This window comes from Chrysemys picta, chromosome 11 (genome assembly GCF_011386835.1).
Source record: "Chrysemys picta bellii isolate R12L10 chromosome 11, ASM1138683v2, whole genome shotgun sequence".
NCBI lineage: Eukaryota > Metazoa > Chordata > Testudines > Emydidae > Chrysemys > Chrysemys picta.
The window spans coordinates 30,848,728-30,970,623 of record NC_088801.1 but is presented as its reverse complement, the minus strand read 5'-3'; the positions used below and the strand labels follow the sequence as shown (position 1 = coordinate 30,970,623).

At 42.7% G+C, this 121,896-nt stretch overlaps 2 protein-coding genes across 6 annotated transcripts; both read left to right on the top strand.

Annotated features, from left to right (window-relative positions):
- Window positions 1-13,293: 13,293 nt before the first annotated feature.
- Window positions 13,294-116,573, top strand: ACVR1 (activin A receptor type 1). Of its 5 annotated transcripts, XM_042860836.2 has the most exons (11): window positions 13,294-13,625; window positions 27,411-27,562; window positions 63,933-64,006; window positions 82,124-82,384; window positions 82,908-83,125; window positions 90,379-90,478; window positions 93,617-93,763; window positions 97,733-98,008; window positions 102,317-102,514; window positions 114,057-114,187; window positions 115,338-116,573. In XM_042860836.2, the coding sequence occupies exons 3-11, from the start codon at window positions 63,940-63,942 to the stop codon at window positions 115,470-115,472; spliced, it is 1,533 nt and encodes a 510-aa protein (XP_042716770.1). In that variant the 5' UTR covers window positions 13,294-13,625; window positions 27,411-27,562; window positions 63,933-63,939; the 3' UTR covers window positions 115,473-116,573. The 5 variants fall into 5 exon arrangements, with proteins under 5 accessions (XP_042716770.1, XP_005296985.1, XP_065417832.1 ...); XM_005296928.5 differs by lacking the exon at window positions 27,411-27,562; XM_065561759.1 differs by lacking the exons at window positions 13,294-13,625; window positions 27,411-27,562 and adding an exon at window positions 30,292-30,461.
- LOC135974331 (uncharacterized) lies at window positions 38,475-40,631 on the top strand. Its single transcript, XM_065561758.1, has 2 exons — window positions 38,475-39,411; window positions 40,007-40,631. The coding sequence occupies exons 1-2, from the start codon at window positions 38,868-38,870 to the stop codon at window positions 40,507-40,509; spliced, it is 1,047 nt and encodes a 348-aa protein (XP_065417830.1). The 5' UTR covers window positions 38,475-38,867; the 3' UTR covers window positions 40,510-40,631.
- Window positions 116,574-121,896: the final 5,323 nt, after the last annotated feature.

The window sequence follows — 121,896 nt, the reverse complement described above, 5'->3', positions numbered from 1 at the left end:
TGGAGTTCATTCTCTTCGTAATCTTTACTTCAGCCAGAGACGTTGGGGAGTTTTACTCTACTTGCCTGAACCCAAACCCTGCACTTTGGAGATATTTGAACCTGAATCCAAATTTGACGGAAGGCTCATGTCATTATAATGGGATGCACCAAACCGCTGTATCTGATTTCCTTCCCCCTCCTGCACCTCCTAGGTCCAAACTTAACAGCTTTGGTCCATATCTCTTTTTAATGCTTCCTTTTTCAAAATGAAGAGACTGTGTCAAGAACTGTTTCCAAGCACGCTGAGGTTGCTTTCAGAACACACAGTGTGGGTTGTGCTCATCTTGTGCATAGTGGAATAAGGTCAGTGCCTTACAGCAGACGGAATCGTGAGCCAGCTGGAGGAGTTTGCCACTCTCTGAAGATCTGTCCTGTGACAATGAGACAGCAGGCCATTAATGGCTCCTTCTACCCCCAAGAATTTCTAGGATGGATGAATCGATGCAAAAAAGGGTTTTAGCAGCCAGGGTCCCTAGTGATTCCTGCTGCTTCAGTGGGAGTGGTTTCAGTAACACCAACTTCAAGTGCTCAGAGATCATGAGTCAGGCCCCTGAAATCAAGAGATTGGCTTAAAAAATATGAGATTTTTTAACAGTTGCATTCTGGGTTTTGAGTCTTTAGTATTCAAGTTTTTCAAGTTTTTTCTCTGCAACTGAGACCATGTATACCCTAGAGAGCTTACAGCAGCACAGCTGTACCGATGCAGCTGTGCTGCTGTAAGATCTCTCGTGTAGCCACTTCAAGCTAATGGGAGAGAGGTTTCCTGTTGACGTAATTAAGCCACCCCCAAATGAGCGGCAGTAGCTATGTCAGCGGGAGACGCTCTCCTGCTGACATAGCGCAGTTGACACCAGTGCTTCTATTGGTGTAACTTGTGTTGCTCAGGGTGTGTTTTTTCACACCCCTGAGCGACATAAGTTATACTGACAAAAGTGCTAGCATAGACACAGCCTGAGGGCCAGAACCTTTTTTTTTTTTTTTAAATGAAGGCTGTGGTTGTCACCTAATCAAATGACTCCAGGAGCTGGGGCTTTAAGAAAATTGCTAAGTATGATAGCTCCCATTGTTCATCTTGTTTCATGGGCTGTCAGAGGGGAGCAAGCTGTGTGCAGTACTGACATTCCTCTGGAGGCATGGTCCAGCAGGGGAAGGAAGCTGGACATTGGGTTCCACTTCTCCCTAAGGAATTTTTTAAAGATCATAATTTGATTATTCCTATTCAAGCTTTCACAGAGTAAGGCTATGGCTGTTGACACCAATACCGCTTCCTAGTGATGGCATCATTTTAAACTTACCACATATCACAAGCAACAACATCTGCAACAGATTTTATTTTTAACCTAAAGCGAAGAAGAAATATAGTGAACTGGGCAGTAAAATTCGGATTTGGTTCTAGACTTTCTCCAAATCATGGGGTATTTGGATCAGAGGTTCCACTTCAGAACTGCTGCTAAGAAAGATAAGGTGGCCATGAAGAATAGGGAAGCAGTAAATAAATTGTGACTGAGCTTGTGATTTTTGTTTGTTACTTAAGTACTTTGGCCCAGAGTCTGTCTTCTGTAAAGTCTGCTCTGGGCCAAGCCCCCCGATACGTCAAGGCCAGCAGCACATGGCTGAGAGCACTTTGGAAAATCCCAAATGAGTCTCTTAACCATGTCGTTGACCCGCTGTCTGGGAAAACTCTGCCCCTAGAGCACACGGGGGACTTGGGTACTACTAGCACTCTGTTCTGAAAATCCCCACTGCCCCCAAACATACACAGAGCTGCAGCTGGAGCTACTTGTAAAAGCTTGTGCAGGCACAAATTCTGGAATGATGACTAAGGACATAATCCCGCTCCCACAGAAGTCAATGGAAGACTTTCCCTTGAATTTAATAGGAGATGGACTGGGACCTTACAATGCAACAGTGAGTTACACCTTTAACAGAAAGAACAGAAATAATAACAAAACAAAGCAGTTCTCCTGCAACATTTTTGTAATCTTGACTTCACCACTTCAGTGTTGTTTTTGTTTTTTGTTTTGCTTTTAATTTCCTTGCTTGTTTTTTGTTTTAATTTTTTTAAAAGAAAAGAATAATTCTAGAGCTATTTGGAACTTACAAGTTCTGCTGGCTTCATTGGCAGAGCCTGTCAGTGCTATCCACCAGAACAAGTCTGCAGTCCTGCAGTGTGTGTGAGCTCTGTTAGCAACACCATTGGAACCAGTAAGTTCTTTGAACCGATTTTTGTATGCTTAACTTGTGCAAACTTGCATGGTGTGCATCACTTCTGAAGAGTACTGTGCCGACTGCAGACTTCGGAATTGATCATAGATACATACACAGATGGGTGTGTAAGCTTGGTTCAAAGAATTTACAAGCTCCAGTGGTGAAGCCAAAAGATCTCATACGCAGCATAGGGATGCATTGCAGCCCTGCTCCAGATCAAAGCAATTACTGCTCCCTTCTATGGTTGACGGCCAGTTAAAATGTTTTAAAAGGTATTAAATGCTGCTTAAAAATGTGTGTGTCAGTGGGTTGGTAAATATGACCTGTTTTTCTAGTCTAGACATAGTTTGTGTATATATGTGTGTGTACGCATGTGCTGGCTGGAAGTCCGATATTCACACACTGGGGTGACTAACATGGTATAATTTAGATACAATACTTCTTTCTTTTTTAAATATGTGCCCTTGTCCATTTGTTACTAATTATTGTGATGGGTGTTTTTCTCTCTCTCTCTTTTTTTTTTAATCTGCACCCTCACTATTTTTCTCCAACAACCCTGCATAGATAAGATGACCGTAAATCTTTTCCAGCTCCAATTTCTCTGACTGTGAACTTGGTTTGCTTAAGGTTGCCTTGCCTCTCCTAAAGGAAGCCATTTGACAACTTGGAGCTCACTTTTCATCTATTCAGTGCTTCCCTGCTGTGTCTTGATTAGTGTCAGACTGTGCTACAACAGGGGAGCCCGGTCCCTGGTTTGATGGCATTTATGAAACTGCAGAAAGCAGCGTCTCCTTATTCACTGTTGATTATCTTAATTGCTTCTTAAGTGAACTGGCCTGTCCTTCACTGTGGATTGTCCTTTAAGATTTTAACTCTTTGTTGGGAGATTGCTTCCTAAACTGTCTAAAATGAACAAACTCTCTGTTTCTTCCACAGCACTGAGTCTGTCTCCACTTTTAAGGAATAAACCCTACATGTCTTGTGCTCTGGTGCACCAGGAATGCAGGATCAGATCCTAGATCATGAATCACACGGAGTAAGGATTTGTGTACGCTTCAGCAGCACAGCTACGGCACTGCAGTAGATGGCATAGCGTCAATACTTCTTACATCAACGGACGTTCAGAATGGTTGTTCTGTCAATATAGTTAATCTACCTCTCTGTGAGAAGTGTCAGCTAGGTCAATGAAAGAATTCTTTAGTTAATCAGCCACATCTACACTGGGGGCTAGGTTGACCTAACTATGGTGTTCCGAGTGTGACATTTTTCACAGCCCTGAGTGACTTAGCTAGGTTGATCTAATTTTTAAGTGTAGACCAGTTCACCAACTAGTTAGTTGCCACTACTACTCCTACGACCTATGATAAGAGAGGCTTTCATAAACATTATCAAAGCAGTTTGGGAATGACATAATCATCTCGATAACCTCTTCAGACTGTTGGTCTAGATAAAGTTGTATCAGCAAGCTTGGCAGTTGGTTTATAAAGCAGGATAAGGGCAATCCATGCTCAAGAGATACTCAAACAAAACCACAGAAAACCTGGCTTGCCGTTGTGGGCCTCCTGGTGTTTTCTATAGGTAATTTGTTACTTCTGTTTAACTGTTTTATATACCACCTGTCTTGCCATCATATATATTATTACTGTGTTGTTTGGTTGATTACCAAATAGCTCACTGGTTAGGTCACTCATCTTTGACAGACATTGGAGCAGGGACAGGAACCTGGGTCTCCCAAGTGAGCGGGCTAGGCAGTCATTCTCCCTCATTCTCTGGCCCAATGGTTATTTAAGTGTTTCAAACAAAGTGGAACAGCTTCAATAGGAGTTATGGAGAGAGTCCAGCCCCCCAAAATAGCCTATACTCCAGTGATTAGGAGACTCACCTGCAAAGTAGGTAGTCTGGGTTCAAGTCCCTTTTCCATATCAGGTGACTTAAACTTGGGTCACCCACATCCTTGGTGAGTGGTCTGACCACTGTGCTATTGGGTAAAGTGCTCCATTACCCTCCGATCACTGTGATAAAGGAATGACTTGGCTTGGGCACCTAACTCCAGGAGAGGGTTCATGACTGTGAATCCCAAGCAGAGGGGAGCACCTCCTATTAGGTACCTAACTCGTTTTGAGGGATGGGGCTTTTCCCATTGGCTAGTTTAGGTAGTTCCCCACACAGATTGTTGGCTTTTGTAAATCTCATTCTTACGTGTCTGTGCATTTTATAGGGAATCTAGGCACCTAAACCACAGGTATGGATTCCACTAGGCAGCAGAGCACCTAAAAGTTAGGTGTTGTGCAACACTGAGTCTAAGTTTTCTTTGTAGATCTAGTCCAGTAGTTTCTGATGAGTCCCTTGAAAGTGTCCTAGGTTTCAGCACCCATTGAATGGGGGTGATTTACTTGTGAATGACACTAATCAGAAATAACCACTTCTGCCAACTCTTACTTATCTTGATATAACTAAAAATGAAGTTCTGTTTGATGACAAGGATCATAAGTGAATATAGAGATCAATTTGTGGGACCTTCAGCTGTGCTTGGCAATGGGACACTAATAACATGTGTTAGAAGCCTTAGAACCTAAATATTTTGCTGCTGTAAATATTACCAATGAGAGATCTAGTGCATGTTTAAATGTCAAATGATAGAAGCAGTAGCCAAAGAAAGCACCTTCTTTAGCCAAGTTGGAATGGGAATGGGCATGTCTAAGCCAAAAGGACTAGAGGTAAACAAACAATTCTTGTTGAGTTGGAATCGGGCAATGCACAGAATATACACCTTCAGGAACAAATAAGATGAGGCTGACCACATCCCTAGGTGCCACAGAGCCCCATAAAGCAATGGGTTTGGTTCTGCTCTTCAAAAACATTCTGTTGATGTGGGATGTCCTCTGAAAACTCCATGTAAAGAAAAACAGTGTCCTGTTAGTTTTATACTGCAAGCTGCTGATGGAGCAGAAGTTTGTAAGTGCAGAATTTCACTTCATAGTGAGTCTTGCCCTATTTCTTTTAGCAGATATTAAGTTAGTTCTAAGGGATCAGTTCCCTAGTATTATAGACTTCTTGTTTCCAATGGTAAAAAGTTTGTGTTTTCATTATAACCCCGTATTTTCAGCAGCATATACTGTGACTCAACTGTATGAATTCTCATATCCAGCAGGGGAACAATTTTAATCATTTATTTTTTGACATAATTTCAATAAATTCCATTTGACTGTTCCTGAATAACACCAAGAACACGAAGAAGAGAAGTTGTAGAGAAAATGTTTGTAGTTATAGCACCTGAATGCATTTTGGGGAGTGTTTTGGAAAAAAACAAAATATTGCTTGTGATGAGTCTGTAAAGCAAAGCAAGTGTTATTTTAAAAAATGGAATGAAAATGACAGTTATTCCGCTAATGTTATGAGAACATGGTTTTGCTTAATTTAATAAGTGCAATTTTTGCAATGCAAAGCTGAATCAAGAAAAATCACAGATTATCATTATTTATTTATTCATTATTTGGAGTCTGATTCTGCCCCCATGCTCAGATTGAATTGTACCTTACTCCTCAAGTAGTTCCACTGAAATCAGTAAAAACAACAAGAAGTACTTGTGGCACCTTAGAGACTAACACATTTATTTGGGCATAAGCTTTCGTGGGCTAAAACCAACTTCATCAGATGCATGGAGTGGAAAAAAACAGTAGGCAGGTATATATACACAGTACATGAAAAGATGGGAGTTGCCTTATCACGTTGGGGGTCAGAGCTAACGAGACAATTCAATTAAAGTGGAAGTGGGCTATTCTCAACAGTAGAATACCAAGGGAGGAAAACTCACTTTTATAGTGGTAATGAGGCCAATGTAAACAGGGTGGCCCATTTCAAACAATTGACAAGAAGGTGTGAGTAACTGTAGGGGGAAATTAGTATGGGAAGATTAGTTTTTGTAGTGACCCATTCACTCCCAGTCTTTATTCAGGCCTAATTTGATGGTGTCCAATTTGCAAATTAATTCCAGTTCCGCAGTTTCTCGTTGGAGTCTATTTTTGAAGTTTTGTTTATGCTGATACAGACTAACACGGCTACCACGCTGAAACTGAAATTAGTGGCACTAATCACATATGTAAAGGTACTCAGATGGATAAGTGATTGCAGTATCAGAGTCTAAGATACTACTCAACATGAGCAAAGGTGGCAAAATCAGGCCCCTATGTATTTTTATTACCATCGTAGCTTGGGACTCCATTGTGCTTCATAAACCCTATATGAACACATATGAAGACAATGGCCCAGATCCTCAAAGTTATTTGTGGGAATCAGGCATCTTTTGAGGATCTGGGCCTGCCCTGAAAGCTCCTCAGTGCTTTTGGGGCTTGATAAATATTATAACATTTTACATTTGAAACAATATTGAGGAAACATTGGGAACTAATAAAAACTGTTGGAGCACAGACACCTCACCTGATTTAATAAAGTTTGTTATTCTTGAATGGCTTGACCCTGCTTCTGTTAAATTCTATGGAATTTTTGTCATTTACTTCAGAGGGAGCAGGACTGGGCCCATATAGTAACAATTAAGGATAATACATTTTAGAAATGCTAAATATTAACAGTGGGGAAAATTTGGAAACATTTCTTCTCCACCAGTTTTTGTGTATGCAAAACTTCCACTAATTTCAACAAGGATTATTAGTCCACAAGCTGGGGATCCAGCAAATACATTGGTATTTCTATAGCTGTGAAAAGGGGTGTGATCCTGCACTTGTTCTGCACATGAAGTCAGTAAGGTTTTGCACGTGAAAATACTACAGGATTGTACACATGACGCCACCACAAAACGTAAGGTTTGATATCCTTTTTGCTGTTGTTTTCTGGGGGTTATATAGCTCTAAACAGTATAACAACTGCAATAAACTTAGTGGGGATGTTCTGCTGAACTCACTGAATGGGAATTTTAGTACCCCTTTCACATCAATATACCACCATTATTAAACTCTTAGGAATGCAAACATTCTGTAGGAGAAAGTACATACTTAACACTATGGGGGGAAAAAAATTATCTTCAAGGGACACTGTCAAGGTTGAGAGAAACAGAATTTAACCTTGCCTTTTATTCTCTCTATGTGATTGCAAAGTCCATGTACACACATTGCAAATTTACAGAACCTTTCGTCAAAGGATCTCAAAATTCTTTAATAAAGGTGGGTATTATTATCATTGTCCCCATTTTACTAACGTGGAAAATGAGGCATGGAGAGATTGAGTTTGCCCAGGATCACAAAGCAAATAAGTGGCAGACTCTGGAACACATTTCCTGACTCCCAGCCATTTTCTCTAGCCACTGAACACATGGGTGATTTGTGATTTTTTTAACATAGGTTTCAATGCTGTTTTTTCTAAGGAAAGAAACAAAATAATAAAAAATAATAAACAAATCTGTATTAACAGCTGAGCACTTTTGATCGACCCAAATGTAATAATAAGTCACATTGATAAAGGAAAAACTTTCAGGAGTCAAATTTTAGTTTCAAATTTCTGGGAGTTATCAACGTTGATATGTAGAAAGTTATCTTCAAAGGAATGATAAATACCATACATGTATATGGCCTATGTTGAGATTCATTCACCTACATACAGGGCCGGCTCCAGGCACCAGCGAAGGAAGCAGGTGCTTGGTGTGGCCAATACAAAGGGGCAGCACTCCGTCCGCTATTGGGGCGGCACATCCGGGTCTTCGGCGGGAATTTGTCGGCAGGTCCCTTAGTCCCTCTCTTCCTCTTTGAGCTGCTGCCGAAGTGAAGGACAGTGAAGGACCCGCTGTCAAAGACCCGGAACTTCTTCCACTCTGGGTCTTTGGCGGCAATTCGGCGCGAGGGCTCCTTCCTCTCCGGGTCTTTGGCGGCAATTCGGTGGTGAGAGCTCCTTCCACTCCGGGTCTTTGGGGCACTGCGGTGGCGGGTCCTGGAGCGAGTGAAGGACCTGCCACCGAAGACCCAGAGTGGAAGGAGCCCTCGCCACCGAATTGCCGCCAAAGACCCGGAGTGGAAGGAGCCCTCACCGCCAAATTGCTGCGAAAGACCCGGAGTGGAAGAAGCTCCGGGTCTTCGGCAGAGGGTCCTTCACTGGCTGCGGGTGTGTTTGGCGGCACTGAAGGACCTGCCGCCGAAGACCCACCAGAAACTCTCATGGGGGTCCCTGAAAACTCTTGTGGGGGCCCCTACGGGGCCTGGGGCAAATTGCCCCACTTGCCCCCCCCCCCTCTGGGCGGCCCTGGTAGCGAAACTGATTTAGTTAAATTGGTGCCACCCATTAGCGTGGACACAGTTGTATGAATATAAAGGTATTTATATTGGTCTAGTTTGAGCCTGACCTAAATCTGAGCATAGACCAGGCCATATGAGCAAGTAATCCTTGTTATCACGTATGTGTTTTTCTTCTCTTTGGATTAACACTCTTACTTCAAGTGTTCTCAGAGGATTATGAATAATAAAAGCAGACCTGGTGACATGATACATCATAGTTTCTTCGAAGTTTAAATTTCCAAATTGAGCAAGCATGTGTAGTGCGTGTGAATTCATGCTGCCTCGCTGGGGGTTAATCCATTTCTTAAACATTCAGGGAAATTAGCTGTAATGTTTTGTTTGACGTTTGTTTGCATGTCAGAGGATTCTCTATACCAGCTTCCACATAATTCAGGCTTTGTGGGCCTCACTAGTTAGCAGAGCAGCACCTTGTAGCAGAGCCTGCTGCAATTCAAAGTGAATTAAAATAAGTTCTCTGATGTTTACAGAGACAGACCAAAGTATATTATTATTTATAGAAAGAAACATTAAGGACTCATTTCAGAAATTAAAACTGGTTACTGTTCTGTAACCATAGTAAAAGTATCTTTGTTATTTATTACAGAGTGGGTCAAACTATTGAGTATGAATTGTATTTGTTATGAAGTAAGCCTCATGGTTTAGTGAATCATTAACAAAACTGAGCTCAATTCTCTTTGTATTAGTTATCCATATGTGTATTCACTGATAGTTTGGACAATTATTTTTCATACTATGGGGAGTTTGGAAACTTTTCACTTTGACAATTCAATATTTGTATTGTGTGTTCGGTCACCTAAATAAAATGTTAGTGTTTCCACTCTGTGGATGACAAACATTTTAAATGGGAGAATAATTGACAAATAAATAATACACTTCTGCTACAAATACTCATGAATAATGAATAATATTCATGCTAAAATTCATCTAACTTTCAGGATTCATGTGAGTATTCAGTGATTGTAAGACTACCCAGAAGTGACATAAACCCAGAAACAAAACTTGTCTTTTTTATTTACAAAAATATCCATGAATCAATTTATTTTCCTATTCAGTCACTTCAGTGCTTTGCCATGAGGCAGACCTATGGATCAACTGTTTGGATGAATTGAACTAGGATCCTGTATGATCTTACTAAAGAACAACATAACTGCCAGAATCTCCAGCATAGCTGTTGGTAGAATATTTTGTTGTTATAAATACATTTAATTCTGTGCTGAAATTCATAAAATATATATAATGAACATTTATTAATTTATTTTTCATGTCTACAATGACAAGATGGAAGAAACTAAGAAATAATTTGCCAGCAATAGATGACAGTCAAAAGATGACTCCAACTTTTGCATATTGCATTCTTCAGTACAGAGATTATGAAAACTGAAAACAATCAACATAGCAGCTCATTATTCTTATGATTGTGTCTACTTACCGCTAATCAGAAACATTATACTGTACATTTTATAATGGTATGTTTTTTAGTTGATCGTTGCCTGTTAAAGGAATTAGTTGTGAGATTCCTGAGAGAGTCCAGATGAGCATTTTTTTCATTAGCACCAAAACCTCTCCCCATTCCTGAGTTTGTAAACTGCCTTTTGTGATGAGCCCCTGATGTTGCATTTTCCTACTTTGCAAACAGTCTCCTGAACCACAGCCAACATTTCCATTTTGCTCTACAGATTCCATCTTTATTTGATTACTCTCCCATATATCAAATCTAAGTTTAATAAAATACATTTTCTGTTGAGGAAAGATCACTGAGGCCTTGTCTGTACTAGAAGGGGTTTGCTGGTATAGCAATATAGTGGTACAGCTCTGTTGGTAAAACTCTCCAGTGTGGGTGCCACTTAACCTGGCCAATTGGTATAGCTTATGCCAGTTCTTCGAACAAAATAAGTTATACCAGCACAAGGACTTTTTTGCTGGTACGACTGTGTTTGCCCTAGAGCTTCTGCCAAAGTAACTATGTTGGTTAGGGATGTTTTGTTTTCACACTCCTGACAGAGCTAGGCCAGCAACATTTTAAGTGTAGAATGGCCCTGAGTAACAATATTAGGGGCCAGATTCTGCTTTTAATTTATGTGGTTGTATCTCCCTGAGATGAACCTGGGTAACAGAGCAGCATATGGAATTGTCTTTTAGATTCTTCCAGTTATAAACTCATACCTGAAAGAATCTAAGTGCAGAGCTATACTACAAGCTTTTGTCAGCATAGCTAAATTGGTCAGGGTTGTGACAGGGTGGGATCCCGGATTGACACAGCCGTGCCAACAAAAACTGCTAGTGTGGATGTAGATATACTGGCAATTTTATCTTTTGCCAATATAGCTTGTTTTGCTCAGAGAGACTGGAATAAGCTAGACTGCCAAAATTGTTTTTGGTGGTCTAAGCTGCATCCACAGGTGGAGTGCTTCGCCGGTATAATATACAAGTATAGGCACAATGGCAAAGCACTCTTAAGGTATGTCTACATTCCAAAGAAAAACCTGTGGCACCAAATCTTGGAGTCTGAGTCAATTGACTCAGGCTTGCGAGGCTCAGGCTGCGGGGCTAAAAAGAGCAGTGTAGACATTCAGGCTCAGATTGGAGCCTGGGCTCTGGGACCCTCCCCAGTCCCCGAGTTGCAGAGCGCAGGCTCCAGCCCCAGCTCAAATGTCTTCACTGCAATTTTAGCCTTGCAGCCTGAGTCCATTGATCCAGGCTCCGAGACTTGGTGCTGCAGGTTTTTCTTTGCAGTTTAGACATACCCTTAGTGTAGACTTGACCTAACATGTTGAGACTTTATATTGTATGTAGAAAAAGAGAGAAAATATGGCACCTGATGTTTCTTGGCTAAATCTAATGTAATAGATTTTTAGAGGTACAGACACTAGATAGAGGTACAGACACTATTTTCTTAACCTGTATATTATATAATTTTAACATTAGCTTTAATAAATTTTTTAAATCAGTTCAGAGCCAGTCTAAGGCATGTCAAATAACCAGCTGAATAGTCCTGCCCTCCTTCCCCACACTGTGGGTATTACTTCCTAAAATGCTCCTATGTCCTCCCCCTCCACCCTGAGAGATAAATTGGGGGAGGGACCATCCTTTTCTGTATCCTAATGACAAAACCTTCTAGATTTCCCTGTCATATGATAAAGCTCCTGGCTCCCACGTAGTAACAACCAACCAAGTGTCCTACTCAAAACTGACATCCTGTACCCCCATAAATATATCCTCTTCTTTGTGGCAGTTATCCTGAGTTCACCATACATCTTGCCTCATGCATGGCCCTATAAACTTTAGTGCACACCCTGCACCAAATTATCTGATGTGTCTTTTATGGGGGGCTGTAACCTGCGCTTGCCAGTGGAACAGACTCATTCGTCTAGTGATTCTTTCCTACTTTTAAATGCTATAAGAGCCAAATTCTTGCCCCCCAATTACAGCTCAGCTCCGCAAGCCCATTGCACACTGCCTTTAATAGGGATGCAGGCGTAGCTGAAGGCAGAAATTGGCCAAATGTTCCTAAGTTAGTTCACAGAAACATGGACAAATGCTGACTTTGTAACCTCACCTTCCCTCTTGTCCCTCCTCCTCACCCACTGCCTCCTGAATGTCAAGAAATGGCGATCTGAATGCACAATTGCAACACACTCTGTGATCCAAGGTAGTTGCATGTACCAGGTGTTATTTCTTTCATTCAATTTGCAGTACATTATGCGGGAGCCAGAGAGGAGCAGGATCTTGAACAGGGGCAAGAGGAGCAGAAAGGAATCCAAAGCTGAAGTAGTAAAGGGAAACAAGATATGTGAGAGCCACTGGTTTGGTAGAAACTCTCTGTCTGACATGAGTGCAGGTACTGTTGGGGCTCAGTGCCTCAAAAGTTTTCTACCTGTCTCTCTGGTATCAATGTGCACGACACCGGCAGCTCCCTGGTGTGAGTGTGTACTCTCGTGCTATCAGGTGCCTCTGACCTGCTCTCTGGTGGAGCAGTTCTATGGGTGCCCACTCTGAGGCCTTGTCTGTAGCCAAAGTTGCATCTGTATTACTTTAAATCGGTTTTTAAGAGATGTAGCTAAATACAGTGTGGTTATGTTGCCAGCTCTTGCCATTTCAGGCTGAGTTATGGAATAGTTGGTGTTTTGCTTAAAGTCACTGCTCCTGGCAATACACCTCCACTTTTAAAAAAAGCGAGTTTCTAGCCCTCCTGATTGCGGAGGAAAGCTGGAGAGTGTGACCACAGTGAATCCTAATGGCTCAGAAATGGGAGGCCGTTAAAAAGTTTCAGAGGGGTTGCCTGTGTTAGTCTCTATCAACAAAAACACGGAGAAGTCCGGTGGCACCTTAAAGACTAACAGATTTATTTGGGCATAAGCATTCGTGGGTCGGACTCCTCCTTGTTTCCGTCAACAAATTCTTACTTTTCAAGTCAATGTCATGAGTTCTGGGGGTCTGACTCAACACTGCTGACTGCTTGGGGCTGGCAGGGGCACTCTTAAACCAGGCGGCGGCGCCTGTGGCTCAGGCGGACTGAATTAAACTCAATCCACATCAGCCGGGTTTACACCTCATTGCGTGTCTGCCCTGGGGCCGGCACCGGTGACTTTACACTCACACGGTGCGCTCATTGCCGGAGGGGCGACCGGCTGCGAACGTGGCCGGGCAGGGTGCGCTGCGCCGGCCGGCCGGCAGGGGGCGAGGCGGGGCGGCGCGCTGGGTTTGTGCCGGGAGGAAATGATGTGCCTGGTTATTAATTACAGCGCCGGGCGTCCATTGGCAGAGCGGGGAGCAGCCACTTCCTCCTCCCGCTGGCGCCGCAGGAGCAGCATCCCAGCCTAGCCCCGCCTGCCGCCGCCGCTGGGAACTTTGGCTCTCCGGCGTCTCGTCCCTCTGTGAGCTTCCCCCCTCGTCCGCCGCCGAGTCCCCGCGGGCAGGGCTGGGGGATGCGGCCGGGCTTGGCCGAGAGGAAGCGCCGTGATTAGAGCGCCGCGGCGCGGGGAGGTCTCGCCGCCGCCCCATGGCGAGGGCTGCCGGTCTCTAGCGCCCCGGCGCCGCCGCAGCCCCGCGCCTCCTCCCTCCGCGCTGCCATGAGACGGTGAGTGGCCTTGCCGGGCCCCGCTGCGGCGGGCGGCCCTGCGGAGCCCCCCGCGCCGCCTGGGCCGGGAGTTGCCGCTGGCGCAGCGCGGGGAGGTCCTGCCCGCCCCGGGGCGCGGGAGGGGACGCGCTGCCTGCGGGGCCTCGGTCCTGCCTGCTGTGGGGCCCAGGCGGGAAGTCCCAGCTCCCGGCCGTGCGTGTAGGGGAGTCGGTGCGGGCACCTCGCTACCTACCTCCGGCTGGGAGGCGCCTTCAGGGGCGCTGGCAGCCAAAACATGACATCTGCCCTCTGCTTGCCGCGGCCCTCCGCTGGGAGTTCCTGGCCCCTGCTCGACAAGAGAGAGCCAGGAAACTCCTCTCTGAGCTCCCTTCCTTGCTAGCTGCCGTTTGAATAGCTTCAAAGGCAGGAATGTGGGATTCATCTTCTGATGCCCACAAGGCAAATGTGGTTACAGATGTTACACGTTACTTTGCCAAGTTTAAACTCTTCCTTCTGCGCTGTATCCATAGCAGTAAAAAGAGAAGCTTGGGAACCTTTAAATGGATGAAGGAGGGGGGTGATCTGGGTAGGTGAATGCTGCTTTTAAATGGACGAATTGCTATTTTCAGTTCATCTCTGGGTTCTTCTGTCACTGCTTTAAGCACAGAAACACTTTGTAGAAAGGCTGGAGTTCCCACTAGTTTTCAAGCTTCTTTTGTAATGTAGAAATGATTGGTGAACAAGACTGACACTTTCCTGTTGTTTTCAGTTGCCTCATGCTGATTGATTAAACATTACAATGACTATCACACATAAAAAGCTGTTAATTTAGTCCTTTGAAGAATGCAACTATCTTTTGGGGTCTAGTTTAAGTCTCTTTCCTGTTAGCAATGTTAAAACTCTACTAGCAGAGTTTTTTAAAACATCATATGAGCCAAAAATAGAACTTGTTTCAAAATTGCTTTTCTATGTTTTATAAATATCTTAAAAAGTATTTATCAAACATGCTTTAAAGTACACAACTATTTTTCCAAAATATAGTCCAAACGTTACAAAGCTGTTCCTGTCATGTGCTTACGATGAATAATCAACACTCCCTTTCTAAATGCATTGAAGTCATAGGACCAACTTGAAAATGGTTGAGGTATGTGATTTCATGGTGGAAAAACCCTGTGAGATAAATAGATATTACCAGGACTTTTGGGATGTGTGTTGATAACTGAAATCAAAACAAACGGAAAATATCACAGTTCAGAAATGTAGAACATGGCCTGTTGAGTGTTCCACACACCTGTGTGGAAGACAGCTACATACAGCCTTGATTCCTGATCTCTCTCAAACTAGCAAGTGCTTTAGATGTAGTTTGCTCAGCTCTGTAAGACAAGAATGTCTTGTAATGCTCAACAGCAATCCCATTAGTCTGATGGAGAGTGGTATTAACACAGGCCTGGTCTACACTGGGGGGATCGATCTTATGCAACTTCAGCTATGTGAATAACTGTGAATAATGTAGTTGAAGTTGATGTACTTAAACCGACACCGTGGTGAGTCAACTGCTGCCCCTCCCCGATCGACTCTGCCTGCACCTCTCGCGGCGGTGGAGTACAGGAGTCGACGGGAGAGTGCTTGGGGGGGTCGATTTATCGCATCTAGATAAATTGACACCCCCCCTCCCCCGTGGATTGATCGCTGCCTGCCGATTCTGCAGATAGTATAGACATACGCACAGTCTAAGGAGTCTTGTCTGGTCTAGTCCTCAGCCTTGAGAAAATTATCTTCCAGTCATCTTTCTCCTCCCCCCAACTCTGAAAATTGTGGAGAAATGGGTATTTTAAAAGTGAGGACGGAAAATGGCTCAATTGTTGAGACTGTAAATAATTTTACTGCTCAGGGGCAGGAAAAAGTTAAGTGACATAACAAACTGTGTGGTGTTTGGTTTTGCCTTTAAAAAAACAAACAAACAAACAAAAAAACTTCTCTCGTTGTATCCATTTAGGATACAGCCTCTTATTTTGATAATTGTCTCAATTTGGAGATTGCAGGGGGCAGAGGGAGGAGGGGAAGCTCTTGCTAATAACCGAGCCCCAATGACTCTGCCTTCCAAACAGAAGAATACTAGGTATCAAATTCCACCCTATTTCTCTTACAGCTCTTGTTGTTTAGTATTTATATACAAACAACCATATATCTGAATCACTGAGTCTGGAAGAAATTTTCTGGACTACATACAGTGCAGTCATCATGGAAGACATTTATAATGGTTAATATTTTTCTCATTCCCTGGTATATGAGAAAGAAGGCAACACTGAAAGCCAGTGTAGCAAAAGCCAGTTTAGAGAAGGCTGAAGTTTTGACAGGAAACTGATGAAGTCAGAGGCCAGAAATCCTGTGTGCATTTGAATCTCTTGAGGCTATTTCATTCATTGCTGATTTGGTGGTGTTTAGTCAATGCATTTCTGGGAGACTAAATCAAACCACCTATTTTATGTAGTATTAATGGGCTCATATCTATGTACGAACAACATTTGGAAAGATCATTAAGTGGTCCGCTAAGACCCACAGCAATTTTCAAGTGGTCTGTCAGCTTGAGAACCACTGATCTATTTACAGCAGTACCTTTTTTATAGTAAACTGGAAGAAGAACGCTTCATGTCCCTGTAGGCATACCCTGCTTAAACCTACTGAAGACTGTGGGCTTGTACAGCTATCACTGAGGGCATAATCTGTCCTAGAGAACTTTTTGTTATTTGTGATGATGCAGGATATAGAAACTTTCAAATTCCAGGCTAAGTTTGACGGGCTGGCAGTTATTAGGGAAACATTTTTTTCACCCTAAAGTGAGCATTCTTGATACAGAGTCACTAAGATTTCCAAGTGGAACCATACTTTCAAATCAGCAAAGATTGTCCATTTTTGTGACCTGCATTGAGACACTTCTGTGGCCCCCCAATCTTCCAACTAGGAAAAATCCTGTTCTTGCAAAGGTTGAAGCAATTTGCTTATGATCAGTGACACATTTAGATGTCTCTCTTTTCAGTTTTCATTTCTATGTCCTGTAGCCTTGAACTAGGCCCTATGCTTCTTATCCATGGAGGCTGTAGTGACCATATCAAATATTTTATAAATGCCCTCCAAGTACCATCTGTAAAGATCTAATGTTGTTTGAGAATAATGCTCTTCCCAAGAAGGGTATGAAATTGAAGGCAGTAAAAAGGCCAAGCACCCAAATGAAGCTACCTGCAAATGCATTGATGCTTCCCTGGATGGTTCTAACATATATTTAGACATTACGAATTAGAGTCTGTTTTTTAGGAGAACAGATTCTCCAAAATGAAAGTAACCCACCTCATCCCCTACATTTGAACAAACTGATGTGTTCCATACTGTTGTTTTGAGTCACTTGGACCCCACCTCAATGTACCTTGTTAGTATGAAAAACACTTGTGTTATAATTAACTTCATAAAGGGCCCTTGGCATGCCATATACTTTGGGAATTGCCTGTTGACCCAGATGGCCCAAGATTTATGGGTAGTCCTTGCTTGTAGTTCTTCCACTACTCATATGCCCTTTTGTAACCTAATGACAAAGTGGTCTCTTCCCCTCTGTCTCCATTTCAGGACATACTTCAAGGCATACTACAGTGACTGAGATAATTTTTGCAGCCATTTCACTGTCTACATCATCAGTCTTTGTGATGAACTGTAGTCTGTCCAAAAATATAGAAGGTGGGGCTGTTTATTTAAAAAAAAAATGCTTGGGAGAAGGGAACCATTTATCTGTGTTTAATTATAATTCATGTAAATATAGCACACTTCAAAGTTAGAAGCAGAGAAATGGAAATCCTGTTTGGATATTATTGGTATTGGCAGTACCAGTCGCTTTCAGTTGTATCAGCTGCTCTATTTTATAGGGCACTCCAATGGCAGTCTCCTTGTATTTTCACTCTATTCTTTATAAATAGGCATGGCAGAACTTGATTTTTATTGTTTTTATAATTTTGATGGATAATATTGATGTTTTTAAGCACTCTTGCAGTTTTTATCAATATAAATCTTCACAGTTGCCCACAGTTTTGGTGGTTCTGCCTTTTTTAGGTTTTTATTGACTTAAATTTTGGCAGTTGTGGGAAGTTATGGATGGGAGTGGTGGTCAGACAATTATTTAATGGTGTTAGATGTTGAGACTCAAAGCTTTAATGGTTAAAATACAAATTGTCAACATCACATGCCAAAATGTATGAAATAAATAGCCTTAAATCATACTCAAATTCTCAAGCAACTTTTTTTTTTTACTTGGCCTATCTGTAAATTTCAGTTATAATTGTGGGAATATTTTTTTCATTGTATGTGGTGAACTTGACACTTACTGACATGCTTATAAGTTTAATTCTTCCAAGCCTATTTATAATCTACATTACAACAGTCATCATTAACACCTTTCTAATTTTGCTTTTGTGAAAATGTAACCATCGTATTTCCTTCATTTTTATGTTTTTTATAAGGAATATAGCAGCATATTGGTTGCTTTGCCTTTGCAAATGAATCATGTTACCTAGTGTTTGTTACTTAGTATATGGAATAGTGTAGTCACATTAATTACTTACAAAGGGATTTGTAACGGTTTTAATAGTGACCACAGAAGTTCAGTCTGTGTCTCTGCAGACCTTTCTCAGAGCATTTTTAGCTATATTATTTCCTGAAGCTAGTTATTAACAAACTTCCCCTTTAATACAAAACACATTCCTCCTATTTGTGTATCAACTATAATTCTTGATGTTCTGATGACTGTTTTTGTGCTGCTGTCTAGCCTGATATGTCAAGTTGGTTAAGATTCTTCCCCCCCCCTCCCCGCCCCCTTTTTTTCCCCCCCAGGCTGTCTGTCCATCCAAATAAGATAGCCAGGTGCTTTTAGGAAATTGGAGAAGTGACCTGCTCTTTCTTAGCAGTTGAGAAGCTCTTGGGGGTAGGAGGACTTGGAAAAGCCTCTTCTTCCTTTCAGTGGGAACAGTGGCAGAGTGGAGCTGAAATTTTATGTGAAGCTGATGTAGGAGCAGGATCTAAGGACAGGATCCTTGTAGAAATCCCTGGATCCTTTCCCTTTCCTAGCAGCTTGACATTACAAGTGGGGTTCCTGTAACCTGTGCTTGTAGATCTACCTCTGTCTAATAAGTATATGCTAAAAATACAGTTCACTTCCATCTACACAGCAAGAAAGAGCTGTGTTTTAACATTGTGGTGGGACTGGGTCACCAGACAGTGCTTAATTTGGGTCCCACCCTGCCAGCTATTAAGCATGTGATTACTAATGGGGATTCTGCTAGACTTTTTGTGTGTTTTGACTGGGAGTTAAAGGCGTGGTGTTCTAAAACACTATTGTAGACAAGGCAGTGTAGATTTTAACACAGTTTAAGAACGTTAGGACGAGTTATCTCCTAAAACCATAATTTTAAATCCTACTCTAGACAAGCCCTTAGTGTGTAGCTGAGATCTTAATCTTTCTGTGCTTCTGTCTACCACATCTGTAAAACAGTGATGATACTTCCCAGGTATGTTGGAAGGCTTAATTTCCAAACACTTGTAAAGTGCTTTGAGATCCTCAGATAGAAGGAGCTATATAAGCACAAAGTTTTGTTATTAAATTTAATAGAAATGGTTTAAAGAAATAACCAAGTGATTTTTTATTACATTTAAACTATTCCCCTGCAGTATTTGCAACCATTACATAGCAACACAGTCTTAAAGTAATATTTTCAAAATTACATCAGATGACTTAGGAGCCCAAGTACCTTTAATCACTTCTGAAAATGGGATGTCTACACTGTAGAGGAAAAACCAAGTCTCAGAACACAGGTCAATTTACTTGGGTTTGCAGGGTTCGGGCTGCAGGGCTAAAAATAGCACTGTAGGCTCTGGTGCCTGGTAAGGGGAAACAATCTGGAGCCTGGGTTCCAGCCTGAGCAGGAACAACTATGCTGCTATTTTTGGTCCTGCAGTCTGAGCCCAAGTCAGTTGATTCTGGCTCTGAGACTCAGTGCTGTGGGGTTATCTTCGCAGCGTAGACGTACCTTTAGGCTAGTTAGGCCCACTGACTTTCAGTGTGTGCTTTTGAAAGTGCTACCCTATATTACATAAGAACCAAAATGAACTGAGTAGAATCACAAAGATGATATTGAGATTGTTTTTATTGGATAAGCTGAGTGAGATGATATAGCAGATGAAAGAGATTAAGTCAGATAACATCAAGATATGACTAATAACATGTGTAAGATGTGGGGTTTTTTAATAAATCTTTTACCCATTTTGTAGAGGGTTTAAATATGCTGACTCAGAGATAGAAAGCCCAAATCAGAAATGACTAATAACGATTCATCAGCTAGTGTATGAAGGATATCAAGTGCTGCATCTCATTATTGGAGCTAGTAGGGGGAGCCTCTTCAACCTCTGATCTGGTGTTTCATTTCAGATTGGATTCAGATTGGTAGTCCTCCACTTCAACTGTTTGCTACTGTTACCTGTTAACATTTCACTGAAGTCAATGGAGCATTGGGATATGCATGGCAGCTGAGCAGTGCATTGGAACTAGGCATTGTATCTGCCATTGGTCAGAACCAGCCTTAAATAATCTTTGCTGGTTATGCAAAACCGCTAGTTACCAACTCCAGAAAATCCTGACTCGTCCACTATAATCACATCCTATGCTGCATTAGTGCAAATGAAACAACACAATGTCCATCTTCATAAATAATTAGGGTATCCATGGGTCCCTGCAATTAGAAATGTCTGTTTTCAGGCCCTGCCCTCGCTAGTCTTACGCCAGTGTTTAGTCTAGCATGCTTTAGCTGACTGGTCACCGGAAGGATGTGCTGGCCCAGTGTCCTCATGAAGCAGACATCAGGCTGTATGAACACTTATTTTCCTTGGGGCAAGTGCTAGGTCTGTTGTAAAATTATGTTGCTGCCTGTTTTCCACAATGTTTCCTGGGATATGTCTGCCCAAGGACTGTTAACAAGAGTTAACGTTGTGCAGTATCCATCTACCAAGTAAACACGTTAGTTGACAAACTTGTGGTTTTCCATAGGGCTCAGCCTCCCTACTATCCTTTTCTGCGTTTAAAATTTAGGTTTACCTAGCTACGTTGCTCAGGGATATGAAAAAATTCACACTCCTGAACACTGTAATTAAGGCAATGTGTAGATGTGACGAGATGGAATTCTTCCATTGACTAGCTACCAGCGCTTGGGTTTACATAAAATGGAGGGGAAAAACCCTTTACATCAATGTAGGAAATGTCTACGCTATGATACTACAGTGGCATAGCTGCAGGGCCTCCTGTAATGTAGACTGCCCTTGGGGGTTTGTCTAGACCAATGGTTCCCAAACTGGGGTTCACAAAATGTTACAGGGGGTTCTTGGGGGGAGGGGGATCCCTAAGGGTGGACAGAGCTGTCCCTAGGGAACCCGGGCAGCACGGGGCCAGCAGCCTGGAGCCACTGGATTGCCAAGAGCTAAGCAGATCAAAGCAAGCATATCTATCACACTAAGGAGGTTTAAACTTCAAGGATCCTTATAAGAAATGGAAAGGGAGGGGGATACTTTTTTGCTGTTTTTAAAAATTAAATATGCAGCTAGTGGTGTTCTTAAAATTATTATGAAGAACAAGTTTAAGCTTTGTTGTAACGTGCGTTGTTTGCCTGGACTGCTCAAGACCTGAATGCTTGTGTAGGAGGAACTCTTTGAGTTGGCTTCTTAAATACCTTCATGCTGTTTCACATCTGATACTCCTTGATGAAACATAAGAGCCTTGTCTTATAACAGACTTATTCAAAGTGATACAAGCTACGAGATTTTTGGAAGAGTATTGCCGTTTTCATAATGTAATGATAAATTATAATGTGTAATAAGCATGTCATAAAAACAAATTTTATATTTCCAGGATCACTGCTTTTATAACACATACTCAGGTAAAGGAGAAAATCCCTGGAAGTATTCATTTTTGGGGGGGTGGGGAGGGCTCATGAGACTTGACATTTTAGTGAAAGGGGTTCACAGGTTGTTAAAGTTTGGGAACCACTACTCTAGATTGAGGAAAATTAGCTACCCCACATTGTCAAAGCACAACTTAATCTTTTACTTCTGCAAGGGATGACTGCAAACAGCTAAACGCAACTTGTCTTGTCTGTGCTAGTGCAAAGTGGTGATAGGTGGCACGTTTTTAAATGTATTTTCCCAGTCTAGGCAAACCATAGTCAGATCCTGAGGCATCAGACTCTGGGCACTACAACAACACTATCGTTCCTGTCCTGGCATATAAGAGAGGATTTGAGATGATGGCTAAGAGGGCAAGACTCGGCCAAGTCTACTGTAGGAAATTAGGTCAGTATATCTGTCGGGTGTGGAAAAATCAACACCCTGGATCGACACAGTTCAGTTGACCTAATCCCTGGTATAAACCGCGCGAAGTTGATAGGAGAAGTCTGTTGACATAGTTACTGCCTCTTGGAGGTTGGGTACTATGCCAATGGGAGAAGGTTGGCGTAGGTAGCATCTTCAGTCAAGCATGACAGGCGCTTTTAGTGTAGATGTGCCCATGTTTCTGAAGTACTAGTTGGCACAGAGAGTAGCTACTGAATACGGCATGAATCTGGTAGCAAGTTTGAGATCTAGGGATCTGTCGCTTTTTACTTGTGTTTGAGCTCCTTCTAGTGCGGAATGTTTCTCTCTTTTTCACCCCCTCCAAACTGAAAACAAACTTGGTGAAGAAGGGGAGTCTGGTTTCGGTATTGGGAGATGGTGGTGGGAGGAGCATGCAATCGCCACTTTCTTGATAGAGCTCATTAACAACATACCTCTCTATTCTAAGGTGATCCCTCCCTGCCTTTTCCTTCTACCCTGCCTCTTGACCTTTTTGGGTGTGGAAGGAAGGGAAGTGGACCTGCTTTTTGCAAAGACTGCTTGAGAGGAAGAGAGGGTGCTGTGACTCTTAACAATACAAGCATTCTCCACCGTGGTGATCTAAGCAGGACCAAATAAGTGAGGAAGGGCATCTCCTTCAGCACTCTGAAGGTATGGAAAGGGGGTGGGTAGAGGTACTAAGGCCCTCCCTTAAGTATTTCAATGAAGTTGGAGCCAGCTGCCATACTCCTCTGGGGTTAAACATTTCTTGCTTTGGCTATGAACCTTAGCAGCTTGGTAAAAGGCAAACTGCAGAGGAGGGTCCAAGAGGCAGGCAGATCAGGCACCCGTTCTTCTAATTTGAGCTCTTTGTCTGGCTGACAAGTATCCTGCAGCCAGTGAAGCAGGTGGGCAGCTGCTGCTGGTTGTACAAATGAACAGGAGACTACTAATGTCTCTCTTTGAAGTCATGCAAGCTTCTGATAAGCAGTAGGGAGAGAGGTCGGGGGTTTCACTTGCCTCAGCAAACCCTCAAATCCTTTCCTAGATCAGTGGTTTTCACACTTTTTCACTGGTAATCCCTTTCACATAGCAAGCCTCTGAGTATGACACCCCCCCCCCCGAATAAATTAAAAACACTTTTAAAATATATTTAACACCATTATAAACGCTGGAGGCAAAGCGGGGTTTGGAGTGGAGGCTGACAGCTTGCAACCCCCTACCCCGATGTAATAACCTTGTGACCTCCCTGAGGGGTCCTGACCCCCAGTTTGAGAACCCCTGTGCTAGATGATCCTCTGAACACTAGCTTAAGGAAGGCATATAGTTTCCTCCAGCAGAATAGGCTGTGGGTGTACTGATCTTCCTGGCCTTTTTTCACTAGGGAAACTTATCAAAATTTGTCTCTGGGTTCCTTTCTATTTAAGGGTCTTGTTCTTTTGTCTCATGGAACAGCTCTTGAAGCTATACGTGGTTTCTTGTTGGTGTTTCCAGTTGTTCTGTCCTTGTGGGTTCTTCTTTCCCATGTTGTACGAGCTTGAACATGAAACTCTCAGGGACTTGAAAGTTCCACAAACCATAGCTTAGACATGATTGTTTTAAAGTCCCTGTTTTCTTTGTTTTTGTCAGAGGCACAACTGGTATGTCTACCAATCCATTCCTTGATATCAGTTGTTCTGGCAGATTTGGCTGTGTTACCTATCCTGTTGGGATTAGATCATTCTCTCCAATTTCAATTAATACTGAATAGAATTGTAAAATTAAAAAACTGCACATGTATTAGTCTTTTCAGAACAGACTATGCTATTTAGAGTTCTTCACTGAAGAATTACGAGACAGTTTTACTGAAGTGTTTTTGTGTGGGTGGGCTGGAACTACTAGATTGTTTTAAGACTGAAATTTTTTGTTAAACTTTTTTTTTTAATGTGAATGAGCAGCTTAAAATATTGGGTGCTGGGAGAATTCTCACTTAGTTACCATTAAAATTATCAATAAGACACAAGGTAACCAGCTAAAGGAAGTATTAGTTTGGCAATAAAACTGGCAAATACAAAAAGAGGACACCAGATACTTTTTTTGAAATTGTAGAATTTTACCAGAATATATATATTCTCTTCCTCACTACATAGCTGGTGGATTATTTCCTATGTTAAGCATTTGGGAAGGGCTGATGATCAGATGATACTCAACATACACCTCTACCCCGATATAACACTAATTCGGATATAACATGGTAAAGCAGTGCTCCGGGAGGTGGGGGGAGGAGGGGGGTGCGCACTCGGGCGGATCAAAGCAAGTTCGATATAACACAATTTCACCTATAACGCGGTAAGATTTTTTTTTTGGCTCCCTAGGACAGAGTTATATCGAGGTAGAGGTGTATATTACTTAATTGTTTAAGAAGCTGCAAGTCTTACTGGAACTCTCTCCTGTGTTACAACTTATCAAGTCTCTGGACTGTGCCCATTTAAATACCTGATCATTGGTTTAAGTCAGGATAATTCTACAAAATGATGATGTGGAACATGGCAATGGAATAGGTGGTGCCTTGCTGGATGTATGTACCATGGGTGATATTCTGGCCCCTCTGAATGGCAAATCTGCTAACGACTTCACTAGGGTCAGGATTTTACCATATGGAATTATATTTCTTTATATTTATATTTTTAATTTAGAATTATATATAAAAGCAGTTATACATGAGCACTAATCCAGGGCCTTCACTACAACAACTACCGTGGGTGACTCAGTTAATTGGGGTAGGGTCCCCAACATTGCTAAAACACAGACTGATTTTGGTTGTGTGGACAAGACCAAACTCTCTATTGATCATGCTACAGCCTGAGACTTGACAAGGGTGCAGCATGATTTGGTAGCATGTTACTGGGGCCATTGGTCTCGTAAAATGGTTGTATTGTAGGTGGGTCCTTATTCCCTCCCATCTTACCTAAACAAAATTTACAACTTGTAGTTCGCTAGACAGGGTACTAAATTGGGCAGTTCATATCTATTTTGGAATTGAATTATGGTCTGATTCTCACATTAAAGAACTTGCTTTAATTTTACTTTAAACTCTGGCTAAAGTTAAAGGGTAACAAATACATCAAACAGTACTGGAGTCATTTGAAAAAAAGTTTATTTTCTTAAGAAAAATATCGCTTGTGGTTTTGACAAATGACCATAGTGGGAGAATACATTAAAGATGATTAAGTATACACTAAAAGAAAAAATGTCCTGTAAAGTTGCTAATGATTTAAGGTATTCTTAGGGGTGCTGTATTAACTGATGTAAAATAGCAGACAGCATAAGGTATGCCTAAATTAATCAACTATAACAAAAGTATTCGATTTCCTTGGTATAATTTTTTTCCGTACAGCTAAAATTTGTGTCCAGACCCTTATCCTTTCACTGAGCATTATCTAAACAGTTTTTTGTACTGCTCTATCATTGCTGCTTGCCCCTGGTATATAATTATACCTGTATAGAGGTGCTTACTCTTGTATAACTAATGGGAATAGCTCAAATAGGCTGATCCCTAGGGTAAAGAACAAATGCTTGTAACCTGGAATAAACATGGGGATTGCCTCTCTAGCTTTTTGTAAGGGTATGTCTTCACTGCAGAGTTCACCTGGGCTCTTACCTAGATGTTACCTCAACTACCCTCCCATCCACACACACAGCCCTCTCACCCAAGTTTAGTGGTGCTTTCAACTAGGCTAGCTGGCCTGTCTGGAGGTATGGGTTAGAGCCCCGGTGCCATTCTACTCGGGCTAGTAACTTGGCCACTTTGCAGTGAGCACACAGGCTAAATCACTTCAGTGCTGATAGTCCTCCAATGCTTTCCCACAATTCCCCCATGGGACCATAAGGTCAGACTAGTTCTCCCAGTTCACCGGGCAAGAATCAGAGTGGCTCAATTTATTGCAGCACAAAGACCCATGGGATGTGTCCCCAGAAATGCTAGGAACACACACAAGTGCAGCACCGGTGAGGATGCAGTAACTCATGTAAGGGCTTTGCAATGTTGCTGCTCATATCCAGGCTAGGATAACTCGGGTACTGCTCACCTGGGCTCTCTCTGGCAGGGAAGATACACTTTAGTACCTCAAGTTCAGTTGTAATCACCAAGCAGAGTGAAGGCAAGTCCTTGGAGTTTATCCGTTAGCTTCCCATTTTCTGTCAGATCAGGTGCTGCATTCAAGGCCCTTCACAGCTCTGCATAACTGCTCTCATACTGTCCCTCCAACTTCAGCCTGGGCTACTCCCCCCCCCCCCCCCCCCTTTTTTTTTTTTGCACTTTTCTTTGCTAGCCTTTTATTTTTAACCTCTAGTTAACGACTGTCAGTGAACTTGAGATACTTGGTTCATTTGTGAAGCCTGGTGTGGACACTCCTCATGTATGTTCCAAGTTATAAATGTTTGTCCTTTACTTCAGCCAATGGTAATGCAAATTGATAACATGTTTTAACTTAACTGGTAGGATATTTGTTCCATTTTGTGTAGACTCAATGCACACATGTAAAACTCATGTACATACCTCTGGTAGAAAGCTGAATATAAAACTCCTGGGGGAATTCTGCACCAAAACTCAGTGCGCAATATTTTAAAATTCTACACATTTTATTTGTCAAAAACCACAATATAATCACACCAGTTTCAACTATTTTGGTAACTGATTTCCAAATACCTGTCAGCAAGTATATCTGTGACCGTACAGATAAAAACATTCAGGAATTTTTTGACAGATTCCTGACTAGGCATATCAATACGGAACTTTGAATAATTGATTTAAATTACAATAGAAAAATGTATTTCCCACACCCCTCAGCAACAGTGCAAAGGATTGGGGGAGTCAGAGGTGATGGAGCTGAGAGAGAGGGAAGTAATTGTTGGGAAGGAGCCTGGGCGTGGACCTGATGGGTTGTTGGGTGTGGGTGGGAGAAATATGGAACTGTGTTTTGGGAGGGGGGGGGATTGTTAAGGAATTGGGGAGCCTCTCCCATTCAGTCAGGCACATCCGCACATATCCCCATGAGCGGGGCACTCCGAGGAATGCAGTCTCTGTCTCCTTCCTCTCCATGGCTGGCTGCTCCGGTCCACGAGCCAGCCGCCCTCTCTTCTGGTGCCATATCACACCTTTCGCCCACCAAGGGCTAATTGCAGCTTCCCTTCACCTCTGTCTCAGAATCAATTTTATGCAGGAGGAAAAAAAATCTGCGGGGGACATTAATTCTGCCCTTGCGCAGTGGTGCGGAATTCCTTTCTGACAGCAGTATGGTATTTCTGTGCTTTGAGCATAAATGGTAACTTGTAGGAGAAAAGTATTTCTATGACTTTTTAAATTAGGAATTAATCATTGAGGAGCTATTTTCCAATAACTATTTATAAAACAATTTATTAGATTCTAATTTACAGGGCTTTGGAGCGGAGGCCGGAGCTGGAGTGCAGCGCAGCTCCGGAGCAGTGGAGCTACAGGTTTTTGCCTAGAGCTGGAGCGGAGCCGGAGTACAGCTCCAAAGCCCTGCGTTGAGTCCAAGGCTCTAAGAAAGGACTTGACTTCTCCAATGGTAGGAGAAGAAACAGCATGCAGTCCCTGACCAAAGGACTAAACTGACTTGCAAAAGTTGACTTGCAGAGTTGCCAGAGACCAGGGCACCTTCCTGGTGAGAAGTTAAATGTGCAGGGAGATAGCGAAGCCCAGTCTTTGTTTGGTTTAGGCTTGGTTGCCATTCAATGTGCAGTGGCAGTTAAAAAAGCTAACAATGTTGGGAATCATTAAGAAAGGGGTAGATAAGACAGAAAATATCATATTACCTCTATAGCGGGGTGGGCAAACTTTGTGGCCCTTGGGCCACATCTGAATACGGAAATTGCATGGGGGGCCATGAATGCTCATGAAACTGGGGGTTGGAGTGCAGGAGGGGGTGAGGGCTCCAGGCTGGGGGTGCAAGCTCTGGATTGGGGCCAGAAATGAGTTCAGGGTGCGGGAAGGGGCTCTGGGCTGGGACTGAGGGGGTTCGGAGGGCAGGAGGGGGATCAGAGCTGGGGCAGGGGGTTGGGGCACGGGAAGGGTGCAGGCGGCGCTTACCTCAAGCAGCTCCCAAAAGCAGCAGCATGTCCCCCCTCTGTCTCCTACGTGGAGGCACAGCCAAGCAGTTCTGCATGCTGCCCTCTCCGCAGGCACCACGCCTGCAGCTCCCATTGGCCATGATTCCCGGCCAATGGGAGCTGTGGGGGCAGCGCGTGGAGCCCATTAGCTGCCCCTAGGTGTAGGAGCTGAAGGGGGGACATGCCACTGCTTCTGGGAGCCGCACAGAGTGGGGTAAGCCCTCAGCCCTGCTTCCCAATTGGAGCACCGGAGTGGGACAAGCCCTGGATCCCACTCCCTGGCAGGAGCTCGAGGACCAGATTAAATTCATCCCACAAGGTTCTAGGGAAACAAATGATTATTCTGATCAGTTTTGAGGCATGGGATTTTAACTCCTTGATTGACTGATCCAAAGAGACAGGTTAAGTTACTTTTAAAAGCATCTCTTTCTTGGTGTTACTTACATTTTGAAATGTTGAAATCATTTTAATGTTGAATATACTAAGTTTACATGCTCATCTCACTATATATTCTGTTCACTTTCTGGTTCTCACATGCTACCATAGTGCTACACTGGTTTGATTGGAAGGAAATATGGGGAATTGTTTAACTACTATTACCAGGAGAACCAAACTGTTCATTAAGTATAAATGTGAAACCTATTCCAGAAACATTATTTTTAAGAAGACCAGGTAGAGTTTAGAATCGCTAAACTTTTTTAAATTTGATTTAATCTTTCTCTGAATCAAATTAATTTTGGCATTACTAATAAGAGACGTTCTCTAAGTTAGCTGCCTTAGAACTTCAAATAAGGTCTACTCTGTATTTCCTTTTCTTTGCCTAGTTCACTTCAGCTGTACTGTAGAGCAGTGGTTCTCAACCTTTCCAGACTACTGTACTCCTATCGGGAGTCTGATTTGTCTTGCGTACCCCCAGGTTTCACCTCACTTAAAAACTACTTCCTTACAAAATCAGACATAAAAATACAAAAGTATCACAACACACTTATTGAAAAATTGCTTACTTTCTCACTTTTTTACCATAATAAAATAGATCAATTGGAATATAAATACTATACTTTTCTGTGTGTGTGTGTATATAGAGCAGTATAAACAAGTCATTGTCTGAAATTTTAGTTTGTAGTGACTTCACTAATGCTTTTTGTAGCCTGTTGTAAAACTAGGTAACTATCTAGAGGAGTTGGTGTGCCTCAGAAGACCTCTGCATACCCCCCAGGGTACATGTACCCCTGGTTGAGAACCACTGCTATAGAGAAGTGCCCCTTCAGTGCTCCACTGGTTGACCCAACACCTGGCTCTGTACCCTAGTCAAGTAAAGTGGCTACAGCAGAGGGAGTCAAAAAGAATGTTGCTCCCTCCATGGCAAATTGATGTAGCGCTAATTTATGCAAAGTGCTCCCCAGTACCATGGTAAGAGATGTATTAGGAATATGTGCAGTGGGTGACATTCTATTCTAGATGGGCACTGCTCCTGTTCACTTTATTTTGATGATTCCTGCACTACCCTGACCAAAATAAATATTCTTCAGATAAATAAGCAAATAGAACATGTGAGTCTAGATAGTCCACCTACTCTTACAAGCATCAAAAGAAAATACAGGCTCTGCCTCTGAGAGGTGCGACAACTCATGCAGACATACCGAGCTAGCTCAGTAGCCCAAATAACAATTGCATGAAGCTGTGGCAGCACAAGCTAGCCACTTGAGTACATAACCAGGGTCCTGGGTGGGCTTGCACAGCTCCTCTGCTGTGGCTTCACTGTTGCTGTTACTTGGGTATGTCTACCCAGGCTGCAGTCAACTTCTGATTGCAGTGTATAGAACCCTATGAGGCTCAGCACAGAATCTCCCCAGAGCTTGTGCTTGTTAACTCCTTAATAGTTCCACTGGTGGGAATGCTAATACAGACACTGCTGCTGGCATATAAGTAAATACAGTCTAGACTTGCTCTGAGAAAGATTGCACAATGTGGTTAAAATGCTGGAGACCAGCCTGAACTAGCACTCCCATTAATGCAGGTGCACTTGTGGTAAGGGCATAGGCAATCTTATGGGAAGGAGGAGAGGACAGCAGTTATATTCTGCACTCCACCCTTTCATCCACAGCTGGGATGGGTGTAGGCTTTGTGATGCCAGGTGCAAATTAAAAATTCAGACCGCATATGAGGAGAAGTGAGAGGGTGAGGCAGCTAGTTGGTTGGACTAATGCCCCTTGCACAGGGATTTGGAAGGAAGCTGACAATCATAACCCCAGAGGTGTGGGACCCTTTGCAGCGACATGCTTCACGCCAGCCTATGGCCTGCCCTGAAAAGATCTGTTACCAGTATAAGATTTTATTATTTGGAGCCATACTAGCAATGTAAGTTTTTAAGCTCCTGAAATAGTAGGCACTGGAAGCTAACACTAAAAGACTCTTCCCTTAAAAATGCAGCTGTGTTAATAATTATTTCCCATAGATATTGGGATACTACTTATAGGACACAGCCTGGCTGGGTCCTGTTGTGCTGGGCACTTAAACACATCACAAAGGACAGTTCCTGCCCTGAAGAGCTTACCAAACTGGTTGGTAAGTAGCCTGAATCTGACTCTGAAACATTGGGGGAAGGAGAACTATAAATTAATAAGTGAGGTTTTCCTTCAGGCCTGATCTTGCTCCCATTGGGACTGATGGGGAATTTTGCACCCAACTCCCATGGAAGTGGGATGGGGCATTAACTAGAAGGCAGCACCATTGCTTGTGTGTTTTCTGTGGTACTTACAAATAAAACAAGTGGAATAAGTTGAAATGAAGGATGAGATGGCTGCACTTATTAATGCTGCCATGGCTGTTCAATCTTTGTTTTGCAACTCTTCCCAAAATTGTCAAACCATTAACAGTGAAATCAGGTGAAGCTGATCTCTAATAGTGTTAAAGAAAGCTGTACTGGTGCAAGAGATTTTTCCTTTTCTACCTATCCCAGTCTCTTCCTTGCAGTCAATCTGTTCAGTAATACTGCACTGTTTTTTGGAAAGGCTATTTTGTAAGCAAATTCTAGAGAGCTGCTGTTTAGAATTAAACTGTGATCCAGCTTGGAGTTAGAGAAATCATGCATGTCAAAAATATTATTTAAAAAAGAGTATGTGCGGGGAAGGGATGGGAGGTGTCTCTTCTCCTGCCTCAAGTATTGAGAATGGGACCAGCACCATGGCTGAAGATTCCCATTAGCTAGAGAGCCCCAAGGTTGGTACTTGGAGCTTGATCCAGCTCCCACTGAAGACCAATGGAGTCTTTCCTTTGACTTTAATGTGAAATGGATTTAAACTACCAGCTGAGTGGGCACATAAGGCAAATCAGAGAGTTCATCATAAGATAGTGGCAGAAAAGGGTAAGGAAGGAGCCTGTAGGTGAGTAGCAATAAGGAAAGGTAAGGGAAATGATAGATGCACTTCACTGTCTTTCTCCATTGAAAGTGTCTTTTGGTGGGGGGAGGGAGGGAATGAAAATAAACAGGTGATAGTGAGGAAATGGAACAGATTAAACAGGAGTAGAACAGGAGGAAAAAAATCCTGTTTTATTTTTAAAAAATAAAACTTTCACACAGCATTTTAGGTAGTAAAACTTCATAGGTGCATATTATAATAAAGGAAGCATTACTTAGGAAAATATTGCATAGCACAGTTAATTTGAAAAGGGATGAAAGCTTCTGGCAGAAGGTTGTTTGATACTTGAGCCAAATTGGGTCAGACTTCACTACTTGCGGTAGTGAATGGTAACTTGTCACTGGGTTTCAAAGCTTGCTAGCACAGTTCTTGGAAGCCTGTAGTATGCTTTTGCCTTCCCAGACTTTAGGGGCATGCTCAGACCACCTGAGGACCTTCCCTGCACCTTTTCGTTAAACTGTGGTGAAAATCAAGCAATGGTGCCCTTTTATCTTTTCTTTTTTTGTGTGGGGGGGGGGGGAGGGGAGGGTGGCAAAAGGGGCAGACTCAAATACTAAATGAAATCACAAGTGTGGTGTTGTCCTTGTCCTTAGGGCATATTTGACAAGACAAATAAGCACTGCATGGTTTGGCAAGATAAGCAATAGAGCTGGTTTGAAATTTTGACAGTTTTTTTTGGTAGCTCACATTATTCAGCAGATAATGTGTTTATATTATTCAGCGAGCTCCCCAGGCTGGATAAAAGATAATTAAGTAACTTATTTGATGCAGGGGTGCAATCAATGAATAATGTTAAAAGGGAATAACTCCTTTAGTCAGCTGTAATCTTCAGCCTCTGCTTGAGAGGTCCCCATCTTTAGAATAACAGTTTTTCGTGACTGGCCTGAGATGCGCTGGCAGAGTTGGCTGTGGGATCCCAAGTCTGGAATAGCAGGGGGTGTTGTATGACACATTGTACTCTGCACTGGCAGAGCTGCATGTGTGGGGGAAACTATCAGTGAATTCTCCTCATGCTGTAATGGATTTAGCTAGTGCTCTAAGTCCTGCAACTTCGTGTGTACCCATTTAAGAGGGATATTAAAAATAAAAATGGCTGCTTAAAATGCTAGGCACTTTCTCAGTAACTGTTGCATGGGGAGGAGGCTACAGATGGAATATTTGATACTGTTGGGTTTCTTTGCCTTATACAGCATAAAGCAGCGTCATTCCTTAAGCATCACAAACAGAAGAACTATGTATGTATCCAACATCAAATTATCACTTGGGTTATGCAGTTGTTGGTTCCCAGACTGAAGCTGGCACAAGACACTTCTTCAGAGCACATAGTCACTGCAGAGAGGCTTTGGTAAGATAGCTGTGCTGTGTAACGGTTGGCATCCCATCTTTCCATTGGATTGTGTTTAACAGGAACTCTTAATTGGTTTCCACTGTCATTCTGTTAAAACTCTATTGCTAGACAGAGAAATTCTTGACATATGTTTTGTTCTTGAAAACATACACTCTGTACTGCTTTGGTCATTAGATTCATTTTACGTGATTGTCAGCTTAAAAAACCTCCAAAACCCTGCATTTGGCAGCCTTTCAACAGCAAAGCAGCTTCCTGCAGCCTAGGACTATAAACAGTATAATTTGTCCATGGAGGCCTATGCATTACAGAAATGAAAATTCTCTCTGACAGCATTCATTGCTTAGAACACAGCAATTTGGCTGTCAGAAACAGCTGGCACAGTAGGATGGGACTATAGGAAGGGGGAGAGAAGGAAGTGCTTACTCAGAGCACCAACCGAGAAGATCAAGTTACACAGTCTGTCATTAACAGATGACACCATGCTCTAAGATATGGCTTCATGTCTGAGCAGGAGTCTGTGGCTCAGACAGTAGGTGTTTTACTAAACAACTGAAGAAAAATCTTTACTCTGCAGCGATTGCCCAATGCTGGCTTTCTTCAATGTTAAGTTGTGCTAAGTGTGTCCTCTGTTAAATGGAGCTATGCATTAAAGTAATTTTTTTTTCTTCCCTAGATTAGGTAAAGTCTTGCTGTCCCCCACCCCCTTTCTTATATGGGGTGGGGGATGGGTCAAACAGCTGTGAAAGTATTGCTCAGAGGGCTTGTCTCCAGCACACAGTTCTCTTAAGTCTAGTTGCTGGTTAAGAAATGTACAGTAATCATGACAATCTACTAATTAAATACCAAGTTAAACAGGTGACAATGGAAAAACAAGTGTTTTACAAAAACAAGGAGTAGTGGGGTTTTTTCCCACGAAAGCTTATGCCCAAATAAATCTGTTAGCCTTTAAGGTGTCACCAGACTCCTCATTGTTTTTGAGGATACAGACTAACACAGCTACCCCTCTGATACTTGGCACCATGCAACTGTTTTATGTGGCATGCCTTTCTCCAGTATATCTTTCTTCCAAAAAATAGTGTGTATATGCTTGATTTCTGTGTCTCCAGCATGGCTTTGTGTTTCCTCTGTATTGATTCATGGTTCGTTGAACATGAGCTAAGCAAAAAGCATACTTAAATGATGATGGAGACAGCTGTCTGTTCAAGTAGGAGATGTACTCATGGTGTAATGGCGCCAAGTTTTTCTTCCATTACTTTCTCCAGTAAGGTACACAGGAGTAATATTTCACTAAAGGCTTTTTCATTTCCTCTTAAGTCTCTAGTGTCTTACCTTAAAATATACTATGTTTCAAAGAACTCATCTGTACTACAAGGTTTAGTATGATTTCTGTTCCTGAAGACCTAACTACTGTATTTCTGTGGTGATTTATCTCTAATCATTTTAGTTGGAAAGATTTTTGTGGGTTTGAGTCCTTATCAAAAATGTGCAGAGAGAAGAAGGAAAAGAGATTTATATTTTTAAAAGCTGATTGGCTAGCTAGCAGAACTGTTGAAAATGTACATATGGAGAATTTTAGATAAAAGCAGAAACTTATAATGCCCTGGAAGCTGATATGTGGTGGGTTTTTTTTGTTTTTAATCTGTTCGCCTTTATACAACAGGAGCTGAAGTTCCAGATGTTGTTTTGGATTAAAGATAGTGAATGGAAAAATAAGCTTTCTTAATGATGACAACAGAGTCAGACTGGCTGGTTCTGTACTGACAGGAATATGGAGAGATAAAAACTCCATTAATGGTGCATGCACTGCTGAAGAAGCCAATAAAACAATGCCGTCTTCACTGGAAAAAAAACTCCATATTGGCAGTGATCAGTGCCAACTGCAGCTGCAGACTAACAAAAGTATTAAAATAAAAACACTTACATGATTTGGGTGGGACTGGGTTTTTTGTTTGAGTTTTTTCTTCTCTTACAGTTAAAGGTTAATCTTTAATGATCAATATTGCATGGAAAAAAAGAGGATCTTAAAATGCTTTAGCCATGTACAGAGTTTGTGGTGGGAAGGAGCAGGGGATGGAGGATGGAGAGAAGTCCATACATCTCTCTCTGAAAGAGTGTATTCTTAGGGGTCATGTGTCCTCTTGGTGGCTTACCACCCTGGGAAAAAAATCACTTCTATTGGTCTATATAGTGACTTTATTTTTTTATTTAACTTTTTAAGCTAAATATTTCCTACAATCCATGAAGAAGGTTTGTTTTTAAATAACTGTTCTGCTTATTTCCTCCTCCTGAGTCCTGGCAAATTTTACTAACAGTGAATGCAGGTTTTCCATTCAGTGGAATGCCCTCCTCATCCAGTATCTGATAACTTACAGTGCTATTTAACTGCTTCAGGCCTCTAACAAAACCCTCATTCTCCAGTTTCTCTGACCTTGCAGTGCAGCTGTTGTAAGGTAGCTACTTCAACTATGCTGATTCATGGCATAATACTAACAGTTACAGGAGGCAGTATCAGCCACCCTCATGTAGTGTGGAACTAAGCCATTGCTGATCACCAGGGATCCTAGTTTTCAGTGATTTTTAACCCCGCCCCCATGAATTGTCCAATTTTTAAAAACAAAATCTCAAATCTGTCATTTAAACGAAATGCTGAACTTTAGTTTCCATAGCCACAGTATATATAGTGTGACAAAGTTCCTCCTCTACATTGGTGGGTTCTGTGCTTATTGGCAGGTTTTCTCGCCTCAGATTCACCATGTGGGTCGGGAAACAGCTCAGAGACCTTACCCTCTCATAGAAGCCACAGTCCAGGTCAATTCCTCCTGTGTCTGATCAGGAGTTGGAGGTTTGGGGGGAACCCAGGCCTGCCCTCTACTCCAGGTTCCAGCCCTGTGGACTGCAGCTGTCTAGAGTGTCTCCTGATACAGCTGCAAGACAGCTACAACTCCCTGGGCTACTTCCCCATAGCCGCCTCCTCCCTACAGGACTTTTCTCCTGGTGTTTGATAATACTTGTACTCCTCAGTCTTCCAGCAATATGTCTTCTCACTCTCCGCTCCTCACATGCACACCACAAACTGAACTGAGGTCCTTTTTAAACTCAGGTGCCCTGATTAGCTATCCTGTCCTAATTGATTCTAGCAGTTTCTTAATTGGCTCCAGGTGTCTTAATTATCCCGCTGTCTTAATTGGTTCTGGCAGGTTCCTGATTACTCTAGTGCAGCCCCTACTCTGGTCACTCAGGGAACAGAAAACTACTCATCCAGTGACTAGTATATTTGCCCTCTACCAGACTCTTGTACCCCACTGGTCTGGTCTGGGTCTGTCACAGTAGGTATCAGTTGAACACAATGTTTTATTGATATACTGTAGAACCCTGTTTATCCAATCCTCATCTGGCTTTCTGTATTAACTGAAATATTGGCTGGAGCCGACTCCCCAAACCCCTTACCCCATCTTAAAATAAGGGGGAGAAAGCTCTTTGCCAATTCTTCTGGTTATCCAGATTTTTGACCCCCTCCCCCAATCTGGCCCCATCCCAATTAGATTGGATAAATGGGGTTCAGCTGTAAACTTAAAGTGCATTCAAAAATCAATCACAAGAGCGGGAGGTTGCACGCATTGAATAAATGACACTGGTAATTTTAGTAAAATTTAGTTTGTTTTATTTTTTCACAAAATGTAAAAACTTGATTCTCTGTAAAAACACAAATTCTGCATTTTTCTATGGCAAATGGATTTCTAGGGTCCCTGCTGAGCACTCAGGATCTAAATCAGGGGTCTCAATCTCAAATGACCACGAGGGCCACATGAGGACTAGTGCATTGGCCTGAGGGCTGCATCACTGACACCCCCCGGTCCCGCCCCTGCCCCATCTCTCCTCCTCCTCCCCTGAGCATGCAGCTCCCTGCTCCTCCCCCCTCCCTCCTGGAAAGTGCTAAGTGCCACCAACAGTAATGCACCTCACTCAAAGGACAAAACATGCACTTAGTTGGCTTTACTTCTGTTAAAGTCGTCGTTTTCCCCTTCCCCCCCCCCCGCGCCCCACTGCACTGGGCTGCACCACCACTCCACTCCTACTCTGCCTCTTCCAGGGGTGGCAGGTTTGTAGAAACTTTGGTGGTGCCCAGAACCTCCTCCGTCCCCCCCCCCACTCCACCCCCACCTGCCTAAGGCTCTGGGAGGGAGTTTGGGTGGGGGAGGGGGTCTGGGATACAGGTTCTGGGATGGAGTTTGGGGACAGGCTCTGGGATGGAGTTTGGGGATAGGAGGGGGTGCAGGGGTGAGGGGTTTGGGACATTGGAGAGGCTCAGAACTAGGGCAGAAGGGAAGGGGAAGGGCAGCCTGCCCTGGCCATAGTGGAGGTGGGCACTAGGACCCTGTGGCAGCAGGTGATGCTGGAAGCTGGCAGAGCAGAGTGGAGTCAGTATGAGCTGCAGGCTCCGGGCGGTGAGGGGGCAGCAAGTGAGCCCAGGGGAGACGCGTGGGGGTGGCAGGCCCCAAACATTGGGGAGTAGTGAGCAGGGAGCTTAGCTGCCACATAAAATAACTTGGGGAGGGGGCGGCACGGGGAGCTTGGCGGGCCGCAGGGGAGAGCTCCGGCCCGTGTTTGAGACCCCTTATCTAAAGCCGTGTCCATATGACTGACTGACTGCTATTGCTTGAAATGGGGGTGAACTTCCTCAGGGCAAGTAAAGGCTTTCTTGGTCTATGCTGATGGCTTGCACTGGTGTAGCTATGCTAGCCTGCATTTCTGGCTGCAAATTTCTACTGCATATAAGTCCTTATTCCCTGTCGACACTAGGGAATTTTTAGTGTTCTCCCTCCCTGCTCTTCACCTCTTCCCCCTTACCACCCTCCCCCACTCCAAATGTGGCTTATCAAGGCTTTTGCCATTTTTCTCTGGACCTTGCTTCTGCCGTTGATCTGGTTCGGACTCTGACTCTTCATTTCTTGCTCCGTTTAAGTTGAGTATTGGTTTACTTCATGCCCCTTCTAGGATGGGTTTTGTTAAGCTTATGTCTCTGCCTTTTGAGCTTGGGAGTCAGAGGGGGAACCTTTCGTGAGAGGCTTTCCCTTCCCCATGGGCAGTGGTTGAGGTCCAGTGATCCTTATGGAGGGATTAATCTCCAGCCCTGCATATGCTGGTCTAGCCCCATTTTTAGGGAGTAGGGTACTCATTTGAGGGAATTCCAGACTAAAAGGCTGATAAACTCCTGATAGAGCTGGAGCAAAGTGGAGGATATAGAAGGAGCTGGGCAAAGAGTTCCCTTATTTTATCATCTGTTTATCATGGGCGCGGCATTACATTCTTTCCCTCTATTGCCTGGAGGTGGCAGTAGGACCATGATGTCCCTGTTGCTGATGTTTCAATTCCCCCAAATATTTTTGTGCCCCTTCTAGCTTGCTTAGCTGCAGTTCGTTTCTGAGCATTATCTTAGGTGCCTGAGTTCATTTTCTATGTTGCAGCTTCCTGGACCACTCGGCTCTCCTCCAGCTGAAGTTTTTCCTGCTTTGCTTGCGCCTCCATAGACAAATGTGGTTCATTGTCTGCTGCAAGTTAGAATAAGACTTGGGCTTTTGTGGAGATGGGTTACCTGTCTTGCCAGTGACTGAGGCCTGGTCTACACTACGGGTTTAGGTCGACTTTAGCGGCGTTAAACCGAATTAAGCCTGGACACGTCCACACAACGAAGCCCTTTCTTTCGACTTAAAGGGTCCTTTAAACCGGTTTCTTTACACCACCTCTGACGAGGGGATTAGCGATAAAACCGGTCTTTGCGGGTCGGAATTGGGGTAGTGTGGACGGAATTCGACGTTATTGGCCTCCGGGAGCTATCCCACAGTGCTTCATTGTGACCGCTCTGGACAGCACTCTCAACTCAGATGCACTGACCAGGTAGACAGGAAAAGACCCGCGAAGGTTTGAATTTCATTTCCTGTTTGCCCAGCGTGGAGAGCACAGGTGACCCCGCAGAGCTCATCAGCACAGGTAACCGTGATGGAGTCCTCCCAGGATCGCAAAAGAGCTCCAGCATGGACCGAACGGGAGGTACGAGATCTGCTCGCCATATGGGGAGATGAAGCAGTGATAGCTGAACTCCGTAGCAGTAAAAGAAATGGAAAAGTATTAGAAAAGATCTCCAAGGCCATGAAGGACCGAGGCCATAACAGGGACACACAGCAGTGCCGCGTGAAAATTAAGGAGCTACGGCAAGCTTACCACAAAGCCAGAGAAGCAAACGGAAGGTCCGGGGCAGAGCCGCAAACTTGCCGCTACTACGCGGAGCTGCATGCGATCCTAGGGGGTGCAGCCACCACTACCCCAACCGTGTGCTATGACTCTCTCACTGGAGAAACACACAGGGAAGACGGTTCGGGGAACGAGGAGGATGATGACGATGGAGGTACTGTAGGTAGCTCACAGCAGCAAGGAAGCGGAGAAACCGGTTTCCCCAACAGCCAGGATATGTTTGTGACCCTGGACCTGGAACCAGTAACCCCCGAACTCACCCAAGACCCTCAGGGCACACAGGAGACCTCTGGTGAGTGTAACTTTGTAACTATTTGTAAACATTACAAAAAAAAAGCAAGCGTGTTTAATGATTACTTTGCCCTGGCAATCGCGGCCAGTACATCTACTGGAAAAGTCTGTTAACGTGTATGGGGATGGAGCGGAAATCCTCCAGGGACATCTCCAGAAAGCTCTCCTGGTTGAAATGGGGTGATTTTATTAAGGGGACATTCAGAGGCGCCCGTTCCTGCTCTTCTGACCAGAAATGTTCCCCGCTGTTAACCACGCGGTGGGGGGAGGGGTGAAGTGATCATCCCAGAGAATCGTGTGTGTGTGTGGGGCGGGGGGGTTTACTTGTGTTTGTGCCGCATGTTAACCGGGAAACCGCAGCCACTCCTTTTACATTGAAACCCCATTTTAAATGGACAACCCAATTCATCCTTGATATGGGAAATGCGCTGCTGTTTGCAACCTTTCCCGCATGTTAAGAAGGTTAAAAAAGCCAAAACACTGTGGCCTACGATGGCTGCCTGCAAGCCGAAATATGCGACCTTGTAATGAAAGAGTGTACCCATTGTTCTCTAAAATGTGTCTTTTTTAACCACCTCTCCCTTCTCCTCCGCCAGCTGCAAATGTTTCTCCTTCGCAGAGGCTCGTGAACATTAGAAAGAGAAAACGTAGGACGAGGGACGAGATGTTCACGGAGCTGCAGATGTCCGCCCAGGCTGATAGAGCACAGCAGAATGCGTGGAGGCAGTCAATGACGGAGATGAGAAAAGCCCAATATGAACGAGAGGAGAGGTGGCGGGCTGAATCGCGGGAAGAACAGAGCAAGTGGCGGGCTGAAGACGATAGGTGGCGTCAGCTTGCAGACAGACGGCAAGAGGCAATGCTCCGTCTGCTGGAGCATCAAACTGATATGCTCGAGCGTATGGTTGAGTTGCAGGAAAGGCAGCAGGAGCAGAGACCGCCGCTACAGCCCCTGTGTAACCAACAGCCCTCCTCCCCAAGTTCCATAGCCTCCTCACCCAGACGCCCAAGAACACGGTGGGGGGGCCTCCGTCCACCCAGTCACTCCACCCCAGATGATCGCCCAAGCATCAGAAGGCTGGCCTTCAATAAGAGTTAAAGTTTTAAAATGCAGTGTGTCCTTTTCCATCCCTCCTCCCCCACCCATCCCAGGCTACCTTGGCAATTATCCCCCTACCTCTGTAAGGAACTAATAAAGAATGCATGAATGTTAAAAAAAAATGACTTTATTGCCTCTGCAAGCGGGAGGGGAGGGTGGGGTGGGGTGGTTGGTTTACAGGGAAGTAGAGTGAACCGGGTCGGTGGGGGGGGTTTGGAGGGTTCATCAAGGAGAAACAAACAGAAGTTTCACACAGTAGCCTGGCCAGTCACAAAACTCGTTTTCAAAGCTTCTCTGATGCGCACCGCGCCCTGCTGTGCTCCTCTAACCGCCCTGGTGTCTGGCTGCGCGTAATCAGCGGCCAGGCGAGTTGCCTCAACCTCCCACCCCGCCATAAAGGTCTCCCCCTTACTCTCACAGATATTGTGGAGCGCACAGCAAGTAGCAATAACAATGGGGATATTCTTTTCGCTGAGGTCTGAGCGAGTCAGTAAGCTGCGCCAGCGCGCTTTTAAACGTCCAAATGCACATTCCACCACCATTCGGCACTTGCTCAGCCTGTAGTTGAACAGGTCCTGACTCCTGTCCAGGCTGCCTGTGTACGGCTTCATGAGCCATGGCATTAAGGGGTAGGCTGGGTCCCCAAGGATCACGATAGGCATTTCAACATCCCCAATGGTCACTTTCTGGTCCGGGAAGAAAGTCCCTTCCTCCAGCTTTCGAAACAGAGCAGAGTTCCTGAAGACGCGAGCATCATGTACCTTTCCCGGCCATCCCACGTTGATGTTGGTGAAACGTCCCTTGTGATCCACCAGGGCTTGCAGCAGCATTGAAAAGTACCCCTTGCGGTTTATGTAGTCGGTGGCTTGGTGCTCCGGTGACAAGATAGGGATATGGGTTCCGTCTATGGCCCCGCCACAGTTTGGGAATCCCATTTCAGCAAAACCATCCACTATTGACTGCACGTTGCCCAGAGTCACTACCCTTGCTATCACCAGGTCTTTCATTGCCCTGGCAAATTGGATCACAGCAGCCCCCACTGTAGATTTGCCCACTCCAAATTGATTCCCGACTGACCGGTAGCTGTCTGGCGTTGCAAGCTTCCACAGGGCTATCGCCACTCGCTTCTCAACTGTGAGGGCTGCTCTCATCTTGGTATCCTGGCGTTTCAGGGCAGGGGACAGCAAGTCACAAAGTTCCATGAAAGTGCCCTTACGCATGCGAAAGTTTCGCAGCCACTGGGAATCGTCCCATACCTGCAGCACGATGCGGTCCCACCAGTCTGTGCTTGTTTCCCGGGCCCAGAATCGGCGTTCCACGGCATCAACCTGCCCCAGTGACACCATGATTTCCACATTGCTGGTGCCTGTGCCTTGTGAGAGGTCTATGTCCATGTCAATTTCCTCATCACTCTCGTCGCCGCGCTGCAATCGCCTCCTCGCCTGGTCCGGGTTTCGCCTTGGCATGTCCTGGCTCTGCATATACTCCAGGACAATGCGCGTGGTGTTCATAGTGCTCATAATTGCCGCGGTGATCTGAGCGGGCTCCATGATCCCAGTGCTAGCTATGGCGCCTGGTCAGAAAAAAGGCGCGAAAGTAGTATCTGATGGACCAGGAGAAGGAGGGAGGGCGGGAGGGAGGGAGGGCCGAGTGACGACATGGCGTACAGGTACAGGAACAGGGAGAAACACAAACAACTGTCACACAGAATGGTCCCCCCAAAGATTAAAATGAAAACCCTGGGCTTAGCAGGCCATTGATTTCACGGAGGAAGGGGAAGCATATGAATACAGAACAAATCTATTTTTTACATCTTAAGGTGGCAGCCGACGGTGCAGCATGAGTGACAGCCATACCAGTACGACGATGACGGATACCAATCATAAAATACCATCATCTGCCAAAAGGCAAGGGGCTGCTGCTGTGTAGCAATGCAGCCCCACGTCTGCCAGCCCCACGTCCGCCAGCACCCAGCATCGCCCTCGGCCTCTTCTGGGTGCTTAGCAGACAATACTGGGCAATTGGCAGAAAATAGTATATTACGACTGGTAGCCATCATCATCGAAACAGTAGCATGTCTGCCCAGGTGGCCATGATTGACAGCCACACCAATACGATGACGACGGATACCAGTCATAATATACCATCGCCTGGCAAGGGGCTGGTGCAATGCAGCCCTACGGCTGCCAGCCCCATGGCTATCACTCATGCTACACCGTCTACCGCCAAAAGGCAGTTAGCAGCTGCTGCTGTGTAGCAATGCAGTCCCACGTCTGCCAGCACCCAGAGGACATATGGTGACGGTGAGCTCAGCTGAGCTGAGCGGGCTCCATGCTTGCCGTGATATGTTGTCTGCACAGGTAACCCAGGTAAAAAGGCGCGAATCTATTGTCTGCGTTGCTGTGACGAGGGGGGAGGGGCCTGACGACATGTACCCAGAACCGCCCGCGACACTGTTTTGCATCATCCGGGCATTGGGATCTCAACCCAGAATTCAAAGAAAAGGCGCGAACCGCTTCTCGGCTCTCTGAGCTGTGGCGCAAACGTAGTATCTGACGGACTAGGGGAAGGAGGGAGGGGGGCCGAGTGACGACATGGCGTACAGGCACAGGGAATTAAAATCAAGAACGGTGGCTGTGCATCAGGGAGAAACACAAACAACTGTCACACAGAATGTTCCCCCCAAAGATTAAACTGAAAACCCTGGGCTTAGCAGGCCGTTGATTTGACGGAGGGAGGGGGAAGCAAATGAATACAGAGCAAATCTATTTTTTACATCTTAAGACGACGGTGCAGCGTGACTGATAGCCCTCGGCATCTTTCTGGGTGCTTGGCAGCAAATACGGGGCGGCGTATGACGATGGTCTTCAGGCCTATTGCACAATCGGCTGCTCGGGGAAGACTCTGCTAATGTGCGATGACCCGACTTGTAATAGGACGGCTAATAGTCGTAATACACCATTTACTGCCAAAAGGCAAGCCCCACGGCTGCCAGCACCCAGATCGCCGATGAAGGCTACCAGTCTACTGCACCGTCTACCGCCAAAAGGCAGTTAGCAGCTGCTGCTGTGCAGCAATGCAGTCCCACGTCTGCCGACACCCAGAGGACATATGGTGACGGTGAGCTCAGCTGAGCGGGCTCCATGTTGTCTGCACAGGTAACTCAGGTAACCCAGGTAAAGAGGCGCGAATCTATTGTCTGCCGTTGCTGTGACGGGGGAGGGAGGGGCCTGACGACATGTACCCAGAACCGCCCGCGACACTGTTTTGCATCATCCGGGCATTGGGATCTCAACCCAGAATTCAAAGGGGCGGCGGAGACTGCGGGAACTGTGGGATAGCTGTGGGATAGCTACCCATAGTGCAATGCTCTGGAAGTCGACGCTAGCCTTGTACTGTGGACGCGGTCCGCCGACTAGAGCACCTAGAGCATTTTATTGTGTGGACACACACAATCGGCTGTATACAACCGATTTCAATAAAACCGGCTTCTATAAATTCGAACTAATTTCGTAGTGTAGACGTACCCTTAGAGATCTAGGTCACGTCTGTCCCCCCCACCCAACACACACTAAGGGCTTGTCTGCATGTACATTTTATAGTGCTCTAACTTGCTGGCTCAGGGGGGGTGAAAAATCACCCCCCTGAGCACAGCAAGTCTGAGCACTTTAAAGTGCTAGTGTAGACAAGCTCCGAGCGTTGGGAGCCACACTCCCAGCACGTGGAGCTAATCCCCTCATGGAGATGGATTGCCGGGAGAGCTCTCTTGCTCAACCACACTCACGTCAGAGCGCTGCTGCAGGAGCGTTCCCGCGGCAGCGCTTTGAAGTTTCCAGTGTAGACATACCCTAAGTGCAAGAAGGAACTGGAGTAACAAACTCATTCTGCCAGAGACTGGGATAATCTTTTAAATTTAGTGGGGTGAAGTGTACATTTATGGCTATGTACATATCCTTAGTGAAACTTTCTCTGATCTCGTTTGACTTGCACAAAGATCAATGCTAGAGTATCGCCTTTTATGTAATACTGTAACTTATAATTTTTATATGCATTATTTGTTAGTATCTTTATAATGGCATTCAGTATCACTCATTGGGAAAGTAAGCTCACCTTTCAGCTTTTTCTCCTTGTTTCTCTTATCTTTCACAATCTTTTTCTTTTCTTTGACCTTTCTGTATCACTGTAGGTTTCTCCCCATTCCTTAATTCTTCCACTAAAATGATCTGCATAGAGATGTTGCTGAAAGCATAATCAGGCTTTAGTTATTTTACTGAGGAGTTTGATAGAAGGAGAAGTTAGTTCAGAACCCCTCAAACTATTGCGGTCTTCCTGAGTCTGCAGACAGACAAACATTGCATTGGTTCACACCTGGTTTGGAAGGCTTTCTTCATAACCATCACTCCAAGAAACTTAATATTTAAAGTGAAAGCTTATATTCTGGTAAGGTGGGTCACATAAATATATCACGTTAGCCTGGTGTTTGAAAGATAATTTTCATGGGTGAGAAATGATATAGTCTCCTGTTTCGGAAGCATCCCCCCTCATAAATTAGTGGTTTTTTGTTGCTTCACCCACTTCATTGAAAACCGTAAGATTCAGTCTAATAAGGCTGTTTAGAAACAAACTACCTACAGGATTTTAAGAAGATTCTGATGGGTTTGAAAATGATTCCTTACCTTACCATAAAGATCAATAACTAAGCTACTACTTTAGAGTGTCCACGATCTATGACTTATTTGTCATCTTAAAACTGAGTGAGCTTAAAATATTCTAGAAATGATAGGTAGTCTTTAGGTTCTAAACATAAAAGTAGATAAGATTAAGCTGTGTGGTGTGGGGTTTTTATTTATTTTATTTTATTTTTTGCTGTGTAGCTGCATCCAGAGCCGAGCAAACTTGCAAAATCTCATCAGGGGAAGGAAGTGTGTGGCATGGCGGAGTGGGGGGATGAGTTCCCTTGAACTATTCTTGGGTATGCTGTTGTTCAGCAAATCTACCAAGGTGTTTATTGTGTTACAAGATGGTTATCCCTAGTCCTATTGTACCATAGTTTGACCTTGCCTGTACCTAAGATCCTACAAGTTTGGTAACATGATTTGTTCCTGTCCAAACAGGCAAAACCAAATTATATAGTATAATGTAGTCAAGGCTCTCTGTCTGTCTGTGGTATTGTAATACAGTTTCTGAAAGCTAAATTTGCTTGTGTAGCTGGATCCTCCTTCTTTGCCTGGATAACTAATTGCATTCAGCTATTTGCCTTTCAAGAGGATAGTTAAGGAAAGAATTTAATGAAAACGCCTTAAATGATGTGTGTGTGTGTGTGTGTGTGTGTGTGTGTGTGTGTGTGTGGACCAGCATAATAGAGAATGTCTGTGTGGTGGTTTTTTTTTTTTTTTTTTAAGTCTTTAAACATCTCCTAAACTTCTATGACTGGCTGCTTCTTTTGGAGGAAAGGGGGGAAGTTAACCCGTTGTACCTCCCCCTCACCCCCCCCCCGAATCTTCCTGCCTCAGAGCACTGCCCCCCCCCCCCAAACCACAACCTTTCCAGCCTTAACCATCATAAAGAAGCTAAAAAGAGTGATGAGCCCAATTTAAAAACTCCCTTCAAGTTGCCTTCTTGAAAAACAGAAATATGTGGCTTGTTCCCTCACATTTGTAGAGGGGCAACTGTCTAGGGATATTGTTGATGACTTCAAGCTGTGATCTTCCTTTTTCTGCTTTCTTCCTAACTAACTTGTGTGGAGTCCCTTTGGACATCTTAGTCTCCTGGCCTGCTCATATTTGTTTGGTGAATATATTTTAATGAACAGCTGTGCATTTGTTGAGTCACACTGCAATTATCTGATTCTGCCATAGCAGTGAGATGGGCAAAAACATGTTTCAAGCTGAGTTGCTGGAAAATTCCATTAATCACATTCTAGTTAGGAGTGTTGGGATGAGGGGAACAAAGCAAAGTACTTTTGTATATTAAGTACTTATTATACTTTTCTCCCCCCACTCTTGATTTAGTGGGTAATGTGATTTGCTGTTAACATTATAGACCCTGGGAAAATAATTACAGAGGTTCAGCTTTACTCTGGCAGGCAAAATCCTGCTGGGATTATTGATTTGCAAATGAAGTTAGTTACTTGTGGTAGAGTATTTAAATAGATAAGGGGTCACCAAAAAACTCCTGTCTGTAATGACAGTGATTGCAATAGCATTCCATGAATTCATTTACTAGGTATTCAGTTTGAAATGCTCCAACCTGATAATATCACAGGCTGAAAATAAGAAACATTTGCACCTTCTAAGTTCCATGCATGTGTGAAAACACAGAACTAACCACTAGTGAGACAGTATTTAATTAGTACACATGGCAATCTGCAGAATCTAGACTAGCTCTCTCTCTCTCTCTCTCTCCCCCTCCCCACCTACCTGGTGAAGGAGGTTCATTTTGAATTATGGGTCTCTAAATAGTTAATTGTTAGTCAGATATTGGGGGCATAGAATAATTGATATAGGAAATGTGTGTTTCATCTCTTGTATGCCCTGTGATGTTGAACTAATCTCCTACATTTTTTGATAGACAAGCAACTCCCCCTGCTTTTGTTTAGACTAGGATAAAAGGTGTATCTTAAAAATGTCATGGCTAATACATTTTAAACTAACACATTTCAAAAGGTGATTGATTCACCATCTCTTCACACAATGTTAAAATCCAACTTTCCCTGTCCATGCAAAAATTTTCAATGTTTTAGTTAAAATAATGTTTTAAAAATACATCTTTTCCTAGTGTTGTCATATGTTGACATTGGTCTCTATCTACATTGTAACTTCTAATCAGGTCCTGAATGCAATAGAATATATTGTAGTCCCGAGAGGGCTAAAGTACAGATCCATCATGCAGCATAGATGGGGCTATCCTCTGCTTTTACGGTGTACAAAAATTATCATATAGACTTCGACTTTTGTAGGGCTGGAAGCACAACACAAATACACTTTTTAAAACATGGTCCCCATACTGTATCACATTCCCCCAGTATGGTGAAATTACAGTGCAGAGACAGGACCTTTGTCAGACTTGCTTGCAACCATTCTTCTAAACATCCTCTAAAACTGGCCCAAAACTCTTAATGGTATGTTTTGATTTGCAAGAACAAAATACTGTTTGATCTTAAATGGTCTTGTAAAGTTACAAGAACTAGTTTGTCAGGAAAATACTTGCAATGTCTTTTCTGAAGCAAATCAGTTTCAGGGCAGGCAGCTAACAATTCTTGGAGAGGGGAATGCAGAAGTACCTCATCAGCTAGAAAAATTCCTTCTGTATTTATGGCTGCAAAGTATAAACACCACCTACTTTTTAAAGCATTCAAGTAGTTTGGTGGTCAGAATATCAGCATCTGCATATTCATCCTTAATGTTACTTAGCAGGCTTAAATTTAAAAAAAAAAGAAATTCTACAAGCTAAAGAATGTTGTTCTGTCACCAAAACAGACAGATTTTCATGTAAAGACTAATAAATATTCCATCTGAAAGTCTGACAAGCCCTGTGTTCTTTTCTGTAGGGAAGCAAGGTAAGGTTTCTCTTCCCTCTTCATCATCTGTCAGTTTGTAACACACACCTTTTTAATAACTAATTTTGAAAAGCCTACAGACTATCATAGAGCTTCTGTTTATCCCTAAAGACTAACAGATTTATTTGGGCATAAGCTTTTGTGGGTAAAAAACCCCATTTCTTCAGATGCATGAAGTCACTCCATGCATCTGAAGAAGTGGGGTTTTACCCACGAAAGCTTATGCCCAAATAAATCTGTTCGTATTTAAGGTGCCACCAGACTCCTCGTTGTTTTTGTGGATACAAACTAACACGGCTACCCATTTGATAGTTGTTTATCCCTGAATCTGGCTGAGCAAAGACTGTAAGTATCTAGAGCTAATATTCCACAAATATAACCCTCATTAAAAGTATTTGCTAGACACTCACAAGTCACTTCCCAAAGTTTAAAATCTGTACTGTTTACCTCTTAAAATTATCTTTGTGCTTTTGCCAGGTGGTGTTTTGGTTTTGGTTTTTGTTTTTTTTTTAAACACAACTCCTTGATCATCATAACAATCTGACTTGTGATTTTGGCTTTTGTTTACAGTTGTGCAACTAACAATGGTCAAGCTAAGTTCTGTTTTAAAATAAATAAGCCCTCCTTTCCCTGAAGCTCTGTGCTGAGATCTTAAGCAGAATGGCCAGGATACACTTGTGATTGGATGAGAAGCATTATAGTAGGTGAGCTGAATATCTGGCAGTGTTTGCAGGATTGGGCCCTATGTTTGCCTCTTCTATAACAGAATCTTCATTCTAAACTGGTTTTCTGGTGTTTATAATTAAAATGCCCCATATTATGCAAGTGTATTGATATGTGCAGTGGTTTGGTGTGGCTGCAGCAGAATTCAGGATTACCCAAACCAGTTTAAAATATACTGTTAAGATTATTTTTAAAATGGAGAAGTATTCAAGAAGGAGCTCATGCTGCTGCTGCTGCTGCTACTGTAAGACGATCTTCAACGTGCCTGTTGGCTTCAGCAAGCAGGCTGCAATGTTCCCCTTCCCTAGGAGCATGTCTGAGAATCACATTGGCACACAATGTGACATAAAAAGTATAACTCATTTAATAGTCAAAATATTACTAAGGATATTTAATGAGCTGCTGAAATATGTGGGAAGCAGCAATAACGTGTGTACTTGCTGTTAGTTGTCTTGCTTAATTGATGCGTAGTTTGTGTCCTTGGGGTAAATTGATAAGATGCACAAAGCCAGTGCATACTCAAGTTGTTGAGCCTAACTTTCTCATGCAATTACTTGTGAATATATCAGTTATTTGTCAATATGAATGATAGTTTAGTTTCTACTTGACTGTTTGCATACATAGAATCGTGCACACGGCTCTTAAATATTGAGGGGTGATGTCACCAGTGAACCAGAGCCACTAATGTCTACACTGCCCATGTTACAGCGCGGCCACGGCAGTGCTGTGACGTGGGCAGTGTAGACGCGCTTTATCGCCAGGGAAGAGCTCTCCCGGTGATTAAAACCCACCCCGAACGAGGGCTCCCGGTGACAAAAGCGCTGTCTATACTGGCGCTTTTCAGCCCTAAAGTGTGTGTGTGTGTGTGTGTGTTTTCACACCCCTGAATGACTAAAGTTTTAGCGCTCAAAGTGGCAGTGTACACACAGCCTTAGTTATTGAATGAGCATTTTTAAGAAACATTATTTTGTGTGTAAGGAAGAAGGCTCTACAGCCTCTTCTTTCATCATAGTGCTGTATTAGGCCTTGACTTCAGTAAAAATGCAGTGAACTTGGCTTCTCTTTGGTGGGAGAATGGCTTTGGCTTCTGTGAAAGGCAGTAAACTGTGGGCTTGTCTACATTGACAATTAACAGTGCGGCAACTTTCCACTCAGGGGTGTGGAAAAAACACCCCCTTGAGCGCAGCAAGTTGCAGCGCTGTAAAGCGCCAGGGTAAACAGTGCCCCAGCGCTGGGAGCTGTGCCCCTTGTTGAGGTGGTTTAATTTTTATTTATTTTTTTTATTTTTATTTTTTAAAGAGCGCTGGGAGTCAGCGCTGCGCTGTGACCACACAAGGCACATTAAAATGCTGCCACAGCTGTGCTTTAGTGTTGCCAGTGTAGACTAGCCCTAAATACAGTGACCTACAGAGTCTTAAGACACAAGTAGGGTGTAATGTGTCTTGAGTTTTTGAAAGGGCTTGAAGAAAATTCTTTGACAATTCCTCACCTACTGTCCCGGGTGAAAAGTACTTGCACTGTCAAACCCTCACCCCCCACCCCCTCCGCACGTTCTCCACAAGCTGTATCTATTTAACTTAAATTGCCACATCTTCACTGTTCTATAAACTCTGTAATCCATCCCACGCCCAATATAAAATGATGAATCCAGTTAATGAATGGTAGGCTCCCTGAATAAATGAGTTTTGGGTCTTTTCCCCTGGGGGGAGAATTGGGCCCCACCCTCTGACAAGACTCCTCCTGGGTCTGCTCTTCTCCTAGACACACTTGAGACTCCTCTTGAAGGAGCTTCACTGCTGTAATCCCTGCCCACCTCTTCCCCGCCCCCCCAATATGGAAAGCAATTAGTGCTGCTTGTTCAGCTTTGTTCCTTTTTTGGAGCCTCCTCACCTCAAAAAAGGAGGGGCGGGAGAGGAAAGAGCCAGGGGTTCTCTGCCTCCATTCAGTCCACTTGCCCAGGCAAAATTTCTCCTGTGTGAGTAGGTTGTTCAAGCCCTGTATTTGATACTTGTTCCCTCATACTGTAATTTCTCTAATCAGTATGTGAGCTGTGGGTAACAGCATAGACAATAAATGTATGCTAGCTTGACGCCAACAGGGAGACCAAATGAGATTTTATTCCTGTAATTGACTACTCTACTCTGGGTGGGTGATGCTTTTTTTTTGTTAAAGCTAGAACAGCTATGGAAATCAAAACTTTTCATAAGTGAGACTAACTTTCATTACACTTGTTGGATTTGTTTAGGGGATGACACCTTGATCCAGGAGTTAGTGCTCTTCTCTTTAGTGTCTCCACTATTGACAGGCCGAATAGGAACCAAACACATCAAAACCTTGCAATGCCTACATTCTTGGTGCATCTCAAACTGAGGCTTCCTGTCTTTCAGACTTTTTCTGCTGGGCTCAGATGTTGGTACTCTACTGATGTGTATAAAGCACCCATGCAGATGCCAAATGGAGTTTGACTGACTTCCATGTCATATCTTAGTGATGTAGGTAAGGGGATGGATATTTCCCCCCAGGTCAGAACTCACATGTGCAATTCTTCTGACTTTGGCCTGGCCTGTGCTTAAAAAGTTGGGTCGAGCCAGCTATGTTGCTCAGGGGTGTGAAAAATCCCCGCCCTGAGCCATGTAGTTCAGCCGACCTAACTGCCAGTGTAGACAGCACTAGAGAAATGGAAGAGGCATTGCCGCCACTTGGGCAGGTGAATTGCCTATGCTGATGGGAGAATCCCTTCCCTCCGTGTAGGTCAGGGGTTCTCAAACTGGGAGTCAGGATGTTATTACATGGGGGGGTCATGAGCTGTCCACCTCTGCCTCAAACCCCGCTTTGCCTCCAGCATTTATAATAGTGTTAAATATATAAAAGTGTTTTTAATTTATAAGGGGGGTTGCACCCAGAGATTTGATATGTGAAAGGGGTCACCAGTAAAAAAAAGTTTGAGAGCCACTGGTGTTGTGTCTGCACTCAGGCACTATAGCAGCTCAGCTGTAGCCTTTCCAGTGTAGACTGGACAAGCCCTTTGAAGGCCTGTGGAATGTGTGTAAGGTCACATGATCCTCTAAACCCATCTGTAATTATTCCCTATAACGCAAGGTGAGGACAAAGTTTATGTAAATACAGGTTTTAATTGCTGATGAACTTGGCTGATGTGCAGCTATCATGGAAGATAGAATTACAAATTAATACAGTCCTTTTTTAAATTTGAAGTACATGCAAAATATGTGCAGCCCTTGGGGTTTTTGTCAGCTGCCACCAGTGCTGTCAGTATTACAGAATTTGGGTACTCCTGATCTCTTCAGAATGATTTGAACTTGTTTAATGGTGTGTGTCCATGTCTGTGCTATATGAAGAAATTAGAAACTATGTTCAGTGTTGCCATATTTAAAAAATAAAAAAAGAGGACACTCCATGGGGCCCTGGCCCTGCCCCTTTCCCACCCACGGCCCTGCCCCAACTCCACCCCTTCCCCAAAGTCCCCGCCCTAACTCCCCCCTCCTTCCTCCCAGCCACGCGAATAGGGCTGCCCCAGCGCTACCGGCTTCACGGTTTGCTGGGCAGCCCCCAGACCCTGCGCCCCCGGCTGGGCGCTTCCCCTCCCGGGCTCCGGCTGCTGTGCTCCTCCCCTGACTCTTCGGCTCTGGCTTCGGGCAGCCCCCTTGCCTCCGGACCCTGCGCCGCCGGAGCAGAGCAGCTGGAGCCCAGGGGAGGAGCACAGCAGCCGCGGGAGGGGAAGTGCCCGGCCAGTATTTTTCCCGGACATGTTCGGCTTTTTGGCAATTCCCCCCGGACGGGGGTTTGATTACCAAAAAGCCGGACATGTCCGGGAAAAACCGGACGTATGGTAACCCTATCTATGTTTCATCTTAATTAATTGGACCTGCCTTGCTTTCATTTGGACCATTCCATGGGGGTTCAGAATGTGTGTAGGTGACATTCATGGTCCTGTACAGAAACAGTGCAGCACATCGCTTCCAGCAAGTTGTGTTGCTGTCAATCCCACCTTAGATTTTAAGAATACCTGGTTCTCTCTTTACAGCTTCCTAATTGTAATCACCAGTGGAGCTGCAGCACTGATGAATTCTGGGTTCAATTTTTGCCTGCATAGTCAGGCCATGGTGATATATTGAGAGGAGATTAGTGGAGTTTCCTACAAAGAATAGGATAATGGATATGTATACTTGCGTGCGGTGAAAATATGAGAATCCTAACATCTGTTTGCTGTATTGGATTAGTACCCAGCATTCTGAACCATCTAAATGCCTACCCCTTTTACAGTGCTTTATGTACACCAGTCTTAATTTTCTGAACTTGCTGTACACTTGCCCTTTCTGAATCTGTTCTCTGCCCCAAGTTTTGAACTGAAAGCTTACTTTCTATTAAGCCACTGGCCTGGGCTGGAATTGGGTTCCTTTTTGCAATGTGACTCTTACATACTGGCTTGGGATCCCAGTTAGCTTTTTAGTACGCATAAAGTTTGCAATTTTAGTAAATATCTGAATTTGTAAGTTTGACCTTTTAAGTACAAACGGAGGTTTGTTTTTTTTACTTTCCCAATGGCCCAGAGCAGCTTTAAATTTAGTTTGTTCCATGAATAATCTTCTTTGTATTTGACTTGGATGTGCATTTCCAGAAGTAATACTGTAACAGTGTTTTTACTACCCTCTAGTGGTGATAGTAGCTGTAGTAGTTCTTAGTACAGGAAATGCCTGTTGAATGATGGCAGTATCCAGATTCATTAATAGAAAGTTGGGGAGGGGGAGTATGTGTCTGGGAATGGAACTGGAAATAAAGCTTGATGCATTATTAGCTGCACACCAAAGTCTCTGGTGGTGTTTCACATTAATTTTTGACAAATACAGGTGTACAATATGCCACATGTATCAGTGTTGCTAATACATCTTTATTTTTAATCTAATGCACCTTTCACAGACTCTTGTTTGCTTTTTATTTTTTCCCTTGGCAATGAAAGACTTTGCTAGTTGGTTTTACTTTTGTTTCTCTTTAGTTTCAGTGTCTCGTGTAGACAATACACAGTCCTATGTGCTTATAGTGCAATGCTTTACATCTGAATTGTAAGCCTTCCAAAGGAATGTTTTTACATCCAAACACTTTCCTTTGCATTTGACAAAAGTAAGCCTTTCTCTTCCTGAAACTTTAACAAAAATGGAATTTGACCCCAAATTCAATGTCAGAATGATCCTTTAATACAAATAATGCACTAATTAAATGGGCAAAATTTCACATGGGTGTCTCCAAATGTAGGTTTGACATGCATTTCTATTAATATCAGGTTTTTTAAAAATAAACTTGTTCTTATTTGTTTTTAATTCTAAACAGGTTTTAAAAACAAACATTACTGTTCTGTGTTGGCAACTAAAACTTTGAAGTATTGTGTTAATAAAAAACAGCCTGAAAGTGAAATTGACTAGAAACCTGTCTACCAAGCCTCTCCACTATCCTTGTGTGTTTTAAAAGGAAGGACTTCACCATGAGGCTTAGAAACTCCAGACATCCTTTCAAACAAATTGCTTACAAAGAAGATTACTCCCCCTCTGTCCCATACAAATATTCAAACCAAAATATGTGAACTAACAAGATGTGGGCCACTTTTTGTTACATCCCATATCCTGTCTGTTTAGGCCCTGGTCCTGCAAAATAGGTCTACAGTTCTGGGCCCTTGCATTTTTGGCAGTTCCATTAACTTCAGTATGACTGAATCCATGGATAGAAGGGTTCATGGTTCAGATTTGGGGCTTGGATTGTAACCTTTTACAGATGGGATCTTTTTCTCCTATGCAGCTTCTAAAGTATCTAGCATGCTTCTGGCACTGTGTAAAATAAGTGCCTTCATTACCTGAGCTTAGAGAGAAGGAACCACCTCCCTCCCCCAAACAAAAAGCATTAAATGGTGAAAAGCATATCAGATTTAAAATGTGAAGTTTTAATAATCTTGGGTGTTTATGTAGGCAAGAACATTCCCCTTTGACCTTCTCACAGTATAATTTTAGGAATGTGCCCCATGTTTATATAGCACTTTGAAGTTCTAATAAAGCTCTATGTACATCTTAATTAGCATTATCCGTTTCACTACAAGGATTTCATTGTACTATTGCAAACTTCTGTGATTTATATCTGAGTATTGTAGTGGCTCTTTCAGAATATTTGTTATTCATTTTAAAAATCACAAAATATACAAGACATAGTTTTCACTGTGTATTAAGAGTTCTAGTTATATGGGTTTGTTTTGTTTTGTTTTTGTGTGTGGTTTTTTTTTTTTTTTTTTAAACAACATAAGAATGGCCATACTGGATCAGACCACTTGTCTGTCTAGCTGTGTACCCTGTCTCTCACAGTTCAGATGCTTCAGAGTGAATGAACAGAACATTTTGAGTGATCCATCCCCTATCCTCCAGACCCAGTCTCTGGCAGTCAGAGGTTTAGGGACACCAGGAACATGGGGTTGCGTCACTGATCATCTTGGCTAACAGCCATTGATGAACCTAACATCTATAAACTTATGTAATTTTTTTTTTGTACTTTTGGCCTTCACAATATGCCCTGGCAATGAGTTCCACAGGTTTGAGGGGTGGGCTTTGTGAAGAAGTACTTCCTTATGTTTGTTTTAAATTTGCTGCCTGTTAATTTCTTTGGGTGTCCGCTAGTTCTTGTGTTTATGTGAAGGGGTAAATAACACTTCCTTATTCCCTTTCTTGATACCATTCATGATTTTATAGACCTCTATCATATCCCCCTTTAATCATCTCTTTTCTAAGCTGTATAGCCCCAGCCTTTGTACTCTGTCCTCACATGGGAGCAGTTCCATACCCCTTATTGTTTTTGTTGCCATTTTTGGCATCTTTTCCAATTCTAATACCTTTTTTTTGAGATGAGGCAACTAGAGTGGTACAGAGGATTCAGTGTGTGGGCATCCCATGGATTATGATATTTACGGACTTCTTATGTATCCCTTTTCTAATTTTCTAATGTTAGCTTTTTTTTGATTGCCATTGCATGTTGAGCAGATGGTTTTAAGAGAACTATCTACGATGACTCCGAGATCTTTCCTGAGTACTTATAGATAATTTTGATCCCCATCATTTTGCATGTAAAGTTGGGATTGTTTTCCTATGTGTGTTACTTTGCATTTACCAAAATTGAATTCATCTATTTTGTTTCCCAGTGTCCCAGTTTAGTGAGGTCTTCAGTCAGCTTTGGACTTAACTATCTTGAGTAATTTTGTATCCTCTGCAAACTCTACCACCTCATTGTTAAGGCTACATTTTAGTCACTGGTATTTTTAGTAAAAGTCATGGACAAGTCACGGTCTGTAAACAAAAATTCACGGGCCCGTGACCTGTCCATGACTTTTACTAAAAATACCTGCCCGGACTAAAACTTGGGGGGGAGGGAGGGGGAGAAGGGGTGGTCAGGAAGCACTGGGGGTTATGGCCCAGGACCCCCACTGGTGTTGGGGGAGGGTGGGGGGTTGGTTGGCAGGGGGTTCCTACCCAGTTCCCTGTCCCTGCAGCTCCTAGGCGGTGGAGGCAGGGGCCAGGGCAGGGACTCTGCTGCTCCTGCCACAAGGGCTGGCTGCCGCAGCTCCTATTGGGCGCAGAGACCGCCTCTGCTGCCTATGAACTGGAGGGGGGCCATGCCAGTGGGAGCCAGGGAGCCCCCCACCCTGAGGTAAGTGCCCCCTGCACTCCCCAACCCCTTGCCCCTAGCCCTGAGCCCCTGCCACACACCATTCTGTGAGTTTCTTTACTGCCTGCAACCTGTCCGTGACTTTTACTAAAAATAATTGTGATGCAATCTTAACCTTGCCCATGATTGTTTAGTTTGCTTAAGAGCCTTTGATGAGGGACCTTATCAAAGGCTTTCTGAAAGACCAAGCACACTGTATTGACTGGATCACCCTTCTCCATATGCTTGTTGACTTTGAAGAATTCTAATAGATTGGTGAGGCATGATTTCCCTTAGTAAAAGTCCTGTTGACTCTTCCACAACATATCATGTTTATCTGTGTCTGATAATTTTGTTCTTTACTATAGCTGCAACCAATTTTCCTCGTACCGAAGTTAGGCTTACTGGCCTGTAGTTGCCAGAATCACCTCTAGAGCCTTTTCTAAAAATCAGTGTTTCATTGGACACCCTCCAGTTATGTGGTACAGAGGCTAATTTTAAGCTATAGGTTTCATACCCATGTTTTGAAATTTCAGAATTTTTTTTTTTTTCCCCCAGAACTCGAACATTATCTAGTCCTGGTGACTTATTACTGAATAAATAAATGTCAAGGTTCATATCCAATCTATTTGACAAAAATAAATCAAATAGATCATGGAAAAAAATGCGCTTGGATATTTGTGTGTACTTAGTGCAGTGTGTCATCCTCTTCAGCAAAAGAGAGCACATATTAGGTAGAATATGGTAAGCATTTTCAGTGACCCTAACTTAAACGTGCTGGAATTGGTTTGTCTGCATTGGTTTGTGGTAGGTTGATAACACTGCTCTACAGCCAAAATGCTTCTGAAATAAATGTAGTCAAACTTTACTAATTCTGGGTCACTGAGAACGAAAATGATGCTTAAAATTGTTGATGGCTCTAGTTTTCAAGATATGCTATTGGGTCAGTATATACGACCCTTGACTTGGGAATGGCAGAGGATAAGTGAGTTATAAAGGGAAGGGATCTCAATTTAAACCAGAAATGACTAAAATACATCTTTGACTGGATCTATGAATAAATCTATGACTGGGTTTGGACAATACTTGCTTTTTAGGCAAAACAATGAATAATGCAATCTGAAGCTGGTATTGCGTCATACATGATATGAATTGCATCATGTTATTCCTAGAAGTCATGGATGATGCAATCATAACGAAGCTTACATCACTCTGCTGAACAAATTGCCCTATATCAGCTCTAGAAATCATACAGTGTCGTGCGCTCTTATTTGTCAGTGTTTGATTTTGCAAAGGGACACGTTTCTGTTTAGCCAAAGTGAGCAGAGATGCCTTGTACTTGTGTGAACAGTGCAGGTAACTTCTGCTATGTTTGTGGTGAAGTGACTTTTGCATCACAAAAGCGCAGTATAACCACTATGGTTAAGAAAGCCTATCACCTTTATTTTGGCTGCAAAATTGGAGATCAGGACAAGAGGTGGGTCCCACACATATGCTGCAACACTTGTGCAACAAATCTTCGCCAGTGGTTGAACAGGAAAAGGAAATCTATGCCTTTTGCAGTGCCAATGATTTGGAGAGAGCCAACAGATCATACCAGCAATTGTTACTTCTGCATGGTGCCTCCAGTTGGGAAAGGTGAGTCAAAGAAGAAAAAGTGGACTAGGCATTATCCAAACATTCCATCAGCTATACGCCCAGTACCCCACGGAGAAGGATTGCCAGTTCCTGATGCACCAGAATCATTCTCACTTGAGTCAGACGAGGAAGAGGATGAAACTTCTGGTCCTGAACCATCAATGTCACAGGACCCACATTTTCTCCCATCCTCCTCCTGAATGACCTTGTCAGGGATTTGGAACTACCCAAGAGTAAGGCAGAGCTGTTGGGCTCCAGACTACAGCAGTGGAATCTCCTGACCGGTGATGTTAGGATTTCCATGTTCCGTGACCATCAAAAGGCTCTTGTCCCATTCTTCTTCATGGAAGGTGATCTTGTAGCCTGCAACAACATCGATGGTGTGATGGCAGCCCTCAACATCGTTCACGATCCAGATGAGTGGAGACTATTCATTGAAGACGAGTCTTAAAGCTGTTTTACTGCATAATGGCAATGTTTTGCCATCAATTCCAGTTGGTCATGCAGTCCATATGAAGGAAACCTATGACAACACGAAACAAATTTTGAGGTGCATAAACTATGACCAACATCAGTGGCAGCTTTGAAGGTTGTTGCTCTCTTGCTTGGTCTGCAGACTGGATACCCAAAGTACTGCTGTTTTCTCTGCGAGTGGGATAGTCGTGCAAGAGATTCTCACTACATTAAGAAAGATTGGCCACTCTGACAGTCGTTGGAGCCTGGGAGGAAAAGTGTTCAGCATCCACCACTTGTTGAATCAAGGAAGATTTTGTTACCACCCTTACACATCAAGCTGGGTCTGATGAAGAACTTTGTCAAGGCCATTGACAAAACACAAGCAGCTTTCAAGTACCTCCGTGGAAAATTTCCAAGGTTAAGTGAAGCTAAGATAAAGGAAGGTGTCTTTTGTTGGTCCTTAGATTCGTGAACTTCTTCGAGATGATGCATTTGACCATGCTCTGCGTGGCAAGGAAAAGACGGCATGGAAAGCCTTCCAGTTAGTGGCAATACATTTTCTCAGAAACAACAAGGCAGACAACTACAGGTTGTTGGTGGAAAACCTCCTCAAGGCATACAAAAGCCTTGGTTGCAACATGTCACTAAAGATACATTTTTTTTTGCACTCGTCTAGATTTTTTTTCCACCGAACTGCAGAGCAGTGAGCGACGAGCACGGCGAGCAATTTCACCAGGACATTGCAACAATGGAGAAACGCTATCAGGGCAAATGGAGCCCATCAATGCTTGCAGACTATTGCTGGACAGTGACAAGAGATGCTCCATTTAATGAATACAAGAGACAAGCCAAGAAGTGCCGAGTAGACACTGAATAGGACTAAACTATGTACATAATAGTTTTTGCCTTTTTGTTTCATAATAAATTATTTATATAACCCTTTTGCTGATTTTTAAAGTGTTACATAAACAGGAGAGGTGAAATATTATCATGTAAAGCAACCATGAACACATGAAAAGACCTAGGTTTACAATTTATGATTAAAACTCTATCTACACAATATACATAGACATAAATTGTAAAAACTTAAATATCTTAGAAACGGTAGCCAATCAGTTCTTTTAATTGTCATATTTGAATTCAGCACATCAAAATACATAATAAATAGCACATTTTATCTCTGAAACAGACGACTTCTCAGTGTAACCTAACAAATACCAAGACAATAGAGCACTGGCTTACATGTAATCCTGTTGGAGCACTGTCATGGGAGTCATCTTTGATGTTTATTGATAAAAGGTGCAGTTTATTGGTTGTAACTGCATTTAAAAAAAACAACAACCACAAATATGTCTGATTCCTGCAGGTGAGCAGTCGCAGCTGTCTTCCTTCAGTTCTCTACACTTTCAGACTCAGGAACAGTAGTTCCTTTGTCAGGTTTATCTCTGCAGCAGGAAATGTTTAATCTAAAACTTCAAGAGTGGCAAGGATGTCGCTGGAAAATCAAAGCTGAGAAGTCAGTCAGCTAGCTGGAGATGGGATTGTGTGGCTGAGGTGCTTATCGGAGGATAAGTCTCAAGTGACAGATCATTTGAACAGAAAACAGCACTGAGCTGCTCTGAAGCTACACATCTTGGACTGCTGCCACTTCTTTCCCCCTCTCCCTTACTCCCTACTTTTCCAGCCGACACATCAGAAGACTGCTCAGCCAGCAGATACCAAAGCGCAGAGGGTTGTATTTCTTTTATAAACCTTTATATCCTAATCACTGTGAACGGTCTGTTTTTGATGGATACATTTCTGTCGAGGTAAGAGGTAATCTGTGGAACCTCCTTTGTTGTTTTTATTGTTGGCATCTGATTGTGGAGCAGATTTATAAATGAGTTTCTTTCTTAGCCTGTTAATTCAGCTAGTTAAAAATAAACTAACAGCAGATACTTCATTCTCTGAGCAAAATGGCAACCAGCAAGGGATCTTGACATCTCTTCCAAAGTTTTTGGCAGGCTTTCAACTGTATAAACACAGTATGTTGGCTGGAGCCGGATAACCACATACAATGAGAGAACAGATCTCTGGTTCTCTTGCTTACTGGAGTCTAATTTTATTATTTGGAATGTGTTGTTTTTTGTTCTTATTGGAGCAGAGACAGATCTTTATAGAGAACAAATTTTTTGCTAAGGCTTTTGATGAGATTTTTTTGTAGCCGTGTTGATGGGTTGCTTCTCAAAGTCCTTCTCCCCCCCCCCCCCCCTTCTCTCTCTACATCTTTCAAAGGAAAATCAGGATTTCATTAAGGTTTGAGGCTCACATTCTAGCTCTCTGCCCTCTGCCTTACAATGATAGCCGGCAATCCAGTCAGTTGTTGTGGAGTAACTCAGTTGTGAAGCATTGAGGGCCACAGTGGTAACTTGCCAGAAGCTCAAGGGCTGTACCTAGTCTGCATAAACACGGCATAAAATATAATTGTCAAATACACAGGGTGTTGTGTGGTGGGTTTTTTTTTTTTTTTTTTTTTTAAGAATACCATTAGTGTACACAGCACTTCACAGGACATATAGGCAAAATATGCTTTGAGGCTTTCAGGAGAAGGAATGCCATGGGAATTGTTGCAAAGAAGCGGAGCCTAGGGTTATTCGTATCTGCTTTCCCCATGAGATAGCCACATTATAAAATGCAGATTAGAATGTTGTGACTGACCTTTTTGTTCAGATTTATAATAGAAAAGGCCTGTTTTTAAATAAGCATGTCCAAAGAGGTTTATATAAATAGATGCCCTCAAACAGATTTCTGAATGTTGGTCAGTCAGCAGGCTTTTTTTATTTGTTTGTTTGTTTGTTTTTTTTTAAATGTTAAGAAATACTTAAGTTGTGTCTAGAATACTTTGAATCTGAGTGCTGTTGGAAAGCGGTGAGATCTAGTGAATGGTGACCTGGGTTCTGTTCCTGGCTCTAACACTGGCCTTCTGGGTGAACTTGAGCAAGTCACTTCACTTCTCAATGTTTGTTTCCATGTGTAAAATGGCAAAATTGATACTTACCTCCTTTTTTTAAAGTGCTTTGAGATACATTATTGACAGTTGCTATATTATTAGATCAACTGGTTCTTCTGGCCTCCTTTTTTGGGCTCATCTGAAAATGACTCTCTAAACAGCATGATGGTCTGGGGATGAAAAATAATCAGATGAACTTTTCAAAGTTTATCCATTCACCATTAGGGAAGAAACTGTCATTCATGTTTCCTGAACATTTATTGTCCTTCTGTGTTTATGCTTCAAAATGAAATGTTTGGCTGCATACAATAGTGAATGAGGACCCATATTGACCTACTACTAAGCTCTTAACATCATCCCGGCCAACTCTTACCAAAGAGAGGAACAAAAACTGGAAAAGTTCTGTTTCTCAAGAAACTGCCAAACTATTAAGTCATAAGTGCGTGTTTTTGAAGAGGTGTATGTGGGGGGGATAAAATAACTTGCTGTCTTCCCATTGTCCCCTTTTCTTTTTGTATCTTAATGTTTCTTCAGTATCTCTTTTGCTGGTCTGCAAAATGCCTTTCATGCTCTTATTTCTAATGTCTTAACCCACTCTTTCCTCAGTGTTCCCTTTTTCCTCATTTTGTTGATTTCCCATTTAATTTTCTCCTTCAGTGTTTGTCTGCTTTACTCTCTTCCTCTATTCCCATGACTGTCTGACAGCCTTTTCAGGATGTGGGTCAGTACATGTCCTACTCCACTTCTAAAAGAGGCTGAGTGTTGCGAATTTGAGTTCACTCTCTTCAGTTGCAGGGTAACTCCCAACCCTGTTCTAATAGTTTGCTTCAGGGTTGCTGGCTTAACCAACTCCATGTGGTGGAGTAGCATCACTAGAATCAATTTTTTTCGGTCTGTGCATTTGAACCTTTGGTCTCCTGAAAGAGACATGTGTACTGTACCACCTTTGTCCAGGTGTGCAGAAATGTTTCTGGGTATGGTCATCAAGAGAAGACTTGCTTAAGATGTCAGTTCAAATAAGACCCAGTGATGGAATGGTGGGGGAAGAGTGTTCTAGTCACATCCATCAATCTGCACAAACTTCTTTATGTCAAAAGTCCCTTCCAGCTATTTAAAAGTACTGAATTTTTTAAGATTGGTTGGCTGTCTTTTGAGTCAGCTTTCTGCCAGGTAAAGCGTCCCCATACCATACCCCGCTTTATTTCTGTATTAAGTCACTAGTAGCCTGGGTTAAGAAAGGCAAGTTTTTCATGTGTGTGTGAGAGAGAGAAATGAAGGTACTAAGTCTTCCAAATTTGATCCACTCAAACAGAAATCACTTCCAAGAAACTAAATAGGGACTATAACACACTTCCATTAGGATAGTCCTAATCATTCTCTCCCTTGAATAGAATAACTTGTCTTAAACAAGCTATTGCCTCCATTTTTTATTAGAAGTGTATGAAGTTTGTTAATGCCAGAGATTTAGCATTGGAAAGAAAGGAGACCATTTTGATGGAAAACACAAACGATTGCTATGGAATAGGGTTTTTTTCTCAGAAACCTGTTAATATATTTCTTTGCAGTGACAGTCTGATCTTATTTTCATGTGTGTGAGGAGAGAAACCAGCAATTTGTGTGGGGAAAAACTAATGAAATACAGGAAATCTAATGAATTCACTTGTATCTAGAAACTATGCATATGCTGGAAATACCCCTTAGTTCTTTCACTAGATGCAATTGTTTTAATGTTTAGTAGCAGAGGAATAGTGTTGGGGTCACTGGAATGGAACCCTTCGCAAATAATGCAGAATACAACTGGAAATTTAATTACTAAGAATAGTTGCTCAACTATGGAGTGCCCTCTTCCCTTCTAGCAACTTCCTCTGTTTTAAGGAAAATCAAATAGTGGGACTTGTCCACCAGTGTTCTATGGCTTCTGCATTGGCAGGCAGTGCCCCTTTTCTGACAGATCTTCAACTTAAAAACATTTGTACAGTGTGTATTAAGTTCACAGTAATTTTTTTTTCTTTTAAATCTTACTGGTTTGGTTTGAAAGCCTAGAAATTCAAGTGTGTGCCAGACAAGGTTTGCTTTCAAGAGTTTGAATCTGCTTAGCTAAAACAGTATTGGAACAGGCTTTATACCCAGTAGCCTGGTCCTTGAGTTGTTGTGTACCTGCAGTACAATATCAATGCTATTTCTGTGACTCCCCTTCTCCCTCCCCATGTAAGTATTGCTGTGCAATTTGTAGGAATGTGTGTGTGTGTGTGTCCGGTTGTGGGGGTGTGGTTTTTTTTTGTTTTTTTTTTTTTAATAAAGCCTACTAGAAGAAAATCCAACTGTTTAGCAATTAAAGTACACTTATTTTCCCTTTTGCTCTTTCTCCAGATCTACAATGATAGATGGAGTTATGATTCTTTCCGTGCTGCTGCTGCTGGCTTTTCCATCACCCAGTCTGGAAGGTAGGTAATGTGAATTACAGTGGGTTAGTGCTGCAGCTGTTAACTCCTGAAGCACCAGACTCAAATACAGTTTTAACTATGAATCTGGTCCTAGTCTACTCTAGTTCAGTGTTCTACCCTTATACATTGACAGTTGACAAATTCTTCTTGGGAGTGATGTTTGATTAATGTTTCAGTTGGGCATTCATAGATAAGGAGACGTGTGAGGGCTTCTCAGCTGGAAGTACGCAGAAAATAACTGATCGGTGCTCACTCCAATGAGGGTGGAAGAGCATCAGTAGTTCAGATGAAGGTCTAATAACCTCTGGACAGATGCTGCTCTGCTCCCTCTAACCTGAGTCAATCACTGTTGCTCCTGTGTGTGTTTGATTACTGATGTCTTGAGCCATACTGTGTTATTCAGTTTTAACTGCACCCGTTCTTGTCCAAAGTAATTTAGAACAGTGCATATGGAAATGCATGTACTTCATTCTTCTTTTTTTATAATTAAAAAAGATTTTTATTTTGGAAACCTAAAAAAATCTTAGAATCTATATCCGTAACTTTCTCTGCACACCTATTGACCGGTAGAAGTGGGTGTTGTGGAAATAATGCAGGGCAAGGTGAATGTAGTCTCCAATCCAAAGCAAAGAGGAGAAGGGGGGAAAAAAGTGGGAAAGTGGTTGTAAACTCTAAGCCTATCAATAATACAAGTACTTTGTCATTGTTTTAATATGACTCTCCTTTTCTAATAAAAATCTACATTTCAAGCCTCAAACGTCTTGATGGTGTCACTTCAGCAAGAGTATAATGAAGTGTTCTGCAAGGAAAGAGTTAAATCCGTAGTGGGGGTCTTCCTTTTTTCTGAAAATTGCTGCTGTGCTGATCCTAAGAGTCATGGGACCATATGCATGGTGTGAGAGGCATAGCTGGCTGCTGGGGTGAATTTAGAGTTGCGCGTTTGGAATAAGAGTGGACTGTATATCCTGATTGTTCATCACCCTATATAAATTGAGCAGTTACACATGTGAACCACGTTGTTTTGCACTCAACTGAAATGTTGAGGTAAACTTGTCCCATAAACTTTCAAAGAGTGTCTGTAGTAACTGTGTCTCTCTTGTCGTGGAGTTACAGGTGATGTAGCATGTACAGAAAATTAGTCCTGCATTTTTCTTCTCCCCACCACCTTTCTTTTTTTCCCTCTTCATGGCTGATTTTTGTTTTCTGTATACTGTATGACTGCTGGGATGATATACTGCTTTATTTTTTTCCTGACTTAAACTAATAGTAAAAGTGGTCTTGCTTTTTTCTTAAGTTCTGATGTAAACAAATATGGAAGGATGTTCAACAAGAAAGCTTAGTGGAACCCATGATGCATCTTGGTTTGTATCTGTTTGCTCATGTAGATATCTGATCTTGCAGAGGCCAGGCATTCAATGATCTCATGAGAATTAACCACTTTGTTTCTGAACACTTTGTCATCACTTCCTTTCATGTTAGTAACATAAAGTAGGGCTCACAGAGTGAGTCAAAGGTACATAAGAATGCCCACAGTGGTTGAGACCAATGATTCATCTAGCCCATATCCTGTCTTCCAGCAGTGGCCAATGCCAGATGCATCAGAAGAAATGGTCCAACCCCTGTTGTCCAATTCCAGCCAGAGTGGATTTGAGCTCCTTGTAATTTCCTTAGTCCACTTTCCACACATGTGCTTGGGCCATAATTTGGTGCAGAACTGATAGAACTGAATGCCCATGAGTTCTGGGGCAAAAATTCCCTTTACTCCTGTCTGCCTTCTAATTTTGAATGGATATGAAGTCTGCTACTAGGCCATAGCACACTTTTTTTTTTTAATTGGGGTTTGCTGGAGTGGGTTAGCTTAGTTCTGCCCCTTAGTCTAAATCTACAAAACTGCAATACTTCATGTTTGGCATGAGAACATCCTCAGGTTTTGCAGCAGACCTGGCCAGCTTTCTAGTGGCAATACCCTTGCTCATACCTCCACTGCAGCTGTAGCCTGATTCTTGAAGTGCCATTAAGCCCTGCTGTTACAGAAAAGCAGGGTAGGGTCATGTGCATGCTTCATACAAGGTCCATATTTAATATTCAAGATCTATATTTTATGGTAGGAACAAAACAAGGTCTCTCAACAGGAGTTTCTTGTTAAAAGAAATGCTTGATGACCTGGAGTAGCTTCATATCCTCTTAACCATCACTTTCACTTACCTCTTTCTCAATAGCAAACTGGTAGTAGACTTTAATTTTTGGGCCTGCCTTTGAATAGCCCGTCTGATGCTGTAGCAGTGCTTCAAGAGGCAAGAGTGCATTTGCAAGTTAATAGTAGAAAAGCATACGAGTAATTTCCTATACCCTTAACCATGAATTTTAAATTAGAACATTATGTCTGAGGCAGAGGATGAAGATGCTAAAGTAACGGTTGTTAGGCTTGCTGTTGGTATTGTGATGGACAGTTTTGTCAGGGTGATGGTATGTGGTACTGAATTTACCTATATCATATATTGTATTTTGCTATAGTTAGGGTCCTTTGTTTTCAGATTTTATTTTAATTTAATTTCTTTCCCAAGAATTTATTGGTGTTTATTACTACAACAAAAACAGGTGAAAATAGTGGGGGAAAAAATTAACGATTTTTTTCTGGGTAAATATTGGGGTTTATTTTGGTGGACAGAAGGACGGGGAAAAAGTATTTGGTAGATTAATGCTTTGATGAATGGAATTCAATGTAGTTTGCTGCAGAACTAAAACAGAACTCAAAACACAATGCCACCTCTAAGTTTAAGAAAACAGTACACCTCTAATCCCCCCCCAACAAAACTTCTCATTTGAATAAACAGTTTACAGTTGTAGACGTGTAAATATTTATAGGCTAATAGTTCTATTTAATAATTGGGCCACACAATTTGCAGTGCATACACTCAACTTCATCCTTTTCTCCTGCTTTTGTTTAAAAAAAAAAAAAAAAAAACTTTTGAATACTTCCTTGTGTTTTGAAACGTTTTCTGATACAGATTTTCATTTTCTTCCCATTGTAGGGTCAGATCTTTAAACTATTATCTGCTAACACCTTAAAATGTGTACATGGTGGGTATGAGATTCATCAGTACGTTCAGATGTACTTCAGAGCTTGCATGTGTGCCTGTTTGTGTGTAACTTCTAGGCTAATATGTAGCATTACTTCAACAGGCAGTTTTGCATATACACACAGACTAATGTATTATCGTAATACATATCTCATGCAATGTATTGTATTTTCCTAATAAAACAAGTTATTTTTATGTTTAATATAAAAGTAGGGGGAAAATCGGGGGAAACTGAATAATACTTGTAAAACAGGATTTTTTCAGTAAAAATTGTTTTAAACAGAGAGCAAAGGGGCTTAGCTATATTTGACTTTTTAGGGGAAAGCAAGAAGTGGTATGGGAGGGTCTCATCTTTCCTGAAAGATTCCCACAAAACATAGTGAAGGTATGAATATATGAACTTCTTGACTTTCCTCCCCGTGTGTTTTAGTTTCTCCTCTCACTCAGATTTTCTTCATGAGAACTAAACTAGAATTTTATGGGAGCCAAATTAATCACTTGAGATTGCCTCAGGTGGGCTCTACCTGTTCCAATTTAGATACGTCTAGCCATTCTTCACCACCGCCACTACCACCATCAAAATAAAGTCAAAGTATCACTGTTGGATTATAGGAGTTCTGTGACCTTGATGTGCATGCTGTGTTTTCGAAGGGGTAGGGGGAAACCCCATTTTACCTCATAAATACAAATCTACTTTTTTGCCTACATGGCTATCTCAGAAAACTGGGTGCTTTTAAAATGTTGAATAGTATGTCTTACCCTTTCTGTAAATGGTGGTCCTGTTGAGTTGACCAAGAAATTAAGGGTATTGCTACACTGCAATGTAAACCCAGGGTTAGTGGGACTTGAGTTAGCTGGCCCTGGGTTAGAAAACCCAGAGCTTGAGCATCTGCACTGATTTTTAACCCTAGGTTAAGATTTTTCTAACCTGGGCTTGAACATGGGGCTCTGGTATCCACAGTGCAGCTTGAAGACCTGAGTCAAACCAACCCATATCCCAGACTCCCTAGTGGCCACCTGGAATTTGGCTGCTCAGGCCCTCTGTCTGTAGTGCACTGTGAGGGAAAACTTGACTGCCCACCCTGCACATTTCAGGAAGCTTGAACAACTGGCCCACACAGCTTGCCAGCAACATGGAGGAGACACCTTTTCAAGAAGTTCTCTTGGTTTGCTCTGTCACTCCTGTGTCAGGAAACAGGAAGAGCTTCTGTGTGATGCTGGTAGATGTTTCGATGGCATTTTCTGACCCACCAAAGGTACCTGACACAGCTTATGGAGGAGGAGAGAATGAGGCGTACCCAGGCATGACTGACTTGAATGGGTTGATGCTGTGCATTACACTTGGTACAGCCGCTGATGCCCCCTTCATACACTGTGCTTCTGGAGCAGGGCCCACAAGCACAGACTGGTGATCTCACATAATCATGCATGACCAGCAGTGGGTCCAGAACTTTTGCATTAAGGAAGATATATTTGTAGAGCTTTGTAAGCAGCTTGCCCGAATCCACCAATAATAGAGATACACCAAGGAGGGTACCCTTGCCGCTCCAGAAGTGTGGTGCTATAGCAACCCTGGAAACTGGCTATGCCAGACTGCTATAGGTCTGTTGCAAACCAGTTTGTTGTTGGAGAGTTGACTGGGGGTAAACCACATACCTGACTGTCTCAAACCTCCACTTCCACTTTACCCAAAGTGGCAGCCATAAAAGATATTCCTGGGGTAATTGCTGGCTTTGAGAGAATGGGGTTTTCAAACTGTGCTGGGACCATTGGTGGGACTGGTGCCCATAGTTTGCCCTCCTCAAAGAGCATGTGTGTACATAAACTGCAAAGGGTGCTATTTCATTGTTATACAGGCCCTTGTGCACCGCCAAAGTTGACTTATGAATGTCAATGTAGACTGCAGTAGGGAAGTTGACGATGCCATGCTTTTTGGCAAATGGATCTACAAGATTCTTTGATGGGCTGGGACATTATCCCACCAGGTGACATTGTCATAGACGGAATTCCTGTTCTGGGGGACCCCACATACCCCGTTTTGCCTTGGCTTATGAAACAGTACCCTGACTTCAGAGGCCCTGGCAAAAGATTGTTTAATTACATTCTCAGCAAGTATAGAATGGTGGTTGAATGTCCTTTTGGCATATTGAAATCCTGTTGGAGATTTTTACAGACCTGTTTGGATGTCAGTGTCAAGTGCTGTCTGCCTTACTGTTGCTTGTTGTGCTCTTCACAATCTTTGAACTTGGAGGTGGTCCATTTTCCCTTGAATGGCCCTATGGTAGTGAGGGGCTACTGAATCAGTACACTAAGCCAGAAAGTGCACCTACCACAGCTGGAGCTGGTGCACCAAGGCAACAGAAGTCAGGGATGCGTTGTGCTCCCACATTATGGACTTGCATGGCCCAATGGAAGAGGGGGGGAATAGTACCTCTATGAATGTGCTGGGGGCCGGGGGGGAGTGGGCGGAAATGGAGCTAATTGTTTTGGAGGGGGTTGATTGCTATGCAGTGTACTTGTGAATGAAATGATGAATTATGAAATGGGGATGATTTACAGTAGATTCATCTAAGGAAGTTATTGAAGAGTAGATGTCTGTACCTAATTGTATAGCAGAATAGTGTTTTGCTTACTAATTCCTAATTGTTCCTGATCATGTGTTTACCTGTTAAGAATCAGTGATAGTAATAAACTTTTGATGACAAACTGCTTTATTGATAGACGTATTAAAACAGTACAACATTCACCCTTTGCCAGGCAAGCCAGCTGCCATTACCACATCAAAATTCTAGTTACAACATAACCTTTCTAAAACAAAATAAGTACATGAACAAATGCAAACAGTGGAAACCATGTACATGACAGAAACCCTCTACCATTGTATGTCCCCTGATCCCACCCCTTGTTTCATTGTTTCCTGCTCACTTGGTGCCAGGGGAGGGGGTGGAGGCATACACAGGGAAGTGGGTCAAGTCAGTGGACTGCATGGGGCTAAGTTGCCCTGCCCAGCTGCTTGTGGGGCCTGATTTCAGGGGTCACCTAGCCATGGAGTTTTCCAAGTTGTTTCTAGACTGCATCCAATGGTATGGTGCAGGGGACTCAAGCTGTTGTGTGGGAGAGGCAGCAGGAGCCCATGCTCATGCAGCCATGATTCGCATCAGCTGCTCTGACAGTTCTCTGCTGAGCTCTGTCCTCCTACCTTAGTCACCATTCCTTTTCCAGGAACTGTGAAACCCTGTCTTCGCTGTGTAGCCAGCTGTCCTCTTGTTTCTTGGCAAGGCTGTTCTCTAGCCTTCAGTCTCTCTTTTTGGTACTGCACGTGCTTGTTGGCCCACTCCAGGAATTCAACTGTAAGTTCATCGTGGAAATGCTTCCCCTTGGTACGGTCTGTGAAGGCACATTGGGCCAGGCTTGTACTGAAGTGTGAGTGAGCTGTGGTGGTCTTGTGGCCCATTGAGGTTGTGAGGCCCGGAACAGGACAAGACAGAGGGTTATTATCTCAATTAGCCCAGTGCAGGAGCACAGAAAAAATTCAGGTGGAATTTCAAGGACCTAAAATTTTACTTTTTTGAAACTGAAATTCAGTATATTGTGAAAGGTATGCTTCAGTCCACAGAAGCTCCTTGGACACAGCCTGGTTAATCACAGTGAAAGAAATGCAGAGACGATGGTAAGTTTAAAAATTCAAAGCTGTGTGTTTTCTGTTTGTTTGTTTGTTTTGGGTTTTTTTGGTTTGTTTTCTAAAAATTGCAAAACTACTTGGGCGGGAGGCGGTCAGTGGCTGTGCTACAAAAGCTTTTATTTTTTTATTTTATTTTTTAACCGTGTAGGCCTCACGCTTTGGAGGACATAACAGTTTTTGTGGTGCCCGATTGGCAAAGGGAGATATTGTTTCAAGCTGTTGGTGGGGAAACCTGCAGTTAATGCAAGAGAATGTCTGGGGACTGAACAGCATGTCTGAGTGGAGTGGGCTGGCCAGCTATTGAGGTGGCCTGGAAGATATGCCCTTCCCCTGCAGTATTACTACCTATTTGGAGTTCCTGCTTCAGGAAAAGTGCGCAGCTATCAGCACCCAGGATTGGGTCAGAATTCACAAAGGAGTCATCAGGGTGCTGGTGTTCACTTCCAAATGACTTATCCCAGTTATGGCTGCATGCAAGCATGCAGAACTCTACATCTTTCTTCCTCCCTGCCCCCGGCACATTTCTGAACAAAAATTCAATCAGTCTAATTCTGGACGAATGATTTTGTTGCCTTTTTGTTGCCTATGGATTACCTCTAAGTGAAATGGAATAGATCTGAAAATGGAATATTTTTTTTTCTCCTTACAAGCATGGGAATGCAAGGTTATTTTTAAGAAAGAGGAATGCCCTAGCAAAACCGGTCTTTCCAGTAAAAATACACTTTAAAGGTATTCTTTACTGTTTGCATTTCCTGGCTACTATTTTGTTGGGAGGGGGGGACAAGTTGCTGACATACAATCCGTGGATGCACTCTGCTAGCCTGGGCTTCTCATATTTTTGCAGTGGTTCTTAGAGCAGAAGTCCCTCACATTACTGTATAATAAACAATAAAATGAAATCAGAAACTTACCAGGCTCTGGGACCACTTCTGTCCTGTGTCTGCTACAGGCTTCAGAGCAGCCTTTACCTGGTGGAGGAGACCCCAAGTATGGACCCCAAATTTTCTGTTGCTGCTCCTGTTCCAAAGCCTGCTCTAAGACCAGCAACAGAGTGACTTCATGGTCCTCGCTGTGTGCCTGCTGGTTCCCATCAGTCTTCATGCTGGACTCTGGGACCAGCACCCTATCCCAACTGACCAGGTCATCATGCACCACAGCTGACTCCTTGCTGGATGCGGTGCCCAGCACCTGTTCAAACTCCTCCTTAAAATGGGCACTATGTCAGTGGGTTGCCTGAGGTACTGTTCTGGTCCCTGGCTTTCCGGTTCTCTTGAGCCACTTAATCCATTCCCTGCTCTGGCCACCAGTCCAGTAAATTTGCAAAGCTGCCAACTTCTTCACTATTTGCTGGTATGCATGATCATTCCTGGTACTCTTACTAAAGTTCACAGTTCTGCCGGCCTATCAAAATCTGGCTGTGCTCCTATGACCATGAAGCTGTGAGCTTTACAAAAGGCTGGTTCTGTTCAGTCTCCATTGCAAAAATAGAAGGCTTTCTGATGGTGTATTTGCAGGTCGGTGGTCAGAAGTTAGTGGAAGGGCTAAAACTGACTCACTGAGCCACTGCTGTAAGCCAAGGAGGAATTGCTTCCATTTTCACTGGGTCAATTGGAGATTCTTGTGATAGAGAGGACAAAGGAAGTTGGCCCATGGGATTGTGGGACATTTCTGAGGGATTCCCAGGACCAAAGTCAAGCAGGGCTGCCTGTACCCTGCAAAGCAACAGGGCTTAAACCCTGGGTTATGGCTTGACTCTAGCTTGGAGCCTGCGACGCCCTGGAACCCTGGATCTGAGCCTTGGGTTAGCGTGATTTGTGTGGCGAGGGGAGAAGGGTTTAGGCTTGAGCCTAGGCCTGGCTTATGTTGCAGCATAGATCTACCTTTAGAGTCTCTGGTAAATACACAGAGATTATGTTGCTTAGAAGAAAAACAGAGTTAATACAGACCAACTGTGGCCAGAATGTCACTGGGGATTTTTACAATTAGGTATTGAACATAGTCATTATTTATATATAATACGAGACTCTTCGATGTGGAAGAAAATGCTAGCAACCTGATCCATGAGCCACTCTTCTGTCTCTCTGAGTTAAGTGCACTAGGGGAAAACGTGGAGCATCTGTCTTCTTTCAGTCACATCTTTGCTCTCTCTGACCTGGCTTCCCTGGCAAGTTGGACTTCTCTGAGCCATATCACAGATGCGTAGCTCTAGGAGAGTCCCATGAAAGGCCCATCTACCACAGCTAGTCTTAAGTGAAATCTCCAGTAGAGAGAGGTTGGGGCCCATGCTTTGAGGGTCCTGAACAGAGCAGCATGCCTGGAGGGTGAGGCCACTCTTCACTTGATCTCCCACTCCAGCAGCTGGACTAGAATGAGAGGTGGTTTGTGGCCCATTTCCAGTGGTTGTGGCATCTTTGGGTGGGGATGGGAGTTACTTTTTTTTTTTTTTGGCACTAAAAATCCTAAGACTCTTTTTTTTTTTTTTTTTTTTTTTTTTTTTTTTTTTTTTTTAAATATTGCTCTTCAATACGTGCCCCGGCCCCTTTTTGTAAAGCACAGACAATGATATGGACCTCTTTTTTGTTTTAAAGTGCTTGAAGTTCAGCAGATTAAAAGTTCTATATAAGAAGTAGGTATTTTATTTCCTCATTGAGGTAGAAAATAAGATTAGGCCTAAAGAGCTGTGGCTTGATGCTGGGGAGTTCTGAGTTTTTTGGTAAACTAATAACTCCTGTATCAAGTAAATAGCATATGCATTATCATAGCTGTCTTACTATGATGTGGCTTGTGTTACCGCAAGTTCCCAGAAAGAGGAAAATAAACTTAGGATAACTAGCTCTATAAACTTGTGGAGCTTTTTGTTGGACTGCAATCATAGGAAACACCCCTGGTTACATAGGAATGAAGGAAGACCTAAACTCTTCATCTAATCTAAAGTTAAATGAAACTTTCAAATTCTCGTCGTTTCTCTCTGTCTTTGACTTGTGACAAATCCAGTCAGTTCTAGTTTGTTTTGTAAAATGACTATTTGATTGGCTGTTATCATTTGCTGCCCTGTCGAGAGTCCTGTATCCTTCATGTTGTTAGATTAACACTTTTCATCCCTGTAGATATTTCAACAACTCCATGACATCTCAGAATTTTATAAAAGCATTGATGAGGCTTATTATAACTTGTTGGCTTCTCTGGCCCTGCTGTTGTCTTGTTGAAGAAAATGAACCTGCTCAACAGTGCTGGCAGTCTCAACCTCTAGTGGCAAACCTACAAAGATGTCAACCCTAGTATGCAGTCATGGATTCATTACAGCTTCCTACTGCACTACTATGGACAGGCAAATGAATATACTAGTGGGTTTTTGTTTATTTCCCCTTCTGGAGGGAAAAGCCTTATGTCCTTGTACTGTAGATTTTTTTGTTTTGTTTTTGTTTTTTCCCCCTCATTTTACCCCACTCCTGTGCTGAAGAAAGATCACCACAGAATACTTTTTGAACATAGCTTTTTACAAATAATCTGATCTTAATTAGTTCAAGGTCCTGAAGAAAACTAGTTTTTCTGCCATTCTACACTCACTCTGTTACCGTTTTTCATTCCAGCAGCATGTATGAGTTTACTTCCTATATACCCCCTCTTTGGGGTGTCACTCATTTCCTCTTGCTTTTCTCTCCAAAGTGAAATGCCACTGTTGGGCATACTTGGAATGGCAATATGCTTGGCCGCAATCTGTGGAAGGAAACGTATTTGAAATTTCGTATTGTTAAAGCTACTGTTCAAAAGTAATTCATTGCTATTACAAAGTTGTAGCTTTAGAACTGAAACACTGCAGATAGAGGAACCAAAGGAAATTAGACTTTCCAGTTACTATTACAATGAATTGCTTTTATATCTGGTGATTTCTGCTATTAATCCAGTGAGACACTTCCTGGGGATTGCAAGGCACCTTTTCATCATAAAGAAGCCTTTTCTGAGCCCACCAGAGGTGGTAAACCACCAGCCATTGGCAGCACAAGGCTTAGCCTGGCTCTGCTTGTCCCGCTGCAAGCTAGTACTAACCACCAAGTGTCTGCCTTCAGTATCCAGTCCCTGATTCACTGGACACATTCAGAATTCCCCGATCCTCTACTCTCAAAGAAACAGTACACCACAGCTTACTAGTTACACAGCTCTGCTTAACATGGCGGCACTTAAGGTATGTCTACGCTACAAAATTAGGTCAATTTTATAGAAGTCGATTTTTAGAAATTGACTTTATACAGTCGATTGTGTATGTCCCCACTAAGTGCATTAAGTCGGCGGAGTGCATCCTCCCTACCGTGGCTAGCATCAACTCATGGGGCGGTGAGCTGTGGGAAGCTATCCCACAGTTCCCGCAGTCTCCGCTGCCCATTGGAATGATGAGTTAAACTCCCAATGCCTGATGGGGCAAAAACATTGTTGCAGGTGGTTTTGGGTACATGTCATTACTCTCCCCTTCCTCCATGAAAGCAACTACAGACAATCATTTCACACCTTTTTGCCTGGGTTTCCCGTGCAGACACCATAGCATGGAGCCCGCTCAGCTCACTGCTGCTGTTGCGAGCATTGTCACACCTCGTGCTTTATTCTGCAGTATGTGCAGAACCTGGCTAAGTGACGTCAGCACGAGGACGATTGTGATGAGGACATGGACACAGATGTTCCTGAAAGCACGGGCTGTGGCAGTTGGGACATCCTGGCGGCAGTGGGGCTGGTTGATACAGTGGAATGCTGATTCTGGGCCTGGCAAACAAGCACAGACTGGTGGGACCGCATAGTGTTGCAGGTATGGGATGATTCCCAGTGGCTGTGAAACTTTCAGATACATAAGGCCACTTTCCTGGAACTCTGTGAGTTGCTTTCCCCCACCCTGAAGCGCAGGAATACCAAGATGAGAGCTGTCCTGACAGTTGAGAAGTGAGTGGCGATAGCACTGTGGAAGTTTGCAATGCCTGATTGCTACCCGTCAGTCGGGAATCAATTTGGAGTGGGAAATCTGCTGTGGGGACTACTGTGATTCAAGTAGCCAATGCAATCACTGACGTTCTGCTATCAAGGGTAGTGACTCTGGGAAATGTGTAGGTCCTAGTGGATGGCTTTGCTGCAATGGGTTTCCCTAACTGTGGTAGGATATGTGTTCTGTCTATTGCCCCATCTTGGCACTGGACTACCTTGCCAACCAGTACATAAAGCCCAAGGGGTACTTCTCAATGGTGCTGCAAGCACTGGTGGATCACAAAGGATGTTTCACTGACCTCAACGTGGGATGGCCGAGAGAGGTGCATGACGCTTGCATCTTTAGGAACTCTGGGCTGTTTGAGCAGCTGCAAGAAGGGACTTACTTCCCAGATCAGAAAATTACTGTTGGATGTTGAAATGCCAAGTTATCCTTGGAGACCCAGCCTACCCCTTGCTCCCCTGGCTCATGAAGCCATACACAGGCAGCCTGGACAGTAATAAGGAGCAGTTCAACAGTAGGCTGAGCAAGTGCAGAATGGTGGTAGAATGTGCCTTTGGATGTTTAAAAGCTCACTGGCGCTGTTTGCTGACTAGGTTAGACCTCAGCGCAACCAATATTCCCATTGTTATAACTGCTTGCTGTGTGCTCCATAATATCTGTGAGAGTAAAGGGGAGATGTTTGTGGTGGGCTGGGAGGTTGAGGCAAATCGCCTGGCTGCCAATTTTGAACAGCCAGACACCAGGGCGATTAGAAGAACACAGGTAGGCGCACTGCGCATCACGGAGGCTTTGAAAACCAGTTTCATGACTGGCCAGGCTACGGTGTGATAGTTGTGTGTTTCTCCTTGATGTAAACCCGCCTCCTTTGTTGTTGTTGGTTTATTTTATTTTTAAACTTCCTGTAAGCCAATCACCCTCCCCTTCGATCATAGCTGGCAAAGGAAATAAAGTCACTATTGTTTTGAAGCCATGCATTCTTAATTTTTTTTTTTTTTTTTTTTTTTAAAGGGGAGATAACTGATAAGGTATCCTGGGTGGGGTGGGGGAGGAGGGAAGGACAAGGCTACATGGCTTATTGTAGCCACACTACAACCCAAAACTGTTTGAATGACAGCCTTCTGTTGCTTGGGCAATCCTCTGGAGTGCAGTGGCTGGGTGCCTGGAGCCCCCCGGCGTTCTTGGGCGTCTGGGTGAGGAGGATATGGAACTTGGGGAGGAGGGCAGGTGGTTGTACAGTGGATGCAGCGGTGGTCTGTGCTCTTGTTGGCTTTCCTGCAGCTCCACCAGATGCCTGAGCATGTCGGTTTCTCCCCCATTAGCCTCAGCATTGCATCCTGCCTCTTCTCATCGCACTCACTTAATGTTTTCCTGGACTCTGCCACTGAATGCCTCCATGCATTCAGCTGTGCCCTATCAGTGCGTGAGGACTTCATGAGCTCAGAAAACATGTCATTGCCAGTGCGTTTTTTTTCGCCTTCTAATCTGCGATAACCTTAGGGACGGAGATGATAGGGGGAGCATAGAAACAGTTGCACCTGCGGGGGGATAAAAAGGGAGAGTAAAATTTAAGATGATACATTTTTGAGAACAAAAGGGAGACTCTTTCACAGTGAATCAAGCAATTCACAGCAGACAGCACATGTGTTTTAGGTACAAGGTCGCATTTTGCCTTTTATATTGAGTGCCTGCCAGTATGGTGGCAAATCACACACGGCTGGGCAACAGAATTCGGTTTCCAGGCAGCCACGGTAAGCCAAAGGGTATGTGGATTTGGCTTTTAACGCCTTGATAACATGTGGGAATGTTTTCAAACTGTAGCGTCCTCATTTCCCATAGCAAGCAATGCCGGTTGGGTTTGCCATTTAAAAGGAGGGGCTGCGGTTTTCAGGTGGATGTGCAGCACACACCTCCCCCCACCCCTCTGCGTGGCTATTTGGGATGATCCCTTCACCTCTCTCCCTGCCGCGTGGCTATTCTCAGGGATGATCCCCTTTAGCTAAGCGCAAACAGCCCAGCATGAACGGGGTCCTTTTACTGTTCCCTTAGAAATATTCCCCTATTTCAACCAGGTGACCATGAATGATATCACTCTCCTGAGGCTAACACAGAAAGATATAGACCGAATGTTGCTTGAATGCGACCAAAACCCAGGACCATTCGCTGCCATGCTTTTTACTGCAATGATTCCAGACTACTTGCTACTGGCTTGGAGTAGTCAAGTGTCCTACCGTGGAGGACGAAATAAGGCAGCCCTCCCCAGAAACCTTCTTTCAGAGTACCTCCAGGAGAGCTTCATGGAGATGTCCCTGGAGGATTCCTGCTCCATCCCCAGACACGTTAACAGACTTTTCCAGTAGCTGTACTGGCCGCGAATGCATCCCAAGTCTTCAGGGCAAATCAAACATTAAACACTGTTGCTTTTAAACCCTGTACTGTAGTTACAAATGTGCACTCACCAGAGGGGCCTTTTCCGCCTTCAGGGTCGGGGATCCTGCCTTAGGAAGGTATTGGCTCCAGGGTGATGAAAAGGGAGAACGGATTCACTGCTGTGCATTCCCCTCCTCCTCCGTGTTGCGTGAGCTTCCCCTCTTGCAGGTGTCCATGGACAGTGGTGCAGTAGTGGTAGGGAGTCCCGTCCCCTATCCCCCCCCCAAACCCCCTCCAGAATGCCATGCAGCTGATCTTTGAAGCGGCATGTATGGGACTCTGACCCAGAGTGACTGCCTCCTTTGTCATTTGGTAGGCTTGCCTGAGCTCCTTGGCTCTTACATGGCACTGCTGTGTGTCCCTGTTGTAGCCTCTGTCCATCATGCCCTGGGTGATTTTGGCATATATATTAGCATTTCTTCTTTTTGATCGGAGTTCTGCCTGCACAGATTCTTCTCTCTATACAGCAATCAGATCCACTGTCTCTGTTCGCTCCATGCTGGAGCTTGTTTGCGATTCTGGGGGGACTGCCTGGTCACCTGTGCTGCAGAGCTTGCCATGCTGACCAAACAGGAAATGAAATTCAAAAGTTCCTGGGGCTTTCTTGTGTACCTGGCTAGTGCATCGGAGTTGAAAGCGCTGTCCAGAGCGGTCACATTGGAGCACTCTGGGATAGCCCCCAGAACCAATAATGTTGATTTGCATTGGCACTACCCCATATTCGACCCAGCAAGTTGGATTTTAGTGCTACTTTTTTCTTTTCTTTTTCATGAAGCAAACCCACTATTTGCGTACCTTCCTAGGTGAAGGAGCTGTAGTCCAAAAATCCATTTTCATCTATTGGAAACAGGATGACCCCAACCCTGTTTTCCTGCCTAGAGAATTTGCAGTCACTTGATTAGCACTGTGCTCAGGCAGACATTCAGTAGGCAGACTGATAAACTGGTTTCTTTCGGGCAGAGATGTTTATCAACTTCTGGTGGCTGGCCCCAATTCAGACCTGAAAACATGATTTTTGTGTGAGTGTATACATATATCTTGTGATTATCATGACCGATGTGACACAGGCTTTCTGTGGAGACCTTGCATGACTCTCTGGTGAAATAATATGCCTCAGAGATGGGGGATCCTTTTAACCATTGTGTATCACTGTGCCCTCTGTTGGTTGGCTCCGAAAGGCCACCGGATGGCAACCATCTCTAGTTTAGCCAGTTTGTCCAAGCCAAACTTAAGAGTTTTAGTAAACTTTGAAATTATAGTAATTCATCAGTAAGAGAAGTTTTCCCAGTGGCTGTTATAGCACTACCTGGTTGCAGAGGTGAATCCAACCTCTCTCTAGAGATTTTAAAGAGATCTCCCACAGAACCAGAAACATACATACCCCACTACTGGAAATACATAATATGAATGCGTTAAGACAGTGCTTTCCAAAAGAAATATAAAAGAGGGCATTGTGAGCTCTTTGAGGCACATACGATCTCAAAGATAGAAATTGGGTACAACCTACAAAGTAAAGTGGTCAGTTAGTAATAGCACATTATTTCATGTGAACTAACGTAATGAATATTTTGGGGTGGCTATCCTTAGTTTATCTTAAATATTTATTTAATCTAGCTGTAACCAGCCAGCTGGCGTCCTGTAGGCATCTTCATACAAAAAGGTTTCTTTGGGATGAATGTGAATTCAGAGGATTAGTGGCCTTGTGAAAGGGCTCACCAAGAATGTTCCATGAAATAATAGATTAAAAGAAATTGAAATATCTTTCTATCAGTATAAAGACTTGAATATCCTAATTCTTGTTCCATATGAATAGGTTGTTAATTCACACTAATAACAGGATGTCCCTTGTGAATCATAGAATTTTGCAAGTTTAGCATGTAAGTGAACAAACTAAAATTAATTAGTTTGATAATTGTAGTCTAATTCTAATTTTTAATACTATGTAATGAACTAATATACTGTGTGCATAAAAATTATAACTTGCACACAAGTCTGAGAACTCACTGCAAGTCGCTGCTAGAATATCTTTAAATGTGGCAAGTCAGAAATTTTGGGGCGCATCATAAAGTGCATGGACTGTAAGTATTGCTGTGTGGGTTTTTTTGTATGTTTTCTTTAACATAGTATGCAACTGTATTGGGATAAGAATGGTTAGGTAATGGAAATACTTTAACATTGGCTTCTTGCCTCGTACCTTGCCTTAAGTGCTGCATGTAGCTTGTTCTGACTACATTCTGTGCCTCAAGTTGTTTCTGGCTGTGTGGAGGTGCTGTTTATACTTTTTGCATATTTTAGACCGTGCGTCTGAGAGTTCTGAGTGGCTTACCACACTTTTCACTATTCAGGCCCTGGTCTTTTCTGTAGCTGAGCAGTGTTGGGGATGAATGACCATTGAGCACTGGGTTGTAACCCTTAAGCTTCCCGAGGGGACGGATCCTGAAGTACTAAGCAACTTCTTGCCTTTTTGTCTTATACTTGGCTTATCTAGAGAGAGGGGCAGAGAGGCCAGGTTTTGGAACTCAGAGTAACATTCTGTTGAGATATAAATTACATACATTTATAGAAAATGTTCTGGGTTACTGGAGGATCTTGTCTGAATCTGGGAAATCTCTTTCCATGGGGTGGGTGGGTGGGGTGTGTGTGTGTGTGTGTACCTTTTTCCTATATGCCTCTCATGCATCCCCAGTATAAAATGTTACCAGTGAAATTTAGTGCTGACAATACCCACCCTCCTCCACACCACATCATAAGAAACTGCCAGACTTTTGGATTTACCAGAAACTTAAAAATAAGAATGTAGGAGTTCATTCCTCAGCTCCTGGAGTCTGACCTGTTTGGTTTGTGTAGGTCTTCTCAATCAGTGGGCTTGTTGAGGTGTCTATGGTGGTCTGCTCAAGTTGGAATAATGTGGTGCACTGCTCTTCACTTTGCAGTAAGCTCTAGTGGTGTAGTATCAATACTCTTTTTTGTTTTTGTTTTGTTTTTGGTCTGAATAAAATTTAAGTTTGAGGCTACAGAAGCAGTAGTGGAGGAGTGTTGGCAGGTCACTATACAATCACCTGGTATATCTCACTAGCCCACTAGTGAATTGGGGGACCTACAAAGTAAGTAACGGTGAGACCTCCCCATAAGAGAGAATTTTGTTTCCTGTAGGCCTAAGTGCCGTAGCTTTTCCATGAGACAAGAGGTGGCTCTTTCATGCAAAATTTATTTCTCAACCATGAAAGTTTGCAGAAAACTCAGACTAGTCTGGTCTTGTCAGCACTGAATAAATCAAGATGATCTGAATCACTTACATAAATGTGACCAGACAGTGTTATAAAGTATAAAGAGGGAATTCCCTTAAGTCTACAGAGCAGCTATTTCTTTTATTGCTTGTTAATTGAAATGACTGTTACTACAACCGATGGACTTTCTACTCAGCTTTGTCCTGGCAGGCCACTGTTTGTAAAATAGTGACATCAGAAGTCTGGTGTTTTATGTGTCTGCTCTGGGCAGAAGGAGACTGCAATTAAAGAAATGCTCATGAGGACTGAAACACTACTGATCAGGTGCCCGATTTAAATCACTGCTGATTCAAGTACCTGCTGGTGATGGGTATTCTCCCCAGGAGCATAGGTATACAGTTTCTACTCTCCGCAGTTAGGCAGATCACAACTAAGACGACGGCAAGTGTGACATGTGAATGTTTGGTTCTGGCTGAGTAGAATCCTCACCAGACACTTGAGCAGGTACAAACTAGTTGTTCATAAATGAGCATCTTAATAAATTGGGTCTGTTAACATCTTTAGGTCCCACTTAGTGTGACTAGCACCAATTTCTATTCAAACAACTTCCTTCTTAAACGGAAAGTCAATGAGTTAGCGTCTACTGAATTAAACAATAGCTATATCTTCTGCATGTAACCGAAATGAAATAAGCGCATATGCTGATGTCCCCTCAATTCTCCCCCTCTGCAGATGAGCTGAATCTAAATATGGTCCACTACGAGTGTGTGTGTGAAGGCATGTCCTGTGGGAATGGAGATCGCTGCCGGGGCCAGCAGTGCTTTGCCTCCCTGAGCATAAATGATGGCACTAAAGTTTACCAGAAGGGCTGCTTCCAAGTCTATGAACAGGGGAAAATGACATGCAAAACACCCCCATCTCCTGACCAAGCTGTCGAGTGCTGTCAGGGATATTTGTGCAACATGAATATCACAGCACAATTGCCTACTAAAGGTGAAAGGTTAATTTTTAAAATAGCTATTTTATAATCCGTCTCTAGTCGGGCATTTGCCTGTTAATGTTCTTCTCTCTAGTGCAAACTAAGGTTTGGGCATGATAAGGTTTTTGCCACTTGAACCAGAGGGGACTGAGAATGGGTGTGGTTGGGGTCAGCAAGCTGCATGATCAGAGTGTCACTGATTGCTGCTGAATATTGGGGACTAAAGTGCACAAAACAGTAAGTTTTTTTGACTCTGGGTTACTGACTTTGATAAAGCTCTCTGAAGCCAGCTGTGATTCTGAATTTCAAAAACTTGAACGGATTTTACCACGGATGGGATTGCCATAAAAGATTTGGTGGTGGTACTGGTGGCGGTGGGCTGTGAATGTAAACTTATATGAAATAGCTTTGACTGTCCTGTGATCGGTATTTAGTTCAGTTGACTACAAATGAAAATGTCAGCATAATTTTTTTGTCTTTAAACTACTGTCTGTGGGAGTTCTTAACCTCCTTTCTCTTTCCTGTTTTCTTACCAAGGGCAAACCCTCCAGGGAGAAGCTGTGGGATACAGCATGGAAATGCTAGTCATTGTTATACTGGCTCCGGTGATAGTGCTGATAATATTTTCAGCGTTAGCTGTGCTGATTATTCGAAAAATACAGCAAAACCACATGGAAAGGCTCAATGCTAGGGATGCAGAGTACGGCACAATTGAGGGACTCATTACATCAAACGTTGGCGACAGTACATTGGCAGTAAGTAATCTTTTGTATATGGTAGGAATTGCTTAACCTCTGTCTCAATTTCTTTCTCTGATCAGGTCTACACTAGAAGCTTGTTTTGGTATAGTAATGTCGGGTTATTTGGGGGGGGGGGGGCTAGACGGGGCAACATTTCTATATCTGCACAAGTCCTTGTGTGTATGTATACTTTTATACTGTTATAAAAGAGCTTTGGCTGGTATAGCATATTTTGCTCAGTGAACTGTACAAGCACTTTTTTGCTGGTATAATTTGCATCTACACCAGGAGGGTTCGCTGGTGTAGCAATACCAACCTTTGTAGTGTAGATGTGCTCAGGTTACCTTACAAGAGTGTTGTACCTTTAAGCTTCACCATGAAAAGGGCAAATATGCCTTTGTGTCCATGATGTATAACTGTCTTGAAAGGTAGTTGGGTGGGGATATTTTTAATGGCTCTACAATCATATTTGTTTAGGAATTTCACATCTTGCCTTCCCTATGTTTGCTGAAGAATTTCTGGATAACTGGAGAATGAGTGTGATTTTTTTTGACTCGAGGAGAGGTTGAAATCTGAGTAAATGGGAGGGGGGGGACTTTTTGGTAAGCAGGTTAATCGTAATCCTACTTTACTTTTTGTATTTATTTTTGTCAACGTTTACTCAGTCTCCTCTTAAACAAAAAATGCCTTACTTGGAAAGTTCTTTCCGTTTGAATATTTAAACGACACCAACACCGTGAAGCCTGAGAGAGTACCCGCAACTGGGAAGACAAAATTTGATATACCTGAAACTTCTGAAAATAAATACAAAGAAGAAAAATCATCACTTTTTCTGATTTAAAAAAAAAAAAAAAATCTTCGCCCTTTTATGTGTGTCACAAGGAAGCAAGCAAACTAACTTTTTCCTCAGTGTTGCCATTATAACTTTAAAACCTTCAAGAGCAATAGAAAGGTTTAAAGAGTGACTTGAGAGCGGAAACGTCGACCAGGGTATTAAGATTAATATGTACTTCGACCTAGTATTTCCTTTGTGTTTTGGGACACCTACTCTGTTTGGCTTTTCTCCCCTGGATTGGCAGAAGATGGGCACTTGGCTTTTGCAGGTGGGGAGAAATAGGTTGGTGGTTGTATGCTTTTTTTTTTTTTTTTTTTTTTAAGGTGCCCCCATCACCAAGTAACGGAGCATTGCTGACTGCTTCAAGAATTTCTGCCCACTTCTCTTTACCTGAAAGTTGGTGAATGCCATGCAGGCCTAGTTGTGAGGACTTGTTAAAGTAAAGATGCTTGGGAACAGTCAAGTGTGGAAATCCCTACTCAGGGAGCTGTGAAGTGATGCCTGCATTTAAACAAATCGGAGATTATAAAGTGAGATGCTTCTAAAAACCTGTTTTTGTGGATTGGTGCTGAGTTGATGGATTCAGAAACCTGACCCTCGGGAAAGTTGTTTTATCATTTTCCTAGGTTTATGAGGTGACCACCAAGTGGCACCATTGTCAAGAGGATACCTTGATTAGGAGGAGGAGCCGGTTAGAACCCGAAGAGCCAGTCCTGCCTCTTTTTACTGTCAGGCATCCCTGCCTTGTCTCTACCCTGCAGCACAGAAACCAAGTTAGGAGTAGGTAGCAAAAAATCTGGAGGGCATCCTAGTGCAGAAGAGAATCTGGTCTATATCTCAGAATCCGGTCTATATCCCCGCCACCAGAGTCATCTAGTGCCCCCTTGAAAATGTTCAAGTAAGGGCAGGTCAAATCAGCCAGCAAACAAGAATACATCAAAGCTTCCTTTTTAAAAGGAATGAGGTGACGTTACTAACTTTAAAAGCTACTTCCAATTTAAGCATTACATGGTGCTCTGAGAATGAAACTTTATGTATGCAGTGCATTTAATGTGACTCCACTGAGTTTTGATTATGTACAAAATTGATAGTTCCTTGTCACATATGAGTGTTCATCTCAACTATAATTCTTTCATTTTTCATGTTCCCGATTTAAGCACTCAAAGAGGAGAAAAAGCTTGGGTTTTGTAATACATCAGATTTGTTTACATTTAGGATTCGTTCCCACAGTGTAGCAAATATTTATTGCACTAAGCTTCCTGAATGAAGAAAGCTGTAGCTCCTTAAAATCTTGTTTTTTACAGTCGTTGCTGCAGATAGTATTTTGCTTCAGTCCAGAATGAGCTGGGGAGGGGGAGAAAGAAGGGAGAAGTTAGTTCACATTTTGGATAAAGGGCCCTGTTTGTTTTACGGACAATCTTGTCATTCTCAAATTATCTTGTTTCTGAGCGTACTTCTTAAAATCTTGTTGGGTGAAATGAGGCTTCAGCAATTTCTGGTCGAAACCTGAAAGCACAATTTGTTTTTTTATGAAATATTAGAACAAGGATTATAAATCTTCCTCCTCTGCTTTCTCCTCCAAGAAAAATAGAAGTTCGATAGTGTTGACCTTTCCACTTGATGGTTTTTTTTTAACTGGATTTGTAATATACAAAAATAGATGGTAGTATTTTAACAGAGTAATAGGATTTTAACAATGTATTGGAATCTTCCTTATTCATTATTTTTAAGTTTACAGTTAAACTTTTTTAGTCACCTCCCACTCTTTTTAGTACTGAAAAATTTAACATTAAGATAAAGATTTGTCACTTAAATGGTTGACAGTATTGTTTCCTTCTCTTCCCCCTCTCAAAAAATTAGGTCAGGTAGCATTCCCTATAGTTAAGGTTGCCAACAGCTTTCCATTATCCGACACCCATCTTCAGTTGTCAAAATTAAATGGTTTGGGCTGAAAATTTCTGTGGTGTCTTTCTGCTTTAGGCTGAATTTTTGGGTTGAAGTTCCAGATAAAAGGGTTCAGCCATTTTTGCAAATGAGAAGAGTTTTGCCCATGCTTTTCAACAAAACAGTTTTGGTTTTAAAAAGGTCTAGCTTTGGAGCAAAGGGATGAATGACCCTGATATCAGGAACATGTCTTTTGCTATCTTCATGGAAATTTGGCCAAATTTTAAGAGGCTTAAAAATCTGGTTGGGCATGCAGAGATTTGTTTAGACCTGAGCAGCTAAACTCCCTGAAGACTTCATCTGCGCTGATCATGTGCAATCCCTTGTGCCAATCAGACTGAACATGTCATCCCCACAGTGTGACTGTGTGTTCTCCATTCTGGCTGTGGGGGACCGATGTGCTGCTGTAATCAGGAACTGAGAGCAGACACACTCTCCCATGCTCTCAGCAGCCCGCAGCCCACATCCCTCACTGCATAGGCAGCATGGAGAAGGAAGCAGCTAAGGAAGCAGAGAGGGGGAAGAGATGCGAGGTTTAGAGACAGGGTCAGGAGCTGGTATGGGAGACAGAGATAGGAGCAAATGGGGTAGAAGGCAGTGAGGTGGGAGATAGGAACCGGGGTGTGGAGAAGAGGGAGGAATATGGGCAGAGAGGTGTTGGAGGGGGAGGGGATAAGGGCCAGAAAGCTCTATAAACTAGAGAACCCTCCCCAACAGAACCTGGAGTGAAACCTGTTGTTCCTGAGTCTCCATATTCGTTTGTTGTCCCACAAATAGGTGTGAAATCCACTGGCAGAGTATTTCCATCTCCCTGTAATGGCAGGCCCACATAAAAGATAATAGTCTCCTACTGCTACCAGTTATCAGTTAGTTCAAGTGGTAGAACTGTGGATCAACTGAGCCCAACCTTGCACTTGTCCCATATGGGGGTCAGTATGCCTCCACGTGATCAAATTTAATTTTTTTTACTTTTAGATTTTTTTTTAATGGATGTAATTTCCTATATTTAAAAGAATGTTAAGGTTGAGAAGTCAAGCACTTCAAGTTAGGAAATGCCAGAGTGAAGGTTGCCCTGTGCAACTTTTATTCAGCCCCCTTGTGTGTATGTATTAGGTTTGGCAGAATTCAATTTTTAATTTAAACTGATAATATTGGTGTTCATTTTAAAGCATTAAAATTGTCATAGTTGTAGGCAGTTATGGGGAGGGATCAGACAATTATTTGATAGTAGGTGTTGAGATTCAGAAAGTTAAAGCTTTATAAAATGCTAAAGCACAAATTGTCAATATCACATGTCAAAATATACAAAGTAAATACTCCTTGAATCAAAAATCATACCTAGCTTTACTATTCACTTGCTAGTCCATTTACAGAGCCCAATTCAAACGTCTAAATCTCTGGATTTTGACTCCAATGCTCAAGCAGCTTTTTTCTTTCTTTGCCTATTTGTAAATTTCTACTATTATTGGGTTTTTTTATTTTTTTTTATTTTTTGGTGGTGGTGGTGGTTGTGTGCGTTTTTTAAAGTAAATGTTTACCGACACCGAATAATCTAATCCAGCGGTTCTCAAACGTCATTGCACCATGACCTCCTTCTGACGACAAATTACTACACCTCCCCAGGAGGGTAGACCAAAGATTGAGTCCGCCCGAGCCCCACTGCCCCAGGCAAGGGGAGTGAGGCGGGGGAAGAGGGGGGACCAAAGCCCAAGGGCCCCGGTCTCCAGCAAGTATAACACCAGCCTTGGCCACCCCATTAAAATAGGTTTGCGACCTACTTTGGGGTCCTGACCCACAGTTTGAGAGCTGCTCATCTAATCCTTTTAACCCTAATTATTGTCTTTTAATAGCCTGACAGACTCCGTGGGTGCTCTGGGCCTGGAGCACCCACATGGAAAAAATGGTGGGTGCTGAGCAGTGTTCCCTCTACATTTTTACATCCAGTGTGGAATGAATTTTGTTAAGTGCACCAATATGAAGGTGATGTGTGACACATTGGTGCACATAACAAAAGGCACGTAGTGGGGGTAGGGCTGAGAGGTTCGGACTGCGGGAGGGGGCTCTGGGCTAGAGTTGGGATGGTGGTGGTGCTGAGGGCTCTGGGGTGGGGCTGGGGATGAGGGGTTTGGGGTGCAGGCTGCCCCCGGGCTGCAGTGGGGAGAGGACTCCTCCCAGTCCTCTCTCGCCACAGCAGCTCGGGGCCATGGGAGAGTCACCTCTCCCTGGCTGCAGCAGCTCCAGCGCAGCTGGGCTGCGGCAGGGGCTCCTCTCCTCCGGCCACAGCAGGTTGCGGGTATGTCTGTGCTGGGGCCGGTGGAGAGGGAGCGCCTCTCCCCCGGCTGGGGCAGGTCCATGCTTGAGGAGAGGCGTCTCTCCCCACCGCAGCCCTGAGCCCCTGCACGGGGCTTAATAGGCAGCTGTGCGGCTGCACAGCTTAGAGGGAACTTTAGGTGCTGAGCATCCACTGATAGCCCCCCCCCCCCATCAGCTCCCTCTAGGGGCCCCACAGATCAGCGCCTCACCCTCCCTCCCCGTGTCTCCCACCTGCTGTGATCAGCTGTTTCGCGACATGCAGGAGGCTCTGGGGGGAAGGGAGGAGGAGCGTTGATGTGGAGTGCTTGGGGGCGGGGCCTTCGGGGAATGGGGTGGAATGGGGGCAGAGTTGGGGTTTGAACACCCCCAGCACTTTGGAAAATCAGTGCCTGTGGATCATATGCTGTTTGCTAGAAGACTTATTCTGTCCATTGTGTGTGTTTTACATACATAAATAGATGGGCTAGTAATAGGTTTTGAGCATGTGAGCTTATGTTGACAACAAAAAGTGCAGCCACTCCCCTGCATCCCATCCCTGTTTTTTAAAGCGTAGTTTACTTTGAAAACTGACATTCAGAAAGTCTCATTTTGGAATGTTCAAGTGCTGCCACCCTGTGGAATACTCACAGGTTTTCAATAACAAACAGATCTTGGGTTTTAATATGCAAGAACAACTTTGGTGCTTTCTTTGGCCCCTGTGGAACAAAGTAGTTAAGCACATGCTTAAATTCAATTTAAAATTAGTAGGCCTTCAACATGTTTTTAAATGCTTTGTTGAATAGGAATGGTTTTGTTGAACTGGCACCTTTGTGCTAGAGCTTGACTTATCTACTCTCACAAGTTGTACAGCTCCAACTATACCCCATAGTTAAAGTGGTGCAGCCGCCCTAGGGTGGACACTCTTATACTAGAAGAAAGATGCTTATCCTGGAATAGCTTATTCCCATATGGGCAGGATTGTACTGGTATAACTGCATCTACACTAAGAGGGGTCGTACTGGTGTGTAACTACTCCTATTTCAACAAAAAATCAACTCCTGAACTGAAAGTTAAACTAGTACAAAATCTGAATGTGGACCAGGTCTTGGAAGGGTGGAAGAAAAGAAACTTCTACAGCAGGTGTATATTTTCCTCTTTCAGGTTTTTAATTTTCTATTGAAATTAATCTTTTTAGTTTTGACTGGCAAATGTAAAAATTTTAAGTTCTAAAGATCTCTTTCTATAATGTAAGATTCCCTTTAGGGATTCTTTAAAGCAAAAGATTTTTTTTTTTTTTTTTAAATATGGTGATGTATCAACTATTAGTTATGGTTAAACTCCTGTCTCTGTGATTAGCAAGGACACATTTACAGCAATGTGCAATTCTGGTAACCGTTTTTTGAAAAGAATAGGCTAGTACTGCAATTTGAAAAGGTAAAGTAAAAGCTTATGTAGATTTTAAAAGGTAAACACTGCATTTTTACTTTCCCATAATCATATAGGGAGTTGAAGGGTCTTAAATTTGGAAAGCTCAAAGAAATGAAGCCTCTATGCTTTGGAAGGAAATCCTCCTGTGAGACATAGAAAGTTCTAACACAGGGAGTAAAGCAGATATAAGGTCATTTGAGATAGTGACAAATATAGGATTGAGAGGGCAAAGGGAAGGCAGAGTGTTAAAATAATTTAGGTAGAATTTCATTACAGAGTAACTAGCATTCAGCAAACAAACTCCCAAGGGCAGTAGTAGGAGCAGTAAATGTCAATCACTTTTTCATTGCAAAACATATTTGGAGGAAAATGGTATTGTGGCAGGTACAATTGCTAACTAAAAAGTAGGAACAGACTTGAGAGGCCTCTTCTCTTGCATTTTCTGAAGAATACTTCTGGCAGTGGGTTGCAAATAGAAAATGACTGTGTGTATGTAAAACTTGTATCTCCCTCTTCCCCCACCCTCCATTTATAGCGTGTGGTCTAAGACTGTAAACTCCTCAGGGCAGGGTGTCTGCCTGTCTGCACCATGTCTAGCACAATGTGGTCCTGATGCTAATCAGGTTTTAGGGAGCTATCCTAATAATCTTTAAAATGATCAACATTGTGTGAACAAGTGGGAACATGTACAGTTATGTATTTGGATAAAAAGTCCACATACTCTACGTTTCTCAGATGTTTCCTCTCCCTTTCTCCCCTTTTTAAATAGGACTTATTGGACCATTCCTGCACATCTGGAAGTGGCTCTGGTCTTCCTTTCCTGGTACAAAGAACAGTGGCTCGTCAGATAACGCTCTTAGAGTGTGTAGGTTAGTAAAACTGTTGTTTGTATATCGAATATCAAGTCCTGGTACCACTTGAGGTTAGGGAGACCAGATAACAAGTGTGAAAAATCGGGACAGGGGTGGGCGGTAATAGGTGCCTATTGTAAGAAAAAGCTCCAAATATCGGGATTGTCCCTATAAAATTGGAACATCTGGTCACCCTACTTGAGGTTGAGATCTAACTTCCATTTGAACAGTCTTTCTCTTCTCAGTACTCAAAATGTTTTCAAATAGAAGTTATTAAGTGGAGTTCTCCATGCCTCTGCCTGTGGATGGAATTTTTGGGGGAAAGTTTTTAATGGAAAAATGCTTTCACCTTTTGCATAGTGTGTGTGCTCTGCGGTCCAACATCTGCATAGCTCTATCAGCTAAAGCTAGAAAGGAGAGAGGTCAAACATAGCTTTCAAAGTGATCAGCAAAACAAGCCAAATAAACTTGATTTGAAGATGTTTCAATCAATTTTAAAAATATGAATATATTGGTTTGAAAGCGTCTAGATGTGAAGTAGAATACTACTAACTTTGGGGGTCTTTAGTTTTAAACGTTTTTAGTTATCTGAATTATAGTTAAGGGGTAAAAACACATTGCATGAAAATGTAGCTAGTCCAGAGGTGGGCAAACTACTGCCAGTCGGCCACATCCAGCTTGCGGGACCGTCCTGCACGGCCCTTGAGCTCCCGGCTGGGGAGGCTAGCCCCCGGCTCCTCCCCTGCAGCCTCAGCTTGCCGTGTTGCCAGCGCTCTGGGCGGCGGGGCTGCGAGGTCCTGCTGGGCAGTGCGGCTGCGAGAGCCACCGGTTGTAGTGTATTTAAATTGCTCCCTGTAGGAATGTGCTACTTATGGAGCACCAGGACTGGCAGCTGTAAGTAGTATGCCCTAAGTAGCACATTCCTATAGGGAGCAATTTTTAATACACTACACCCGGATAGGGAAGGCTGTGCCTCTCCAAACAGCCTGGCCCCCACCCCCTACTACGTCCTGCCCCCTGACTGCCCCCCTCAGAACTCCTGGCCCACCCAATCCCCCCTGCTCCTAGTCCCCTGACTGCCCCATCCCGGGACCCCCCCCACCCCTAACCATCTCCCTGGGATCCCAACCCCTATCTAACCCCCCCCTGTTCCCTGTCCCCAACTGCCCTGTCCCCGATAGGTCCCCCGGGACTCCCATGCCTATCCAACCGCCCCTGTCCCCTGACTGCCCCTTAGTGTGTTGACAAGCCTTAATGGTATTAGTGCTGTCTGTCTGTCTGTTCTTGGTATGGAATGTATTAAATAGTGACAAACATTCACACTTATGTCAAAACCACATGTGAGTTTTTCTTCAGTTTGTATTAACCCGGAGTGTTAGGATACACTTGATGGTCTTGGGTCTGCAGATGGTCACGTCCCATGTGTATTTGGAACTGAGCCTGCTCTTAAGTTAGCTCAAGTTGGCAGTGTTTAGATAGAAAGGCTACATAGCACTGCTAGTGAAAGCTCTTGGGCAGGAAATCCCTTGTGTGTGACAGCACTACCACATCAGTGTTTCATATCTCTTTACACTTGATTACACCTGTTGTTGAATCAATGTGCCAACCCCCCCACCCCCCAAAAAAACCCTTGAACCTTGGCAGCTATACATATTAGAGAGACCACAAGTTGTATCAGATGAGTCACTATATACAATAGTGAAAACTATAATGATCAGAACTCTTTACCACTTGGGCTCTGCTGTGTGGCACTCTACTGCTAATGCATTGTCATGAGCAGACAATGTGAGCAAATCTCTACACTCAACACCAGAGAGTGTTGGTGACTGGGGAAGCAGGGACCCAGAGGGGTGAGGAGCTGAGTGGGTGGACATGGAAACAGGGACCTAGAGTTGGGGGAATGGAGATTTGGTGGGGGCTGGGACACAGAGGTAGAAATGATGGAGATGGGAGGGCAAACTGGGGACCCAGGAGAGGGATTGGGAGAAGAATATGGGGGGCCACATCCCATGTCCTGTTGGAGGGTGGAGAATGGGAACAATGGGATAGGGACGCAGAGACCAAGGCATGAGCAAATGGGTGGCGGGAGTTGCTGGGAGTCCCTGAAATAGAGGGGATGGGAGAGTGGCACACAGGGAGCGTTTGGGGGAGGGGGGCATAGCGAAATGGTAGGAGCTCCTGGTATGTGCATGCACTTGGTATCCAGAAGGAAAAAAGTGTGCAACCACCTAGTGTTTACAGCACACTCGAATCCTAAAATAGGATAGGTTTTCATATCTTTGACTAGTTCGGGTTTTTTTGTTTTTGTTTTTGAAGTTCTGTTTTGTCCATTTAACTGACCTGTTGAAACTTTATATTTCTATCCACGGCGTATCATTTGTTTTTGCAGGGCTCATGCTGTAAGCAAAATAAAATCTAAAGAACACAGTCTCCCCAGCATGTGTGCACTGCATGCTCTATTTTCAGAGTTTGCAGATTGTCTGGATTGTATAACCTGCTGACCACAAGACCTAGAGCTAGCTATGATTTTGCTGCACTGTAGCCAATGTTCTAGCTTAGGCTGTAATGACACTTTTCATTACTGGTGGTGGTGATCACAATTGTTCCTGGTAGCATCCACAGTAATCTAGCTCCTGTACAAACACATAAGAAGGCATGGTCTTCACCCCCAAGAGGTCACAATCTAAAGACCAGACTGATTGATTGAAGGATATGGGGAAGGGCATACGTGCAAGTAAAGTGGTCAAGGTAGTATTGCCATGATGTAGCCAATACAATGTGTGACTCTCAATTGGCTTTTTGTTTTGTGCATCATATTAGATATATACTTGTTCCAGTTACTGCGCATCCTCCATGGTAGAAGTGGGCCCAGCCCTCAGCAGGGATTCGTTTATTTATTTGTATTGTTGAAGTGCGTCCTAGTTATGGATTGGGGTGTGTGTGTTTACCTTTGCAGTCTGTTGTGTTAATGTAAGTTTGTGCATTTAATTTGTTAAAGTAGCATTTCAGAGAGGGCAAGGAGCTGCAGGCACTGCAACTTATCACCTTTCAAAATTGTTTTATTTAGACTGTATTGTCTTGAGATTTATTTATGCTAACTTATTCCATTGACACTAATGAAGAATGTTGATCAAAATCCCATTTGCTTTTTGTCAGGAAAAGGCCGATATGGAGAGGTCTGGAGGGGTCAGTGGCAAGGAGAAAACGTTGCAGTGAAGATCTTTTCTTCACGAGATGAAAAATCCTGGTTCAGGGAAACTGAATTGTACAACACTGTGTTACTGCGGCATGAAAATATTTTAGGTAAGTAGAACAATTGCACCCATTATACTGAAGCAGGGACACTAGGAAACTGAGTTAACTTTGAACTGTAATGTTGCATGCTCTTCAATTTTCTAAGTGCCCCTCAGTATCCAGGCTTTGGTACATCCTTTTGGGAAAAGGGAGCGGAGACACACTTATGGTAATAAGGGAGGGATTTAGAGGCCAATCCTTGGAATCTAAGGCCTCTGATCAGAGAGGTCCTCAAAGCAAGAGTCATTGCCTTAATGCAAAAACAAGCTAGTGAGAAGCAGGCAACGTGGCTATTAGTTGATTGCTAGCAGGAAAAAGAAAGGAGGTGTGCAGCCTGGGTCTGGGGGGGGAGAGATATCTCAGTGGTTTGAGCATTGGCCTGCTAAACCCAGGGTTGTGAGTTCAATCCTTGAGGGGGCCACTTTGGGATCTGGGGCAAAATCAGTACTTGGTCCTGCTAGTGAAGGCAGGGGGCTGGACTCGACCTTTCAGGGTCCCTTCCAGTTCTGTGAGATAGGTATATCTCCATATATTATTATATTATAATAGCCTGTCAGGTCACACTGCAGTGTGACCAAAGGGGAGAACCAGACAATTTTGAGAGTTGTGTGACAGCTGTCCAAGTCACTTGCATTGGATCCAGGCCCAATGTCATTTTAATCTACATAGGTGTAATGGGGTAGGAAAAAAGAGGGAAAAACTCTCAAAGTTTTGTTCTTACTGTTGATTACTTATGTGTGCTTATTAGATTTGAGTATAAGTATTCCTTTAGACTTCATGGAGGACACAGAAATGAGTTTCCTGTATAAGGAAAAAAGGATGTTATTACAAAGATGTAGAACCAAACATTAGGAAATATTTTCATGGTGTTTTTAAAATACCTTATATTCTTGGTGAAAATGGCATTTGAAATTAACATCTACTAAGCCTACAAACACAAGATATTTCAAGAGCTTGCACTAATGCAGGGAGGAGGAGATCATGAGATGGTCTGGTTATAACCTGGTACTGTGAGATCAATGTACCAGACTAATGAAGGTGATTGTGAACAGGTTGGTTCTACCTCTCCTTGCTCACTTAAATAAAATGTTCCTACCTTCGCACCTTAAAATATGCTAAAACTTCACTGGTTTTAGGATTATGGATGCAAACAGGCTACTTGCCATGGCCTGACAATGAGCTTCACTTCCATTTCCTTGCTGATTTTCCTGCTATTGCTACTATCTTCTCTCCTTATGTGTATTTGAAAAACTCCTGTCTTTGTGCGCCAAAGCTTGAACCAAAATCAGATGTTCCATATCCTTATGTTCATTGCTGTGAAACAGCTTCTGACTCTGGGTTGTTAATTTTCCTTTCATGCTCTTAACTTTTTTTGTAGCGATCTTGTGTTGTATCAACTTAATAAATCTGCTTTAAAGTCAGACTTTAATTAGAGTTGTCCTTTATGAAGTAGCCCATTTTTCCTGTATATAAACAATATTGAATACTGAGACCCTGTATCACTTTCTCTCTGTCAACTGTACCTGTTGCAACACTCTCTCTGTTTTGGCGCTAAAAGCCTAAGAAAATGGTTTTTCTTCTCTAATTTTGTCACACTTGCATGTATTGAACCACAATTGCAGTTTGTAAGTTTAGGTAGTACTTTTTTCTTTCCCAGTCTCTGCCTTTTCACTAATGTATCATTCTGAAAAATGAAAAGCAGCAGTCTGTTTACTGCTTAGTGACTTTACCTTACCCATCTCGCTTTAAATTACTTTATGAAGGCTCTTTCTCGTTTCTTTCCTGTTAGAGAATTCCCCCCTGGCTCCATGGATCAGCCTCCAAGATGTTTGTCAAATGTTTCCTGAAACAGTTTCCTCTGCTGTTACAAAAATAATATTGTGGTCTCCAAAAATGTGAATTCTTGAACTTCTCTTCCTGAGAGTATACTGAGTTGGCTGAAATATTACCCTTTCCCAATGTTCCGCTGTTAGACTGACATGATTTTACTGAGTCATTCTAGATTACTGTGAAATTTTGCTGGTTATTCCTTGGATTTTTTTTTTTAAGGCACAATGTCAAATGTCATATTTACAAGAAATCAGAATTTTAAAGGGAAACGTGTGTGTGTGTGTGAGGGCTGGAAGTGCATTTGCGTTTGGGTGTGCCCTGTAGTTTATCCCTGTGGGCTTTTATTTAAAAGAAACAACTTTTTGTTTCTATTTACTTGGGAATAAACTTCTATTGTAAATACAAGAGCATCTCCCTCTCTTTCACCTCTGGATCTTGGATTTGATTTTGATCTAGGACACCTCTGGGGGTCTTGGTTCTCAGTTTACAAAAAAATTGCTCTCAATTGACTTTCTAGAAAGGATCAAGAAATCCAGCCATAATTAACAGCTGTCTTTCCATCTTGCTCTACCTCTGAGGTACCTTGCATAATAACTGAGTTGTCCAGCATTTGGGGGGGGGGGGGAGTGATCATCTGACTAAAGATGCTCGACTAGGTCTTGCTAAATTCCTCATGGCAATTGGCCACCTTTTGTCCACCAATCCTGTGGAGGGAGCATCTTGGGTTTGGTCCCTAGAGCAGTTTGCTGCAGCCTTAGGGTGCACCATCTTCTAATTTGTTTTGCTTCAGCAATTCCCAAGTGGCATTTCCAGCAACTGTAGAGCAAGCTGTTTGTTGCTCAGCCCAGAAGAGACCGAAGCCACGGTGGTGATGGTAGCTTGAAGGAAATATCTTGATTTGAGGGTGTACTCCCTGGCTACTATGTGCTCATAATCTGGGGGTCTGGTTAGACCAACAGTTGCTCACAGATTATCAAGTAGCTATTGTTACTCTCTGCTCTCCCGCCCCCCCCCCCCCCCATACTCTTGGCCAGAAAGGTGTGGTCTTTTCTTTTGGGATACGGCCTTCACTCCTAGTCCTGTCAATGCCTTTGTCATTCCAATTAGGCTATTGCAGCACTCTACATGAGGCTACATCTTAAATCTGACAGTTAAACTGGTACAAAATATGGCTGCTTGCTTACTGAGCACAATAGCTCATCTGGAACACCCATTTTCTGTGATCTGCTCTGGCTGCTTGTTGGTCTCAAGTAGTGTGTTGTTTTTGACTAATAAAGATTTAGATGCCCTGGGACCTGCCTATTTGAGGGACTGCTTCTCTTCCAATGCTGCGCTGTTAGAGTTGCAGTCATGCTCAAATTGAAGCTCCCTTCCTTTAAGTGGGGGGAAGTTGCTGGCAAGCCACTCAGTTTTGGTTTCATTCCTCACTCCATGACCCAAAATAGCTCAAATAATTTGACCTCAAATGCACTTTGCAGGGTTTGCCTGTTCTCGCAGGCATTTGCGGAAGGTTTAGGGTCTAGAGTGACTGATGGGGCTTTGAAGTGAAATGTGGTATCAGTTGGTTTGTTCGATTATGACTGCATTTCCGGTGTTGGTGAGTATGTATAATTGAGTTCAAGGTGGCTAGAGCTATGGGTATTCACTTGATTAGTTTAGCAATCTAAATACTGTGTAATAACTTGGCTTTGATTACAGTAGAAGGCAAATACGGAGTTACTTTATTTTAATTATTGGGAATGAAAGCTCAAAACACTTAGTTTAATAATTCCTTTTAAAAACTGATTTGCTTAATTGGCCAACATCCAAATAAAGGGAATTGTTTAAAACAAAATTTGACCTGTGGATATTAGTTGTTAAAAAGCTTGTTTGATTTTGACTTCTAACTTGCAATTTTATCTTATTGTAGTCATTCAAATGAAGGTCTGATGCATTTTTGTGACTTAATTTGAGTTGCATTTTATAAATATCTTTTAAGATTGCTCCCTCACCATAGTATTTATCATCTCCACAGTGGCCTTTCACAAGTATGACTACATTTCAGTTCAGTTTTTTAAATTATAAGTTGTTGGTGACATTTTGCCTCTTGATGTAAACTTGAAATCTATGTAATCTAATTTTGTTGTCTTTTTGCTTTTCTCGTCTCAGGTTTTATTGCATCAGATATGACTTCTAGAAACTCCAGCACCCAGTTGTGGTTAATTACACACTATCATGAAATGGGATCTCTGTACGACTACCTACAACTCACTACACTAGACACTGTCAGCTGCCTACGAATAGTCCTGTCCATAGCCAGTGGTCTTGCACACTTGCACATAGAGATATTTGGGACCCAGGGGAAGCCTGCCATTTCCCATCGGGACTTGAAGAGCAAAAATATCCTTGTTAAAAAAAATGGGCAGTGCTGCATAGCAGATTTAGGTGAGTTTCAGTTTACAAACAACACAAACTGCATGTTCCATAACTAACCAGCTATAGTAGATACATTTTTAAGGTGCTTTGAGTTATTTGTAACTTTCTTGGAAGTTAGGGCAGCCACTAGGGGGCACTTATAAAGTACTATCCAGCTGAATAAACTTAGTACCACTTCTGATTTCAGAAACAGATGTTACGTTTTGATCATTCTCAGACTGGGCTTCATCAATAAATAACACTTCACAGTTTCGTTAATAATGTCTAGTCTATAGCATTTTAGAGGCTTTATGGATAGTATTTAGGATCCAATTAACTTTTTTTCCCCTCTAAATTTTAAATTAATGATTCCCCCCCCCCCATTCTTCCATTTCAAAAGGGAAGGGGGGCAATTTAGGGCTTGATCCGACTCTGATTTGAAGTCAATGGGAGTTGGGTTGAACTGGGCTCTTACTAAAAATGATATACTAATAATGTACTTATTGTTCCAAATGCTTTTACTTAAATCTTAAAATCCTACTAAATGTTTTGCCTGTAAAACTTATTGTACAAAATATAACATTTAACTCCCTGACACCTATAGGCCTGATCCAGCATTCCCTGAAGTCAGTGGGACTTTTGCCATTGATAGTGAGCACAGAAACAAGCTTTTATTGACTTACTTGTAATTTTTTTTAATTAAATAGCAATTTCTAGGCCAGGGGGATGTAGAGGGATGATTAAAGCAACACGACTGGTTAATGTACAAGGCATTCTGATGCGATGCTTCTGTTATCTCTGCAAAGGGAAGAGAAAAGGAACAGACTAGTTGTCTTAAGGCATGTTGAATGTAAGGGAATAATTGGCTGGATTTAAAATCGTTGTGTGACTTGATTCTGAGATTTTCTTTGTGCATAATTCCTATTAAGTTCACTGGGTCTTCTGACTGTGACACACCTTGAGATCTGACCTTATCACACGCAAATGGTGTGCAGCATAAATGCAGGTGCTCCCATAATAAGTAACAACCTACCTGGATCTCTGCTGAGGGGACAGCTCCTTGGAATCCACAGAGGGAATCCCAAACAGGAAATTGATATTTTATTTAGTGAAATAAGTAATACACATCTTTAGTTCATTTTTAAGCTAATACTTAATCATCACCAGAAGGGGGCAGCATTTATTTTACTATTGAGTCAGCACCACAGAAGGGAAATGAAACCTTTTTGCAATGGTATTTAGAGACCTCATTAGTATAGTGGAGGAATGTATGTTAAACAGATAGGAGCAGAAGTATTTGCTGCTGTTCTGACTGACCGTGGGTGCACAGGGGCTTGGTGCAGGGTTCTGGGTGCAGAGGGGAATTGGGACCCTGCAAGGGGAGGCATGGTGAAGGTGGTTAGGGCTTGGTGGGGTGGGGGGTCAAGGTGGGGCTCATGTGGTGGTCTGGGTATGGGGGGCTTCTGATGCAGGGGTGAGGCTCAGTAGGGTGGTGGTTTGGGGGCTCATTGGGGGGGGGGTCCGAGTGCAGGGGGCTCCTGATATGGAGGGGCTTTGGGGGTGGGGTGTCACTGTACAGGGAGCTGCTCCCCCTGTCCGCCCAATCCCCATGCATCCGAAACCCCTTCCTCCCCTCCCCCCCCCCCAATAGTGCAGAGCTTCCTTCAGCCAGGGGAAGTTTTCTGGGGCTTGATCTGACCCAGCCCCAGCTGCTCTGTGTGGGGGAAGGGGAGGGGGAACTCTGTCTCCATTGTCCTCTCCTCCTCCTCCCCCTCCCTCTCCCTTCTGCTGCCTGAACATTCTGAGCTGCTGGCGAGGGGTGAGTTGGTGCAGTTTCTCTTTGCTTCCCCACAGAAACCATTTTCTGCAAGGAAGCAAAGGGATTCTGTTTGGGGGGCGGACATTTTTCTGCACGCCGCAGTTGCAGAGAGTTTTCCCAGGAGTAAAAATTGTGTATATATTCTCTCTCTCTCTCTCTCATATATTTTTCAGTGTGAATAAAAAACTCTGAAAACTGTCTCAAAGCTGAGCAGCTCTGTTTATAGAACAATTGTAGCACAGACAATAGGTGTGCAGTCTTCCCTACATTGGTGTCACTGGCGGGATCATTTCTTTGTTGTTCAGTCCTTTTCTTCTCCGATGAAAGTGTCTTCAAGAGTGCTGGTTACGCCTGTCCTCTAAGATCTGGATGGAGAACTAATAAATTTATTGCCAAATGTCAATTTGATGGTAACAAGTTTCAGTTGCTACTAATCTAGGCTGGACATGAACTAGAAGTTTAGGGAGGAAAGTCCTGTGAAATCAAAACTTTGAATGTTTTGAAACTAGGTAATGAAATACCTAGCTTGCAGTATTTTTACAGTTGTGGCAAAAAGCCTCGTGCTTTCTGTATAGATATACTCTTTTTTGATAAAGAAACCCAAGTATATGTGGTGGCTTCACTTTAATGAATGTCTGTATTCGAGTTACTGGATTTAGGAAAATTGTAGTTTGGGCGAACTATAAAAGCAATCCACATACGCAATGAATCATTGCAATAGCTTTGTAGAAGAGAGCAGAGACTTGCATCTAGTACAGGACACAAAATAGCGCAGTAAATGTCACTGTTCTGAAACAAATACTTATCTTCCTAGAGAAGATGTAAAAATGCTAAGAAAATTGCTTGTGGTAATATTATAATCTCCTCAATGTTTAGAATAGAATAACTGTATGGAAGCCATTAATGATCCCAATAGTGATTGTAAAATAAGACTTTTTTTTCTTTTCTTGTCCAAAACCAAGAAGTTGCATCAGTTCCAACTCTTCCCCTCTCTCCCTTAAATGTTTCCTGTCAAAATCAGTAGTCTGCAGTAGTTGATACCCTGCGTAGCGCTTAGGTTCCCGAACTCAAATTTTCCCCTAGGTTTCTTGAAGTGGAAGGCAAGTACGCTTAAAACAGTGAAACATCTGGTCTCTAAATACCACCTACAGTACAGACACCATCATATTGAGGATCTGGTTGCAACACTTTCTCATTTTGTAGTGTAGAAAAACACTAACTTGAGTCTCGTTAAGCCCTTGACCTGTCATTCTACTGAATCTTCTACAAGAGAAACCTGGATTTTGTCCAATTTGAATAGTGTTATGATCATATCAGCAAAATCCCCCAAAGTACTGATGTGTTCAAAGTTTGCCAGGAAAATTGCTCTGTAAAATTTACTTTCCCTATCTGAAAGAGGGAATTTATACTTATTAAGGACTGGAGGTTCCTTTAGCTGATGGGCAGACTTAGTATATTATCTTCCTTAGCAATGAAGGGGTTAGCAGATGGCACATTTCTGGTTCTGTGCAAATTCTTGTAGCAACTCCAAATTGTGCACTTAAGTGCACTTAAATGGCAGAAAAAATGTTTTTTTTTTCAAATCCTTGTTACTGTGGAAAAGAGACCGTGTTTTAAAGGAATATTTGGGAATACTGTAATCCTGTGTCTTAATCTTCCATGGGTCTGCAGTTAGTGTTATCAAGTTGTCTTAAATAAGCTTGTGTTAAATTTAAGTAGATGTTGCTCTTGCAGAATTCGGTAAGGGAGTCAGGAAGAGTCTGTGTTCTGTTTTATTGCTTAGCACTGTTCTGCACCTGTCATTGTTTACTTTGGAGTGACTGCCTGTTTACCATGGTAAAATGGGTTCTTTGTGGGTTTCCAAATTTACTATAATTTAGTCTTTCACATAATGTTCTTTACTTAAATGTTTGGAGATCAGCATAAACCAAGTTGAGTGGTTTTAGTTGACTCATCTCAGGCCCCTTTGACGATGTTTACTTTCTGACCTACATCTGTGTTGCTGTTTTTCAGCTTTATTTTTTACTCCATGACCAATAGGTAGACTGGAGTATCTTTTCCTCTCTCTGCAAAGAAAGTTCTTTCCCCCACAGTTTGTACGTGTCTGCCTACCCAAAAGTTCCATAAATACATTTGGACTCAGGGTAGAATTGTTTTCTTTTTAAATAAGATTCCTGGCCTTCTGGTGTAGAGAGTAATGGTGACATCCAGTGGCTGCCAAACACTTAATCCCTGGAATGATAAAATTTTATAACAGTGCAATACGCATGTTTAATAGTAATCTTGTAAGAGATAGTTGGTCTAAGTCTATGGCCAAACTAGCTGTTTTTGATATTTGGTAGCTAGTTTGGAGCTGACACAGCTGCTCTTTGGACAATTGAACCCTGTCTATTGCTTGTTTTCAAGAAACCTCTGTGTCCTTGGAATGTGTACCAACTTTTGTATGCAGTTCAAGTCTCTACTGCATGTGCTACTAGAGTTTAAAAAATGATTTAACAGCAACTCTTTCTTTGTTTCAGGTCTTGCAGTTATGCATTCCCAAAGCACTAATCAGTTGGATGTGGGGAACAACCCCCGTGTGGGTACCAAGCGCTACATGGCGCCTGAAGTCTTAGATGAAACCATTCAAGTGGACTGTTTTGACTCTTATAAAAGGGTTGACATCTGGGCTTTTGGACTAGTCCTCTGGGAAGTAGCTAGACGCATGGTTAGCAATGGTGAGTATTTGAGGATTTCTTTTTAGGACTCAGACCTCTGCTTTTTCAAGAGAGGCAAGGTGAAAGCATCTGCCGTTCTACTGCACACTTTGCTGTTGAACTAAGTGGGCAACGTGAAAATACTGTACCTCTGAAGTGTTTGTATTCCAGATGCTGAGGCTGAACTCTCACCCACTTTGAAGGACTTGTGTTGTCTCGTCTCGTATCTGATGTGCAAAGTGCTTTTGCCAACTTTGGATGGGATATGATGAAAAGCAGCCATTGTTGAATTCCAAATTGAAGATGATTTTAATTATTATACTGAAATTTTAATGCTGAGAGGGGTTCTGATGTCCTGAGAGGATAATTCTACTCTGCTCCCCATTCTGGAGCCCATTCAAACGTGTTTATTTCCTTGAGGTATTTAAGTGAGAGCTTCTAGAAAACCCAAAGGACAATATAGAGAAGGGAAGTGATGTGTGTTCTGGGGTATGCTTACTGTATATCAAGCTAAACACATTGCACTCTTAAAGAAATACCTGTTCAAAATACAAAATTCCTAGTGAAATTCTTCTCTTCAGCAGTGAGCAATAGTGCATTGGTAGGGGGAATCCTATTCTAGATAGCTGTCTCGAGGATTCTTTAGTGGAAAACACCATACCTAGTTTCTGTGACCAAAAGGGATGGGATATACTGCAGGAGTCTGAAGTACAAATACCGAACCTGGTCTTGTTCCTCCAGTCAGAAGGGACTGGAAGCCCTTTGGAGCACCGTGTGGGGTGGTAACCCTCAAGCCAGATAAGTGATTAGGACTACTCATATGCTTAAACTTTGCATGTGCCTAAGTATCCTGCTGAATTAGCACCAGTGGCTTGTGGAAGAAACTTCTCTATAGATTGAGAGAAGCTTGACATTTTAAGAAAGCATTCAAAATCCACATAGGGAAAATAGTGGGGATATTATGTAGTAAGGTTCTTGGCTATGATCTGTTTAACTTTGATAAAAGCCTCCAATCTGTTTATTGAAATAAGTATGTATTGGTTTGCTTTGGGCCTGATCATTTTCCTAGGGAAGTCTCTTGATCTGAGGCCTTACCTTAACTAGAAAAAAAAGTTGTGTTCTTACCATACGTTAGTCACACATTTTAACATGAGGTAAAATCCCAGTGAAGATGAGGTACCGGGTAGTTTTCATACCTGTTGGCAGGTCAAGGTAAACACTAAACTCCCCTATAATCTGTCTCAACCTGCTAACACATATGAAAACTACAAATTACCTTGCCTCTACTTGGATTTTACCATATGTATTCAAAATAAGAGCACACTTTTTTTGTCCTAGTGAAGACTTGCCCAGAGGGAGTAGACTTGGACCCTGGGGAGGAGGTCAGCAGGTGCAGTAGTGTTCAAAGCAGAAAAGCTGGTCGTGTATTATAATAAGTAGGCTGCATTTCACAGCAACTCCTGAATAGCAGTGGCCATCCTAACTATAAAGTAGACAGTGATTTTTTTCCCCCCTGCCCTCCGCCCGCCCGCAAAGCATTGCTCCCCCGTCCAAGATGATGCTCAACACAGTCTCCAGGAAGGCAGTAACTTCCATAAAATTTGCATTCTGGAACTTGAGTAATTTCTTTAAAAGAGAATTCTAAAATGGATTCTCTTTTGAGATCAGAAAACAAGATGAGCTAGTTGGGTGTCTCTGTGGCAAACAATTCCACGTAACATCTAAGAGCCAAATACAAACAGATCCTGCTCCCGTGGAAGTCCGCTGGAATCTTGTTGCTCCCACTAGAGGAATCACGCTATCACTGCTGTCTGAATATGGACCATCTTCTCATTGAGACACTGGGAGAAACTCAATTACAAACACCAGAGTTACAAACTGACCAGTCAACCACACACCCCATTTGGAACCAGAAGAACACAATCAGGCAGCAGCAAAGACTAAAAAACAAAAAACCCAGTACAGTGCAGTACAGTGTTAAATGTAACTACTAAAATAGAGGGAAAGCAGCATTTTTCTTCATAATAAAGTTTTCAAAGCTATATTAGGCAATAGTTGTAAACTTTTGAAAGAACTATAATGTTTTGTTCAGAGTTAGGAAAAACCTCCATTCCTGAGGTGTTTGCTCTATACAGTAGAACATCAGAGTTACAAGGATCACTTTGGTGTGTCAACAGCTGGCTTTTGAACCATGAAGCGATGTGGTTGTGGCCTTAGAACAGTGGTTCTCAGCTCGCTCCCTTGGGCTGTTTGTGGCCCAATCAGCACACAGCTACCGCCCATGTGACATCCTCAGGGCCATACAGGTAGAATATCTAGTGTGTGGGTGCAGCCCACATAAGAGAGCTGCATGTGCAGCCCACAGAGGTAAATAGGTTGAGAACCACTGCCCTAGAAGTAAGGTATGTGTCCTCTCCAGTAAGATGAGTTGAGGTAGCTACAAGGGATAGTTAAATAGAGAAGTGGGAAAAAATGTCACTAAAGAAATTGTTGTGCACAAATTCTGTGTGGATATAAAATTAGCATCAATGTTTTTAATATTTTATTGGTGAACTTTTTAAAAAGGGAGTCAAAAAGATTGAGGGACTATTTCTCAATACTTGGAAACCTCGGGGTTGCAGTTTGTCACTTGAGTGCCTTGAGATTTGATCTGTAACAATGAGCTTGTCATGCTGAGATTTAGATTCTGAACTTTATCTGAAATTGCATATTTTTCTTTCTAAACACTGAGCACTGTGAAATGGAAACCTAATTACTGATTGTCCTAGTGAGAGTTCTGTTGGGTGGGTGGTGGTTTAACCAACTGTGTAATAGGTAACCCAACCCAAGACCACAAGGGAAACTGAGATGAGAACAAAATGTGTGTTTCAGTATAACTGACTGATGCCATTCATAGCTATGGTTAACAGGACTGGTGGTAGTTAATGGGGTGCCTGTATATCTTCACATTGCACAATATTTTTTTCTCAACAAAGCCGTCCGCACAATGAAACTTTTCATACCAGTTTTCAATTAAGACATTTATAGTTATGGAACTTTTTTTAGCTAGCTGTGAAGTTTGTAGTTCTTCCATTTTTTGTCCCTCCGTGCATTACACATGTGGGTACGCATGCACACCATACTCCTGAGTCTGGAGACTTTAACAAGCAACGTCCTTTGTCCCCCTTACATGTGCATTAGATCTTTGTGCTCCCGAGTTGAGCATATAATAAGCAGTGTGCGTCAACACCCGCTCAGTTCCTTATTACTGCTACATGGTCTGAGTTGGAATCCAGTGTCCTCCCTTTCAGAAAACTTGTAAATAAGATTGTAAATAGTTGTTCATTAGGTTAGTGTGCATGTGCTTAGGAGTGGAGCACTCAGTTTCTAAGCCCAAAGACACTCTCCAGGGCTTCTCATAAGAGTAAGGGACACTTTCATGGGCACAAGGGCAGATCACGGTTGAGGACTGTCTGTAAGTGACACTACTTCCCTGAGCCCATTGAGGTTGGGCAAGCCCTTGGCACACAGACCCGAAGGACTGATTCTGCCAAAAAACTATCAGGGTGGAGGATAAGATGCATAGGGAGAAGAATTTTCCTGTTCCATTGGTGATTCCAGTTCTGAAGCACAAGGACCATTGTCCTCGAGTTCCTTCCACAAGTGTAGCTTTGGACTCTGTGATAGTGACACAGGCGCCTGAAGAACACCCCACGACTGGGGGTGTACTGGTTCCATTGGTGCCAACTATCAGAACACCCTGCACACGGGGTGCACAGAGAACTATATGGCACCAGAGGATATCGTCCTCCACCACCCGCAGTCTCCCTTCTTCTCTAGCCCGACCCTCTTGAGGGACATTACTATACCAGAAGACTATATTGCTTTGTTGTCCCAGGAGCCGTCTTTCTTACAGCTGTCAGGCAGGATTACCACAGTACTGATGGCTCTGACATTACAGAAGGAGCAGTTTCCAGATTTGTACAAATCTGATGAGCTGGTCCCTTGTTCGTTGTCACAGAGACCCAAGCCTGGACAGGCGATCGAGGACTTATGGTTGCTACCCTTATGAGCACTGCCTCTCTGGGGACCAATAGTTCCCCATGCCATGGGGTCCCCTTCAAACAGTGGCCCCTCTTTCTGGCCCTGTTGGGGACTATGGGATTCCTATACCAGATGTCCAGCACCCACCTAGGAGTCTTTCCACTCTTCCTCATTGCACCATCAACCAGTTCCGTCGGTGTGTGAGATGGAGGAAGATGCTGAACCAGAACCACAGGTACTGTTTCCTCTTCCCCATTCCCCTCCCCCCCCCTCCTGCCTTCTCCGGACAACCATAAGCAATAACAGGACTTACTACAAAGAGTGGCTATATTTCTACCCAGGGTTGTTGCAGAATTCTACCTTAGCCAATGTATTCACTTAACTGTCCTGTTTCTGAAACCCCCATGTTTCTGAAGAGAAGAGACTTTCGCTCCTTCCACATCAAGTGTGCACTGGCTTTTTACTTGCAAAGAACTAAGACCATCAGACAGTCTCCAAGACTCTTTGACACAATAGTAGAGAGATCCCATGGTCAGGCTATATCCTCTCAGAGGATTTCTAAGTGGGTTTCTGGCTGAATTATAGAATGCTACGGACTAGCTTGCATCCTGCCTCCTGGTGGTATAACAAGCCACTCTGCGAGAGTGCAGGCTGCCACCAGGTGGCATCCCTGAAAGAGGTCCCTATGCAGAGCAGCCACCTGGAGTGGAATACATGTTTGCTTAGACACTATGTGCCTGTCCAAGCCTCTGCTGCAGGTGTAGCAGTGGGATCTGTGGTGCTGTATGAATCTTCGTTGGTGGCTTCCTCACACCTACCTCCAATCTGATACTTGCTTGTCAATCTCCTATGTGTGGAATTCACATAGGGACCAGCACTTGAAAAAATGGAGGTTACTTACTGTAAATGGAGCTCCTTCAAAATGTGTGGTCCCTATCTGTATTCCACTACCCACCCTCCGTCCCCTCTGAGAACTGTAGATGTGATTGGATTCGCGGTAAGAAGAGGAATTGAGAGGGTATTGACCTGCACTGCTTATACGCTTGCTTGGGAGCATGAGGCGATCTACTGCATGTGTGTGAGTAGTGGATACTGCTGTTAAATCGCTGGACTCAGATGCGTGGGGCACATGTGTACTCGCGTATGGAATACATATAGGGCCCACACATCTCAAAGAACCTCCAGTTCTAGTAAGCAACCTCCACTTAGAAGTTTATCTGAACTCTTCCTTGCCATCTTAATTCTAACCTGGCTTAATAGGTCACGTTGATAGTTTGTAGATTGATAGACCTTAGTGTCATATTAGATATTTTAAGTGTTTAAATTTGAAAAATTACTACTCGCTATTGAGTGTACAATATTACATCCCATCTTAGTAGAATGTTTGTCTATATTCTATTAGCTCCTATTTGCAGGACTATAAGTAATTCCTCTCATTTTTATGTTTTAAATGTTAAACATCAAGGAGAAAACTTTTATTCATATCTCATAGTTACCATGGAAATCGCTGTCAGGTGGTCAGTCAAATGATGTCGCTGGATCGGTAAAAGAGCTTACATAGGGTATGTCTACACTTCAAGCTGGAAACATGATTCCTGGTTCAAGGAGACATACTTGCGCTAGCTCTCATTGAGCTAGCGCTCTAAAAATATAGTACAACGCTGGAGGTGCGAGCGTCAAGATGAGCGAGCCATCTTGAGTCCATGGCTAGGGTCTCAGATGGGCACATACATGGTGGCTGGCCCATCCTGCAGCTTACACTCAAACGTAGCTGTGGCAGTGCATCTCCTAGAGCTATGAATCCCATCCCCTACTTAGCGTATAGTCATGCTCCTGGTTTAATGACTGATGGCATGTGTAATGCCAAGTGTTAAGGTAGAGCTAATCTGCTCTTGTGTCAGGATGTGTCATAGATGGCAGGAAGCAATTTACAATTGTGTATGCTATGAACTTGTATTGGCAGGATGCTGGTCTTAATGTTCTGATCAGTATGGCAAATCTTGTATCCTATTCTGTAACTGTTGATCTAGTCTAGTCTTTTAATTCATAAAGACTATCAGCGCCTGTAATACTGAGTAGGTTATTCTATCTGCTAATGACGGTTTTGGTGACGCAATATTTTCTAACATTTCCCCCTTTCAGTTGTTGATTAGTTTAAGGAAGGACACAACATTAACAGATTTCCCTCCTGCCCCTCAACTTAAAGTGCTGGTGTGGCCTTGTGAGGCGTGTACACTGCAAGATATCATCTTCTAATAACTGATTATTTCTTTTTTAAGCCTGGTGATCAGTACTGCACTCTATGCCTAATACAGCCTCACTAGCTCACTGCAGAATCATTCTCTTGCTTTTGAATAGATTTCCCTAGTTAATTTACAGTATCTCAGTAATCTTTACCTTGTATTTCATAGAATCATACGACTGGAAGGGACCTTGAGAGATCATCTGGTTCAGTCTCCTGCACTGATGGCAGGACTAAGTATTATCTAGACTAGTATTATTTAGACCTTTGGCACATGACTCACCAGGGTAAGCCTCCTGGCAGGCCGGCGTGGTTTGTTTACCTGCCGCGTCCGCAGGTTCGGCCGCTCGCAGCTCCCACTGGCCGCAGTCTGCCGCTCCAACCAATGGGGGCTGCGGGAAGCGGCGGCCAGTACATCCCTGGCTGCCGCTTTCCGCAGCCCCCATTGGCCTGGACTGGCAAACCGCGGCCAGTGGAAGCTGCGAGCGGCCGAACCTGCGGAAGCGGCAGGTAAACAAACCACCCCGGCCTGTCAGGGGGCTTACCTGGTGGGCCGCGTGCCAAAGGTTGCTGATCCCTGATCTAGATCATTCCTGACAGGTGTTTGTCCAAGACTCCACCGTCTGTTTGAGAAGTAATAGCAATAAGAGGTGGAGTCCCAATCTCACTGATTTCTAATACTATCCTCTTGTTGAGCATTAATGCTAATCATGACATACTGTAACTGAAAGAGAATTTAGACTACATACCCATTTTCACAATCCAGGCGGCTTTGCCTCATATTTTTATACAGAGGTCTGCCTGTTAACTAATTAATTGCATTGTATTTCATACAGTCGTTGTATACATGAAGAAATGAGTAATCGGGTGAAAAATACCATCTTGGATGCAAGCTCATCATTAATTCAATTTATTGAAAAGCTGGCTTCTATATGGGAGCATTGAAGTATTTTCTAAGTTATGAAAGGGATCCTTAAACTGTTTGGTAACTGGCATGGGCTTAGGGTTGTTCTTTTTGATTTAAGAGGCTTGTTTTCTTCTCTTGCAAGTGAGGAAGAGAGGGATATCATAGTTCATAGTGACAGCTCTGTTACGATAATGCAGACTAGAGGTTACGGTGGCTTGCTGACATAATCTCACAGTTGTTGTGGAGCCAACAGTGATCCCATAGGATCCATAAAGTTTGGCATGGTTGTTTAAAATATTTTTGACTTAACTGTTAGAATAAAGGCCAGATCTGGTTCCTTATAGATCTAATATAGTCAACTATGATGGTTAAAAGTAATTAGGCCATTTATTATACTCAACAATATATACCAGACCAAATGAAAATAGTAACTTAAAATAAATCCATGCTATGTTTGTGGTGATAAAGGAAAGATTCTATTAACATCCTAATGAGGTTTGGAAATTAAGCTGAAATTTAGATCAAACTTCAAATATAGATTCAATTCTCCTCCCTTTTTTCCCCCAAAAGGTAGACCCTAATGTGTGCCTTAGATTGGCATTTCTGCATTCAGATGTTGAACAAGAGGGAGAAGTTTTGCATTTTAACTCTAATGAAATGCTAGTTTTACACTTCACACCTGTCAACATTTGAAGTACAGAAAGAGGGACTCTTGAGAGGATGTCTCCACGGACTACTCTAGACCAAGCCTTGTTCTGGAGCAACAGACTAGAGGATGTGCAGAATGGGGGAGAAAATAAACATTGTGCTTTTAAATAAATAAAATAAATAAGATGTTGCTCAGCACTTCTGAAAATCAGATCCTTCTCAGGGTGACTGTGTGAAGTGCCCCAAATCACTTAATAACTTCTGAAAATGTAGGTTAATATTACTTTACATTGCATATAATGGAATCTGCACTTCTGTATGCTTATCAAAGCTAATTTTGCAATTAAGTTGAGTTAAAATAGGCTTTTTCTTCCTTTTCCATCTCTGCCATCTGTTGTATCTTACACATTTATCTATAGTTCAGTAATAAGTTACATTGGGGGGCAGGGATAGCTCAGTGGTTTGAGCATTGGCCTGCTAAACCCAGGGTTGTGAGTTCAATCCTTGAGGGGGCTACTTGGGGATCTGGGGCAAAATCAGTACTTGGTCCTGCTAGTGAAGGCAGGGGGCTGGACTCGATGACCTTTCAAGGTCCCTTCCAGTTCTAGGAGATGGGATATCTCCATTAATTTTAAATTTAATCATGTTGTAAAGTAGCTTATTTAAAGAGGGATAAAAAAGATTTTACTCACGTAAAATTGAAGGAATCTATCAGAGTGGCTTATTAAGTAAACCAAACAGAAAACTAAATGTTGAGACATCTCTCCCAAATAGGAAATACATTTGAACACTCTACTGGAATCTGTTTTACTCCTACAAGATCCCCAAACTTCTGTATCTTCTAGTGGTGACAATTCAACGTGCCTGGCTGAATGATACCACTGTATCAGATTTTTCCCTATGTAAATCAGTCTTAACTTTAAATGCTCCTTCATTCTTGTAGCTGAATCCTTCATTACATCCTGGTATATTTGAGTAATTTTACCATTCCAAATGAATACTCTTCTTGCTTGTATGTCCTTTTTCGGCCTGATTGACACTTAAGATTTCTGGTATAGCTTTCAGATGGAGATGAAGTCTTCGTTTTGTTTGGGTTTTTTGTAACTGAAATAGCTATTCTGGTAAAAGCCCTTCCTGAATTGAGAATACAGGGCTTGTCTACACTTAAAATGCGACAGCAGCCACTGTAGTGCTTCAGTGTAGAGGTCTAACTATGCCCACAGGAGGGATTCTCTTGTTGGCGTACGTAATCCACCTCACTGAGAGGCGATAGCTAGACCAACCTAAGGCCCAGTATAACTAGTACAAAGCTGATAGGAAAATTCTTCCATTTACCTAGCTCTCACCTCTCAGAAGTGGATTTGTCACACCCCTGAGACATGTGGCTACACCAACTTGTAAATTCTTAGTGTAGACCAGGCCTAAGCTATACCGGTATAAACACTTCTATACAGGTATTACTGTGTCCATACTGGACAGGACACTGCCTCGTTAACTGTACTGGTGTAGTTAAAGGCAATGCAACTTTTTATTATAGAAAGGCCTTAGTCTTCCAAAGCAGGGGTTCTCAATCAGGGGGTTATAACACAATGGGTGTTTGGACTTGCAATCACTCTGTCTAATCCATATTGTTAGCCATGACATTGGTCATATCTAGATCCCAGCTCCATGGGAGAGGGGCTCGAAGGTGGAGATCTGGAAAAAGCTGAGAGAGCTTGAGGCACAATGAACTGTCTGTCATTTCTGATCATGGGGGGGCAGGAATCCTGATGATATTTTATTAGCACATCCAAAATAGGGATGTAAATCCCATTTTAAAAGTTCACCGTTTAAATGATTCAAATTTTTTTTTAACAGTTGATGTTTTACATCCCTAATCGAAAAATAAGATGATTGCAGTGACTAAGTGGGAGAGTTGAAAGTTGCAGTTGCTTCAATATATAAAGTGGTTTCAGGATTTTCTGTATCAAAGCCCGTTGAACTTTTCCTTGTTTTCCATACCTTGTCACACAAGATCTCAATGGTATTCTGTGCTTCCTGCTTTGGTTCTCTAGCTATTCCAGTCTATGCCAAGCTGTTTTAGTCCTTTTTTTAAAGCTAGTTGTTTTCTATTACTCTTCTTCTGTCTACATCAGCTGAAACCCTTATATCTGCCTCGGTCATTCTCCTTGTGCTGTTGTGTCCGAGCACTCTCTGTATTTGTTTTAAAGCCCACTATATCAGATAGTGGGCTTCTTTATCTTTTCAGAGCTTGTCCACTTCATTTTTGCATAGTTTCTTGCAACAGGTGTTAAATCCTTACGCTTAACAAGCAACTGTTCCACCTTGTATCTAGCTGTGACATTCTGATTTTTTTCCAGATCTGAAGAACAGCTCTGTATCTTGTCTATGGGTCTGTCTACACTGCAATGAAAAACCTGCAGCTGGCCTGTGCCAGCTGACTCTGGCTCTGCGAGCACAAGTTGGCTGGCAGGGGCTAATTGCAAGTGTCTCGTTGCTCTGTAACTAACCAAGTGGTCCAATAAAAAAACGTTACCTCCCCTACCTTCTCTTTCATGGTTTTTGGCAGTTCTGATTCTTTTTCGACACCCTGTGCATAGTCCACTGTGGGTACGCATGTGCAGCATGTGCCTGAGTTCAGAGATTTATTTAAGCACTGTCAAGCAAATCTTGGGGCTTCTAAAATTTTGAAACATAACTTACGCTTTTGGTGCTCCCCACTCACTTAGCCTTCTGGTATCATATGACACCTGCTTTACAGTATGTCTTTAAGAAAGAGAACGATCTTCATTTTGAGGTGTCAGTGTGAGAGCATATAGAGACTTAAGTGCTTCTCATCTTCCTCCATGAGTCATGAAAAACAGATATTTATGGTCAACCAGTCAAAGCCAGCATACAGACTGGGGACGTTTACTGTTAGCATTTTGCTAACAAAAATCCCCATTTCTCTTCAGAGTCAGTTCATGTCAAGGAGTTAATGAATTCCCAAGGGCATAAGAGGAGTTTAAAAGCCTTTTTGATAATTTACACTTGCATTAACAGTTGCAATCTCTGAGTTAAATATGTCAAGGAAGGAAATGCACAGGCAAAACTAGTACCCTTTATTAGTAATATAGTTTAGCACTGAATTTACTTTGGGGGGGTGGGGAGGTTGCTTGTCTGGAATAAATTACTGCTTTTTGTTCGACATAGCCTTTAAAATGTGAGATGCTAGGTTTCCTCATGGCTAGCTAATGTCTTTCACCAGCCAGCTACCTGCCATAAATTTATGAATCTAATAGATTCTCTGTACCTTTATTAATTTGGGAAGCAGCATGGTTTAGCCAACTAAGCGTGTTCCCTTTTTTTTTTTTTTTTTTTGCAAGGAACTTTGAGTTCTAATCCTAGCTCTGTCACTGATTCACTGTGTGGTTTTGAGGAATTTCTCTGTGCCCCAGTTTCTCCACTTGCAAAATTGGTCTGATGCTTGCCTACCTCATAAGTGTCATACATATGGATTAACATATTGAAGATGTAAACCTGTGTGTCTGATAAGAATTAGTAATAGTATGGTTGTTAAATCATATAACCACAGCCTCAGTGCAGAAACATCTTACTGATGGTCTAGACAGTATTTGGTCCTGCCATGAGGGCAGGGGACTGGACTCGATGACCTCTCGAGGTCCCTTCCAGTCCTAGAATCGATGAATCTATGAAGTCACTAAAAGCCAGCAGCACAATAATGTAATCTTCATCTCTTTTAGGTATTGTAGAAGACTATAAACCTCCATTCTATGATGTGGTTCCAAATGACCCTAGTTTTGAAGATATGAGAAAAGTGGTCTGTGTGGATCAGCAAAGGCCAAACATTCCCAACAGATGGTTCTCAGACCCAGTAAGTGTGCAAACGGGAGGTCATGACTTGAAATGTCAGCTCATACCATTTGTGCCTTTTGCAATAATCTTTTGGTGTAAGCTGTTTTCAGCTGTTAATATCTTCTTTTAGTTGAAATAGTCTCTGTTGTTTATTGCTAAGATAATTGCTTGCAAAGATAGATTGCCAAATGTGTGCTGATACCTGACTGTATGTTAAGGGAAAAACCACAGCGAACAAGTTCTCACCAGGTTAATTGAAACAAATCTAATCTCTGTGATATAAATCCAGACTGTTTTTTAAATGGCCACACCCACTGTGGCGCATCTTATTCTTGCTCTTCAGTAGAAAATCATGTTGGTGTTGAAGTAACCTATGTAAGGACATGAGGGTCATAAATATGCAGATTATGTCAAAATTGACTTTTCTCCTCTTCCCCCATTATAAGGGCCCATATCAAGAAATATTTTTAAAACATAAGATTAAAGTAGTAAGAGTAAAAATCTTTTTTCTTCACCAAAAATCAATGTAATTGTGCCCTCGAATATCCTGTCAGCACTTGAGTAACTGGTTTGTCTGTTTCTGAAGATATGGAATTATGGTTTAATCTCTGCAGTGTTTTATGTATATTTGAGTCACATTTGTTAGTCATGGACAAATAAAATAAACTTCAGCTATATATTACTTGAACTGTCCTGCCACGTTAGACAGCTCTGTTTCCCAGATATACAAACTGCCTTAGATATTTTAAAATTACAAATGGAAAATACATGTATTTTCCAGTGCTTTTTATGTTTTTTATAGAAAACTTACTTTTTGTTGCATTATTTACAGATTTAGTAATACTATTTAGTAAAACTGTGTTCTTTTTAAACATTCAAATATAATTTTTATCTGACCATACCTTTTTTAATTGCACTGGGCAGGGCATCTTCTTGACCCCATCCTCTTTAAATACTATTTCCATTTATTCAACAAACTAACCAAAACACAACAAAAAAATCCTGCAGAACTTTGAAGGGATGAAATCATTTTTGGTAGCTGTAAACCAAGTTGTAGATTTTTGTAAAGATTTGAGTATTAACAAGGCAGTAAGGCTAATGAAACTTCAGTGAGCTTGTAATCTGTGTGCTTATATACAACTGTCTATTTTTTTTTTTTCTCTTCCCAGACACTAACCTCTCTTGCCAAGCTGATGAAAGAATGCTGGTATCACAATCCATCGGCAAGACTAACAGCCCTGCGTATCAAAAAGACTTTGACCAAAATTGATAATTCCTTAGATAAACTGAAAGCTGACTGTTGATGTTCTTGTGGTGCTGTCAAGATGGAAGTCTTTTGTCCAGTTCAGAAATATTCTGGCCTGACTAGTTCTAGAACTGGTCCCGAATGGCTTCTTAGAGGCAGACGTTCTTATCTAGCCATTCGTTTGGGAAACAATGGAACCATACGAACCCTGAACCCTGCTCAGTGACTGTCGTGGGCATTTCACAAAGGGTCAAACTATAAAGACTTATGCTGGATGTACTGTTGCAAAGATAGTGGCCTGAAGGAAGACACAGAAATCCTAAAACAAGATCAGGGCATTAAACAATGGCTTTGAATAGCTTTTTATAGAGAGTCTCCTAGTCACTCCCAGGACAAACACATGGAAGTGGTAAATTTTAATCAGCAATATTGCCTGTGCTTCTCCTCTTTATTGCACTAGGAATTCTTTGCATTCCTTACTTGCACTGTTACTGTTAATTTTAAAGACGTGACTTGCCAAAAATGATTGGCTATGTACCCCATTGATCTGTGTCTGAACAATAGGAAATCGATTTGATAAATTGAAAATGTACCTGTCAGATTTTAGTGCATTTTACATGTGTACTGATGTTTACAATAATGCTGAACATTAGGAATTTCTCATTTATACAAAACTTGCAAATTATTTATTACTAATGCACTTGCCAGTTTTAAAAAACTGAATAAGTGCATAAAGTTAAAGCTTATTTTTATGTGGCCTCTTTCATTATTTCTTACACAGACGTTTTTGTAACACAATATAATCTGAAACAGAAATTGCTTTCTGTATTATCATATTACAACGTGTTAGTCACATTTTAAATGCTTCACTTTTGTAGGTGTGGTCTGTAACATGAGTTCAGTTCAAATGCGGAACATATATTTAGCCACTACCCACACAACACCGCATCTAGTGTCTTACTGATCTAGAACATGAAAGCAATGTAGGACTTCAGTAGATTTTTAAGTCATGAATGCTGTTGGAAAATGCATTTTTTTTTCTTCTAAGCTCTACATAATGTGCATTTAAACTCTGCCAGAAAACACTATTTTGTTTTTAATCTACTTTTTCTATTTAGTAGTTATTTGTATAAATTAAATAGAATGTTTTCAAGTCAAATGAGTGTTTTTAGTTAATGCCTATTAGTAACTAGTTTCCAGTTTCTGGTATCTTTCAGTGATCTTGCAAGCTTAAGTGAGCAGGTCCATGTCAATACTTGGATGGGACATGTAGGTGCTGAGGCATATGTTGGCATTCTTCCCTTTTGAGTCAGTACTGAACCTATACAGTTAACTAGTTGCCACGTTTCACCCAACAGAGATGGCTGAATTTCAGTGCCTGGTGAAGGGAACCCTGTATATGTGCTCCATTTCAATCTGTAGGCTCAAAGATGCTATACAAAAAGAAGCCATGCTTATTAGTTGTTACTACAAGATAAATAGAGATGTAAGTAGTAACTGTTGAATATTCTATATCACTCAAACTGAAGAGTTATAGATGCCTGGTGCACAATCATTTCATATTTACTAAATGGTTTGGGGAGATAGTTCAGTTCTGTGTGTTTACTGAAAAGCAACATCTTTGGGAGGGAGATGGCAGACGACCAGAGGCTCCTTGAGACTTGCCTCAAAGAACCCCCAGAAACCGCACTCGGTGGTGCATAGGTGCTGTTGATTCCCAATAAGGACCTCTGGGAACCTGTGCAAAGTCCACACTTGCCTGGTGCTGTGGTTCTCCTATGTCTGGGTTCCTCCACATCTTCTGAGCTGGGTGATTGTGCATTATGGCCCAAGTTTACAAGTCTTAATACACCAAAAGTAGGAAAATGGTTGGCTCAGAGTATCGTGATACTTTCTCTTCTTTTCTTGAGCCTTAGAACACATGTTTGTGCAATGATTTGACAAATAATGATCCCAGAAGTATTAATAACAACTCAAATGTATTATTTAAACGAGTTAACTCTTCTACTTTGCTGTGGCGATATGGGCAGAGAGGCTCACTCTGCAGAGGGTTCATTCACTTGCAGCGAGCACCAGAAATAGCAGCTGCAACTAACGTTTAAGACTTGGGCAGGGAACCATATTTTCATGTTCGTATTCAGCACTTAGTTCTATGGATCCATGATCCTTGTGGAGGTATCTGAGTGATAAGTAATATAAATATGAACTATTAATAACCATTCTCTTTTGCTGCTGTGTGTGATTCAGGTGCTGATGCTGCACTGCAGTGTGAAAGGTACTTTGTATTTTAGTGATCTCTCTCTCTCTCTCTCTCGTACTTACTACCATGGTTTCCTGCTGTTCAGCTTTTCCCCTGCATCGCCTCCCTCTGATGTAATCACAAAAGATAAATTTCGTGTTTGAACTAAAGGAAACTAGTTACATTTGTGTTTTTTTTCTTTGTTGCCACAATGTCAGTAAACTTAAGTACCAGTAAGTTGTAGGTGTTTCAGTTTTGTTTTTGTTGTTTTTCCCCCTTCAATAGAAAAGGTAATTATGGGTTGATTTGGTCTTTAGGTCTTGTTTAACAAATCATCCTGTATAGTTACGTCTTTATTTCCAAGCAAGTCGACTGTCTGGTTGCATCCCATGTGCATAAGAGCTGGGGTCTCAACATGAAAAAGGAGTATCACAGAAAAAATCAGAATAGATAAGTTTGTGAAGCAAAAACTGCCCCTCTGCCATTCTATGAAGAGAAGCAGTCAGTACATGGAGCATCATGGCTTTGCCTGCTGGAAGGCAAGAGCTGTCAGACATGATGAATATAGAAGCACCTCCACACTTTCTTTGTTTTGTCTCCTGACCATGGAGCAGGAGTAGAAGTGCCCTCACTGTAGTCTCCATTTCCAACTCGAGGATTCAACTACTAAGCAGCCAAAGCCAGGGACCCGGAAGTGTCTGCCTTCAGCCTTTCTTGGGGCTCTGCTTGGTTTGAAATGGGCTTTGCTGCAACTCTCCAAGCACTGCCATAATCTCTCCTACATCCAGCCACCTTGAATCAACTCAGCTAAGAGCTGGTCAGTTCCTTTCTTTAAGGCTTCCCCTCTGCTCCAGACATACTAGCCCTTTCAGTGGTAGCACCACTCTTTTCTCAGTGGGACTGTGATTGCAACGCCCCATCTAGTCTCATGGCAGGCCCTCTCCCTGATCCCCCATCTTGTCCCCTACTGTTAAGCTTAGCTTTTGTTGTCCATTTGAGCAGTGTACCTGCCATCAATGGATAACATAATAACCCACTGACTGATTCACTGCCAGTTCCCAGCAGGCAAATGAAGTATCAAAAAGACTCAGCCAGATCTGCCACTGAGAATTCCCATCATGTTGAACTGGTCAGAGAAATTTTGCGACTGCCTGTAAACTGACTCCAGAGTTCCCAGCTTGACATCCACTTTTGGTACTGAGGGAAGGCAGTGGTTTCTCCCCTTCTTCCACCTCCTTCCCCTATTTCCCTGGTCTGTTGATGGCCCTCAGAAAGCTCAGGGAAAAGAAGGTAGAAACAATTCCACGTGCTTCCTGGTGACCTTACTACACCATCTATGGCATCTGGACCTCATGGTCACAACAGTGGGAGAACCCTGGGCGCACTCCTTCTATTGGACTGTTTTTGGGACCTATCACATTCATTCGTTCCTGGCTAACTCACTTCTAATTACATCACACCTGGGGAAAAGCTCAATCAGAAAGTTTTCTGACACTGGGTAATGAACATGCCAAGTCTTGGATTTAGTCTAATTTTTTTTGGCAAGAAGTTAAATAGTAAAGGCCCCACCCCAAGTAGGCCTGGCTCCAGAACCTTGTAGTGTAAACCTACCTGTCCAGCTGTATCCTCACTGTGGAATGCAGTGGGAGGGTTCAGTGTGTGAGGCAGTCTCAAGGAAGGGAGTTTCCAGTCTATTAAGGACATAATAAGTTACATCGCTCCCTACTGTTCTAGAGTGTGAAAGGATGAAAGAGATGGAATTTTATGGCCTTAGTGAGGACATCTCTGGAGACACAACTGTCTCTGAGGTAGTGTTACTAACATTCTAGTCTGCCGGACCTGGCACTGCCGGTTATTGAAGAGGAATGCTTGAGAGCTCATTATAAATGTAGAGTAGAATTTTCTTTTGTTGTGGCTTTATTAAACAATTCTAGACACAGAGGTTAGATTGGGCAGGGGAACATGCTGCCATACCTGATATTTATGAACAGCACGTTTGTTACTGGCAGGTTGCACCCAGATTTGTGCAATGACTTCTGCTGTCCCTGAACTACTGAGACAGATGAGTCACAGCATCTTGGTATTTGCTGGGGAAGTGCTGATTACAAAAAATAAGTCCTGTTTCTTTGCACCATGGAGTCTTCAAGAAAATGTTAACGTAAAAAATGGTATTTCTGGTTGGCTGCTTACTTTATTTTACTGTAGTTCCTAATGCTGTTTGGATTATGAAACACTTAACTGTTGCATGAGGAATCTTGTATTATCCACAATAGGATTCCTCAACACAGTGCAAGTTACTGGGCTGATTGGAAGTTTGTGTTCTAATTTCCAAGGAGCTTTTTTTCCAGGCAGTGGTCTGAAGTCCAGAACATTTATGTTCTAATCTTGCTTTGGATACGGACTTGCAAGGAACATTAAGTACATAGGACCGGAAGGGTTATTGTGTCTAGTCCCCTTGCTATTTCAGTCAACCACAACATATAATCCCACTCAAATTTATGCTCCATTTTAAAACTAGTTATGTTGTTTGCCCCCATTACTCCTATTGGAAGTCTGTGCCAGAACCTCACTCCTTTGATGATTAGTAACTCTCAAATTTAATTGACTCGCCTGAGAAGAGCCTTTTAAGCTACAGAACAGCATTGGCCCAAGACCAAATGACTGTGAACTGGCCAGGAATTAGCTGCGGTTGGAAATTGAGTCACTCTTCCCCAGCCCATAAAATAGGGATAATGAACTGAAGTTGTAATGTATTTATAAAGTGCTAAGTAAATGCTGCTGTTAAAGGCAGCTACTGGTACAGATGGAGGGGGAAAAAACACTGAGCATCCTGGCTCTCAGCCTGTGGTAATCCCTTAACCAGGAGGCTCTTTGGAAGTACCAACCATTATCTGCTTCTCTTTACGTATCCAAATTCCCAGTGCGGATGTTTGAACAAAAATGGCATTTTGTGTTGACATCTTGATTGTGAAACAGTGTCCAGATTTTCACTGAACACTTTGGAAGTTTCATAAAACTGCTTCAGTTTTGTGGATGTTGTAAACTCAAATCAAGCAAACGTCACTGGAAAAAAATCAAAATTAATTTGGCAAACTCTAATAATTAACAATAGATTATTACTTTTCTGATCTAGTATCAGAATTGAACCCAGAATCCACACCGTTCAGTAACATGGCCTGGAGGTAATATTTCATAGAAATTGAAGAAGGAATAGATCTACCATATTAAGTCACTACATCATCTGCCTACTCAGTGCAGGATTTTGACTGTCCTTGGGTTATTTAACCACACTTTCAGGTGCCTGTTTGCATGATCATGGAAGACAGTCCACTGAATTTCATAACTGTTTCCCCAAGATTTCAGGGGAGTTTCTTGATTTATTAAAAAAAAAAAACTTGCAGAGTTTGTAGATGCTGTAGTTGGAGGTAACAAATGCTGATCATGTTCCCTGCATGTTTACTGAATCAGTGTTCTTCAACTTTGCCCATAATACCTCATATTTTAAAGAGATCGGGTATATTAATACAATCTGTTGCCATAAGGTCATAATATATTTTTATTACTATGGAGATGGCATTAGTTGCTCCATAGCTGAAGTGGCATTATTTTTGTCCCTGACAAATGTGTGTTCTGCACTTTGATATACGTCTGGGATCTTCATTCAAATGGAGATAGGACATGCTACTAAACTTCAGTAAGAGGAGAATATCATTTGTGTTTAAATAAAAACAACCAGGTACGCATGAGTAGTACTGTAAATATTCAATTAGCTATCTATGGAAACAAATTGTACTTGTTCCATCTGCCCTTTTAAGTTAATAGGATAAAGATTAAAAAAGGATAAGCATTGAAGAGAATAACATGCTTTCTTCTGTTCTCAATAGTTGATTATTTTTAGTTCATAATATATTTCACTTAGATTAATACCTAGTATGACTGTTTGAAGGCGACCAGTGCTCTGTTCATAGTATCATCTTAGAGTTATGGCAACAAACACTATAGTTAGGACTGAAGGCGTTACTGTTAAAGTCCCATTTTTCACGTGCTCATAACTTTCTTCGTGGTCTGTTTGGGCTGAAACTTTCTACGCTCAGTCTCTGCTCAAAATTGAATTGATCGGGGAAGATTGAGGGACGTGGACGGAGCCATCTGAGACTCCGACAAGAAGTAGGACTTTAACACCAGATTTTTTCACCTCAAAATAGGAAAGAACACGAAATTCAAATTTAGCCTAGTCATAGTC

What these genes read in the sequence shown, in the direction of transcription:
- ACVR1 (XM_065561759.1), top strand. Translation starts at nt 30,307, where the DNA reads ATGCCCCTTGCACAGGGATTTGGAAGGAAGCTGACAATCATAACCCCA. An exon ending in TTTGGAGCCATACTAGCAAT is followed by an intron (nt 30,462 to 63,932) that starts GTAAGTTTTTAA and finishes CTCTTTCTCCAG; the next exon opens with ATCTACAATGATAGATGGAG. An exon ending in AACGCTCTTAGAGTGTGTAG is followed by an intron (nt 90,479 to 93,616) that starts GTTAGTAAAACT and finishes GCTTTTTGTCAG; the next exon opens with GAAAAGGCCGATATGGAGAG.
- LOC135974331 (XM_065561758.1), top strand. Translation starts at nt 38,868, where the DNA reads ATGGAGTCCTCCCAGGATCGCAAAAGAGCTCCAGCATGGACCGAACGG. An exon ending in GGGCACACAGGAGACCTCTG is followed by an intron (nt 39,412 to 40,006) that starts GTGAGTGTAACT and finishes CTCCTCCGCCAG; the next exon opens with CTGCAAATGTTTCTCCTTCG.